At 41.6% G+C, this 144,179-nt stretch overlaps 1 protein-coding gene across 4 annotated transcripts; it reads right to left on the bottom strand.

Annotated features, from left to right (window-relative positions):
* Positions 1-15,067: 15,067 nt before the first annotated feature.
* Prkcq (protein kinase C theta) lies at positions 15,068-88,537 on the bottom strand. 4 transcript variants are annotated; one of them, XM_090318854.1, is made up of 18 exons: positions 88,463-88,537; positions 55,498-55,624; positions 52,198-52,397; positions 49,333-49,393; positions 44,539-44,701; positions 42,780-42,811; positions 42,599-42,684; positions 41,604-41,733; positions 36,198-36,307; positions 34,896-35,016; positions 33,439-33,599; positions 29,811-29,984; positions 25,309-25,400; positions 23,349-23,411; positions 21,887-22,025; positions 18,610-18,798; positions 16,087-16,215; positions 15,068-15,800 (listed from the first exon to the last, which is right to left on the bottom strand). In XM_090318854.1, the coding sequence occupies exons 2-18, from the start codon at positions 55,613-55,615 to the stop codon at positions 15,645-15,647; spliced, it is 2,124 nt and encodes a 707-aa protein (XP_090174980.1). In that variant the 5' UTR covers positions 55,616-55,624; positions 88,463-88,537; the 3' UTR covers positions 15,068-15,644. The 4 variants fall into 4 exon arrangements, with proteins under 4 accessions (XP_090174980.1, XP_090174979.1, XP_090174981.1 ...); XM_090318853.1 differs by lacking the exon at positions 88,463-88,537 and having other exon boundaries at positions 34,899-35,016; positions 55,498-55,630; XM_090318855.1 differs by lacking the exons at positions 55,498-55,624; positions 88,463-88,537 and having other exon boundaries at positions 49,333-49,389; positions 52,198-52,315.
* Positions 88,538-144,179: the final 55,642 nt, after the last annotated feature.

Below are 144,179 nucleotides of genomic sequence, written 5' to 3' on the forward strand. Positions count from 1 at the left end.
GGCACCAAGAGGAAGAGTGCTAGCCTTGAACACAAGAGCTCAGGGACAACACTCAGGCCCTGAGTTTGAGCTCCATGACTGACCAAAAACCAGGGAAAGTCTCACAAATCATCAAGGCTCTGATTTTCTGTGGAGTAGCCCCTTTCCTCCTCCTGACAGGAGCACAACTTGGGGCCCAAGGGAGAGGCATTTGAGAAGATATCTGCCCACACAGATGTACAAGCAGATGCCAGCTCCAAATCACTAGAATTGGACTGTCCCCTCGGCAAGCTGCTGGATTAAATAAACCCACACTACGATTGGTTGGGGAAAAGGTGAGTTTCCATTGGACCCCAGGAGGAGGAATAAAATCCATGGAACCCCCTCCTCAGAAGCAGGGAAATTCTGTGATGTTTTCTCCCAATCCAACACTATTTGTGTTAGGGTGAGAAGGGTGGAGAGGCTTAGCTGACTTTGGAAGTCTTTTCTGGACACCCCTTGCCCTTTCTTTGGAAGTCTGACACACGCAGGTAGCAGGATTCTGGTAGGACTCTCTCTATAACTCATCCCACGGAGGTTCTGGCCCCTGTGCAACCTCACTGAGTCTTGTCTTCAGAGGCTTCTTCTGCTCCTTTGGCCTTTAAGCTGTTGTAGTGTTTGCTCCTTGGTATTTGTTTGTTTGTTTTTGGAGGCAGTGGGATTCAAAGTCAGGATTTCATGCTTCTATGGCTGGTTGCTCTGTTTGGTACCTCCAGCTTGCTTTGCTCTGGTTATTTTTGACTTTGGGTCATGGCTGGAATGACAGATGTATACCACCATGCTTGGCTTTTGCTGTTGAGATGGAGTCTTGTGAACTTTGGCTTGGCTTGAGTACTTTGCTTACCAATCCATAAGGTAATAGCACAGGCCAGCATTCATATGCCAATCTCCACCTTTAAGCAGCTCAGATCACTGGCATGAGGCTCTTTGTTTTGAGACAGTGTCTCACTGTGTAGTTCAGACTGGCCTTGTACTCACGATTCTGCTTTAACCTTCAAAAATGCTGGGATACAGGCGTGGGATATCATGCCTCTCTTCCTCAGGGTTCTCTCTCCGTAAGATGCAGGAGACACCCTGAAAACCTTGTGCACTAAGACCTAACTCATAGGACAAAAACTATTAGTAGATATTAAAACTTTCCAATAGCAAACACATTCTGATAGTGCTAGCATCACCTGAATACTAATATTAGTGGATAATGTTTCACAAATCACTGACAAATATTAGTGTATAACAATTATACTTATCGCCTGCTAGATTTTAGTATCATTAGTAAAAGTAAGTCCCCTTTTCACCTTTAAGAGTGGACTTTGTGTGTGTGTGTGTGTGTGTGTGTGTGTGTGTGTGTGTGGTCATGGGGCTTGAAACTCTGGGCCTGGGCATTGTTCCTTGAGCTCTTCAGCTCAAGGCTAGCGCTCTACCATGCTGAGCTACCGCGCCATTTCTGGTTTTCTGGTGGTTAACTGGAGATTAGAGTCTCACAGACTTTCATGCTCCAGGTGGCTTTGAACCGTGATTCTCAGATCTCAACCTCCTGTATAGCTAGGATCACAGGTGTGAACCACCAGTGCCTGGCTTAAAAGCGGACATATTTTTATAAACAGATTTTGTTGAGATGTAGTTCTCATATCATAAAATTAACTCTTGAAAGCATATAACCCAGTGTTTTTATAGAGTTACAGTTATATAATGACCACCATAATGTGGTTTCAGAACATGTTCATTACCTAAAAGAGAATCTGTCCATTAGCACCAACTCCTCTGATTGTTAAGATTACAGGCCTGAACTACCACACCCAGCTGCTGACTATTTTTAACTAAGGTTTTACTGTTGAGCTGTCACAGACATTTTATATATTACAGGCATACTAGGCTCTTCAAAGATGCATATGATATGCAGTATTTTCTCCTATTAGCCTTTTTCATTAGTTTCTTGAAGCATAGATATTTTAAGTGTTGATGAAGCTCCAAAGTATCATCTTTTTTTTTTTTGTCTATCATCCCGCTTTTCTACATTATCACTTCTAAATATTTTCCTAACCTTCCATCAAAAAGATAGACTTCTATTTTCTTTTTTTGCCAGTCCTGGGGCTTGAACTCAGGGCCTGGGGAGTGTCTTTGAGCTTTCTCAAGCCACAGCACCGCTTCTGGCATTTTCTGTGTATGTGGTACTGAGGCATTAAACCCAGGGCTTCATGCATGCTAGGCAAGCTCTGTACTGATAAGCCACCCCTCCCCCACAGCCTGTTGAAGCATTCTTGAAAAAGTTTATGGCAAAAGTGTGACATAGTCAGCTGGCACGTGTCTCTCATTTCCCCCCATATGATTACCTGGAGGACAATGATAGATCAGACACAATCTCTGCTTTCCAGGCCCTTATCCTCTACGTAGCAAGGTACTAGTCAGAATTTCAGAGGTGAATTTCTAGGTTGTAAACCAACACTTTTTATGTATAGACAGGTGAAGAAATCCTAGACAGAGATAAGCAATAATGCAAGCTATAATGTCTATACAAGTTAATCATTGTTTGCTATGATTGGATTACTTAATGGTGTGGAAGTTAGTAGCTGGAACATTTAACTGTGGACATACATTGAATACTAACAATGTGCTCTTTTTTTCTTTTTCAGGCTGGATTCTCCAATTTAAAACTTCTTTTGTGCTCCCTGCCTGGCCTGGGGCTAGATCTGGGGTTTGGGGCGTCTTGAGTCTGGTTAAGTTCAGCAGCCTCTGTGGATTTGAGTCCGCATTGGCCCTGGCTTTCTTCTTCCCCTTTGGCACAAAGCGTCTAGAGACGGGTTTAATAACTACTCTGAAGAGTTGCCAGAGTCATGAGATGAGGAAGGGCAAAAAGCAGGAGAAAGAGCAGAGTGAAGAGAAAGGGGACTGAGAGAGTGACAGGAAACGACATCTTGTGGTTTAAATGGTTCACACATACTTCATGCCAGCATTAGGGCAAGCATTTAGACTTTCGGGAAAGCAGGTCCTTTCTCCTAAAGGCCATTTACTTTGTCCTGGCTGGCAGGCTTATCAGGCCAATTCTCTAAACTCTTAAACAAAGCTTTCTTAGGTGGAACAGGACGTGATCATTCAGCTGGAAGAAACAGGGAATTCCCAGGGCCCAGGGGCTAGTGTGGATTTAAATGGTACCCCAAATGAAATCATTATTATAGTGCATGTTTGACGTAGATGGGAAGATACTGTGTTTAGTTCAAGAGAGGACTGCCACAGGTTTTTGTTTTCTATCCTTTGAGGAGAAAATATATGTAAGTGCAGTGGCAAAGTTAGACAGCTGTCAGAACTGAAAGAAAAAGCAGTGCTGAAGTTGAAAACAGGAACTGGGCTAGATCGCACATTCAGATTTTGGGCTTTGTTGCTGAGGGGATGGAAGTGTTGGAAACTTACGTGGTGCTTTTCTTTTAGTTTCTGGTTGACTATTTCCAATCTTTCATCTCAAACCTTCTTTTATCTGCTGCACACTTATTTTTGAGTATACTATGTGATTGCCTTCTTCATTATGTTTATTATTTACTGTCAGTATTTCTTATCCTCTGCTTTTTTGTTTAATGGTAAGGGGATTTTTTGAATTCAGAGTTTTGCTCTGGCTTAGGTGGACACTACCACTTGATCGATGCCTCCAGATGTTTCAGTCTTAAGTTTTGCCTAGTCTGGACGATGATCCTTCTAGTTGAACTTCCTTCTGTGGCTGGGGTGACAGGTATGTCACCTAAGCTATTCTGTTGAAGTAGGGTCCAAGGAACATTTTTTTTTTCCAGAGGCTGAATCGCAATTTTCCCAATGTTTTCCTTTAGTGTAGCAGATTATAGATGCGAGCCGTTATTGCTTGGCTCTTCCTTTCCACTTGTGTGGTGTGTGTGTGTGTGTGTGTGTGTGTGTGTGCAAAAACAGCAGTCCTGGGGCTTGAACTTGGGTCCTAGGTGCTATCCCTGCACTTTTGTGCTCGAGCGACATCTCCACTTCTAGCTTTTTTGGTGATTAACTGGAGATAAGAGGCTCACAGAGTTTCCTTCCCAGGCAGGTTTTGAACCATGATCCTCAAATTTCAGATTCTGAAGTAACTGGGATTCTAGGTGTGAGCCACCAGTGCTCAACTATCGATTCTGTCCTTAAAGGAGACCTGTCTCATGATTATCGTTACTAACATAGTCACAGGTGATTCTAGATTCTAGAAGGTCTCAGGGTTTTAGAAGATGTGGGACACATAGCAGGTAAGCACTAAGCCTTTCTGGGTGTGACTAGTATTCAACTCCCAGGATGGTTAGAAAGACGAAATGACCACAAGCCCTGTGTGTGATAGACCACAAGCCCCGTGGCCTTCATCAGAAGGAGTACAGGCTGCCTCCGTGGTGTGGTCCTGTGGTCCACATCACAGGGTGGCTTCCATCTGCTTCTTGGGATAATTACTCAGAGTGATTCTTTCCATCGAAAATACATAAAGGATTGTAATCTCAGCACTCCGGAGGCTAAGGCGAGAGAATGTGGATTTTAATGCCATCCTGGGCTATATAGTGAGAACTCAAAAAAAAAAATCAAATAAAACAGCAAACTAAGAGTCATTTCAGTGGTCAGTTATGTGGGTTTCTCCTATGGGTGTTTGACTTAGTCACTTAGGACAGTCAATAGAAGTGATCTATTTGTCAAGCAGCATGTTTGATGCTAAGTGTCGTAACCATAGTTCTTTGCCTTCTCAATGGAGAGCGGTAAGAATGCATCCACAACTCAAATTCCTGGTTATAGTAACCGTTGTGCTGACCTCTGCACGGTGCTTTGCTCTATAATATCCTACAAGTGTGTACATTACACTCTATTAAAAGCCGATGACATAGTCTGAGTTAAATAGAAGGCTGAGATACCTAAATCTTTCGATTTCTCATCTTGCCTCTAAATGAAGCAGCACTGTAGTCTGAGCACCTGTAGCTTTTCTCACGTTTCTCTGCCGCCACCTAGCGACCAGTCCCAGACTGCCACTTTGTCTAATGCACAGCTGCTGAACTGCAGTTGGTAATTACAGAAAGAAGTTACCAAGAAGTTGAGCCTTATCTACCCCTCCCTTCCGCCCTCTCCCTATCTCCCAAACAGCTGCTAAGGCTAACACATGGTGTTAACTTCCAAGGACACAGCAGTCAATGTCCTGGCCTGCATTTCCCCTCTTAGGATTTCTTGGATGTACTGAAAGACACAAAGAGAACTGGAAATTTGGAAGGAGAATAGCTGAGGCGACTCCCTCTGTTTCCCATCTTTTTGGAAGAAGGCAAAGCTTTGTGTGTTCTTGAGGCATCCACTAAGAGAACGAACCGTGTGTGTGTGTGTGTGTGTGTGTGTGTGTGTGTGTGTGTGTGTGTGTGTGGTGTTCCTGGGGCTTGAACTTGGGTCCTGAGTGTTGTCCTTGAGCTTTTTTTTTTCTTGCTCAAGGCTAGAGCTCTACTGCTTGAGCCACTGCTCCACCTCCAGGTTTTTGGTGGTTAATCAGAGATGAGAGCCGCAAGGACTTTCCTGCTCAGGCTGCTTTTGAACTGTGATCCTCAGATCTCAGCCTCCTGCATAGCTAGGATTATAGGTGTGAGCCATCAGTGCCTGGTTTATGAAGCGTTCTTAATTCTTAACCACCATACCACTGCAATCCTTTCCTTCCTTCCTATGTCTGTCTGACTCCTCCCACTCTTCTTTTCCTCCTCTGGCACTCTTTTCAGTTTATTCTCCTTTGCCAGTACACAAGGCAGGGGCATCTTTGGTCACTCTCAGGCTTGAAGAGATAGTTGCTGCTGTGCTAGATCACTCAGCTGTCTCCAGCTGTCTCCAGGAATTTGCACCAACATCTTTGTCACTGTCGGGTGGAACCCACAGAGCAGGTGCCTCCTCCATCTGCAGTGGAGAGCCGGGCCCCGCAGCTGGGTCAGTATGATCTTCCTTCCATGTGTGCCACTGGTAGGGAGTTCCTAGCTCTCCACGTTTCCAGTCCCTCCAGAAGCAATCGTTTCTTTGTTTCCGAGCCCTGAGTATTGTGGCTGAGTCTCCAGGCCTGGTTGCAGGCTGCTTGTGTGCAACGGGTCTAATCTACTACCCTGAAAGTGTCTCAGTCCCAAGCCTGAAGCCTTCTCACAACAGAGTGCCTGGCTTCAGTTTTGTGAGATTTGGGGAGCAAAAAAGCCATCCTCTAGGAGGCTGGCCTGTGACACGGGGTAACTTCCTACTCCCGCAAGTCCTGGAAGAGGTGTCATATGCCCGTGGAAAGTGTGGATCTGTGTTCCCACGTGGCCTAAGACTGCCTGCTGTTCAGGGTGTGTGTGTGTGTGGTGGGGGTGGGGTTGGCTCGTCTCCCTCCAGGGCACCCACACATGCAGCTTCTAATTTTTCCTCATTTCTCCTGGGTGAAACCCCACCATTCAGCTGTCTGGTTCCTCTCTGGTGTGCTTGGTCTCTTCCTCATTTTGCTTTTCTGTACGTAGTCTCATTACCCAGACTCTCCCCCTTCACCAAGTCTGGCAGCGGCCACCCTGAAGTTCCACCTTCCCACACCCAGTTGGCGCCACGCCAGGCCATTCCCTCGGTGAAACGCCACCTGCGTGTTTCTAAATGACATATCTACCGCCAAACTTCTCAGAAGAAGTCCTTTTAAAAATACAATACTATTGCCATACCAAGAAAAAGTGAAATGCTAAGGGTTTATATCAGTCGATAGTTTTACATGTCCTCATTTTCTTTATACATAATTTGTTGAGAAAATACAGGTCTTCTAGAATAGCCAAGTTCTGATCTTGTTGATTTTATTTAGATGAGGAAGGGGAGTGCCTGTAACCTCCATAGTCAGGAGGCAGAGGGAGGAGAGTTGTGGGTTTGAAGACAGCTAGGGCTACAGAGTGAGATGAAAATGAGGAGGAGCGAGAGGAGGAGGAGGAGGAGGACAGAGAGAAGGAGAAAGAGGAGAGAAGGGAGAGGAGGAGAGGAGGAGAGGAGGAGGAGGAAGTGGAGCAGGAGGAGGAGGGAGAAGAGGATTAGAAGAAGAGAACAAAAGTGGGAGGAGAAAGGAGGAGGAAGGCACAGGCCAAGGTCAGCCATGCTAAGAAGAGGGAGCAGATCCCGCTGGAGCATCAATTACCAGCGCCCCACTGCCTGTCCACTGACAATCCTGGAACTGGGGCTTCCCTTTCCTCTTCTGTTTTGTTACAGGATTAAAGCAGTTTATGGACTCCTTGACAAGTGAGCCTTGGGCTCAAATTCCCTATGATCACACAGATTCCAATTGCTGTTTGATCAGGCATTCAATAGAACACAAAACAGGAATGATTCTTTTTTAAAAATTCTTATTCTACTTTCAGATTTGGGCATTTTAGAATCGTACTGTGCTCTGGGATTTATGTCTCTCTTAGTTCACTATTATAAAAACCACGTGTGATTTCTTGCTGCAGGAAGTACAATGTGGGCACTAGAGGTCTCCACTTTCCCACAGAACAAGTGCAGTTAGAGAGAAACAGGCAGCATCCTTGGCCATAGCGGCTCCTCTCTGCGGCGCTGGAGGGAAGGAACAGGAGGAAAATTGCTGCGGAAGCAAAATAGAGACAGGAGGTGGTTTCTGTGGCTGGATATCACCTGCTGGTGTTTTGAAAGATGGACAGAATTTCAGTAAGCTTTGGAGGATTTAGATTTTCCATCTGTTTTTCAGATTTTTATCTTGGACTGGACTTCCAGAGCCTCTCAAAGCTCACAGCACTGGCTACCAACAAAACACGAAGCTGAGGAGTTCAAGTGGAAAAGCACTTGCCTAGCACGTGCAAAGCTTGGGTTCAGTGATTAGTGTTAGGAAAACAACAACAACAAAGACAAAGACAATTAAAAAATAGCAACTGAGGGCCGGGAGCATGGCCTAGTGGTAGAGTGCTTGCCTAGCATGCATGAAGCCCTGGCTTCAATTCTTCGGTACCACATAAGCCGAAAAAGCTGGAAGTGGTACTGAGGCTTAAGTGGTAGAGTGCTAGCCTTGAAAAAAGCTCAAGGACAATCCCCAGGTTCTGAGTTCAAGCCTCAGGGCTGGCCAAAAAGAAACAAGTAAACAACAAAAAATCCCCCAACAACTGAGTTTGGCTTACTTCACTTAATAAATTTTTTCCCCCAAGTCTTTCCATTTCCTTACAAATGGTCCAATAGATTCCTTCTAATAGCTGAGTACAATTCCATTGTGTATACCTAGTACATTTTCTTGACCCAGGTTGCATCTAGGATGATTCTGTACTTTGGCTATAGAGAATAGTGTTGCAGTGAACATGGTTGTGCTGGTATCTTTCCTGGAACCGTGTTTGTGTTCTACTGGGTAACTACCCAGGAGTAGAATTTGTTGGGTCCATAGGGTAGCCCGGGAAACAAATGTATGCTTCCCTCATTTGTAGTAGATGGGATGTGTCTATAAATCTAAAGGTGAACATGCTGGGTGGCATGCAAGTGGTTACAAGGGATGAACTGATGTTTGTTAGGCTCTCTGAAGAGCTCCAATAGTGTACTTTTTTAGAAAGGCTAGGTCAAAGCCCAACAAAATCAACAACTAGGAAACGGGCACATGTAAGTGGGGGTTGGGCCAAGGAGAAGGGTAGACGGATGAAGAGGGAAGGGGGAGGAGAATGCACTCAAGAATTCATTGAGTACCTCACAAGAGTAAGACAAGTGAGGGAAGGGAGGGTGAGGAGGGGTGGATGTGACAGTTGAAAGGGGGTGACACTGCTCAAAAGGCGTTGTATCATAAACTGCTTTGTTAAGTGGCATCCCCCTTTGTACAACTAAAAGATAATAAAAGAAATTGAAAAGCCAAAAACCCCAACCCTCAAACCAACCAACCAACCAACCAAAAAAAAAAAAAACCCACCCAAAAACAAAACACAAAGAACCCAACCTCATCCCAGCTCCATGGTGATTAACTACACACACTTCTAGCATGTCACTTTTTCACCTCTACTTTTTCCCAGACACCCATTGTTTTCTTTTTACCTTCCAAAAGTCTAACAGCAAGAGTTGGCTTTCTCTTCTTCTTTTTTTCCCAAATAATGTTCTTTAGAAAAATTGATTAAATGCTATTTGCATGTAAAAGATTACTGGTAAAGTTAGAGAACTCTGAGACAATTAGAAAGATGTTTAAACCTCTGAGCTGCTGAGAAATACTTGGATTGCTTAGACACTATGTCGCATGTCTCTTTTTATAGGATGCTGATGAAGAGCGATGGAAGGTGTAGACACTGGTGAGAACCCTGTCTCCAAGCTCCAGAGCAGTCTGCCTTGATAGAATCTATTATTTATACCTATTATTTCCTATGTATGTATGTATGTATGTATGTATGTATGTATGATCTCTCTTTGTCTGTCCTTCTATTAACCTACCTACTTACTTATCAGAATTTATTATCTTTGTATCTATCCATGCATCCATCTTGTGTCCATTTACTTATCTATCTATCTATCTATCTATCTATCTATCTATCTATCTATCTATCTACCTACCTACCTAATCTATCATCTCAGCCATCATATACTTTCAAATCTTCTTTCTCTTCTATTTAATCTGTAGTTTTGATTTCTGTCAGTTTCTCAATGCATTTGTCTGTCATCTTCCTATCTATATGTGTGCATACATCCAATATATATGTGTTTGAATCTTTGTAAGATGTATGTATGTTCAATGTAACAAATGTACATTATTTTTTCCTTTGTACCTAATTTATCTGTAATGGATTTCAAGTAGATTTGTATATGTCTCTTTCTTGCTTTTTAAATTTTGAGATTATCTGTTGGTTTCCTGTTAAGCAGGATGAGAGTTTATATATTTTTCCCACTCTGTCATATAGATACCACTCATCCATTCATTCATTCATTCTCCCTCTGTTCTCTCAATTATGTTATAACTCTTAGCTTGTATTTACATAATTGTTGGTATGTGAATCTTTTTCCTCAGTGGATCTGCTTAGTGCATAATACTTTTGAACAAATTTTATATTATTTATACTAAGTATTATGAATAATAATACAGTTTTATTTATAAGTATTTCATTTATTAATATAGTTGGATTTCTGGTGTGCCATTTATCTCTCCATCTCTGACAGAGCAAAATCTCTTCTCTTCCTCCACCTTCCTCCTACCTCTTCCTCCTCTGCCTCCTATTCCTCCTTCTCCTCCTCTTCCTCCTCCTTCTTGTCTCTTCCTCTCCCACCCCCTTCTCCTCCTTCTCTCTTTGCCCCATCCCTGCCCTCCACTCATCTTCCTTTCAGTCTCCTCTTGTCTCTTCTAGTCTGTCAGCAGTCAGGAGTTGTTAATGGAGACAGTGTCTAATGTCTGCCCCAGCAAGATCTTTGCTGACAGAAAGAAAATGTAGGTTTAATTACTGCCTGTAAAGAACAACCCATCTCCCATCTTCCACTCATCACTATCATCTTCTATGATCTTCACAATCCAGATTTCTGATCTACTCTGAGATTCTGTGGGATAAATTTACCTCGGGCTGGGATATTTTTGCTCTGTCACACCAATCTTCAACTGCTTTCCAGCTTCCGAAATTTTGTTAACAGCTTTCATCTTTCCTGTCTCCTTTCTTGTTCTCTGTCCTTATAAGTAGTATATCTTTATTTTAAAAAGTTATGTGAGATTGGGAAGGAAATGAATGAAAATTTTGTCATTGATCTTACTTGCAACACAGAGGGTTTTCTTTCTTTAAATGGCATAGAGCTAATTAGGACACAGTCACATAGGCCTTTTCTCACAGCTAATCTCATTTTTATGAGCTTTGGTATATGTGTATACATATATATATATATATATATATATATATATATATATATATATACATGGGTTATGCCTGTCGGTATAGAGCTGGCTTCATAGTAACAAAGTGCTATATGAGAATTCAGAAGAGCAGGACTCAGCACAATAACTCCTACGGTACATGTGACTATGAAATGGTAAGTAATGAATCCTGATAATAACTAGTTATATGCAAATGTCAAGTGTGTTTCAAGCATGCAGTAGGGTGGTTATTCCACGTGGCTCATGGACTACCATTTGCATTGTGGCAGAAGCTTCTGTTAAAACTTCAGAGTTGGAGCTGGGAGCTGGTGGCTGTAATCCTAGCTACTCAGGAGGCTGAGATCTGAGGATCAGGGTTTGAAGCCATCCTGGAGAGAAAAGTCCTTGAGAGACTCTTATCTCCAATTAACCACTCAAAGATGGAAAGAACTGGAAGTGGAGGGTTGTGGCTTCCAGTGGTGGAGTGCTAGCCTTGAGCAAAAGAGCTTAGGGATAGTGCCCAGGCCCTGAGTTCAAGCCTCATGACAGATTAAAGGGAGAAAGAGAGAGAAACAGAGAGAGAGAGAGAGAGAGAGAGAGAGAGAGAGAGAGAGAGAGAGAGAGAGAGAGAGAGAGAGAGAGAGAGAGAGAGAGACAGGGAATTAGCAGTTATGTTTGTGATTGTATTCTTACCCAGCGACGTTAATTTGTCATATACTATAGAAGAGACCTGAATGGAAGCATTGATGAACAAATGGAGATCAGAGACAGCAGGAACCACCACAGGCTTATAGTTCCCCTGGTGAAAGTCTGGGCACCCAGTCATCACAGCATATGTGATCATTAAATTCCAGATGTGGAATCTGCACCTTGGGAATGAAGACACCGAGAGTGGTGATGTGGATTCAGCCTCTTTAGGTCATCATCGTGGAAAATTAGTATTGCTCACTTTAGTGTGATCAGTTACAGATTTATATTAACGTGTGTGTGTGTGTGTGTGTGTGTGTGTGTGTGTGTGTGTGTGTCTTGAACTCAGGCTCTTTCCATTTCACCTGTCCTTTTCATTCACAGCTGGTGCTCTGCTATTTGAGCCATACCTTCACTTCTGGCTTTTTGCTGGTTAACTGGTGATAAGAGTCCCAGGGGCCTTTTCTGCCTAGGCTGGCATCAAATCATGATCCTCAGCTCACAGCCTCCTGGGTAGTTAGAATTACAAGGGTGAGTCACCAGAGTCAGGCTTCCATTGTCTCGTTCTTAGGATCCACTACTCGGAGATTCTCAGAGATTCAGATCTCTGCCTGCAGTGTTTGGATGAAGGTGAATGCCTAGCTTCCTCCTGGATGGCAGCTTAGGACGTCATGACTTCTTCCCACCCCCAGCATCTTTATAGAGGAGATGTGAGCAAACCCCGGTAGCACTCTGTCTGTGCTGCGTGTAGCTAGGGGAGAGGGAAGGGAGAGGGAAGGGAGAGGGAAGGGAGAGGGAAGGGAGAGGGAAAGGAGAGGGAAGGCCTCCTGTGTCTGTAGACAGCAGGCAGTGTGAAAAGAGCACAATGCTCTGAGATTTTTAGTTATTGCCTAAGAACAGTGCCTGTTTCCACTGGTGAGATGGAATGTGGGTACAGGCATGATGAAGAGGGGGAATTAGAGTCCCTGAGACTATGTCCCAAACTGCTTTCCTTACCCCTGGAAACAGGCGTGACCCTGAACTGAGGGAATCTGTTTAAAACTCTCTACTAAATAAACAGTCATTGATTATCAGCAGGTGGATATTGGTAGATTGGGTCTTTTAGAATGAAACAGGATCAGATGTCACATCTGGACTCTCTTGTTACAGCTCTTTCTCTCCCCACCTCTTTCTCTCTCCTGTCCTCTCTTGTTCTTTCTCCCTCCCACCCTTGTTCACTCCTTCCTTCCTTCCTTCCTTCCTTCCTTCCTTCCTTCCTTCCTTCCTCCCTCCCTCCCTCCCTCCCTCCCTCCCTCCCTCCCTCCCTTCCTTCCTTCCTTCCTTCCTTCCTTCCTTTCCTTCCTTTTCCCCATCCCATTTGCCCACTCTGCAGACTCCCATGGCATAGGTGTGGCCAATCAGAACAGAGGCCAGATGCCAGGTGCTCATGTCTCTGGGTATCCAGTGAATTTAGTCCAAGAGATGAACTTTTCTCTGTCACAAACTGGGCTGTAAAATCACAAATGAGAGCAGAAAATGGCCAGATCCCATAAACTCAGGGGTCCATCAGAGCCGTTTGTGGGGAGGCAAATCAAGTAGAAAAAAATAGCACCAGCGTTTCCAGCTTTTGTTTGATTTTAGTTACTGCAGGGGTCAAAGTCCCAGAGCAGCTATGGAGCAAGTGTCAATAATAAGAAAGTGTTTTCCTCTGTCCCTTTTAACTGGAAAAAAAAACTTTTTAAAGGGATTAGCCAATATAGCTCAAGGAATTGAATTCTGATAAAAATATAAAAGCTTTAGAGTAAATAAACCTTTGAACTCATGTCAGTAATAGAATGGTTTTGGAATAGATGTCTTTCTCTTTTAAGCCTTTCAGGGAACAGTAAGCCAGTCTGCCTGTTGCTTTGTTAACAAGGTGTCAGTCTGCCCTGGCTAATTTGTCCCGGGCTCTGAATTGTGCTTCAAATGGTATGGGTTTAAGAGGTGTCCAAAGTTTTTTCCCCTTGGTAGAAAGTATATAAGCATGACAAAAAATAACAAAAATATGTAGAAAAGAATGTTTCTTTAAAAAAGTCATAACCCCCCAACTTCAAAGCCTCAATCCCCCACAATGGATGAATGGATCAAGAATATGAAAGATACCATTTTGGTACCAGTGGGTACCATTTGGCCATCAAGAAGAATGACACTGTAGTCATTTGGAAGAGAATGGGTAGAACTACAGGTCAGGTCGTGAAGCCAAATAAACAGGATGGAGAAAGACATGGGACAGGTGATTTCCGCAGAAGCCAATGTAATATTTAAACCAAGGCAACCTGAAAGTAGTAGAACTTACTAGAGAAGAGGGTAAGGACTGAGGGGAGGGAGGGGAAGAGAAGACAGTGCAAAAGAAGGTAGTTGGGAAGGTAGATTCCACCAAAACACGTATGGAAGTGTTGCAGTGAAATCCATCGCTGTGTACAATTAATATGCACTAATAATTAGGATAAAATAAATAAATAGACTGTTTTCAGCAATGGGTTTGATCTTTTTATCCACTGTACAATAAAGAGCTACTGGTCCCATCATTACCAACATGATCAAGATTCATTGTGTGCATACATAGACGAGTCAAAAATGACATCCCTTTGTGCAACTCATTGCTAATTAAACATAAAACATTCGACAAAAGAGGAATAATAGAATGTCTTAGCCATTTGGGGAGTTTTTAATGATTTCCAAATTTTAAAACATCCATTCAACATTGGTTACATTTTGACGATCAACGTGACAGAAGCAAGTTCTTTGAGGGCAAGTTACAAGAAATTAAACTATTAAGAGGTATCTTTTTGTTTTAAAATCCCATTTTATACATCTACCTCTTTGTCCTAAGTCACAACATTTTTATCAAAACATACAAACACAACTACTTTGAAATGTATAATTAGACTTCTGATTAAATAAGATTGATGACTACCTATACCATGCATGATCATTTATCTCTCAGGATACTCAGACTTGCCATGATATCCCTAGTAATGGTATAATGAGACAGGTTCTCTTTAATCTTTGAATAATTGTGCACTTCATTTCTTTAATTTTTTTGCCTTGAGATGTGAAGATGGTAATAAATGGCTACCTAGATATGGAAATTAGCCAAGTCATGGGAGACAGCAGGGTCTTAGGAGGAGTAAAAAGATACTCTCTGTCTCTCTCTCTCTTTTTATAGTTCTCAATGAGGCTCGAACTCTGCGCCTGGGCATTGCCCCTGAGCCCTTCAGCTCAAGGTTAGTGCACAGCCACTTTGAGCCACGCACCACTTCTGGTTTTCTGGTGATTAATTGGAGATAAGAGTCTCATGGACTTTCTTGTGCCTGGGCTGGTTTTGAACTGTGATTTTCAGATCTCAGTCTCCTGAGTAGCTGAGATTACAGGCATGAGCTACCAGTGCCTGGATTATGATACTCTCTTTGTTGGACTGTAAACTTAATTTCTTTATGGACAAGATACTCAGAGTTGAGTGTTCTAGTTAACTTTTCTTGTCCTTGTCATGAGCTCTGTCCATTTGCCATACTTCTCATTTCCTGGGAATGTCATGGACAATCGGAATGAACAGGTCCATACATCTCAAGTTGCAAGCTGTGTTTATTGTGAAGAATCCCATGAAAACTCACCAAGTCCCTACCCCCAGCCATTTACACATCCATAGACACCCACAGAATGAGAGGGGTTGGTCGCTCCTTGGCTGTGGCTGATTCTGAGCCACAGGATACCAGGCAATGGGCTATTTCCATCTTGAGAAGTGATTTCAGCTTGCTCCTTGATTCAGCAAGCATTTCATCCAGGAGCAGTTGGTACTCAAGTGAAGAGCCATCATTTAACGCAGTATTAAGTTTCAAATCTTTCACGGTGTGGAGAGCCATTTTTTTTTTCAAGTAAATAACTAGGGTTAGTAACGACCTCACTTCAATGGCAGCTGTGAAAGATGCCAGCAGATTAAAAAAAAACACAACAGCACAAGGTGTTGTTATTAGTGAAAGCAGAGTTGGTTTCTGCTACAGATTTAAAAAAAAATCATGTGAGGAGCTAAAAGATCTCCATCTCTATTGAGTGTTTCTTCGCTCTTCCATCTTGCAAAAGGAACCCAAGAAGTGTTACTCGAACCAGTTCCCGGAGGGAAGGAGACCCTTCCAGTCTATGAGGTTCAGGAGACGAACCCCTCCATGCTTGGATTCATGAAAGAAAAGTTCCTGAACATGTTCTGGTCCATGCTGTTGATCAGAACTCCATCGGCCAAGGACAGTCGGGGCTTCTCGCTTAAGAATTCTTTGTCGAAATTGCTACAGTCGCAGGGTGATTTCTTGATTGAAGTTTAAGGGGGAGGGAAAGGGGAGGAAAAACAAAATCAGCCACAGAAGCCATGATCTCTAAGGTGACTCATCTGTATGTAATGTTTACAGACAACTTTACAGGGACTTCTGGACTATAGAGATTTAATTTTGCAAGCAAGAGCATTCGACGCCCCTCTACCCACATCCTGTGGTTGAAGACACACATTGCACTCAGGGGGAGAGAGGCGGGGGAGGGGGGAGGGGTGGAAGGAGCAAGGATGGCCTGGATGGGTCAGGGTTTGCCAGAGTTCTTACCACTTTAGGCCTGAATGGGGGATCGATCTCCTTTCTCTCAAGTTCTTCCCAGTTGATCTCCCGGAACAGAGGATGCTGGCGGATGTTACCTTTTACTCCCAGCCTCTTCTCAGGCTCTCTCACAAAAAGCTGCAGAGGGGCAGAGAAGGGGCAGCGGATGTAGGAATAAACCATTCCTGTCAAGTCGGGGTATGGATTTCTGAGCATCCCAGACTCCTGGGTTTCTACCCTCAGTGTCTTCTACTCATCACGATGATGAAGATGGGTGAGGCTCTCCTCCCTGACTGAGCCTTTCCCCACACTCTGCCTTTCCCCACACTCGGGTACAGCTCTGTTTTCCTCTTTGCCCTGTCATTTCACCCAGTGAAGTCGAAATGCATGCTGGAAAGACAGGACAGAAGCTGGAAAGTGTTTCAAATGGAATTAAACCAGCCAAGCCTGTTAAAGAGCAGGTGAGTGTCAACATTAACTTGGAAAAGTGAGTGTCAGGTGTCATCATTCCATCTTCCTTCATCAGCCTGGTCTTTGATGCACATTTCTCCTTCGTAGGCCCAAAGGTAAAGTACACACAGCAGTTACGGTAATATTGGAACTTGTATTACTAGAATGGAGCACTAAGTCCTTCAAAGTAATCAAGCCCACGATAGAGCCAGGGGTAAGCTCCATGTGGCCACTGAAACAGTGAAAAATACCTTTCGCAGGTTTTTATTGATGCCATCTTCCGCCCTCCCTTGGCTAATTTTGGAATTCGATTTCCTTTTATGCATGTCCAGTCATTAAAAGTGAATTTGATTGGTCCTTTTGGAGCTCTAAATTTTATTTGTGTTTTTGGCTCACAGTCAGAAAACAACTGGTGAATGATACTGGTTCAGGGGTTCCATTAACCTTTCGCTAAGGATTCTGTGAGGCCGTGTGAGCACCACTCAGCTTCAATCTCTCGATTCCTAGGGAGAGCTTTTGAAGTTTCCCCCAAATCTCTAGTGCCTCAGACAAGTTGACACTTGTCTGAGAGAGGTGGAAAGGTAATCCCTTTACATTTAACTGCCCTTAGAGGAACTTGGGAATAGTTTTCAAAGCTTTAAAAACCCACAAGTTACTTATGATACAGAAGGATCTTATCCTATTTCCCTTTTTCAGAGAGTGAAAAAAAATCCCAAAATGGCTTCATTCAATGTTAAGGGTTTTTTTTTTTATTTTTAGTCAATGAATTATGAGATTTTAGAAATCGAAAGGAGTCTGAGCTGCCATGGGTGTATGCCTGACTTCTGCCCTCAAGGTGAACTCTAGATTTAAGTGGTACTAGTCTATCTATCCTTCCAGGATTTGTACTGAGAACTTATGTTCCTCTTTTTTGTTTTTTGCCAGTCCTGGGCTTAAGCTCAGGGCCTGAGCACTGTCCTTGGACTTTCTCAAGGCTAGAGCTCTACCACTTGAGCCTCAGCACCACTTCTGGCTTTTTTCTATGTACGTGGTGCCGAGGAATCGAACCCGGATCTTCGTGCATGCTAGGCAAGGACGCTACCACTAGGCCAAACTCCCAGCCCTGTGTTCCTCTTTTTAAGGCACCACTTGGACGTCATGTGGGGAGAGAGGCAGAGTTGGTCTGTGTATATTTTAAGTACAGCTTGAGACATTCTGCTGTGTAGGAAAAACAGTAGGAACGAGGGTTGCTCAATTAGCTTTTGGTGTGGTACATAAGGCAAGCAATGGGCGGAATAGGCTGTCTCTCAAAAGTTTCTCTCCAAAATGTCCCCAAGACTGACTACTTCAAAAGAGCCTATTAAGGTTTCCAACCAAAGTACTGAGCTTTGAGCCTCTGCTAGGTTCATGGAATGTAAAACCATCCAATCCTGCAAGGACTAGTCTTTCTTCTTGTTCCTCCCTCCTTTTTTAGCTTCCACTTACTGAAGAGTTGGAGAAAAAAAGGACCAGGGACAGCCATGCCTACAATCACTGCTCCAAAAATGAGCATGCGACAGACACGATGTCTGACCGGAAAACAGAGGAAGTCTAAGCTTTGCTGGGAAGATTCATGTGGTGGCAGATAATCTTGGCCGGGATCAGCTTCAATTTCTCAACTGAGTCAGGGTTTTGGACTTAGAGGGATAAAAGATGGCGTTTTATCTGAGACTGAAAGAGAAGATTCATGTACCTTGTCCAGAATTTCAACCAGAGGCAGGGAAGATAAACAGGACTGACACACACTGCTTAATGGATCAACTCTATTACGAAAGTTCCAAGTAGGAACATTCAAAAGTCATGGAAATAGTTTTGGGGCATTTCTTTTGTAAATCATGTCCAAGGATGTTTTTCTTAAATGGATGTTTCTACTTAATAGTCACAGTGTTGAAGCCTCAGTTGCAATAGGCAGGGAGTAAGTTAAGTCCACTTAGGTCCAGTCCAGTACCAGCAGGTTTGCTCTACCATGTTTAAGTTACAATCTAGCCATGCATGAGAGCACTTGGACTGAGCAGAGAATCTAATATAAATCTCACCGAAAACCTCTTTGCCCTTGCTTCTCACCTTCACTAAAAGGTCTTTGGCATCTTTCTCGAGCCATCGTGGGTAAAATGGATTGTCCATGCGGATGGAGTGGAAGAGTTCTTCTTCATCTTGCCCATGGAAAGGTGACTGGCCAATGAGCATCTCGTAAAGGAGCACGCCAAAGGACCACCAGTCCACAGAATGGTTGTATTTCTGACCCAGCAAGATCTGTGTGACCAGAAGACCAGGACATAATTAACAGATGAGGGTGATGACTGGAAACATTTTTTTGTCTATCATAGGACTTGAACTCAGGGCCTGGGCGCTGTCTCTGAGCTCTTTTGCTCAAGGCTAGTGCTCTACCACTCTGAACCACTTCCCTGACAACACCCCTTAAAGCCACTTGGTCAAGGATTTCAGTCCCATCCACCTCTTTTTTTTTTCTATAGAGGACATAATTTTATTCATTATGGCTGAATAAAACTCCATTGCACATATGTATCCCATTTTCTCTGGTCATCTGTTGGTGAGTTTTTACTAAAACTTAGCTATTGTGAATAGTGCAATTCACATGGGCGTGAAATCTCTATTGTCTTATTGCCTCGTGACTTAGATTCCTTCATATAAATACCCAAGTGTGGTACAGTAGGATCATATATTAGTTCTACTTTTGGTTTTTTGAGAAATCACCATATTGATTTCCATAGGGGTTGCACTAATTTTTCTCCTCACTAACAATGCCTCAGTCTCTTCCTACTATACCCCCATTCCTGCCAGCACAATGTCAACATTTTTTTTTTTGCCAGTCCTGGGCTTGAGCTCAGGGCCTGAGCACTGTCCTTGGACTTTCTCAAGGCTAGAACTCTACCACTTGAGCCTCAGCACCACTTCTGGCTTTTTTCTATGTATGTGGTACCAAGGAATCGAACCTGGGTCTTCATGCATGCTAGGCAAGCACTTTAACCACTAGGCCAAACTCCCGGCCCAATGTCAACATTTTTGAGCTTGGATAAATGTTTTACTCTTCCTCTGTCTTCAAGTGAAATGGCAGAATCCTGCCCCTAGTTTCAATTTTCCCATCTAAATGAGAGGTGAGGCATGTTGGTGGCAGATATTAGAAGCAAGAAAGCTGGTACATGTCTAGATTCTGCATTGCCTCTGATGGGAAACCCAAGCCCATGTATTTGACGGGACTCTACTGTTCCTGAGTCTTTGCAAACAATATTTGAACACATCAAGCATCTCAAGACACCACCCAACAAGGTCTTGTCCTTAAAGGATAAAGAAAATATGGTACACATATGCAGTAGAATACTATTCAGTCTTACAAAAGGAAGGAGGGAAACTCTGCCATTTGGGGTGACATGGATGGAAATGAATGGAATTAGGTTAGTTGAAACAAATCAGTCCCTAATATAATTCCACGAGGGATCTTAAGGATGGATCGGTATAGTATCCCTAACACAAACCCAATGAAACATGGGAAAGTCAAGTTGCTGCAATAAACACCTGCGTGAATGGCCTTGTTCTCACGTGTGAAAAGTCAACAACATCGAGGAGCACATGGAATTCTGCAATCTGCCACTGATTTCTAGTATAAAAATGCTACCTGCTAGCTTTCATTCAGTATTTGCATATGGAAATTCATCCTCAAACTTAGAGAAAGAAAAACTGCCCGAAGGAATAATCTACAGGGAGGTCTCAAAAACCCAGGCATGTAATTAATCTGCAAAACTTATTTCAGCTTCGTTTGCCCAATGAAACGAGGTCCACACGCAACTCCAAAGCCTCACCACAAGGGGGTGCCATAAGCAATCTGAATCAGCTCCTCAGCTCCAAGTCATGGTGGTTTTTGTAAACAATTTCATTTTGGCAGAGCAAAACGAAAAGGAATTTGTGCAGGACAAGAGACAGCTGTGGTGCAAATTAAGCCTTCTAGGCTATCGGTGATGTTGAAAAAAAAAAAACCCCTCAGTCTTTTATTTGGAGGAAGAAGGAAAATGGAATCCAGAATCTAATGCAAATAATATTCCTGGAAGGAACTCTAAGACATGTCATCAGCAGGACAGGTATTTCCACACAATGTGTACACAGGTATAAGAACTCCCTGAGGAACTTTTATCTGGGCAGAATGATGAGGCTTGCAGAGGCTACGATTCTCATTTATTTAAAGTCCCTCAGTTAGGTGGGCTGGAGGCTTATGTATGTAATCTTAGCTACTCAGGAGGCTGAGATCTAAGGATTGAGGTTCAAAACCAGTAGGTGCATGGGCAATGACAGGGGTTTGTTGCTGAAACTGTTTTATGAGCGAAATGAGGGTGGTGTGTCTGATCCGATGCTTGTTCTCCATTTGCCAGTTCATCCAGTCATTCGTTCATTCTTCCTAAGGCCTTTCACATGTCGGTCTTTTGGACTGGGCCTTGTCTATTAAAGGGAAGATGGGCTCAAATCCATCTGAGGAGGAAGTGTCAGACAGGCACGCACACCTGTACCAATGCAAACTTCCCGGGTTTCATACCTGACCTCAGCTAAGGGAGAGGCTGTCACTGCGGGAAACTGGGAGTTATTTCTGCACTGTGCTTGCATCTCCCTGGGAAATCTCTAGTTACTTCAAATTAAAAAGTTAAAAACATGGAATAAGAAACTACCAGACTTTGGAACCAGTATTCACTCATGTAAGGAGATTCAAACGCACATCCACACACACACACAGATGCACGCATGCCCGCACACACAGAGCTACTAGAACAAATACTGTTACGGAAGGACCAGGTAGTTTGTCAGTCCAGAGATGACGATGATGATTGTCAGTAATATTACTGAAGTTGTGGAAGCGACACTGAGCGTCTGTAAGAACACTTTGGCATCGTATTCCACACCCAGGTAACAGAAGAGGAAATCAGATGAGAGAGAGGGAAGTTGGCATTGTCTCCCATTCTCCCTGAGATCAGTTCCTCTGACCTTCCCATTACACCTTTTGGCTATGGTGGGTTCCTGTTTCATCTGGTTTTTCACCAGCAATTCCTTCTGGCTGCTTTGAGCCTGGTGTGATGTTTTGAGGCGGTGGGGGGTGCGGTGTCATAGCCGTGACTGATAAAGATGCCTGACTTTTGAGCTCTGGAGAGGCATGGTCAGTAGGGTGCCTGACCTTGCATGAAGGTCACACAGTAGCTATGCATAGGCATCTAGCAAGAGTTTGTTCCCAAACACCAAGTACTGATGTCCAAACCAGAGATGGAAAGCCTTGGGATGAAAAGGAGGTGCTGTCATGGACAGGGCGGGGAGGGCAAGGACAGGTGAGGGACCTCAAGCTCACCTCCGGGGCGATGTAGTCAGGAGTTCCACAGAAGGTGTTTGTCTTTGCGCCTCCTATCATGTTCTCCTTGCACATTCCAAAATCCGCAATCTTGATGTGGCCGTCTCGATCCAGGAGAATGTTATCTAGCTTGAGGTCCCTGGAAAGCAAAGCAAAGCAGAAAGAAAAAATAATCTCACTGTGATTGGGTGAAAAGGAAGTGTTGTGGGTGTCAGCTCAGTTCTTCCCAGCTGGAGAGGGGCTCCCCACGGGGAGCTTTGCCAATCCCCCACTCCCCATCTTCAGACGGCCCAGTTTCTCTTTTTGGATGGTGAGATTGCTGTGTGGGACACTATCTCGGCTAGGTGGCAAGAGTGAGCAGATGCCAGGCTGCTGTGGCACTCGCCCTAGATGAGAGAGAAGACTCGCGTATAAATTCGGAGTAAAATAGTGATTAGGCCAAGATCAGAGTTGTGGGGGGCAGGAGGGAGGAAGGGAGAGAGAGGACATGCAAAAACAATGAGCACCAAACAAGAAATTTTGTTGATTTCTGATGGCTCTGGTTTCTTAAAGAAATCTTGCTTTTTGCTTACACAAACAATTCAACTGATTCTCTGTAACTTGCCACCGGCTTTCATATTCTTCTAAGTTTCCCATCTCCGTGTCTCCTGTCTGTGTCCTCGTGGACTTGGAAGTCTCAGGGACATGAAATGGCCATGGCTTGCATTTGTTGCATGGTGGTAACCTGATGGCAGTGTGTGGTGCCCTCAGTACTATTCGTGGTATGAAGTAACTACTGAGAGTTCCTGTCAGTTCCAAGATGTGGGTCTTTGAACCTGACAACTGTGCTTTTGAAGAGTTATATGGTGGGTGTCAAGCGTGTTTTTGAGAAAAGAAGATGACTGGCCTACAATAGCTCTCCTCCAAAGGCTTGGGCAGCCGGGTGAGATGATGTTGTACAAACAGAGAAATTGTGGATTCAAGGATGAGGACCCCGGAAAGGTTTTATGCACTTTTATACAGAGTATAGACCCACAAGTTTGCATCAATGTGTGAATGTTCCAGAAAGAAATTCCTTCTCCCAGCCCAAAGCAAAGCATTTCCTAAGCATTTCTACATGGCCTGAAGGAATGGGGGTTCCATGAGGTGGCAACGAGGGGACACAAGAGGAACATGAGAGAGGAAACAAGAGTCAGACAGCCGGAGGTGGAGGGAGGGTGGAAATGAGGGAAGAGAGGAGAAAGGGAGAAAAAGGATGAAGATCAAAATTAAGGTGTAGAACAAGACTGGAATATTCATAGTTTGGAGATGGCAATCTCTCCCTTGCTTGTTAACATTTACATGTAGTCAATCTCGAGGAGCGGAAGGTGACAGTGGGGGAAACGGTCTACCTCAAAAACACACGCACAGGCTGGCACTCACGAAATGAATGGGGTCAGGGAATCCAATAGCTGAGTATTTGTTTTCAAGGAACACAATTTACCTATAGACAATTCCTTTGGAATGGAGGAACTGCAGGCCAAGGATGATTTCAGCAGCATAAAACCTGAGGGGCCGGGGAGAGGAAGGAAAAGACAAAGTTCAGCATGAATGTGTGAACAGAACACAATCGAGTCTACTTGGTTTGATACATGAGGCATGACCAATGCTAGAATAAATGGAATTTGCACATAAATTCTGTCGATTCTTTTAAACAAGAAAAATGTCACTCTGTGGAACAAAGGCTCAGAGACTTCAGAGTACAAAACAGAGAGTCCCATTCCCTCATCTGAGATTATTCTTGTATTTTATACTGTGCTTGTCCAGACATATTTTGCTAATAAAAGTACATAGATAGTGAATGTGACAGCGTGACACAGCAGGAAAAGAACTTCTCCGTTTATTTTAGCCTCTGCTTGGAGTGCCCAGAGCTGTCATACACACTCATTCCAAACAGGCTTGGGTTGGTTTATTTTCATACTGACAATGTTCAAACACAGGCAAGAGATACACCCCTGGGAGGTGGAAGAAAGGAAATGAGGTTATGTCGGATACCATCTTCAGTGGTGACAGGCTTAACAGGAAATGAGTTTATGTCGGATACAAGGCAGAGCTTTGTGGAAGGGAAATTTGCTAGGAGAATTCTTCTCATGGGAGGATGCACTATGTGTCCCTTTTGGAAAGTGCTCAGAACACAACAGATAGACAGCATATGTCCAAGGTGGATTCCTGTTACAGGGCTGGACAGACAGTGGACTGACACAAAATGACTCAGTAGGTGCTTTGTGGAGGTTTTCTGAAGACTGCTGTGTCACTAGGCATGACAAGACAGCCATTGCAGGCAGAGTTTTGTAGGAACCGCTGGGCCAAATATGTGTTCAACCCACTTCATTTCAACTTAAACCATTTGTGGCCAGGCAGAATGGACAGAGTAGTAAGCAGCAAGTAAATAGTAATAATAATAAATAAACAATGACGATGATGATAATAAAAATAAAGAATAATAGCAACCTAGCACATGACTATTATTTTATTATTGTTGCTGGTACTAGGGCTTGAACTCAGGGCCTGGGCAATTTCCCTGAGTTACTTTGCTCAAGGCTGATATTCTTCCACTTGAACCGTAGCTCTACTTCCACCTTTTTGTTGCCTAGACTGGCTTCAAGCTGTCATCCTCAGATCTCAGCCTCCTGAGTAACTAGGATTAAAGGCACACACGAGTCCCCAGTGCCTGGGTTCAAAACGATCGTTTTAAGAATTGTATTTGTATTATCTTTAAAAATTAGATCTCTATTGATTATTATCGTTAAGTATTTGTGCCAAGGAGTTACCACGACTTCAATTTTTCAATGAGCTCCATAGGGGCAGTTCCCTCGTGCTTGTCTGCCACAGTGGGTTTACCAGATGGGGAGAAGGAACATGGAAACTGGTGCCAGCAGGTGCTGTGGGATTTAACTGCCCTCTGTGCAGATAAACACAGCCATAATGTCATTCAGAGGGAAGAGTCATTCTCAGATAGACCAAGTGTCTCTTCCTGTTTCCTGCTTCTCATGCTCCAAGAGCCTGCCTTCCACCTTGGCACTGAACAGACCTCAGCCAAAAGCTTCATCCCTCCGGCCCCCTCGAAGATTCGGTTCTGTTTGACTGCCTTCTTGTCAAAGGGCCAGTGTTTGCTCCTGTGCTCAATTATGTTAAGTAGAGCAAGAAGCTATGTATGGGTTTTTAAAACATGGAAAAAGACAACAAGACAGAGTCAAAGTCCAGTCTCACAAACTGGGAAACGACTGGCTTGTTTGATACTCTTGCTAAGGGTTTATCTGGCCCTGAGTTTTAGGAAAGCCAAATGAAGAAGCAAGAGGAAAAAAAAATATCACCCGGGGAAAGCATTCTGTGGTTCTGTGGGTACCAGTTTGCGTGTGGATGGATAAGAACATCCCCTCCCCCCCGATTTGTAGGGCTCTTACGTGGCTCTGGAAAGATCAAACTTGTGGCAACTTTGAATATGGTACATCAAGTCTCCACCATTGAGATACTCCATAACAAAGAAGAGGTTTTCCTGGAAAAAAACAAAAACAACAAAATCCCCAATTGTAGTTTCTTTTAAAAAGAATATATATATATATATATATATAATTTTTATCATGAAGATGTAATACAGAGGGAGTATCATTTCAAAAGTCACCAATTCTTTCTGGACAATGCCACCCCTCCTTTGCTTTTTTCCTCAGTTTCTTACTCCCATCCCTGCCCACCAGTCTATGTAGTATACACTGAATACCATGGTTGTGCTTTTTCATCTTCCATCCTCCATTTTTGGACCCCTTTGCCCTCCAAAAGACAGAAAAAGGGATAAAGAAAAACAAAACAATCCACCCAACTCCCTTCCAAATCCCAAAACAAATATCAACATCACCACCATCAATAAAAAAAATCCATGTTTCCATTTCCCAGAATTTATTTCAGTAAAGTCATTTAATGGTCAGTGGCCTTATGTCTTTGAGTTCCTTCCCTTAAGACTGTAACTTGTAGTTTCTTTAAAAAAAAAACCAGGTTGACTTTTAAAATAGGTTAGATAATTTCAGATGAATCCCATTCCATCTTGAAATTGCCTTGGGAAAGAGCGACATTTAGCTGCAATCCACCACTGGAGAAGCTAGCGAGTGCCCTGTCAGACCTCCTGCAGGGCTGTGCCTTGATCTGTGGATTGGGTGGCTGGTCTAACCTGGATTCCTGCTGCACAATGGGGCCTTGTTGAGCATGGAATCAGTGTCGATAATACACTTATTTGAAATTGGTCACGTGTAAGATAGATGGAGTTAAACAAATACACCATCAACATGCTGGGGCTCTGGCTCCAGGCCAGGGCACAGAAAGATGAAACACTTAGTAAATTGCCACTGACCGTGTTCAAATGGTCTCACTCATCAAAGATAAAGGAGACCGGGCCCCATCTTTGTATTCAAATTTTGCTGTATGACTCTCCCTTCCTGGTGTCCTTATGTCAGAAGCAAGCAACCATTTCTGAGCAGTCTGTTCCTAGTTCCTCACTAGCGCCCCCCAAAATGGCATCTCCAGATTGAGGCGGGGGGGTCCTCAGGTTGTGGGTGGGAATGTGGGGGTCTAGGACTCCATCCGGGCCAGACGCCCCCAACTGTGAGACAAAACTGCTTCAACCCAACGTTTATCTCCACGAGCACCCCAAATTTCCAAGGGTTCCTAACAATCAGGGAATTGGTAGAGGCCGTCAGGTGTGTCCCTGCACGCATTCGCACCTAAAACGCCTCACGGGACGACTTTTTAACAGTCTTAACCTTTACAGCTTGAAGCGAGACTAATCAGGGCTTAGGAGGAAATGGAGTTGCGGGCTCTCGGTGACATTCACGCCCTGCCAGCTTCCACACAGCTGCTAAGGCATGATTTTAGTTGTGTGTAGGGCCAGGTCTATTGTGTTGTCTCAGTATCCTTTTTCCAGTCCCCCTGCTTCCCATGACACTGTCAGTACACTGGGGTGTGTGTGTGTGTGTGTGTGTGTGTGTGTGTGTGGAGGGGGGGTTCTAGCAGCAGGTAGGGTTTCCTTCAGGGTGGATTTCTCCGGGCTATCAACCTTTCTGTTCACTTATTAAAGAAAAGGCCCACAGATTACCATGTCCATATGAACAAGGTTAGGGTTGATTATTACAGACCTGGGGAGCTGGCGGTATTTCTGGCATGCACTCGTCTGTGGCTGGGAGAGAAGGGAGGGCTTTCACCATTCAAGCAAGACCACAGAGCTGGCCACGCCAGAGTGCCCGGAATGAGTCTTGGGTGGGAGGTGGGGTGGGGACGGAGCTTCAGTCCCAGGTTAGTGTCTTACCCAGATACCCTATGGGCCACCTACAACACTGCAGGTGAGTGTGCTCACACTAGCACCGAGTTCTTACTTATGCTGGCAAGTTGGAAGGGTGGTATAATTTTGATTCGGGAGTAGTTTCATGTCCTCCTTTTAGCCCTCATGTATTGAGGTGTAAACAAAAGACATCCTAGAAAAACAGGATATAAGGATTTGCTATAAACAAACCCAAATAATTGTGTACTTTTAAAAATTGTGCTGTGCTGTGCTGCGTTGTGTTGTGTAGATGTATCCACATGTGTAAAAAAAGGTCTCAGGAAAGAGGAGGCAGAGAAATAGCATTCTGCAAATCAGCCAGCTCAGCCTGTTTGTATTTCCACTGTAACTCTAATTACTCAAGCTCTCTCCCTTCCATGGACTAATTAGGGAGTACTAGAAATTCTGAATTCTATGGGTCTGTACCTTGCCATAGGAATTACAGCCCAGTTGGCATAGACTGCCTTAATTGTCCCATTGGGTTTTTCCTGAATCAACTAGCACAGTTATTTTCCTTTACAATGAAAGTGCAAACAGACCTGCCCCCCCAGTCATGAATTTTAAAACGCATTCCTTGACATGGTTGTTTCTCTGAGGAGAGATGGAAAAATAGCATCCTGGCTTCCCTTGCTTAATTACAGCCACTTGTGGTTGTCAGAGGGTTGCTGAGTCCCTTGGGAATGCCTGTATTCTCTTATCTGTGAAATGGGCACTAATAATGGCCACTTGATGGAGTTACCAGAAAGATTAAGTGAGTTTGGTTCATAGTAAATGATTTATAGCTCTGAGATGTCACTCTATTTATTACTCCAGTTATTAAATACAACATCCCTGGATATTCATGCCAAGAAATGCGTATTTCACCAGCACAGGGGAGTCCTAGTTCAGACAAAATTTTCAGTATTGTAAGTTTGATGTGAAAAATGAACTTTTTCTACTGAATAGTTTTATAAAATAATTAAGTTCTCTCAACTATGAAAGGCAAAGAAAGAAAAGAAATTGGAAATTTTGTCTGCAGTACTTTTGAATCCAAGAGCTATGAGTGACTCATTTTTAGAATACATTCATATATTTTCCAAATGTAAGTATATTTTGATGTTATTTTAGAACTAGAGGAAATCTTCAATGAATTTTACTTCTTAAAAGTGATAAGCAAGCTGGGCTCCAGTGGCTCACGTCTGTAACCCTAGCTACTCAGGAGGCTGAGATCTGAGTAATGTGGTTCAAAGCCAGTCAGGGTAGAAAAGGCCCTGGAAGATTCTTAGGTCCACTTAACCACTCGCAAAGGAAGCACTCACGTGGTAGAGCACTAGCCTTGAGCACAAAATGGCTCCGGGACAGTGTCCAGGCCCTGAGGTCAAGACCCACAACTAACCAAAAAAAAGGGATAAGCGAGTGCTTTTTTTTTCTTTGTCTTATCCCAGTGAGGTCATTGGTCATTCTGTGTTTAAGTAGTATAGATTCTCAGTTTTTGCCAGGGAGGTGGGAAGGGACTATCTAAGCAAACCTTATTTCCTAACAACAACATCAGCATCTTCATTATCCTTACTGTGTTAAGGGATCTTTTCTTTTCAAATGTATTTTGGAACTGAACTCTCTTATTATGGAGAGCGAGCGAGAGAGCGAGAGAGCGAGAGAGCGAGAGAGCGAGAGAGCGAGAGAGCGAGAGAGCGAGAGAGCGAGAGAGCGAGAGAGAGAGAGAGAGAGAGAGATCATGAACCTTTGGTGCTGGTGGCTCACACCTGTAATCCTAGCTACTCAGGAGGCTGAGATCTGAGGATCCTAGTTCTGATTTGGGGAGGGTAAGGGGAAGCACAGAAACAGTGGGACAAAGGTGGATGAATTCAGCTACTTTCTAGACACTGTGTTGGAAATGAAAATGAACTATATGATTTGTAGGGGAGTGGAGTCAGGAGGGAAAAAACTGGGAGAAAACAAAGGAAGAAGTGATGGTATTCAAAAAGAAATGTACTCATTACCTGACTGAAGTCACGGCAAACCCTCTGTACATCACCTTTACAAAGCAAAGCAAAGCAAAACAAAGCCAGCCTGGTCAGGAAAATCCATGAAACTCATACCCAAATAAGTACCAGAAAACTGGACATGGCACTATGGCTAAAAGTTGTAGAATGCTACCCTTGAGCAAAAAGAGCTGAGGGACAGTGCCCAGGCCCAGAGTTCAAGCCCCGTGACAGGCTTTCAGAAACATTCAGTGAAGGGCAGATGAATAGAGAGAATGACTATTGTGACACTATTCAGAGTGCATGTGTGAAAATGGAGCTGGGTAACTCGAAGGTTGGGAGAGAATGATTGAAGGGGTGATGGAGATACATTGTCTCATTAACTGACATTTTGAACAGAAACCTCTGTGCACAACTCCTTAAGGATAATTACAAATGTTTTTAGAAAATTAGAAGAAGGATCTCCTTGGTGTTTAGGCGAGGGGGCACATTTTGGATGGAAGGACACAAGGGAGAGTGAAGAAAGTAAAAAGGTAATTATGGACCCAAGATCTCAAAATAAGACCTAAGATGTCAACGCAGCCATTGCACTTGGGGCACGAGGGGTGGGGTGGGGTGAATAGCTCAGCAGAAGCCGTACCTTGGTCTGGAATGTACAGAACATATGTGTTAGAAACGGATGCTCCCAGGCCAAGGACAGAACTCTCTTCTCCACCATGGTACACTCTACATCGTCGTCCATCAAAACCACATCCTTCTTTAAGGCTTTGATTGCAAAGAATTGATTGCTTTTCTTGAACTCAGCAAGGAAGACCTAGAAGGAAGGGGAAGAAGCAACTTGGTTTTAGAATTTAGGTGATGTACAGAGGGGTGACAGTTACATAACTCAGGTAATGAGGATATTTCCTTGTGAACACCGCCTCCCTCATTCTCTCCTGGTTTTTCTCCTCCCAACTTCCCTGCCCCCACCCAAAGTTATATAGTTCACTTCTAAGGTAGTGTCTAACGGGTTTCACTGCTTGAACACTTTATCTTAGTTTCACACTTTATCCCTCTGTTTCTATGCCTTCCCTTCTCGTACCCTCCCCAATCAGATAAACATATACCAGACACAGGGTACAGAAATCAACAACAGTGACAGAGGGACTAAAACAAAAAGTACAATAAAAAACATGACGTATGTTCTTCTAGGCTTAAAAGTAGATTGAGAACAGGAGTTGAGAGGCTACCATTATGCTGAGAAACCCCAATTTTCATAGTGAGCCTGAGAGGAAGCACACATTTCATAGTATGCTTGGTATTTTGAGAAAGGGGGAAATGACAGTCCCATTTTGGACCTTTCTCTTCTGCCACCTCAGTGTACAGGAACTCAGTTCCCAGGGGAAAGTGGCATCCTGATATAGATATATAGTGGAGAAACTCTGAGTTCCAAGCCAACCCTTGGGATATTTACTGAGGCTTGTATGTTTAACTGAAAGTCTTATTCACCTTGTCCAAATGTAGAAATCCACATGGGAACCCAGAAAGATAAACATTTCATTAACAATTAAAAGTATGCTTTTGGTAATTTCTTCTTTCAGTGAAACATCCTAAAACCAGTCATAACTAAGAAGCTGAAAAGGCAATTTCCATCTATATCAAGTGCTTTCAATTTTTGGTAGCAGGTTATAATTGGACATTAATTGCTGCTAAATCATAATAAAGATGGGCTGTAAAATTGCCTATTACACTCAGATTAACACCAAATGAGCCTGTGGTGATTCATATTATTGTGGAAATGAGCTGAAAGGATTTGTGGATGCCAGCCACTGAGTGCAGGGCAGCGAGATTTTTTGTGGAAAAGCAATGCTTTGGGTGTTTAAATCCAAGCGCATGGAGCCCATGTCATTGACCTGTGGTGGTGGCTTGGTTGCATTTTAGTTTGTTTATTATTCAATAAAGAGAGTAAAGTTTCTTGCCAAAGTCTGATGAGCGGGTGCTCAGCATGACATTGGCTTTGGATGAACCAATTCATGGAGCTGTGTTCCCCAGGTAAATTTTTCCTACGAGTTGCATCCATGAATGTAAATCAACTTAAGAGCCCCATTAGTAAGTTCTGTGTTCTTTCTTCCTCCCCTTCACCATGTCCTTTTCTCCTCTTCCTTTTCCTCCTCCTCCTTTTCTTCATTTTTTTCTTCTCTTTTTCCTCCTCCTTTTAAAATTTTTATTTAAAGGTGATGTACAGAGGGGTTGTCTCCTCCTCTTCCTCCTGTTATCCCTCCTTCTCCTCTTCTTTCTCCTCCTCCTATTCATCTTCCTCCTCTTCTTCATCTTTCCTCCTCCTCTTCCTCATTCACTTCCTTCTCCTGTTCCTCTACTTGTTATGTTGTGTGCTGTGTGTCTCTGTTTTGTATGTTGGAGTCTTAACCCCTAGTACTTGAGCAACAAAGGGTGCTGGCAGAATTGGCTACACAAGGGCAGAAGGCTCAAGTTAGATGCTCACATATCACCCCATTTTACAAACAGTTCTAAAGGGACTAAAGACCTCATTGTAAGACCAGATACCCTGAAAACATTAAAGGAAGGGGTAGCGGATACACTCGGGTTTCTTGGCACAGTGTGAAACTTGTGAAGACCCAGAAACACAATAAATCAAAGAAAGGGTGGATAAATGGGATTACATTGAACTGCACGTTTCTGCACACCAAAGGACATGGCTAGAAAGAAAAATAGGAAGCCCAGAGAATGAGAGATGTTTTTTAAAACTAGTTTTACATCAGACAAGGGTCTCATATCTAAAATATACTTAGATCTAAAAAATTAAATCTCCAAAAACAAATCCTCAAAGAAACAACAACTTGATCAAAATGTGGGCTAACTACTTAAAGAGACACTTCTCCAAAGAAGAAATGAGAATGGCCAATAGACACATGAAGAAAGGTTTACCATCTCTGTCCATAAAGAAAATGCAAATCAAAAGTACACTGAGATTTCACCTCACCCTAGTTAGAATGGCCTTATCAAGAAAATCAATAACAGATGCTGGCGGGAAAGTAAGTTGTTCAACTGCTCTGGAAAGCAGTGTGTAGTTTCCTCAAAAGACTGACTACAAAGCGGCCTGCACGAATGCTATCAGCACAACCATGTTCATTGCCGCAATATTTACCATCACTAAGATATGCAATCAGCCAAACACCCCTCAGACGACAAACGGATCAAGAAAATGTGGTGTATCTACACGACGGAATTCTATGCTTCCATCAGAAAGAGTGACATTGCCCCACTCATAATGGAAAAGACTTGGAAAAAATTATATTAAGCAAAGTAAGCCAGACCCAAAGAAACATATGCTGCATGGCTTCCTTCATTTGTAATAACTAGAATATGTCTATACATCTACAAGTTAATCCAATAGATAGTAAAAAACAATTAAGACTTGGATACCATTAATTTAACAGCACTGTAAGCGTTAGCACACTGAGAATGAGGGAGGATATTCTTAGGAGATGATCATAAGGGCTCAATAACTATGTGCATATGACTATTTAAAATGGTACTTATTGATATGAACTCCAAGAAATGCAAATGAGGGGTTTTTTTGTACTGTTCGTAGGCATTTCTGTTTTTTCTATCTTTTTCCCCCCTACTTTGGTGTATTTCCTGTTGTCAATGTTTTTTATTTCTCTACCCTTTGAGGGGAATCACAGAAATGATGGGATAGAGGGTGCCAATTTGACAGTGATACTCATTAGACACTATGTTGGAAATGGACATTACAACTTGTGGGGGTTAAGTGGGGAGAGTAGTAAAAAGTGAGGGAGGGAGTGATGCTGTTCAAAAAGAAATGTCCTCATTACCTTACTTATGTAACTGTATCTCCTCTGTACATCACCCTTACAATAAAATAAATTTAAAAACTGAAAAAAAAAGACCAGGAGAAAGTTATTGGAAGAAACCATCCTAGCAGCTGTGAGAGACTAAATTTCTATCATTCAAGATAACTCAGTATTTTCTGGCAGTAGCCTAAACAAACGAATCCAAGCTTGAAATTATTTAGTACAGGGGGAAAAATACCTAAGAAATAAAAGGATACTCCAGGCTAGAAGAAGAGGCAATACAAGACAAAAATCCAACAAAATGCCTGTGCGAAACAGGCAGTAGATGAAGCACCTTTCTGTGTCTTGGTTGCCCAAAGATCCGAGCTCCCCAGCACGCCTGTACAAACCCTCTGTACAGTGCATTACATCTCTACAGTTGAGTCCACAGAATTCTGTGGCATGGTAACATACCTTGCCAAAACTGCCTTTTCCCAACATCTTGTGCAAGACAAAATCTTCGATTTTCGGTTTCATCTGCTGGGATGGTTTTTCTATGTTTAGTTCAGGTTGCAAATGATGGCTCATTTTATCCATCTCATCCAGTGGTGACTCCCAAGAGATTCCTTGAGGCTCTGTAAGTGGCAAGTCAGGGTTAAACACCACCCTCGAGGTGACCATCCGCATCTCCCTTCCACCTCCTGTTCAGAGGCTGCACTACACTGGTGTGGTGGCTGTAGCAGAGTGAAGGCCTGTCTTATAGGTGAGCCTGGCCAGATTCTAACCAGTGAAAGAAAGACAAGGAAGAGCTTTTTAATCCTATCAGATCCAGGACCAATAGGAATTTTAATCCAATCTGAAGACAATGGAAGACTAAGGAAGACCTTAAAAAATTTTTTAAATACTACCAGATCATGGGCCAATAAAGATTTTAAACCAAATTGAAGAAAAAGGATTCTAAATTGTCTGTGTGGCTTATGGGGACACAGTGGTGCCAATTTCCATGAGTCACCCCATAAAAGTGTGTCAGGAACATATGGAACCCAGAAGATGGCTATAGACCTCAACTGCATTATTCATTAGTTTTTAATTTGAGATGCTATGTTGATTCTAGCTAAAGTGCCATCTTCCTCCTTGCTTGGCCCTTCCTAGATCCAATTCAAACCTTCCTTTTTGACTTTGCATGCCCATTCAGTATTGCCCAATGCCAGAAGTCATATAGAAAAACTTTTTTTGGGGGGACAGGAAATTGGAAGTGTGGCTTAAATAGTAGAGCACTTGTCTAGTAAGAGCAAGGCCTCGAATTCAAATCCTAGAACCAATGAAAGAGAAAACTTTTGAAGTTCTCTTTATATTGTATTATCTATGATGATACTATATTAATATTACTTCTATACTTAAAATTTCATTTGCATTCTTTCTTAACTCCAAGAGTGACCTTTTTCAGTGCATGCTGAAACTATTCAAGTCCAAGAATCAAGTAACAAGGAAAATAGTGGATGAGATAAACTTTCATAATGTGATGTGTGTTTAGGACACTGGGCCTGGCTATTCTTTTTTTGACTCTTAAATTTCCTAAAAGAAAGTCTTTCAGGTCCAGAATACGACCAACTCTTGTAAATTTTCCCACCATCTTACTTTAGGACAGAGTTCAATAAAACCATCCAATACAGACAGGAAGTGACAGTGTAACTTTCTAAGGAAGGACTTGCAGTAGCTCCTCCCTGCTGAATCTTCTTCCTCCCACCCTCCTTTCCCCAGCAAGACTTCCTTTCTAAGAAGTCCCAGCCTCTTGGTTAGTGGTTGAATCTGACATCTTTCAATAGGAAAGGACTGTCCACTGAAGAGGTGAACTGAGAGTTTAAATCCACAGAACTCAGGGTGAGGCAGATCAAAACCAGTGATTGACATTAGTGGACCACTATAACAACTACCTCTTTTTCCAGGGGTCGGGAAGTTGAGTTGCCTTGTTTCACTTCGGATAGCACATGGGAGACCAATTTCAACTGGACCTTCTCGGAAGATGAGTTCTGAATCTCTTAAGGAGCGAGCCTGGATAACAGACAGAGAGTCAGACGCCTAGCCATGTGTAGTGGATGGGGCAGCTCAGTTTGCTGTTCCTGGGGACAAAAGCCATTTAAGATTCCTCCATTCAGGCCTCGTGAGGTGGCTCACATTTATCATCCCATCTCCTTGGGAGGTGAAGGTTAGCAGTCAGCTTGAGCAAAATGTTAGCAAGACCCCATGCCTATTAATAAGTCTGGCTTGGTGGGGGACACATGTAATCTCAGGTACACGGCAGGAATCACTGTATAGGGAAATCACCAGCTGAGATGGGCCTGGCTCAAAAGCACCATAGCACATCTGAAAAATGACTGGAGGTGTGGCTCAAAGGGCAAAGCAAGTACAAGGCTCTGAGTTCCATTCCTACTCCTATGAAAGGTTTCTAAATGCTCAGCATGCCTGAAGCTCACCTGTCCTTCAGCACCCTCTGAATTCCTTATCCCATGAGAGTTTCTGTATGTAAGGCACTCGTGCAGCGTGCGCAGCTACTTCCAACGTTTTGGGACTCACTGAACTCTTTCTCCAAGTGAGAACAGGTCAGTGGAGAAGTAATGTCCACAGCTGACACCCAGCCTCAAAGAAGATTTGTTCCTAGAGGCAGGAGTGAGGCCGGAGTGGGCACGAAGGCATGCGTGGACAGGGAAAGGTCACCCCGGACTCAGCATTCTGAGGGAATTTTGGAGATGAACCCATAAATGATTATTTCTCCCCAAGCTATTACATAGTCCTTATCAGCTAATAAAGTGGATAATAGATAGTGAGTTCAATAAATTCACTTGGTCCTGTCATTTCTCATCTCACAAACCATTTAAGATCTCGCGCTCCTATGACTCACACCTGTAAACCTCTGTACTCAGGAGGTTGAGACCTGAGAATCAGGGGTTCAAAGTCAGCCGAGGCAGGAAAGTGCTGGAGACTCTTATCTCCAATTAACCATGAAAAAGACCAAAATAGTAGAACTATTGGCTGAATAGCAGAGCACCAATCATGAGCAAAGGGACAACGCCCAGGCCCTAAGTTCAAGGCCCAATACTGGTGTCAGTATTAGGGATAAGGGAGTTAACTGCTCAAAAGTACATTCCTCCATATCCTGTGGCTCTGCTGCAGACCAGCAAGCAAAAGACTGAGGTAGTGACATAGGGAGTTTGTCAACTCAACACCTTCCCTACCTGCTGGGTGCTTTCGATCATTGCCAGTGCTTCAGCCATTAGCTTCTGGTTTATACCACATAGGTTGGCCACCTTTGTCTGGCACCGGTGGTGGACGTTCATGCCACATGCTGGAAGGAAGAAAGGGGGCCGTGAGTAGGAGGAAAGAACCTACTGGTGCTTAGAAATGGCACTCTCTTAGGGTAGGACCAAAGCCTCAGAGCTAGGGAAGAAAAGCTGTGCTCGGCCTGCATCTGGGTTGGGCCATGTCTCTCGGAAGTTAGTAGAAAGTGCTAGAATAAAGAGTGAGCTCTCTCCCTCTCCACCCTGCGTGGGGCTATTCTATCTTCCAGCCAGCAGCCTCAGTCTATAGAAGGGAAATAGAGAGGGAGGGAATGGAGAGAGATGGAGGTTCAGTTATTAAACTCACTGGTTAGAATGCTGCTGTGGGGCTGTGGGGTGTGACACAGCCTCGAATCCTGGCTGCTAGGGGCCAGTCAGGGCAACCTGAGTCTTCTGTGAATAGAACTGGGTGGATAGAGACCCCAAGGACTTCTGGTTATTCACAGGAAAATTTATTTTATTTCATTCTAGATGTATTTGAAGGTGAAAAGTAAAAGCCTTTCCTTTTTCTTTGAATCTTTTCTTTGGAATAATAATAACAACAACAACACAAAAAAGGCAGTAAAAAGGGACATCTGAGTCTGGATAATCCTTTTTTGCTCTTCTTGTCCTTTGGCTATAGCTTGCTTCTCTACTTTGATCAATGGATACCTTTCCAAAAGCTGTTCACAAAATGGGATACCCCTGGCACTGGTGACCTCCAGCTGTGAATCCTAAGGTCTTATCCAGATGCTTCTCAAATTTTATGTGATTACAAGCAGGGTGGAAGACTCCAGGATTGATTAGGATCCTATTTAGTGCATTTCAAGTTTTTTTTTTTTTTTTTTTTTTTTTTTTTGCCAGTCCTAAGGCTTAAACTCATGACTTTAGCGCTATGCCTCAGCCTCTTTGTGCTCAAGGCTAGCTCTCTACCACTTGAGTAACAGTCCCACTTCTTGCTTTTTTCTAAGTATTTTATTGGAGATAAGAGTCTCACAGACTTTTCTTCCCAGGCTGGCTTTGAACCCTGATCCTCAGATCTCAGCCTCTTGAGTAGCTAGGATTACAGGCATGAGCCACCAGTGCCCAGCAAAAATGGTATTTCTTATACTTAATGGTTTAAATGTACATTTATGATACAATTATAGAAAGTAGTTATGATATGTAAACATGTTTTATAGTCCTATGGATCATAAGCATATATGAACACAAAAATTAAAACATTAAAGTATGGTATGTGCAGGGGAGAATTCCAGTGCTGTAATTCCTTTGAACAACTATTATTGTCTAATGATATAAATACCAGAAAGCTTGTACTTGGGTATCAGGAATGCTGAGGTTGAGGAGAGAAGGAGAGGGGCAGATGAGTGAAAAGAAGGAGGGAGGGAGGATGCAGTCATAATATTCTAGGTAAATATATGAAAACAGGGCTAGGAAAACTGAGGGGATGGGTGGAGCTGGGAGGGATGAAGAGAATGACTAAAAGTGTGACTTTGGCCAAGATAATTTACATATTAACTGACACACTGCCTTGAACTCCCGTGTACAACTTCTTCAAGATAATGAAAAATCAAGATAAAGAAAAGAAAGAAAGTAGCTCAGAAAAGAGACCTTTGCCCCTTACCCTGGAAAGTCAAAGAAGACCTCCCCCAACCCCAAAGGAAAAGAAAGAGGAGTGGGAATTGTTCTAGGGTGTGCTGGTCGTGTCTTGCACAGTGAGCTGACACTAATGACCATACACGAGCCACCTCCTCTCCAGGGGCTTCTGAGTACAAGTCCTGGCATTGGGCCATGCTCAATATATACAACCTAGCTCTGAGTCCTTATGAGTTCTGCAAACACCAGCCTGAAGGACTTTCACCTCTGTGACCTTGACACTCTTCTTGGAGGAAATGGGAAAACTGGGATAATGTTCCTGTCAGTCAATGTAAAAACCATCACATCCCCGTTATTCTCTTTAGAAAACCTAACATTTTGCAATAAAAAGTCCAGCTTAGAGGATAGGAACACAAGCATATCTTGCTTTCTACTTTATTTAACTAAAGGTTGTGATAGAATTGGGCAGCAAAGCCTGGCAACTCATATCCGTAATCTTATCTGCTTACTAGTAATTCCTGTTCCAAGAACTTAGACTGCCTAGGGGCTTCACAAATACAACTGTGACAAACACATTCAAATATCTAGGTGATATTTCGACAGTTCTCACCTTTAGTTTTTTGTTTGTTTGTTTTTGGCTTTTTGTGCCGATATTGAGGCTTGAAATCAGGGCCTGCATGCTGTCTCTTAGTTTTTTCACTCAAGGCTGGCGCTCTACCTCTTGAGCTACAGCTCCACTTCCGGCTTTTTGCTGGTTAATTGGAGATGAGAGTCTCATGGACTTTCCTGCTCAGGCTGGCTTTGAACCTCGATCCTCAGATCTCAGCCTCCTGAGTAGCTAGGATTATAAGCATGAGCCACGGATGCCCAGCCTCACCTTTAGTTTTAGCAAGCCCTTGACTTCCTTGGATAATTCATCAAAAAACAAATCAGATAACATTTTCTATGTAGACAAGTATATTATTAGTCCCAGCATATATGCATAGATATAGCCACAAAGATGCATTGGAAGCAAATCTTTATATATATATTTAACCTTTCTAGCACAGCAATGGTGGTGGGTTTTTTTTTTTTTATGATGGAGTCCAGCATTCTGCATGCTCCTTATGTCACACTGAATCGGTTTACTAGTGTTTAGGTCTTGGATAGCCTTAGCCATGACTTTTCTTACTTACTCCTTCAGTGCAAAGTGTGACACTTATCCAAGAGTGGGTACAATGAGATTGGCCTTTTACTTAGATTGGCATTTTACTTTACTCCTTAAAATGGTAGCCAGATCTACGCTTGTCTCAGATGGATATGGTCAGGTAAGAAAGACCTTTGCTCTCATGGTAACGTCACGAGTCTTTGTTACTAACCTAGAAGGTGGTAACTGGATCTCTGTGAGCTCAAATAGTCCCTTCTGATGGCTATTTTCATGGGAAATACCGCGGAAGAAAAGAGAAGACAGGGTAAAGGCCAAGGTGACCCTACCTAGGAAAATGGCTTGTAAAGGAATAGGCAAGATAGAGAATAAGGGATGAAGAGAACTGGAGAAGAAGAGAAGGATCAACAGAAGAGGATACAGCAGCAGATGGAGGTCAGCAGAGTGGAGAAGACAGAGAAAGTTTGAGGGGTTACAGGAGGCAAGAGGGAATTAAATGGGAAAGGAAAGGGAGGGGAGGAAAAAAGGGGAAGGAGAGGGGGTGAAAGAAGAAAGGGAGGGGAGCTACTTAAATAAAGAAGGTAGGAGAGAAAAGGAAAGAATGGAATGGAAAGGAAAGAATGTTAGGGGAAAAGAATGGAACAAAGCATTTTTTTTCTACAGATGAGTGTGAAATAATGCCAAGGAATCTTGGGGAAAGTTCTAAGCTTTGTGGTCATGTGGTTCAAGGACTAGCTCTGCCTTAGCTAATAAACAAATAGATGTTCAGGCCAGTGAGAAGTTGGTTGCTCCAGCTGCTGTCTGTATACTTAGAATACTTGGACATTTTCCCTTCCATGAATTGTTAATGATATTCTTCCTAGTACCTTTCATAACCATATTTTATTCAGCAGCAGGTATTTGGACAAAGGTAGGCGGGTGTTTTTGTTTTTGTTGCTTTGCTCATGAAGGGATCATGGAGGTTGTTTCTGACAACCAGTGGCTACTGTGGGGGTAATGGTTTAGAAACCTATCCCTTCTTTCTACTAGAATGTCACTCCGGGATTTACCAGGCACATGGACATTGTCCAGGTAAGGAAGGAGAGAGGGACAGGGGAAGATGGTCTTTCATTTTTAGCCACACAGCTGTAGTACTTAAGAAAATGTAGTCCATGGTACAGATTAAAGTAGGACTGCAAAGAAAACAAAGGGTTTATAGATTCAATGTAGCTAATAAAAGGACTGTGTTATGGCTTTATCAATTGTGTTGAACTTTATCAACAAGACCTGCACCTGTTCTTTGTTTTATCCAGAAGGCAAAGAAGTGTGTGTGTGTGTATGTGTGTGTGTGTGTGTGTGTGTGTGTGTGTGTGTGTGTGTGTGTGTGGTGTGTGTGTGTTGGTACGGGGCTTGAATTTGGAGCTTTGTTGTGCTCTATCCCGGGTTTTTCATACCTGGTGCTCTACCACTTGGGCCAAACCTCCACTTCTAGCATTTTGCTGATTAAATGGAGATTAGAGTCTCTCACTGGTTCTACAGATCTACAGATCTCAGCCTCCTGAGTGGCTAAGATTCTGGACATGAGACATGGATGCCCAGTTTATCTATTTTTGTTGTGATTTTTTTGTTTACTCTTTTTTTTTTTTGGTCAGTCATGGGGCTTGAACTCTGGGCCTGGGCAGAGCTCTTCAGCTCAAGGCTACTGCTCTACCACTTTGAGCCATAGCACCACTTCTAGTTTTCCGGTGGTTAACTGGAGATAAGAGTCTCATGGACTTCATTACCCGGGCTGACTTTGAACTGCAGTCCTCAGATGTCAGCCTCCGGGGTAGCTGGGATTACAGGTGGCTGGCTTTCTGCTTACGCTTTGATCCTGGCACCACAGACAGCATCCCAGTCTTTGAAAGTGGATGCTTTGGTAACAGGATTTAGAGAAAAACTGAATTCTTTCAAAGTAAGACTGAGTAGCAACCAAGCAGGTAGTAGCAGAGGCTTGCTCTGCTGTATTCCCAGCCCCAAGGAAAGAACAGGCCAGGGAAACGGGGAGCTCAGGCCTGGACTTGGCTCTTTCCTGGGCACCATGTTAAACCATGATAGATGTTCCAGCTAGAGTGAGAGTTCCTCTCTCTAGGATCATGTAGCAGTCAGGTGAACATGCATTAGTGCTTCTTGATGGGATGAGACAATCTCATGAGCTGGTACAAAAAGGGAAGAGCAGAGAGATCCAACAGCTAGATCTTCTGGGGTTGGAAAAATGCTGTCCAGAACCCACCAAGGAGAGAGCACTTTGGGTCAGAGTGGAGTGGAGTTCTTGGAAGAAGAGCTAGTCAGAGCAGAAATGTGGACTTTATTTCTCCCCATGATTGTGTTGGTAGAACCTAAGTCATGGGGTCAGACTCTTAACCTGGACACTGGGCTGTCCTGCCTTCTCTAGGATGTAAGGAGAAGGACGTTTGGGGGTAGAAGAGTCACAGTGGCACACTGTGCCAGGAAGCTGACACCTTGTCACAGGTGTACCAGGCTGGCATAGACGTTGCCCTCTTCATCCTCCCTCTGCCCCCCCCCCCATGCTGCTCCGGATGCTGCAGGGGCTGCAAAGGACTCACCATCACACTTGAGTCCCTGCCTTGCCAGGCCCCACAGCAATGTCCCACAGTGCTCACAGAAGGTCGGGCTTTTGTAGTTGTAGACCTTGAAGCGGTGTGGCATGTCGATCTTGAATCTCTCCTTGTGGAACTGCAAGAAAGGCAGAAGGTGTGTGACCCTGCGCCGGTCCCTGGCTCCCACCTTCTGGCGCCCTCACAGACACCTGCGCTTCATGAACAGGAAACCATAACGCCACTTGGGCAGCACAAGCCTGGAAGCCATCACAGACTCTGTTAGGCCTCCCTCTAGAGGCGGAAGAAGGCTGAGAGCCAGACTCAGTGGCTCTTCCAGGTAGGCACAAACATACTATCTGCACTTGTCCATCAGCACAGCAGGGACCATTCCGGAAAGAATCGATGAGGGAGGGGTGTTTATCCAAATGGGAGTTAAGGAAAACACTGTTTCCACTTAGACAAATGAAACTGCCTTTCCTGCTTTGTATGAAGATTTCCTTTTCTCTTTCCATCCCGAGGAGTACTTAATGGAAGGTGTTCTAAACACCTCCTCTGGAGGAAATATCTCCTCTCTGCTACTTAGTTGGTCTCTTCATGACATTTAACACACGCACAACTCCAATTGTGGGCCAGAAGCATGGCCTACTGGTAGAGTGCCTGCCTAGCATGCATGAAGCCCTGGGTTCGATTCCTGGGTACCACATACACAGAAAAAGCCAGAAGTGGTGCTGTGGCTCAAGTAGTAGAGCGGTAGCCTTGAGTTGAAGAGCTCAGAGATAGCGCTCAGGTGCAGAATTCAAGCCCCACGACCAATAAAGAAAAAAAAAAATAAAAAAGGTAAAAGAAAAAGTTCTTTTTGAATCATTACTGAAAAGTGTTCTTAGATTGCTATTCAGGCTACCGATTTAAGTATAGTTCATTATTGAGATAATGAACCATAAAAGTTAGTGTCAAGATTAAATCGGCAGTAGATTAAAGAGAACATCTGGCTAGGTACATACCATAGTCTCCCGGCTGTTGATAGCTGAACCTGTGCATTTAGCTATCACCTTATCGATACACTTCTTGTGAATTGCCGCGTTGCATTCTGAAAAGGGATAATTTCAACTTAAGATTTCAGGTGAGAAGGAACAGCTAAATGGGAAGCAGAATGACAATACAACACAAGTCCATTTTACTCACGTCCACACTGGTAGCCCTGCTTGTTCAGACCCCTGTAACAGAGCACAGAGCACAGAGCCTCATTTATTTGTTCATGTCAACACCAGGACAAACACATTTTAGGCAGGGTAGGGATGGGAGGAGGAAAAATGAGGGAGCAAAATGGAAGCGGTGCCATCCACTAAGATGAGTGGTACTTACAACCTGACTTATGGAATTGGAACCTCTTTGTACAACTAGTTAAAAATTCCCACATTTTAGAGAGGAACAAAATCTTGCTCGGATTAGTCATTTGATGATGGCCCCTGTCATACATTATCTGCCTAGAGTCACTTCTGAAGTCTAAGCTGCTTTGGTGAAACGTGTGATAATGAAATAAACAAGGGGGTGTTGAGTCCCTTTCATTCTTATAGTTTGACCAAAGTGCACCAGAGATTCTTAGCAGCCAACTTCCATGTCTTAAATTTAAAACCTAAATCATCCCCTCCCTTGAAAAATACCCCGCTTCTCACATACCCTTTGTTCATGTGAGGACAAAGACATGTGTGACACATTTTATTTCCTTTATCTATCTGAGAACATTTGCAACCAACCAAGCTCAATGTGAAGGCAGAGTCCCAAGCAACAGTCATTATAAAAAAGAAAAGAGGTTCAAGCAATAGGAGGAAATCAGGTTAATGAAAGCCCACCCATAGCCATGTGACCCATGCATACTGGGATAAATTAGGACCTGTGCATTAACTGATTGTGCTAATCCCCAGGGGGCAGGGCATCTCATGGCAAGCACACATGCTGAGACCAGAAACGGGAGTGATTTCAGTGTCCACTCTCCTGTCCCCTTGGCTATGTGGTTCCTGATGCCTCAGCTGATCTCCGAGGCTACAACACCCCAGGGTCTCACTGAAATCTCTTGTTCTAAGGGGAAGATGCCATCTGTTGGGGTGCTGAGGTGGAGGAAGTTTAGACTGGAAAACAGGAGATGACGCCTCTTCCGTTTCTCCCCTCTCCTCTCTAGTAGCCTCTCATTTAGTCACGAATGAAAAAATCCTTTGGACTTCGTTATGATCAGGATCTGAAATATCCTCCAAAGGCCTGGATTTGAGTTGTGGTGTCACGAGAGTGGGAGTTACTGAAGAGCTTTGAAGAGGATGTTACTCTGGCCTACCCAACCTCTCGCCTCTTTCTCTGTCCCTCATTTGCTTCTCCTCTTTCCTTTCGGTCTCCCTCTCTCTGTTTCTCCTTCCTTGCTTCCTGTCTACCATGAGATGGGTCATTCTTCCCCATCATGCATTCCTTGCCATAATATTCTGCCTTGCCCATAGTACAAAGCAGCAAGATACAGGGGTGGGAGGAGGGAAATGGGGACCAAAACATGAGAAAGGGAATCAGTGTTTGTGAAGTAGTGCACCTTCTATCTGGTGAATAGAATATAACCCTTCTATTAATTACGATAAGAATTATGTGAAAAAACGCGGCAAGATAAAGCAGTCACAGATGAAAATCACTGTGACCACGAGCCAGTGTCAACTTCCCCCTCGATTGTCCTAGGCACTTCACCACAGTGAAGCTGTGCAGGCTAAGACTTTAGCGTGAGGGGAGCCTTGATCCACAAAAATCATCTTATGTTGACCCCTCAGGTCTTGTCAGTCCCTGTAAGGTTGTCCTCCGTCCTGGGGAGTTTCCTGGGTGCAGGATGCTGCTTGCACTTGGTGGATTAAGACAAAATGGGACAAAAATGCCCAACCTGACGCTTGTAGCAAAACACCAAAGTTAATCCTACCAGACAAACTCATGGCAGACAGAGCAAAATGTGGGTTGTGGGAAAAAGGTGGCAGTGAACTCGTGACACTTGACGTGGTGGATTTTGGCTTGTTTGATGGCCCCTCGGCGGTGGTGCAATGAGAAGAAGCCTTCTGTCTCAAATTCACTCATGTCCTTTGGGTCTGCAGGGAGAGAACAGGCAACATGAAGCTCTAAAGTGGGACAAGCACAGCTGGAACGGGGAGGGTGAGAGCGGGGCGAGGAACGGACGTGGGCAGAAGCCGATCCAAAGATTTTTGGATCATTTACTCTGTTTTTGTTTTTTCCCTTTTTTCCCTTTGGGCACAACCTAGCACCAACCTTTAGTGAGATTTTTAGGGATTTAACAGTGCGGGTAAAACATTAGGTTTATTTCCTTGATTCTATAGTAGAGGTTGCTTTGGGGTCTTATCAGAGGACTGAAATGAAGCTGAATTGCTGCTTCCATCCTTTCACTCCTTTTGACTGTGTGACCTTTCAGTTTTGTTTTGTTTTGTTTTGTTTTGTTTTTGCCAGTCCTGGGCTTGGGCTCAGGGCCTGAGCACTGACCTTGGACTTTCTCAAGGCTTAGCACTCTACCACTTGCGCCTCAGCACCACTTCCAGCTTTTTTTTTCTATGTATGTGGTACCGAGGAATCGAACCCGGGTCTTCGTGCATGCTAGGCAAGCACTCTACCACTAGGCCAAACTCCTGGCAACCTTTCAGTTTTTAAAACCAGAAGTTAGAACTTTTATGTGTTGTTGGAATTAGGGAGAATGCTATGGTGATTGACAGCAAATTGGGCACAGCATTTCTGAGATTTTTGGGTGTCTGATGCCAGGTCTGTTTAGACAGAAGTAATTGAATTTTCTGAAGAAATCTGAGTGATTATTCCTAACTCTTGAGTCTCTCTAGCCATCCACAGAGACAGCATACCCAGGCAGCACAGCTAAGTACAAGAGATAGTGTATGATGTTGTAGAGTAGTTGCAAGGGTAAAAATACTTTTAGGAAGTAGGAAAAGAGCTCACTGAAAAGAGACCAAGAAGCAGCTGCTAAAAAAACTTATGGGGAAGCTTGGAACCGGTGGCCTTTACTTATAATCCTAGCTACTCAGTGGGCTGAGATCTGAGGATCATGGTTTATAACCAGCCTGGCAGGAACATTTGTGAGAATCTTATCTTTAATGAGCCACCAAAAGCCAGGAATTGGAGCTATGGCTCAAAGTGGTAGAGACTTGAGCAAAAGAAGCTCAAGGTAGAGTATCCAGGTCCTGAGTTCAAGCCTTTGGATGACACAAAACTAAGGGGAACAACGTTCACTATGATATCTGACAGGTCTCCAAAGAATAGGACATTCAGCATGGATTGATATCCAGGAAGCTGAAGGCTAACAAAAGGAACTTGTGTAGAAGTTTGATATTCTTTGAGGAAGCCATTTCAGAACATGGATTACACTTGAAGCCAGACTCTTAAGACTGAAGAATTAACATCTTAGTGAAAAAAAGTGACTAATATAGATGTCATCACGACTAATACTATGTCATCAAGAAATGCCAGAAGAAAAAGAAGTGAAGAAGAGGGAGGTAAAAAGTGGGGGGGGGGAGGGAAATGGGGACCAAGACATGTGAAAGGGTATCAATGTATGGGAATTAATGCACCATCTATCTGGCAAATATCATGTAACCCTTTTATTAATTACAATAAAAATATATGAAAAAAAAGGTTAAAAAAGAGTTTATTCAAACTAGGGGAAGAGGTCTTCATAAAGTATGTCTCAGCAATGGGAAGGAAACTGCAGCGAGCAGGGAAACTTGATTAGAGAAGTCCACTGGTGGATGGGGATGAGAGGCCTGAGGCAAGGAAAGCAGCAAGGTTTTCTTTGGGGACAGAGGAGCAAGGAGAGAATGTACAAAGAAACAGCGGTTCTCTAAAGTGCACAGATGGAGGTTGAAGTCTCCCTCAGTTGTATCGAGCCAGGGTCACACTCCACGAATGAGAACGGTAAGACACTCAGAAATCAAGAAGAATGGGCATCAAGAGAGGATTTGGAAAAGCTATTGGATGAGCACCAAAAGGAAATCGCTTAGTGTGCCAAGGAGTCCAAAAGAGTAGCTCAATAAAAATTTATTGTGCTCTTCCAAAGTGCCTAACCTACAACTTGGTTAAAAAAAAAGGGGGGGGGGGGATAGGAGGAACAAAACCAAAAAGATATGGTTTGATCACTGATATTCTGAAAGGAGTGAGAATGCAAAACATATCAGAATATAAATATAGGACAGTGGAAATAAGAAAAGTGTACCAGATAAGGCAACGGCACTTGGGAAAGAAAAGTAGACAAAAAAGAGATGATTTCTGAATAATCCTGAAGGATGAATACAATGAGCAAAGATCCAGAGATAAGGCCTCAGGATGAGAATGAGAACTCTTGAAACAGTTGAGAATTGTGAGAGAGGAGACAGTACAGAAGAAGAACTCAGTCGTCATACCCCTTGTAGCAGATACAGGGATCAGGTCAGTTTTTCATTTTGCACATTTTCCTGTATATAAATTGCAAACACTTTCAGGCTGGGACTGTGGCCTAGTGGTAGAGTGCTTGCCTAGCATGCATGAAGTCCTAGGTTTGATTCTTCAGCACCACATACACAGAAAAAGCTGGAAGTGGCGCTGTGGTTCAAGTAGTAGAGAGCTACCCTTGAGCAAAAGATACTCAGGGACAGTGTCCAAGCCCTGAGTTCAAGTCCCAGAACTGACAAAAAAAATTGCAAACACTTGGAACCCATGGTGAAGCAGAGATTGAGGCTGTCACAGAGGCACTGGTATGGTGGGGTCCAGCCTGGAAATATCCATTCTAGCAGCAGCATAGGAGAAGGCTATGTAACCATGTAAAGAGATGACAAAATTGAAAAAAAAATATGGACAATGAGAACAAATTATTGAAGTGGGAGGTGGAGGTTCAGGAGGCTATAAAACCTCCATGTTTTATAGGAGAATTCATAATTAACTAGGATCATGAGTATAGAGGGCAGATTTATGGCTGAAAGTAGACACTTTACATTTTATAATTTATAGTCAACAGCATTTAAAGTATGTGTGAGAAATCCAATTGGAGAGGTCAACCATGAGGTCAAATACACAAGGAGCATAAGCTAGCATCTGTAAAAGGCTTGGATGAATAGCCTTTTCTAGCCAGGCTGTGGAAAACAAGAGTGGGGCCTATAGTGGGAGAGGGAACAAGTGAGAATAGAGTGGTACAAGGGCAGATTTCCAAGGTCAAGACAGGAGTGTATGGGGTAAGGCATTGAACCTTTTATGGGGTAGACTATTGTCGAGCCTACCACTGAAGAGGGATTCAGGAGGCATTCACAAATCAGATGAAATATTAAGATCAATTTTCGAATTTCAGCCATTCAGCGTCAACAACAATCAACTCGGCACCCATTATTTTCTACTATCACCTTATCTCCTTCCCTATCCTGTGCAAGTAAATTATTTTGAAACAAATGTGTTGTATTACATTAATTTGTCTATAAGAATTTCAGCCTGTCTGTAAAAGAACAAGGCTCCCTTTGAGAAAGAAACATAGCTATTATACATTGTTATCACATTGAACAAGTTAATAGCCATGAGTCAGAATAATCTAGAACCTGGTGAGTGTTCAGGATTTTCCCTGATTGCCCTATACTATTGCTTTCATAAAAGAAACTAGATGTGTTTTACAAAAGCACCGTGAATCTGAAGGAACATTACAGGTTTGAACACGGTTAATTCAAAACTCTAAAACAAAAACATCTGAAACTTTATTTTTCTTGTCAACACCCATATTTGAACTCAAGGCCTCGTGCTTGCTTGGCTGGCACTACCACTGGGGCCATGCCTGCATGCCTGTAGTCCTTTTTTTTTTGTGCTAACTTGGAGATAGAGGCTCTTGGATTTTTCTGCCTGGTCTGGTTTTGAACCCTGATCTTTCGGATCTCGGCTTTCTGAGTTACAGGGATGAGGGCCCAGCGCTTAACAAAAATCTGAAACTTTCTGAACACTGACAGAATGCAAGTGGGAGAGTGCTAGCCTTGAGCAAGGGAAGCTTAGGGACAGGGCCTAGGTGTTGAGCTCAACCTCCAGGACTGGAGGAAAAAGAGTGATGCAAATATTTTATATTTACATGTGTATTCATTTATTTGGTAGGACTGGAGTTTAAACACAGGGTCTCAAAACTCTGACTTGGGTTTCTTACTCAGCTGGTGTTCTACCACTTATGCCACGCCTCCATCTCTGATTTTCAGCAGATGTCAGCCTTCTGAGCAGCTTGGTGTGAGTCACTAGTATCAATATTGTGCTTCATTTTTATTTCCTTCATTTTTGTTTGTAATTTCTATTTAATCTCCAAATTCGATTGCTTCTATTTATTTTTCTTTTATGTCTATCTGGCCCAGACAATTAGGTTCAATTTATGTCAGTACACTAGTGGAAATTTTTAATAAAAATTCATTGTGCTGGCTGGGAGTTTGGCCTACTGGTCGAGTGCTTGCCTAGCATGCACGAAGACCAGGGTCGATTCCTTGGCTGGAAGTGGTGCTGTGGCTCAAGTCTTGAGAAAGCTCAAGGACAGTGCTCAGGCCCTGAGTTCAAGCCAGGACTGGCAAAAAAAATAAAATAAAATAAAAAAAAATATATATACACATCCTTGTGCTGCTTTTTTTCTCTTGGCAACAGTAACAACAGTAATGAAAGTTACTCTGGAATGGAAGTCTGTGTCTTTGTTACCCCCCAAATAGGAAAAAGAAATGTCACTTGCCACTCATTTCCAGAAAGTATCTTGCATTCATGAGCATTCGGCCTTGAGGTTTCAGCTCTAACTGGGGGACAGGGAGAAGAAAAGGAGAAAAATGTCAGTCAGAATGTGAAGCCAGCCCTGAGTTCAATGACATCATCACCAGCCACTGTGTGAGGGTGGATTTCCAAGGCGGAAACCATTGATGCTGTGCCATCCTCAGAGCAGGGCAGCACCCCTCATGACTGCCTTTCTTGGTATAAAACCATCTCAGCGATTCATTCATTTCCTCTGGGCAGCAAAGTTTGCATAAAGTAGAGGCAGCATTCAAAGACACATTCTGTTTGTTTTTCATCCCATGTGACATTGTTTATCTGAAGAACTCTAAGAGTGCAGACCCTGCGGCTTTTGAAATACAAATTGAATCCTGCTTTGAGAGACCCACAGACCATCCTGCTTTTCCCACTGGTTGGTACGACAGTGGCCTTTGCTTTCAGAGGGCAAACATTTGCTTGGGAAAATTCCAGATGCTCTATGACAAGGATTCTAATTAGAAGGATCTGGTAAAAGAATATACATACACACTCATGTGTATGTTGCATACATCTACACACAAGTATGTATAAAAAGTATGAAGTCAATTTAATAACTATAAGTACATATGTTTACATATAAATATATTAAGTATACTTATACATATATATGTGAGCATAACACACATATACATACATATTTATGAGTTATATAGAAGGGATCAGAAAGAAGTGCCATTTTAGGGGCTGATTCAAGATCGTATGGAATATGTCATATATTGGAGAAGAAAGGACAAATCTGAGGACATTCACTAATCACTAGCATTAATATATATGCATGTGTATGTATTATCATATATATTTGTGTCATATGTGTATATTATGACATTAGTAGACTAAAACGAATAAGAAAAGAGATGATTTCTCATCACATCCACGGGTTAGCTAAAATAAAAGAGATTTAGCAAGAGATGTGCTTTTAAACCCAGAGTTGAATTTGAATTGTGGTTAATTCAAGCTTAAGTAAGCTGCTAAGTCTTCCAAGATGTCTGAGAAATGGACATCCCAGCAATAGTGTTTGAGCGTTCCCGTTTTATGATAAACTCCTACTCCGTGGCTAACTGTTAAGCTCTCAGGTAAGCTTCACGAGGTCACTGTGTAGAGACATGTTGTCAACATCAAGGCTGTCAGATTTGTGAGGTGAGCAGTAAAAATGAAGGCAAACACAGAAAGAGGAGGAGGACTCAGGGGTCTGCTCCTGACGGCAGTCAGCAGGGCGTGAGGAAAGTATTATCCACATTCAGGACACAGGAAATTAAGCCAGGGGTGATGCAAGTACTGGAAAGCCATGCTCATAGAAAGACTTTTTTTCTCTTACTTCCGTGAGTGATGGAGAAAATCATGAGCTCATGGCAGATGAAAGGCAAGTGTGAAATAATCTGGTTTTTAAAAATTTTATTGTCAGGGTAATGTATAGAGGGGTTGCAGTTACATTCCTCAGGTAGGAGGCGCATTACTTCTCGCACATTGATACCCCTTCTCATGGTTTTGTTCCCATTTCCTTCCCTACCTCCTCCCAATCATCTTTGTTTTTCCCTCTTCCCTTCTCTATTTCAAATAAATAAACATATATACAATATACCCGGTAACAAAGTCTGATACAGTAACAATAGGAGATTAACCATAAGGGCAAAAAAAGAGAAGTAATGGAGTACATTAAGAACAATAATCCATTTTTAATGTAATTTTGAAAAGCAGTTTATAATAGAAGCAAGGGCAAGTATTAGTTTAAGATAACCTGCTATCCTTTTACATGAGATAAAAATAAGCTAAGGATCCTTCCTGCCCCCCAAAATCAGAGTTTAAAAATCATTAAAAAGGATGGTTAGTCAGTTCAATATAGATTCAAACGATCCTTTTATCCAAGCTGAAAGCAGCAATACTCAATCGAAATCACTGAACTACATGTACATTATATACATGTACTCACCTTCAATAAAATTTTGCCTTGTTATTATCTATAAAGAACACATCAATTACACCAGCAAAAAACTGTGCACCCAAAATGGGTGCACACACAAAAAAATGCAGCTTTTGGCCTTCTCTCATTCCTTTGTGAAACCTGAGCACTGAAAACCTTTTGTATGGATTTCTAAAATCTGAGGTAAAGCAAGAAATAGAAAAGCAAGATCTTCATCTTTGGCATAAATGATATAAATACATGTAAAACATTGCCTGGGTTTCAGATGATGCCAAAGCAGGTTTTATGGATATATTTTATTTCAGTGTTGTGTCCCCAGAAGTTTGCATTAGCATTTTTTAATGTTCCCATGTTTTACTCCTCCCTTTAATATTTCTAAACATCTGCTACCCTAACAGTTATGACCTAATTTGCAAGAGCGGTGTGCTAAGCATGAATTGTGGATGATGTTCTTAGTACAGGGTAAGCCAAAGGACTCCATTATGGCTTAAAACCATTGATAGACAAATTCTGGAAAAAGATCAGACTTCAAAGATGTCCTCATGCTCACCTCTCACAGTCAGATATCTTGAAAATAGAGGAGGTTTTTTTCTTTCTTTTTTTTCTTTTTTTGGATATTTCCAAGCTAAACAGTTAAAGATCAGCCACAGAATTTTTAGGGCCTTCCCCACAATTATGGTAAAGATCAGAGACAGTTGAATATACTTATACATTTTGAAGCTCATGATAAATAGCCATTTATCATCCCTAAATCACAAAGGCAGAAGGGGTAAGGATGTGTTTACCCCAGGCCAGGGAAATCCTGATGGGAACTTGGAGCTAGCTACAGCAAGGCACAGAGGTTTGATGAACCAGAGCTCAAGTCCTGACACTTACCCATAGCTCTGCCCTCCCGTTGTTCTTCCTGCATCTCTCGGCCAGCGAGTAGAGCTCCACTGTGGTTTCTGAAATGAGGTCCACGTTTTTGCCTTTCACAATGATCTGCATCACTCTTCCCCTGTTGATGTGGGCATCGAAGGTGCTGTCCCAGGGTGGATACATGGTTGGTTTCTTCTGGATATACATTTGCCCATTTTCTAGGACCACAGAGGTAGAATTGTCATGATTTCTTCAGGCAAGGTTAGAAAACCATTCAACTTAATGGTAACACCAACGCCCTGGGCTTTCTAAGATAGATCATTTAGGTGTGAAGACATAAACCACAGAGACAATGTAGGTACCAGAAGGCCAGGGCCAAGATGCAAGGTGCTGCACTGAGTCTCCAGAATTGCACGTAGCTACCTTAAGAGACAGCATCTGATAATGTCTCAGATGGCAAATGTTTTTCAATTGATGGCTTCACCTTGGCAATGAATGGGTGAGCAAATGAAGCTTCTTAAAAAAAATCCTTAAGACTGGGCACATATTTGGAATGCCTATATTCTAGAGGGTAAAGCAGAATGACCTTAAATTCTAGGCCAACGTGGGCTAGATAGCAAGAATCTGTCACCAAAGATCAACAACAAAACAAAACACACAGAGAGAAACAAACTGAATCTTTTCTGCCTGTTGTTGATATCCTTCCATATTAGTCTGTAAGTCTTGGTCATGTGACTGGTTAATTTCTCAGGCATCCAGTGAAAAAATAGTCAGTATAAAACAACTGCAAGAAAAAAAAAGAAAAAAAAACAACAACTGCAAGACACAGTGGCACAATGTGAGTTTATAATGACTGCCCCTTTACAAAGACTGAAAATTTTTCACTTGGCATAAATATGCTAAAAGATGATCAGCCCTAAAATATTATGAACCTTTATTTTCTCAAATTCTTTTTCATTCTCTCCTCCTTTAGGCAGTACTGGGGTTTGAACCCAACGCTTGCTAGGCTAACACTCTACCAGTTAACACACACCTTCAGCCTTATTTATTTATTTTTTTTGGCAGTTATTTTTGAGACAGGGTCCCCAGAACTTTCCTGCCTAGGCTAGCCTTGAACCATGATCTTCCTGATCATAGCTTCCCAAGGAGCTAGAACTACAGGCATGAGCCACCAGTACCTGACAACTTTTCTTCTCTGTTGAATGAAGGTGCATTTTATTGAGGTTAAAAGTCACATCCGAGGGAGGGTCTTAATCTAAGGACCAATGAAGCTTTGGATGGATAGTTAAGGTTGGAAAACTAGGAAGAAGAAATCCTGCATATGGTTAAGAACAGAAGCTTCAGACAGGATACCCCTTTATAGAAAACTGGAAAAATTCTGCCAGTAGAATAAAATAGTTTAGTTATGTTTCTACCCACATTTCAAAGGCTCACAGACAGAAAGCACCAGGATCTGTTTATTCTCATTCTCTTGACTAATCACCCCACCCCTACACACACACACACACACTCCTTACACACACAAAAGTTCAAAACCAGCTTAAATTCTATAGGAATAATACTTATGTGATAACATTCAGAGTTATTTCTAGTGAGAACAAAACCCAGAAATCTCTATAGTCTACAGGCCAATCTTTTCGACAAACACTTTTTCTTTTTTTTTCTGACAAGGTCTCTTGATCCTCATGGCTGATTAGACTAAGTCCAAAGGCAAGACCAAAAGAAGAAGAAGGAAATTAACAAAAATAAGAAAAAGACCCTTCAGAGGCAAATGTCAACGAGACCTAAAGCTGGAGAGAGTACTGGGTCTAGGAGACACATTGAGTCCAAAGCAGCTTTGAAAAACTTAGACATTTCACACTTCAAAGATGTTTGTGACATTTGCAAGGGTTTGAGTTGGGAGCAAGTGGCATTCTCACTTTTAACTAAACAGGAGAGAACGCTGGGCAGAGAGGAATAAGATCAAGATGTTATGGACAGTTTCTTTGCCTTTGATGTACTCAGAGTGGCAGGCGAACTGAGCCATGAAAAGAAATGTTTTTGTTTTTCTTGTCTTTTTTTCTTTTCTTTTCTTTTTTTAGCTATTGGTTTGTGGCAGCACAGTGGAAGTTAGACTTCTCAAAATTTTGATCTCTTCACATCCAATGGACATTCTCCCACCTGATGCAGTCTCTCCTTGCATTTACAGGTGCTCCTCTTCAGGGCTTTCTTAGGAACTATTCTCTAAAATAATAGACATTTTTTTAATCCATCCTTCTCCCCCCATTTCCTTTACCTGCTCTGTTTTCCTCGTAGCACTTATTACTTATCATGCTGTAGTTTTGATGATTGGCTTTTGCTATAAGAGTAGGAGTTGTCAAGGGAGAGAGATTTTTCTGGATTTGTGTGTGTGTGTGTGTGTGTGTGTGTGTGTGTGTGTGGTGTTTTCCTCTCTGCTTAGTCCCAGGGCCCTCAAAGAAGGTTCTTCAAGAACACTTGATGTGCATATTAATTGTGATGACTTACTTCTCTAGTTATTTCAAATCTCTACCCTTGTGGAGTCACATTTCTTTTGAGCCAATTTGGATGCAGAGAATCAGGAAAAGGTTATGAGGATGGGAAGGCTTTGGTATATGAACTTCCCCTACCTTTTTCCTGGAAAGTCCTTAGAATCTTAAAATGCTGAGGCAGTGATCAAATGAATGGAGGCCAAAGGAATCATTATCAATAGGATTATATACAGAAGATTCTAAGTCCACAAAAGGAATCTTGGGTAGTGACACAATTTGATCCCTTGCCATGAATTCACTGCCAGTACAAGTTCACCTAGGATAAAACATGGCTATCCTTTCATTCAGGATCTTAGTAAGTGCAAGTTAATAGAATCTGGATTGTAATGGCTCATTATAGATCCGCGCCCTCCAAACTTCATTAAGCTTGGCCAAGCAAACAATAAGCAGTCTTTAGAGTTGATCCCAAGATCAAATGAGATTAGGCAGTATTAATCTACTTATAATCATTCAAAGCAACCAGGCTTATGAGTATAGGCTAAATAAACATCCTCTACTTGCACTTAGTAGATTTTGTTCCCATCAACCCTTCACCTAATTTCCTGAACTTACTGTCTTATCTTTGTTTATGTGAAAAAAAAACCCCAGCAATGGGTTTCAAGGTTCTAGTCTGTATATCACATAGTATGTGTCCTTAAGACACACTGGGCATTGATGCCTTGAGCTGTCACTTCCAGTTGAGTCAAATGACCTTGAAGGTCCTGCAAGGACATCACACAGCATTCATAGCCAGAGCTCCCTCCCCACTCCAGTCCCCACTTATTCTTACCTGACTCAACACACTCTTTGACAAGCACAGCACAGTAGGGGTTCACAGCCTCACTCTGGCAGGACTGACAGGTCCCACAGTCAAAGTTGGACAAACCAATTCGAAGAAATGGTGACATGGTGGCTCCCTGGAAAAGGACAAAAGATAAACACTGCATCAGGCTAGTAAGATATTTTTGCTATTCTGTTCTCCACTTCACCAGTGGTTTATTATGGACACCGAGAGTCTTCAATGGGTCTACTATCCAGCTGAACAAATGCTTCTATTTCCGCTTCTGCAAAGCACATTGTTGGACTCTCCCCAAACCACAGACTGACTCGCCAGAGGACAAAGCTGTCTGGAAGTGTGCATCCAACCTTGCTGGTCTGCACTCAGGAGAAAGCTAATTGTAGGCAGTCTAAGAGAGTTAAGTTTAATGGCTACAATGTGAAGCACATATTTTCCAGCATTTTATTTTGTTATTCCAGAGGTGCACAAGAAACAACACATAGTAATCAGAAAATGAACTTATGAAGAGTGAGTCTATTTTAGTCACACTAGTTAAATATGACACTGCAAATTCTTACATGGTCTATTTATGTGGAATTGGCTCTAGGCATTGAGCAGCTGATCCTTATTTCTTTTGGTTATTTTTACAAAAGTCTGTTTTTGTCAGTCTCTTTCTCTGTCTTCACACACACACAGATACACACACAGACATACACTTATACTCTCATACCCACACAGACATAAAATGAGCCTTTGAACACTGAGCCACTTAAAAAAATACTTGAAGCCAGTAGATATTGAAAAATGTTGTTTGAATGTTGTACAAAAAGCGATAATAGCTTGCTCTCAAAATATAAACATTTATATAAATATAAATGCCAAAAAATTTCCTTTTTTCTTTCGTCTTTTTGGTCCAAGAGTAGGGCTCAAACTGAGCCTACCTGATACTTTTGCTCATTAGCTAGCAGTCTACCAAGTGACCCATGCTTCCAACTCTGAAAATCCTCTTAATAATTATGCTTACCTAGAGATCTAGGTGAAAATGATCACAGTAGTGTTGGATACAGATTCCAGAAACCCAGTCTGGGTGACTTGCTCTTCCTTCTTTGCTTTGCCCATATCTCAACGAAATTATCTTTTTTCCCCTATAGTTATTTTTAAAATTTTTTCAGATTCTTCAAGAAATATTATTGGTATAAAACTGAAATCTTACAGAGACAAAGTTATTTCCTTGCTTCTCCCTCAGCTTGAATCTTTCTATCTTAATTCCTCCAAACTTTGTCAAGTAAACAACTGCCTTTATATAGCAAAGTCAGAGACAGTACCCTAGCTGGAGTCTTAGGCCTCTCATAGCTAATTTTACAAAACCCTAGGAGATCCCCAGTACTCCAGAATAGTCTTTGGCTAAATTTTGAGTCTATAGACAGACAAATTGACAGGTGTTGTTAGTTTCTCAGACACTGGTGAAGTCTTGATTTCCTGTGGAGTTTGGAAGGCTTATCGAAAGGAAGTGGTTATCTGAGCACGATTTATTGGGTGTTCTGAGCTCTGAAATGTTTCTGCATAGACCGCACAGTGGAATCGCAGTCAGATGACTTCTCCTGTCACTGGGCCTCTTTTGCCTCATGACTTAGGATTTTTGGACAGCAGCTGGGCTGGACTGGAAGTCCTGACAGGATTTCTTTGAGAGCTTTTTCTTCTCTGGGCATTTCTACATAGGAGTGAGTTTCCGATTGTCTTAATTTCTCTAGTCATCGGGGAAAAAAAAAATGAATCCCCGAGAACTCTCTGCTCTTGTGGCAATATTAATCATGTATAGACTCTGAAAGATTTCCTTTGCACAAGTAAGGGGAGTTCTGATGTGAGTCCCAAGTGAGTTCTAATTTGAGTCCAGAGGGAATCACAACGAAGTCTGAGTTACTACCTCTCTGACCTTTGGGAACTTGTCACTGCTATTTTCAGGGTGTATTCCCCATCAGGCCGCTATGCAACAGGAATGTATCTCAGGGAGAGATGGAAAGCTGTGAGGGCGCTAGCGTTTCTGTTACCTCCTGGGAGGGAGCTGCCCTGAACTCCTCTCTCCTCCTCAGGACCTTGATTAACTTCCTTGCTCGGCAAACCCTCAACCATTTAAGCCAGATTCACTGCCACTTATGTTTTATTTTTCAGAGAAGGTATCATTTAAAAAAACATCTAGGGTATCCTTCAAACTTCAGTCTTCCTACTTCTACCTGCAAAGGAGCTGGAATCACAGTGGTGCACCACCATGCCAGCTGTACTTCTCACAGATCTCGGGAATTTGTGTAGGTACATATGTCAAGAACAAAGGTGGGGGGTAAGCCCGGAGGATGAAATTAACATCAAAGACATTCAGGCATTGTTTTGCTTTTGGAGCTTAGAGCTGATGGTAGGGATAAGGGGAATTTCCCTGAGTACTGAAAGAAAGGAGAACTCCTTGGGTACAAAACCATCAGGACTAATAGATGCTTCCGGCAGAGCTTGTGAAGCTGTCCTCTGTAAGTGTCAATTAACCTTATCTTGATTCTCCATCTAACAGTCTCAGATGACCGATTGGCCAGGCTGTCTTGTTTTTGTTTTTTAAACAGGGCAGTGTCTTTCAGGGATACGTGTGGGATGAGTTTTGTGACCTTCATTTGTGCTCTGCTGCCAAGGTCTCATGAAGCCCTTCACAGATCTTCTGCAGAGCACCCTCTCCCCTCAAAGGCGCCATCTCACTGTAGCACTTATCCTTATGAACGTCTGCTAGGTCCATGGAAGCATCCTCATTTCTGTGATTCCAGCTTTAAAGCACCATCATGATATGTGCTTGAAATTCTAAAATTCCTCTCCCACACTCACTGGTTCCACCTTTAGGTGTGATCCCACTTGTATTTGGCACACAGCTTTGATGCAGGTCATTGTTCGGTTGGCAGGCTTTTGGTTCCAGGAAATGAGCAGAACTGAGAATTCTGGTCCCCTGACTCAGTGGATACAAGCACTACATACTTAACCTAGGCTGAGTCACCCTGCACCCTGCTCGTCACCTGAATGCCTTCATGACGATGTCAGCTAGGATTGTCCACACACCTGAATCTGATGAGGATCACACACTAGAGCTAGAAAGTAAACAAACGTGCTATATATGCATATCAGCTGACAAGGCATGCCAAGCTTTCTCTTCCTGTGCAACAAGGAGCATACTTCTTCCTTCCTTCGTTCTCTCCCTTCTTCCCTCCCTCCCTCCCTCCCTCCCTCCTTTCTTTCCTTTTTTTTTTTTTGCCAGTCCTGGGCTTGAGCTCAGGGCCTGAGCACTGTCCTTGGACTTTCTCAAGATTAGACTCTACCACTGGAGCCTCAGCACCACTTCCAGCTTTTTTCTATGTATGTGGTACCGAGGAATCGAACCCGGGTCTTCGTGCATGCTAGGCAAGCACTTTAACCACTAGGCCAAACTCCCGGCCCCGATTTCTTTCCTTCTTTCTAAGTTGGGCTGCATATTAATTGCTATTATTTGTCTGGAGAAGCCTCAGTGGCAGGGGAGAAAATAAGAGGAGGGAAAAGTCATCACTTACATCAAATCCTCTAATGTATAGATGAGAGAATACTGACTAGTCACAAGTTAACTTGGGGACAAGGAGGAAAATCCATTTAAAGTTTTCTAATTACATCAGCTCAGCTAAACTGGGGGTAAGCATTAGCTCATATAAAACGTAAATTAAGCTACACCCCATAGTATTACATGATTGTCCTTTGCCTCCCACTTCCTCCTATTCTTCCTCTTCTGCCTTTTTTGTTTCATCCTCCTCTCCTTTACCATTTTTTATCCTTCTCATTCTTTAATTTTTTAAAATTGTTGCTACAAAGGTGATAAACAGAGGTTACAGTTATATAAGTCAGGTAAAGAGTACATTTGTTTTTTGACAATGTCTCCCCTACCTTTGCTCTTGCTTCTCATTTTTTCCCCTTTTGTTAGTTGTGGGGCTGGAACTCATGGTCTGGGTGCTGTCCCTGAGCCTTTTCATGCAAGGCTGGTGTTTTACCACTTGAGCCATAGCACCATTTCTGGTTTTTGAATAGTTAATTAGAGACAGGAGTCTCCCAGGAACATTTCTGCCTGGGGTAGCTTTGAACCATGATCCTTAGATCTCAGCCTCCTGAGTAGCTGAGCTTACAAGTGTGAAGCACTGGTCCCTAGCTTTTTCATTCTTTTTGGTAGTATGAGTTTGAACTCTGAGACTTACTCTTCTTAGGCAGGCACTGTACCATTTAAACCATCTCAGACATTGCCAGGATAAAAACAAAGAGGGGTATAATTATTTCCTCTCTTAGGATATTACCAAGATTTAGCCAAATAGAAATCTGGGAACATAGGTTCCTGCTGTGGGTTATATAAAGCTCACATCTTTTCTCTGTTTATCTTTTGCAATTTAACAAATGACTCCCTAAATTTAAAAGCTAGCCATTTATTTCTTCCCACTTTTGTGCCAACAACTGAAACTGAGGCTGTCACCAGGGTTCACTCTATTATGACTTTGACAGGGGACAGCTGGAAGAGCTTTCTTCATCCTGCAACGTGTCTTGTGGCTTTATTTTATTTTATGATTGCTGCACTACAAGAGAGTGAGGGGATAAGGATATGGCAAGACCCATGAGGGTCTCAAACAGTTTTTCCCAGGATGGCCTGTAACCACAATAGACCCAGGTGTGAACTGAAATGAGGTCTTGTGAACACTTTCCCAGGCCTGGCTTTGAACCTCTCTGTAGAGTCTCAATTTGTTCTTCCTGAGTAGCTAGGATTTATAAGTGTGAGCCACTTGTGCCTGGCTTGACTGCAGATATTAATATATTTACTCTTCAGCTAGAAGGCTACCCACGTTAACTGGCATGAAGACAGAGGGGGAGCAAGGGTGAATGGGAGAGAGTCTCACAAAGGGACCAGACTCTGGAGGCTTTCACATTTCATGGCCCACGTGGTCCTGCTCTCCCTGAACTTCTCGTCCCCGTGAGGTGTCTGCCAGTTATGCGGGCAGATTCCATGCATATGTGATAGAGCCTCATGAGATGCCAGAGAGCGCAGGAATCCCCAGAAACAGCATTTACAAGAGGCCAGGCTTTCCTTTCAACTTCTCCCCACATTACAGTGCTCTAGAGGATTGCGATATGGTTTGGAAATCCAGTGTTTGTGACACGGATCTAATACATTCAGAATTCCAACTACTACCCTTAAAATGACTGAGTAACGTTTGAACTGGCTATCGCGTGCACATATGTATGTGTGCCTTGACTAGTACCTTTAAAAACAGCAACAACAGTAGTTATATTAAAACTCATCACACAATTCTAATCCAATATAATGATGTTCCTCTGAACGTTTTGTGCCACCTTAGCGCTGCCCTTTATGGAGCGTGCATAGTCACAGTAATGGCATTGCATTGCATTTTTCATTTCTCTCTTCTTTTAAAAGTGGAGAAGCAAGAAGTTTAACTGGCAGAGAGAAGGTATATTATTAAAGAAAATGGAGAGTTTCGGTTAGATGGCTCAAGAGCCAATGCAGGAAAGGGAAAAGGAGGAGAGGGTAAGAGAGAGGAAAGGAAAGAAGGATGGAGGGAAGAAGAAGAAGAGGAAGAAGAAGAAGAAGAAGAAGAAGAAGAAGAAGAAGAAGAAGAAGAAGAAGAAGAAAAAGAAGGAGGAGGAGGAGGAGAAGGAGGAGGAGGAAGAGGAAGAAGAAGAGGAGGAGGAGGAGGGGAAGAGAGATGGAGGGAGGGAGGGAGAGAGAAAGAGAGAGAGACAGAGAGACAGAGAGAGAGAGAGAGAGAGACAGAGAGAGAGAGACAGACAGACAGACAGACAGAGAGGGAGAACGTTTCCTGCTCTCCAGTTTGGGAATGGGAGTTAAAAGACTTTCTAAATTTTCATTTCTAAGCAAATCACCCAGCAGGTATCCTAATCATTGGAGAAGATGACAAAAGTAAAATTGGGAAAGTATTAACTGGAGACTTCAGATGCTTTTGTTTTAAGTCCCTGAGCAGGGGAAAAAATGTTCGCTAACAACTTTTCTCCACCATCTGCAGGCAGCTGATTCTTCAGTGTGATATCCTTGAGGGAGTACAAACTGGAGGCCATGCAGCAGCGAGTGAAGACGCTGCGCTCCCCAGGGCTTTAAATAGAAGTGTTGTGGGGGAAAGGGGTGCAAGCTTGGCTATTACTTTTCCTAACTTCTTGCTTGGGCACCTCAGCTGTCTCATGATGGCTGCCCTGGGAGGAATCCTAGGGAATTTTCCAATGACTTACAAATCTGTTTCTTAGGCAGCAGATGGGAGTGCTACTTGATATCCATACTGGGACATTTCCCCATCTATAATATAAGGATAATAACATTTGCCAACTGATATTAGTTTGCCTGTGTTTGCTTGAATGTATACAGAAGGCATAGGGAAGTACTCCCGAGTTTGTAAACGAGATAGCCATGGTTAACAGATAAATATTATCATTTACCAAGTCTACAGTTTAAACAAATGACTTTACTCTCCCTATGACTGTGTCCCCATGTCTGCAAGATGAAGAGTGGGGTAGATCCACTTTGGGGAGGCGGGTGGGGTCGGGGGGGGGGCGGTCTCTGAAAGACTGGGTCTCTCTGTCTTTGTGATGAGGAGTCAACAAACCAATTCACAGCAAATGCCTTTAACGGTGTTTGGTGGCAAGAGTAGCTACTATAATTACTATAATGTCAGAGGAGTTTTCCTCAGTACTGGTCAAGTAGATGAAGAACACACACACTTACTTTTGGCCATTCCTTAATAAGGATTCGCTAATGATGTTGTGAAACTCTGTGTTGGGTCTGTGGCGTTCCCTGCTCTCTAGAGGGTTTCAAGGAAGGGGTTCTGAAACCCTGGCCTCTACTTTCCTGCCAATTAATCCTATGAGCTGAGTGACATGGTCAGCTGGCTGTTAAAGCCTGGACAAGCCATTGCAAAGCCAGCGTGCTGTGTACCTCGGTAGCAAAAGCACTCCTGGGTTCAACTGTGCTGCTTTATAGCCTCTCCCACTTCCTCCTGAGGGTGTGTGTATGGGTGACACATTTCAAGGAAAATACAGTATGTAGTAGTATCACCACAGCAGGCGGAAATAGCAGTCTATAATCCTTACATGAACTGACAGTTTTATACAGAACAACATACACAAAACCCTCATGTGCTAGCTGGAGAGACAGTGGTGGTCTGAGTCATAGATGAGTCACATGAAGGATGCTGCTGCAGATACAGGGACATTGTGGCTCCGAGCAGGGGACCAGGAGGGTGGGAAGGTAGAGCCGGGACAATGGGGAAGTCATGGTGGTAAGTCACCTTGGCAATGAATCTAGGACCTTTCATAGAGGAAGAAAAGTCAATTATTACTACTATCACTTCTGACTCCTGTGACAACAGCTGAACTTATTTATTTATTTACTTAATATTTATTGGGTCTTGGGGCTTGAACTTGACTTGGGTGCTGTCCTTGAGCTGAAGCTCAAGGCTACTGCCCTACCCCTGGGCCTGGACATTGTCCCTGAGCTCTTCAGTTTAAGGCTACCACCCTACCCTTGAGCCAAGCCCATTTTCTAGAGGTTAATTGAGATAAGAGTCTCAGGTCCTTTTGTCCCTGGGCTGGCTTTGAGCCTTGATCCTCAGTTCCCAGCCTCCTGAGTAGCTAGGATTACAGGTATAACCACCACATCTGGCTCATTTATTTATTTTTTAAGGGAAACATCATCTTATTCTAATGAAAAATTTGAAGCCAGGGAAGAATTTTCTTCATCTAGACCTCAGTTTACCTTCCAGAGAAGTGAGTGGGAACGGAACCTGGCTGAAAGTGGACATTTATCAAAATGCTTCCAACTTCAATGACATCCTTTGGTGACATATTCAAAATGATAGCCAGGTCTATTTTTTTCTTTTACAAACAGGGAAAAAAACTCAAGACAGGCAAAGAAAGCCCTTTGTCAGTGCTGCCCGGGGAGACTAATCCCAGAGCCAGTCCCGGAGGGAACAGGAGCCAGAGCACACGGTGTCTTGTCTTTCGCAGTGTCCCTCCCTCTCTCCCCCAGAGTCCACTCCAGAAGCTCACAGTTTTGCTTTTGCTTTTTTAAAATCGGCCTAATTATTTTGAATTGCATCTGACCAAGCTAGCTGTGTTGAGATCTTTGTGAAGAAACCTCGGGCTTCCTACTGAGCTCTGCGCAGATCCTCACCACAGAGAGGTACTCATTAAAAGGCGGCTTTAATCTTTCACAGTGATTATCTCATGCTTCCGCAGGGCTCTCAAAAGACACTCCCACCCCGGGGTTCCCAGTGATGAAGCCACTCTCTTGTCTTCTGATGTGTATCCAGGAAGGCTAGGACACACACTGCTCTCTCTGCTTCCGCTTCCACCCTTCCCCACACTTCCTCCTCCCATGGCGGCCTCTGCAGTTCTGGACTTCCTCACTGAGGATGCCGGAATAAAAGGCAATGTCAGAAACGCAACATCTGGGGGTAGGCAGATCAAGCTGAAAAAGAAAGAAAGAAAGAAAGAAAGAAAGAAAGAAAGAAAGAAAGAAAGAAAGAAAGAAAGAAGGAAGGAAAGAAAGAAAGGAAGGAAGGTGGGAAGAAAGAGAGAGAGAGAGAGAGAGAGAGAGAGAGAGAGAGAGAGAGAGAGAGAAAGAGAAAGAAAGACAGACAGACAGATGGGGGATAGTTGGCCAAGAGGAGCATAAGGACTTACAGGACTCTCTGGTCTCTTCAGTTCCTTTTTTCCAGCCCTGGCTGCAGGAACTCCAGCTGGATGAGACTCAGGGTGGAAGCTGACTGTGCAGATGGACCCAACTGGGGGCCTGCCTGAGTGAGGCCTCCTCTGCTCCCACAAGATGGGTTGAATTTGAAGAACATGCATGCAAGTCTGTACTTAATCCATTTTTGTCCCTTCTGGGCCTCTGGTAAGGTCTCAGAATCAGGTGGCTTTGGGATTGGTGACCTTCTACACAGGAATGACTTCTGCTAGAGAGACAGTGGTCTCTGCCTACTCTATGAACTTCTTAACATGCGGAGCTCCAAGTGATTCTGATCATGAAGTTGAAGGTCAAGAGAAGTAATCACACACTCCCCTCCACCCCCTGTCAGAAGGCAGAAGCCTGGACTGTAGAAATTGGACTATGGTTCTAATGGTTGACAAGTCTTGTACTTTCCTTGGGAGGCTGAAACCAATGGAAACTTCCACAAGAGTTGGCTAAACTGGGGGTGGGGTGGGGTAAAGTCACACAATCCACAGCTTCTCTGCCTGTGAAATAGGGAGACGAGGTTAATCTCTGCAGTCTATTTTAGTCCCAATGCCTGCCATGCACAAATGAATGGCTTTTCTGACTTAGTAGGTGGAATCCCCCTTGTCCCAAAACCAATCCACGGCAGTCGGAAGCCTTCCATCTTGGGGAGCTAACCCTTCTATTCTCACATGATGGGACTTAGCCAGAAATGATTCCTGCTCGTCAGTCACATTCTTATATTCATATTTACTGAGGATGGACTATAGGCAAGCCCAAGTAGGAAACAAAAACTCCATTGTTGGAATACACCTATTTTAGTGCTAGCAAAACTTGAGAACTTCCAGCACTGAGGTTGTGAGGATTGCCTGGAACTGTTTATGAAATCCTGACACAACAAAAAATGCTGGTTGCATGGACCTCTCATCACTACTATGCAGGGAAGCATAACAATAGGTAGAGCTCAGTCCAATTTAGCCCAGGCAGGAAATGAGATCCTATCTCAAAAACAACCAGAGAAGCTGAGTGTGGGAGTTCAAATCTATAATCCTAGCTACTAGGGAGGCAGAGATCAGAGGATTTTTGGTTTGAGGCCAGCCCAAGTAGAAAAGTCTTCAAGGCACCATCTCAATCCATGTGTGGCATTAAGAGCCTCTTATTCCAGGTACAAGGCTAAGCACAAGGTTGGGGTACCATGGCATACACCCATTACATGCAATGACACAGAAAACCACACACGGGAGGATCACAACTCAGGCATAGAGTGAAGTCCTATCTCAGAAGTGATCAGAGAAAAGACAGGCTGGAAGTGTGACTCACATGGTAGAGTGCTTACCTAGCTAGTGTGAGGACCTGAGTTCAACCCCCAGTTTGACATACACATAAAGAACAAAAAGGACCAGAGGAATGACTCAGCAGTAGAGCACCTACCAATCAAACCCCAGCACTACCAGAAAAAAAGAAAAGAGAAGAAAATGAAAAGGAAGTCTGAGGTTGACATGGCTAAATACAGCATTATTTTGCTAGGCCCTCTAGGAATTCATTGGGATACAGAATTCATACAGTAGAAGGCAGTGTAAAGCCCAAGTCCTAATCTGGCCTCATTTTTGCCTAACAAAATAGAATAATTCCTTTATTGACTTGACTTCCAATGTCATTAAAGCTGGAAGGAAATCTCATTGTCAATGTGTTCTTAATTCATCCAGGCTTCCTGTGCCAGGCAGTCAGAAATCCCAGGCTAGAAGCATGTTCCCCTACAGGCCTGGCTCTTCAGTGGGTAGCAGGAGGCAGGAATCCTCTCTGCTGTGCTGTGAAGCTGCGTTCTTCACTTAGCGGGCAGCTCCCACATTCCCAGTTATGGAACAGCTCAGATCCTGCCACGTTTACTTTTAAAAGGAAACAAAGGAAAAGGTCACACAGGTGGACCAGGCATCTGGAAATGCCCTGCCTTGGCAATGATGTCTTTGCTTTATGTGCACTGGGCCTGCTCTGCTCTTTTTGTGATGGTTGTTTCTAATGTCTCAAAGCAAACATAGTGAAATGGGGAAGGGCGGTGCTGGGAAGATGAGCGGGAAGTGAGAAAATGTTGGCAATAGATCCTGGTTAAACTCACCAATCATTCTACGGCCAACTTTAACTTCATTACAGAGAGAAACTAACCACTGCAAATACATACCTCAGGATACTAAAAACACCTGTCACTGGTGATCAAGTGCAGTCCCTCTGATGGGACAGGCTCACTGACAAGGTCAGGCATGGCTCACAGAGCTTTCCTCCAGAGAGACACATGAACGGGGCTGAGGACTGGACTGAAGGGATTCTGGCTTAGGACAGAGTTTCAAGGAAATCTATCCTGTTACTTGCTCTTTGTTGTTGTTGCTACCAGTCCTTGGGCTTGAACTCAGGGCCTGAGCACTGTCCTTGAGTACTTTTTTTTGCTCAAGGCTAGTGGAGCTCTACCACTTGAGCCAGTCCTCCCTGTCATCAACTCCACAATACTGAGTGGTGGTGAATTTTCTAGTTGTATACAGCTTCATGGTAGACCATCATTGCCATTTTCCTCTCAGGTACATCAAATCAATTCTCTCATTGATCTCGCTGCAGGCAAATTACTAATGGAGAAAAAACAATCAGAAAGAAATCAAGCTGTCGGTCACAGAGTCATCATTTTGACTTTAAACGAGTTGACATCTGTTACGGAAAGTTCTGGATGGCTTTCTGTTTCCACTCAGCTTGTCGTTCAAGGTTCTTTATCAGATTTGCCTCTTTAACGACTCAGCTGCCTTTCTGACTAGAGTACCAAGTTTCCATTTTGATAATGCAGTGACCACAGACTCTGCTGTTCCCAGCAATTAACTCTACAGTGATTAACTCTAATCGACTTGAGCCAAGGAAAATAAATTAACAATGGAAATCTGGGTAGAGACTGTGAATTTGATTCAGGGTGCCTGGCCTCAGTAGTTGAATTCATGTAAGAACCCTGCAAGTTTCTCTCCTTTTTTAAGCTACTGGGGATCTGACTATCTGATGTGTTTTACTCACTTTGTCAAGTGACAGGACCTGCTGGAACTCTGGGAGCAATCTCTATAATTTATTAAACAAGGGCATCCCCTATCTAATTCAACACAATAATAATCACTCACTAATTGTGACATTGGGAAATAAGTAACTGTCTTGTTATGTCCTCATAAAACAATCTAGAAAGAGAAAGGAAGAAAGCTAAAGTAGCATTTACTGTCCTGGTTGGGAGCTGTTTCTCATTGTTCACAGTCCCACAAAATCCTCAAGAACAACATCTAAAAATAGGCTACTATGTATTTTCTACACTAGAACCAAATGAAGCTGAAAAAAAGATAAAAGTAGAATATTACAGAGCCTTAAAAAAGGAATGAAATTCTTACATATACTACCACACAGAGGAATTATGAGGATACTGAATTAAGTGGAAGGAGCCAGTCACAAAAAGAACAAATATCATGTTACTTCATTTAAGTGAAGTACCTGCTGTAGTCACATTCCTAGAGATCCAGAGGGCTTTGAGAAAGAAACAGGGAATTGGGGTTTAATAGGTCCGGAGTCTCTATTTGGAAAGATGGATGATGGCAAATGTTTTGACACTGAACTATGCACTTAAAAACAGCTAACCTGTTTTGATAATTATAGCTCTGTAATAGAGTCTAAAGTTTGGAACTGAAATTCCTCCAGCGCTGTTCTTTCTGCTAAGAAGTGTTTTTGCTATACGGGGTCTTTTATTATTCCATATGAAATTTTGGATTGCCTCTTCTATTTCTTTAAAGAATGACATTGGGATACTGATGGGTATTGCGTTGAATTTGTAGATAGCCCTTGGCAAGATTGTCATTTTCACAATGTTGATTCTTCCAATCCAGGAGCATGGGAGGTTTCTCCATTTCCTCAGTTCTGCTTTAATTTCCTTTTTCAGGGTTTTAAAGCACCTGCAGAAAACTAAAGTTGGATCCTTGTTTGTCACCCTGCACTAGAATTAACTCCAAATGGATCAAAGACCTCGAGGTAAAAGCTGACACACTGAAAACTTTACAAGACGGAATAGGAGATACACTAGGCCTCCTTGGCACAGGTCGAAACTTTCTTAATAAGGACCAAGAATCACAACAAATCAGAGAAAGGCTGGATAAGTGGGACTGCATTAAACTGCAGAGCTTTTGTATGGCAAAGGACATAGCTAGTAAACTAATTAGGAAGCCTACAGAGTGGGAGAAGATCTTCACCAAGCATACAACAGACAAAGACCTCATATCTAAAATATGCCAACAGCTCAAAAAATTGAATCACTCCAAAACTAATCTTCAAAGTAACAACCATCCCATTAAAAGATGGGCCAAAGACTTAGAGTCTTCTCTGAAGAGGAAACAAAAATGGCCTCTACACACATGAAGAAATGCTCAACATCTCTGGTCATAAAAGAAATGCAAGTCAAAACAACTCTAAGATTCCACCTCACTCCAGTTAGAATAGCCAGGATCAGGAAAACGAATAACAACAGATGCTGGAGGGGATGTGGCCAGGAGGGATCACTACTACACTGTTGGTGGGAGTGCAAACTCGTTCAACCACTATGGAAAGCAGTGTGGCAGTTCCTCAAAAAAACTAAACATAGAACTCCCCTATGACCCAGCAATTCCACTACCTGGCATTTACCCAATCGTCCAGAAATAAGGACGTACTAAATCCACTAGCACAATGATGTTCATTGCAGCACTATTTACCATAGCAAAGATATGGAACCAACCTAGATGTCCCTCAGTTGATGAATGGATCAACAAGATGTATTTGTACACAATGGAATTCTATGCTGCTGTCAGAAAGAATGACACCGCCCCATTTGTTAGGAAATGGAAAGACTTAGAAAAAAAATCATATTAAGTGAAGTAAGCCAGACTGAAAGGAACGTAGGCTCAATGGTTTCCCTCATTTGTCATAATCAGTAGAAACCTTGGGCTCTCCTAGCAGAGATTTGCAATAGAGCAAAACCTAGATACAGAAGGCCATATAGTATGACGCTAAATGAAAGGACCTCTAGGATATAGAAACAAAAGCCATATAATGAATGACTGTTGTCCTTAAGGTACTATGTTATCTCTCATCTCTTTTGCTGTCCCTTGGTTATCTCATATTGTTACAGTATCTCACTTTGTTACCTGATATATCTGATATATTTGTATTTGGTTATTTGAAATTGGATAGAGAAGGGGGGAAAACAAGATGAGGGGTGGGGATGGGGGGGAGGGAAATGGGTACCAAGACATGTGAAAGGGTATCAATGTATGTGAATTAATGCACCATCTATCTGGCAAATATCATGTAACCCTTCTATTAATTACAATAAAAAATATATGAAAAAAACAGCTATCCTGGTAAAGTTTATGTCACTTGTATTTTCCCACAGCAACCAGAAAGAAAGGGTTAAATTAGATTATCCGTGGACTCACAGCTGTAAAGGGAGCAATGAGGAAGTAACATCACATACTAGACATTATCCAGATGTATCCCAGGCCCTGGAGTACATTGTTTTTATTTCTTGTCTTCATGTTAGAATGAAGAAATCCATTGGAGCATAAAGAACAATGAAACTAGGGTGGTGGTGGGAGAGTGAAGAGAGAGGAAGGACTGACTCTTCCTCCAGGCTGGAGGACAGGTATCCAATGATGAAGCTGCTGGGGAAAAGAAATGTTGGCATGGTGCTAGGAAAAGAACTAGAAGGCACTGGTGGCTCCCACCCGTAATCTTAGCTACTCAGGAGGCTGAGGGTAGGAAAGCCCATGACCCTCTTTCCGCCAATAAACTACTCAGGAAAAAAAAGCCAGAGCAGGCCTGTGGATCAAAGTGGAAGAGTCCTAGCCTCGCGTCAGTGCCCAGGCCCTGGCTCAAGACACACGCCTCACAGAAAAAAAATAAAATAAAAAGGGAAGGAAGCCATAGGAGTCCAGAAACAATTCTCTATGTTCTGAATGTACAGCTCATTTACGTGTAAAAGCCCAGACTGAGCCACCTGTCCATTTGCACATTGTATCCACCCTCGACTTCAGCCACAGGCAAAGCTGCTAAACAAGCCGGTACAGACAGCAGCGTGTTCTTGTGATCCACATCTCCCAATAGCTTACACATGGCAGGTGGGGATCAAATGACTGTGAGACTGTGGATCAAATCCACGAGGAACAGTCAGCGCCACACAATGTTAGGTGGCAGTCCAAAGGCAGGAGAAAGCCAAGTGGCCTAGCTGGGTTCCTGTTGCAATCTGGAGAAAGTAGTCTCTGGGTGGGGCTTTTCTGCCATGAGATTTCATCGGAGTTCCTTTGGGACAGCTTTATGCAGGTGGAGTGGAAGTATAGAATATTTTGGAAGACTAGAATGTTCCGTAAGAGCTAATTTTGAGGACTGGACCCAAATGAGGAGTCTGGTAAGACAGTTAATCAGATAATTCAAAAATAGTTAACCCGTAAGTAGAACAATGAGAAATCTCCATGTCATAAAAAAAACCCTTTTATTTTTTACTGTGGTAAAGAAAAGTACAATACAACTTATTCATATTTAGTCAATCAAGTGTTTAGTAGAGCTGTCTATCATTTCCATATATTTGTCTATTAGTCTTTACAGTGTTGTTTACTCATGTCCAGAACTCTTTCATCTTGTAAGGAAAGTTGGTGCCTATGAGCCAATAACTTTTTGTTCTCACTTTTCCCAGAACCTGGCAACTATTAACCTGAGTACATACTAGACACCTCAAATAAGGAAAAGAATGCAGTATTTGTCCTTTTTTGACTGCCTTATTTCACTAAGCACGATATCCTCAAGTTCATCTACATGAGGGTACGGGAAAAGATGTTCTTCTTCAAGACAGATGACTATTCCATTTTGTGTATGTACCAGATTTTGTTCATCCATTTGTCAGCTGATAGTTGTCTTGGTTGTCAGGAAGAATGCTAAGGAACGGGAGTATACAAATCTCTTGCAAGACCTTGGTTTCAGTTCCTTTAGTTATAAACTGAAAAGTGGAATTGCTGGATCATATGGTGGATCTATTTTTAAGTTTGTTTGAGAAGCAACCATACTGCTTTGCATGAAAACTGTACCATTTTACATTCCCAATAATGGTACACAGACATATGCCTTACCCCTTATCCATCCCCCCGCCCCACCCTAAAGATGAGGTTTGGTTTGGTTTGGTTTCTGCTAGTCCTGGAGCTGAGCGCTGTCCCTGAGCTTTATTTTCTCAAGGCTAGTACTCTACCACTCAAGCCACGCTGGCTTTTCCTGTGTATGTGGTACCAAGGAATTTATCCCAGGACTTTGCATATGCTAGGCAGGCACTCTACCACTAGGTCACACTCCTGGCCCAAGTTTCCATTTTTTTTTTTTGTTATTGTTGTCGTTAGTCGTGGGGCTTGAACTCTGGGCCTGGGTATTGTCCCTGAGTACTTCAGCTCAAGGCTATGACCCTGGAACCACAGTACCACTTCTGGTTTTCGACTGGTCCATTGGAGATGAGTCTCATGGACTTTTTAGTGCCTGGACTGGCTTTGAACCATGATCCTCGGGTCTCAGCCTCCTGAGTAGTTAGGATTACAGGCATGAGCCACCGCACCCTGCTAAAGTTTCTTTTTTTTTTTTTGACCACACTATTTTCCATCTTTCTGATAATAGCCATCATAATGGGCACAAACTGATATCTCATAATTCACATTTATTTTCTAATGATTCATGAGGTTGACCATCTTTTCATGTACTTTTTAGCCATTTGCATATCTTCTCTGAAGAGATGCTTATTCAAATCTCTGTTCCTTTTTAAAGGCAGGTTCTTTTCATATTTCAAAGTTGGTGATGGTTATTAATTTTTAATTGTATGATAAATGATTTTTAGGCATACAAAAGTATTTTTAAAAACCCAAATGAACATGGTCATACCTATAATTCAACCTAAAAAATGTAACCAACATTGTTGAATACTCCAGTTTCTTCCTCCAAGGTTGTATTCTCTTTCATACCCTCAATAAGAATTATGTAGATTTTGGAGTTGGTTATCCCCATCATTTTTTTCTTATGTAATATATATATATATTCATGCATTTCTTTTTTTTCTGTATCTTTTTTTTATTGTAATTAGTAAAAGGGTTACATGATATTTGCCAGATAGAAGGTGCATTAATTCACATACATTGATACCCTTTCACATGTCTTGGTACCCGTTTCCCTCCCCCCCCACACCCCCCACTCGTCTTGGTTATATTCATGCATTTCTAAAAATATGTATCCTGCTTTTCTGGCTTTAAAACTTAAAATAAATTATTGTTATTGTATTCCATATATTGTGCTTGCAAGATTTGCTCTGGTTGAGACATGCAGTCTCAGTTTATTCATTTCTGCTCATGGCAGTTTGTTCTTAACATTTTTCTTCTTAGGACTCTTTTACTCCCTTAAACATTTTTTTTTTTGCTATTCCTGGTGCTTGAACTCAGGGCCTAGGCTCTGTCCCTGAGCTTCTTTTTGTTCAAGGCTAGCACTCTATCACTTGAGCCACAACACCAGTTTCGGCCTTTTCTGTTTATGTGGTACTGAGGAATCGAACTCAGGGCTTCATGCATGTTAGGCAAGCACTCTACCAGTAAGCTCCATTCCCAGCCCATCCCTTAAAAATTCTTAAGAGTGTAAAAGGGCTTTGGTTTATTTGTCTAATATCTACCGATTTCATCATATTAGAAAATGAGGCTGAGGAAAAGTTAATATATATAGTCAGTCCTGGGGCTTGAACGCGGAGCCTGTGCACTGTCCTTGAGCTTTCTCAAGGCTAGTACTCTACCACATGAGCCACAGCACCACATCCAGCTTTTTCTGTGTATGTGGTACCGAGGAATCAAACATAGGGATTCATGCATGCTAGGCAAGCACTCCACCACTAGGTCACATTCCCAGCCCATTAAGATAATTCTTGATAACAAAAATCCATTATGTCTTCTGTTGAAAAAAGCCACACATTTTATGACGCACAAGCATAGTTTCCAAAACAAAAAGCAAATTTGGACAAAGGGATGCGATTTGACACTCCTGCAGATCTGTTTAACGTCTGGTTCAGTAGAAGACAATTGGCTTCTCCTATTGGGTTTTGCATTCAGTCTGTTGCATTCAGGTCAGGAGGTCCTAGAAAATCCTACTGTAGAGAATAAATGCAGAATGGGGAAGCACACCATAGTAGAACTATGAAGACTCTACAGGGTCGTCAGGCTCTGCAGGGTTCCTTGGAACACACTTTGAGAACTGATGCTCCATTGGGGAAAGTTATATATATTCTGCTTTGTTGATGTTCAACATTTTTCTTTTTCTTTCAAAAAGTCATGGACCACGAACACTTCCATACTTAAGTCAAATGTTTGGGTCAGTGTCATCCATTTAAATCATTTCAATGATGTCAATTTAGTTATAATCATGCAGGTACATTTTTTCCCCCTTGAACTATGTCCTCATTTCATCATGTCTCCTATTTTTAAACTACAAAGGAGGCATCTCCAAGTGGGCTACGAGCCCCTCAAAATGACTAAAGCAAACTATGAATTTCACCTTTTCCTCAAATGCCTATGTCTTGATCAATGGAGTGGTCATTCGCTGAATCTTCCAAGCCAGAAATGTTCGAGTTGAATCACCTACCAGTCCTCTCTTCTCATCTCCTGCAGGGCCCTGTGCTCCAAGTCCTGTACATTTCACCTGAGGATTTCCACATAGTCTATCACCATTCTTTATCATTCAGCTTGAGAACTTTAGACATGTTACCTGGACTATTGCACTAGACCTTTAGTTGGCACTCGGCCCTTTGCCTTTCACATGCCCGTTCTTCCTTCATGTTTGACACTGCATCTCCTTCCCTCTATCCCTCCCTCCCTCCTTCCCTCCCTTCCCTTCCTTATTTCTGTTCTCTGCCATCTCTCTGTCTCTCTCTTGCTCTGACTCTCTCTGTCTCTCTGTCTCTGTCTCTCTTTCTCTCTCTCTCTCCTGATGCCAGTCCTGTGACTTGAACTCAGGGTCTGAGTGCTCTCTCTGAACTTTTGTGCTCAAGGCTGGTGCTCTACCACCTGAGCCACAGCTCTACTTCCAGCTTTTGTTTTTGCCAGTTGACTCGAGGTAAGAGTCTTATGGACTTTCCTTTCCCAGGTTGGTTTTGAACTGTGATTCTCAGAGTAGCTAGGTTTACAGGCATGAGCCACCAGACTCTGGCTTATACTTCAGCTTTCTTAAACATTACTGCCTTGCTTTGAAGTAAAAATCTCCTTTGCTCGACATCTAAAGCATAGACTAATGAACCAATGATCTTACCATTACATGCCAACTTTCAAACATTAAGGGCATACAATTGTGGCAAAAGATATGTTTTACACAAAGCAAAATGTTTGGTTTCTTAAGATGTGTGTCCTTTTAAATAGCCTTGAATTGGTTTAAAAGAACCTTAAGCAAAACAAATCTTCCCTCACACAACTGTAAAATGAAAACAGACATACGATTTTTTTTTAAAAAGCCTTTGTAAACACACGGAGGAGAAATATGCAGAAACCAACAACTGATTTAATTTGCAAAACCACAGCCTTCGCTCAACTGAAGTGGAGATGACTTAGATAAAATACAACCAGAAACTTGAGATAAAAGATACAGGGTAAATAACTTCAGCTGATGGTTTAGTAAGCAAACACCACAGGTAGGGAGGAAGAGCTGAGAAGCTGCTGTGGTCTAGCAAGGTGCCGTGGGGCTCCTCCGAGCCTCTGGAACATTGAGTGTGAGCGGGAACCATCGCTTCCTGGAATAGAGTCCTGTCATAGACCACATTCCTGGAACTTTGTGAGGTCAGCTTAACACACAGGAAGAGACCTAAGAGAGTTTGAAGGTGAAGTGGAGGGATTTCATTCCAGATCTTACTATTTGTGTCATGTATGAAGAGCAGAGTGAATTCTCAGATATTGTTTTCATCTTTAGGATATAAGAAAATGAACCAGAGAAAAAAGATTCTTGTAGAAATCAAGATTTTTTTTCTTTCTGTTTGAGTCAGAGTGTTCCTTTTTTCTGGGCCGTACCAGGACAATGATGGCCCATGACAAGGCCCATGACCACCTTTGGAGGTGATGTGGGAAGATGAAGGGAGGACAGTAACTGAAGCTTCTAGTCTTGGGGCGCATCTATGGGAATTTGGCACGTCATGAAGTTTCCTCTACTTATTTGTCTAGCTGCTAAAACCTTAACCATAGGCAATAAACCTTAGTGATTAAAAATGAGAGTGAAAGGCCTAATTATGAATACGAATTATGTTTTTTGTTTTGTTTTGTTTATGTTGGTTATAGGGCTTGAACTCTGGGCTCTTCAGCTCAAGGCTAGTGCTCTACCACGTTGAGCCACAGCGCCACTTCCGGTTTTCTGGTGGTTCATTGGAGATAAGAGTCTCACAGACTCTCATACTTGGGCTGGCTTTGAACCAAGATCCTCAGATCTCAGCCTCCTGAGTAGCCAGGATTTCAGGCTGAAATTAGGTTATTCCCGGGCTACTACCTGGTCTCTCTTTTCTCCTCAATATTTTCTATACTCAGAGCAATGTCTAGCACATTTAAATGCTTGATCAATAAATATTTGTTAGCTGAATAAGTCCATCTACTCTTGGCCCATAAAAGGTTCCCATTTTTCTCCTTGTTACTGATTAAACCACTCGAATGTGGGACTGGCAATCTTTACGAGGATCTATGTCTCTTAACATCCTAGCTGGCAGTATTTCAGGTACTGGAATAAATTGTTGCAAGAAGAACTTTCTGGACTATTTCGAGATCAGGTGCAAAACAGTATTTTAAAGGTCATTCTCATGCCTCTCCCCCAAATCACAGAGAAGTTAATCCCCCCAAAACAATTTCTTTTACAGATTCATTTAGTAACGAAGGTAAAATTTTTTATACACAAAGGCTACTGGGAGCTTGCACAACAGAGATGAAAAGAATAAAAAGGAAATCTTTTCTTTTTTGGTGGGTCATGGGGCTTGAACTCAGCCTGGCACTGTCCCTGAGCTCTTCACTCACGGCCACCGCCCTACCCCTGAGCCAAGCCCCTCTTCACATTTTCTAGAGGTTAATTGGAGATAAGGGTCTTAGGTCCTTTTGTGCACGGGCTGGCCTTGAACCTGGATCCTCAGATCTCAGCCTCCTGAGTAGCTAGGATTACAGGCCTGAGCCACTGCTCCCTGCTAACCATGGATTTTTCAGTTTCCGTGGCAGTGAACTGTAGATGATCTCAGCCTTGAACATCGGTCTATTTTGCGTTTATTCATTTCTAGTATGACTATTTATATGTTTCTATTCTGAAAGCTGCCTGTTTGCTTAAATATGTAGACTCTCTGGTATGTATGGTGGTGGTTCCGGAAACCAATCAAAAACAAGGTATAGGTCTCCTACAACTTCAAAAATTATACTATTGGCCAAAGAAATGCTTTCTTGAGTGATGATATCTTTTGGAAACTTTTGGAGTCTACTGCTTCAGGAACCTGTGAAATCACAATCAACAGGCATAAAAGGGATTAGAAAGTGAATATGAAGTTACTCGTTCATATATGAAAATATACTAGCTAAGAAAGCAAATTAAAAAAGTGACATCAGGCAAATACTAAAGATAGGACCGCCATAGTTTGGCAGACTAATTTACTTTTAAATTCCCACGACAGTTCTGTAAAGCTGAACCTCAAACCTCAAAGTTATTACTCAAGAATGTTAATCTGGCTGTATTTTCTTTTGCACTTTTAATTAAATAGAATTTCTGCTTAGTGGCTGTTTGCAAGTTACAGCCGTGTGTGTGTGTGTGTGTGTGTGTGTGTGTGTGTGTGTGTGTGTGTAGCTGACACAACTTGCCTTGTATAAAGCTATTCAGTAGGTGCACATGGTGACACGTTGGGTTTTGCATAGCTAAGAATTCTTCTCAGAAGCATCTACATGACTCTTCCCCTGCTGGGCTGGGTGTACTGCTGTCACATGACCGAGCACTGCCTGGTGTCTTGAGAAGTCCTACTTGTTTGCATTCTGAGCGTTGCACATTTTGATCCCAGGCCTGGGACATCCCACTTGTACTCCCTCCTGTATGAATGTCCATGGCTTGGTCAGCTGTGATGGTTGGAGACTGCGTCTTCTCTTTTCTGCTTCTCTCGTATCCCTTAACCATGGCACACCCGTCAGCATCTCTTAGGTTGAGTTTGTTTTTCTATTTTACTTTGTATTCTCATTGCTTGTCTTTCACATACTCAGAGCATTCTCATTGGCTGTTCTTGCTCTGTGAAGCCAGCTCTGGGCACATTCTACTATGACATTCTACTACATCCACAGCCTTGAAGGTAGAAATCGTATTCATCACACCCGCCTTCTTCCTGCTGGGGGTTTTCTGACCTCTCCCTCCACTGCTCTTTCATTTGCCTATACTAAACTGACATTCAGTATGTGTTTCCTGTGGCCTGGTTGTGTGTAGGCCTCTCTGTTAAGGGTGAGAGCTAGGTTGGAGATAGAGACCCAGAACCTTCCTTCTAGGAGCCTGTGGCACAGAAGGGATGGGATGAAATTGTGCCATTGCAGTGGAAATATCTTAAGTGTACAGGGTAGCAAGGCACACTGAGGCTCAACATCGCCTACAAAGCCTTCTCAGAGGAGGGGACATCTCAGGGGATGGATAACAAAGTGACAGACTGGAAGAAAGAGCGCTGCAGTTCTGTGTGACAAGGCATGGAGCTGTGCTGACACGAAAGGTCATTGGAGAGGTTTTTAAGATGGGCAGAGGAATGAGCGGAGGATCTGCCAACCCTTTGAAAAATGTCTGGATTCCATTCTATATGTAAATATGGAGCAGCCATATTGCCCAGGGTTTTGTTTTAATAGACTTCCACTGTCAGCTATATCATGAGTGAAGCTGGAGGAGCCATCTTGGAAAACAAGGTCATCTTTACAAGATGTCAGCACATAAATAGCTTAAAAGGTTGTCCTTGCCACTGCTTCTAGGATGCCTGGCACAGCCCATGCCATTCCACCTGCTCTTCTGAAATGTGACTCTGGATGTCCCAAGACTGCCTAGTAAATGGCTCTATAATTCTTTACTTGGTCCGGAGGAGCTGTGGTCCTTGTGCACAGGTCCCCGTGCTCTTAGGATCTCACCATCCTTATCTCCTGGCTGTGCCCACCTAGAGGCCATTGAGGTGAATGATTGTGTTTCACATGGGGCCATGACCCTCATGACATGTGTAAGGGGAAGAAGCACCAAGCCAGAGCTCTCCCAACTTCCTTACCCACAAATTCACGAGAAAATAAACCGGATGTTTATTTTTTCCAGTCCTTGGCCTTGAACTCAGGGCCTGAGCACTGCCCTCGGGCTTTCTCAAGGCTAGCGCTCTGCCACTTGAGCCACAGCACCACTTCTGCCTATTTTCTATGTATGTGGTACTGAGGAATGGAACCTGGGTCTTCGTGCATGCTAGGCAAGCACTCTACCACTAGGCCGAACTTCTGGCCCCAAACAGGACTGTTTTAAGTCTCTTATGTTTGGGCAGAGTTTGAGTGATATCCAAAGTAATATGCAGGGCCATATACATGTCAAATAAAGAACAAATTGCATTCCTGGCCATTTCAGAGAAATAACATCGGGTTCAACGCCAATAGATACCAACTTGAACTTCATTGTTGATTACCTGATACCCAATGCCATTCCAAGCCTATGTCACATTTAACTGATTAGGACTTAAGCGTTTTAGAAAGGAATTCTTTGAGAATGTAATCCTCTGACTGTGTCTTGCAAAAAAAAAAAAAACAACAAAACTAAGAAAAAGTGCCTGGCATGTGGATTAAAAGCCTTTGGAATTTGCATTGAACTTTTCCTACTGGTTTAAGACACATAGCCAAACGAATGAGTATTTCAGTTTTTCTGAACCTGCAGAATGTTTGTTTGATAGTTCTTTAGCTGTATGGCTCAGTTACTTGTGCTATAACGGTACATGAATAAATTCTCTCTGTTCTGAACTCCTCAAGTCTGTTCTTCAAAGGAAAGGGGGTTGCTTTCCGCCTTCCGTTTCTATTGCGATAATGAAATTCAAATGCCACACTTTGTGTTGACATTTCTCTCCGTCACCTCCAGCCATGGGGAATTGTTAATGGATGAGTTTTACTTCATTAATTTCTAAAATGATGTGCTAATTTATGCTTGGCGCTATTCACCTTTTTGGTCAAATAAGTTGTATTTATTTCATTTTAATTAGTGTTTTAAAAGAAGCCTTTACTTTACTTTCCTAAAGCAGTGTTAGTCACTGATCTCAAGTGTCCTATAAATATTAACATATCTCAATGACCAGAAGCTAGGAAAGTAGCTCACAAGTGAAATCTTGCTCTCATTGGAAGGAAGAGAAGAATATTGAAGGACTGTATGTGTGGCATTTGGCAAATACTCTAGCAGCCTCTGATCCAGAAGCTAAAATTCTACAAGTATTTTCACAGAGATAATCTCATCAACATTAAAATGGTTTTTCCCCCCACGAAATTATCTAGGAAGGGCTTAGTTGTACTTGAAAGGTAGGGTAATTTAAATTCTTCTTATGAAGGCATTCATTTATGCCCACTCTTACTATTATTCCCATTGCATAGCCTGAAGATGTCCTAAATAAAAGAACACTAGTTTATTTTTCTGTTGTTTGAAAAGAAGAATGGAAAGTCTCCAGTCTTAGAGAAAATTCTTCTATTAGCTATTGTTGTCGGTTCAAAGTCCATTGAGAGAATGAACTTGTCTTCTTTTTTTGAGAAATTTTGTGATAGTATACTTTGTGTTGCTATTAACACTGATACAGTTGAAAAATCAGCATCTTATCATTTTTTTTGATGGGTTATGGGGCTTGAACTCTAGGCCTGGGCACTGTTCCTGAGCTCTTCAGCTCAAGGCTACCACCCCATTCCTTGAGCCTCAGCCCCACTTCCCATTTTCTAGGGGTTAATTGGAGATAAGAGTCTCATGGACTTTTTTAGTGCCCGGGTTGGCTTTGAACTAAGATCCTCAGATCTCAGCCTCCTGAGTAACTAGGATTACAGATGTGAGCCACTGCGCTGGGCTTATCATTTTTACTGTGCTATTATGTTTTAATTTCCAAAATCAAAGCCACTTGTAAGTAAGTGATCTCCTTGTTTGCATGACTACATTTGGTGAAAGGTTACACCTGCCACTGTCGATTACATTTAATAATCTACACCAATAGTAACAATGGGGCAGATTAACCATTACCTACGGTCCTAGAAATGTATCTACTTCTCCACCATCCCATTTGTTCAGGTGAAATCCTGATCTGCCTGGAATGTGGGATACCTGAAAACAACAGTATACTATTAGGGTCAGGAGAAATCCTGAGAATCTTCTTGCCTAACTCATCTAATGGTAAAAGTTTCCTCTCCATTCTATTTCTGTGACTTTTGCTCGATTGGCATGATTTATGGTTGAGTAGGATGGTGGCAGGTGAATGAAGCAGCAAGATGCCACAGTCTCTTTTCATCTCTTCCTAAAAGGGATAATTGATTGGAATCCATAATTTCCTCCTGTGACAACTTCCCAGTGTCCCTGGTCACTGTAAGAGACCTGAAGGGCAGTCAGGTGGTGAGGGCTTGGTGAGATGATATATCAAGATTTCACCTAGGTAGTGGGGATGGCACATTTTCCAGCAGCCACTGGCTAGACAGATGCCAATGCACCAAACGTTTCCATGGACTTGACTCCCCCCCAAATCCACATTTCAGTCAGATTTCCTAAAGTCCACCTTGAGAAAATGGGACACAACTTGGTGAGTTCAGGGCTCATAACACTAATGTTTATTAGGCCCTGGAATGAGCTATCCATATTTGGCAAACTATACACCATTAATTAAAGGAAAATAAAATGCATTCTCTAGCTATGGAGGTTTCACAAGGCATCACAACCCCAACTCCAGTCTGAGCACTATGCCAAGAGTCAGAGAAAGGAAAAGAAATAGGAGACTCACTTGGTACTCTTACTCAGGAGGCAACAATTAAATTAAAATATGATTGAGCTTCAGTAAATGAGCTGGAGCGAAGCTGCAAGTCCCAGGAGACAGGGAAAACAGATGAGAGAGGGTAAATGCCTTACAAGTGACTCAGAAAAGGCATAACACACTGAAAAGAATCTCTAATGATGTAGATTATGCAAGCAGGTTTGAATTGGAGTTTCTGAACAAAGACAGGGATGTGTCCTGGCCCAGGACTGGGGGAATTATAATTTCCTAATCCAAAAAGAAGGCCTAGAGCTAGCATTGGATAGCAGCATGCAGAGGAGACAGGTCAAGTCTTTTACAGTAAGAAGTGTGCTCTGAAGGCAAAGTTGAGTATAACTATTTACTTGCACTTACATGACCCTGTGACAGCACTTCCCAGGAGGGAGATGTCTAGTGGAATCCAGTGCCTTTTTCCCTTCGAAAATTGTGCCGTTAATATCATATATAGGTTGGAATAGTTTTGGAGGTATGAGCCAGAAACCTAAGATCTGATTTTAACATTGTTTCAGCTCTGGCTTAGTAGTTGTTAGGAACTCACAGTAGATTTTTTTAAACTGTTGGGATTCACTAAACATTCCTTTGAAGGAGTTTATCTTCATTTTCATATCTTTATTTTACCTTTAATTGAGCCCTTTTGTAGTTTATCCTTATTTAAAATATAGGCTACAATTTTTGAGAATGCTTTCACTTATTTTAATCATTGGTAAGTTTCTATCACTTTACTTTTTAAACTTATTCTTTTACTTTTTTATCTTTCTCTCGACTGCTTTAATGAATTTTAAAATAATCGTGACTTAATTCTGAGGAATCTTTAAGCTCTTTATATCATTTAATTAAAATTATTTCTCCATTTTTAACCTTTTGTTTATTTTTTTTATAAAAATGACTTCAAGGTTCTCAGTGTATCTATTTCCTTATATTCCTTATTGTTTTATCTTTTTGTCTTTTGCATATATTTTAGCATATTTTATTGTGACCTTCTATTTCTTGATCATTCTTAATCCTTTTTCCCTTTCATCAATGATATGACAGCAAAGTGACAGGCCATGAAGATGACAAGAGGATAATCACAACATACTGGAGAGATGGGGGCATTTTTCCCCCCTAGGACTTTGAAATATAAAAATCTACTCTAACCAAGAGTAGTAAAGAATTTCAGGCAGTAAATGTCACTCATCACCTCTCTCTCTGATTTCTAGTAGAATTTATTGAGACAATTCCAGAGGCTAACAGGAAAGTTTTTGTTGTCGCTGTGGTGGTTGTTTTCAGGCTGATAATGCTTCTGCTTGTTCAGATATTTAAAGTCTCTCAGATATTACAAATTCTAAAACCTTCTACTAGTCTTTATTGATACCTACTAAATGTTAGATACTGTACGAGGTGTGAACACTGTGTTCCCACCACTACTGTGTCCCATTGGAAGATGAGAAGCAAACACACAATGGTGGCATGTCTATTCTAAGGGCTGCAGCAGCTGACACAAATGGGTGGTTACTGCAGGATGATGCCCACTGCGCTGTGCACTTGACACAGACGATCAGACAGGTGCACTGAGAACAAGAGGAAGGAAACCAAATCCTGACTTGTAGAACTAGCTTTGAAAAAATTGGAAAGACCTACAGAAGGCCTGAGATTAGATAGGAATTAGCCAAGGGAAGGAGAGGGTAGACAAAGGGTCCAAAAGAAAAAGACCCAGGGCCCTCTGAGGACCCGGTGAGGCTCAGACTTGGAGGAACATGCATGATGTCTGTGTCTGGAAGGATGAGGGAGAAGAGGAAAGGATCAGAACGCCTCCTAATCTGTCTTAGAGACTCTAGACTTCACTCCAAGAGTAATGGGGTGAGAACATCAGGCAAATGCTTGAATCTGGGATTTCGAAGGGCCTTTCCTCCTGAGACTAGCTAGGAGCTCAGGCAGAGATCCACAACAGAAATGGTGGTGGCCTACACAGTGAGGGGTGGAGAACAAGCAACCCTTCAGGAGCAATGGCTGGATCTTAGTTTAGCTAAGGTATTGAGGTGGAAGGAAAAAAGTCAAGGAAGAATACCAAGACTACAGAAAAGGGGGGAGGCAGGGATCTTGGGAAGAAAGGAAAGAGAAAGATGGCGCATGCAGTCTCAGGTGTGAAGCACTAGATGCATCTATACACTATTCAGGGAATAGGAGTTCTTGAAATGGGCAAGAAGATAGCTATTGGGGTCAGTAAGAGATGAAGTGGCCCAGAAGAGAGAGAAAATTGAAGGTCAAACTTTCAGGTTCATGGAACACGAGTCAAGAATCTTCAAAGCAGAGGGGTAGGAAGAGAAGTGGGAGGGCAGTTGGGGACTGAAGGAAGATAAGACTCCGTAGATGCAGGAATGCTTAGCAGCACAGCTACAGAAAATCCAGTTAGAAAGGGGTAGACATGAGCAAAAGTTTGCACAGAGGAGAGTGTGTATGTAATGATTTGTGAGGTAAAACCAGGTGTCTGTGGTTCAAGAGATGTGGAATGAAAAATCAGAGGTGAGAAGAATAGAAAATAATGAAAGGATTTTGGTGGTAAAGAGGAGAGAGAAGAGGGAGTAGCTGAAGAAAAGGATGGATGAATAGTCTTTTTTGTTTCGTAAAAGAAAGAAAGGGTTCTGGTGAATATAATGTAATCGTTCTATTAATTACAATAAAAATATATGACAAAAAGAAAGGGTTTAAACAGGTCCACTGCAGTGAGAGCAGGGCCAGAAATGAGTCGAGAAGGAAAATGATGGTGAGAGAGAAGATACTCAAGTGAATGAGATTCATGAGAATGCAGAATAAATGACATTTGTGGGAGGTAAATTGTGGGACACTTCTGGGGGTGGGGCGTTTTCTTGTCACTGTCGTGAATCAAGGGAAGGATAGGAGCATGAGATGCAGATAAAGTTAGATGCAGAGTCCTCTGGTCATGAGGCTGGGGGTATTTCTCACCTGGAAAACTTCTCAGTCAAGCCTGAAGGAAGGCAGGCTGGTAAGGGCGAAAGGAAGGACAAAAGGAGGCAGAAGAAGGTCTGGAATGGCTAGTGTTGAGGAAGGGAGGTGGCCATGGAAATGTATGTGGGCTGAGGGCATCGGATAGCCCATCTGAGATGGAAATCATGGACTTATGACATGGTAAATTTGCATGGCTGCATAATTTTTTCCAGTACAACTCATCAACCTATTTATAGATGCTGGGGAAAGTAGACAATTAGATTCTACAGGGACAGTGACACCAGATTTGGAAAGGAAAGCACATCACCTCGTATGGCACCATCAGGCTCAGATTCCCCAGCAGAGGTGTGTGTGGGGGGTACACTTCATGAGAGGAAGGGGTGGTTATATGGTTTTTTTCTTTGCCTACTTCAAGTTGAAAGATCATGTTCTATGGTCTAAATAATAGACATGACTTCTTCCCAATCCATCTAGACCTTTAGGCAGCTGAGGGGGTAACAGAAGTTAACATCCTTCATAGCAGTCAAACAATTGGTATACTTTGGAAAATACAAGTCATAGGTTCATACAAAGAATGCTCGGTGAGAAGCCAAGAGATCAGGGTGAAGAACAGGGTCGTGAGTACTCAAAAAGGTAAATATAGAATTCCTACATGACCCAGTAATTCCACTCGTGCGTGACACCCAAGAGAACAGACTGCCGGATCTCAAGCAGGTGTTTGCGCCCTTACCTCTAGAACACTGTGGCCAAAGGGTGAAAACAACTCAGGAGATCCTCACCAGATGAGCGGATAAGCAGAATGTGGTGGAGATGTGTAAGGGAATATGAGTTAACCTTAAAAAGCAGAGAATGTTGGACGTATGCTGTACCGCGGGCAAATAAACCTTGAGAGCATCAAGGTACAAGTGCAATAAGCCAGACACTAGAAGGTACGTTCGGAGGCACGCACACATGTCATTCTATCTGATTGTCCTTTTGGGAAATACCTGGAAGAAGGAAACTCACAGAGACAGAAAGAAGAGTGCTTATCAGGAGCTGGGTGAAGGGAGGAAACAGGGGTTCTGTGTTTCAAAGGCACAGAATTTCAGCAGTTTGCGTGATGAAAAGAGTTCTGTGAATGGTAGTCATGGTTGTGTATTTAATGAGTGAACTTAATGTCTCTGGACTATTTATTTGCTTAAAATGGTTAAGATGAGAAAATTGATGTCCTGGGTATTTTATCACATTACAAAATTTTAATTGGTAGATGATCTGGCACTGTGGTTTATAGCAAGAGCTTAATTGTCATATAAACCAGTTTATCTCTTAGAAGGAGTAAAACCTAGGCAAGTACTTAGCTCTTCTGAACCTCAATTTACAGATCTGCAGGAGATTTATAATATCTCCCTTATGATTAATGGCTTTTGGAAGACTAAATGTAGTAATGTATTAAACATGAAATTCGGAGTGTTATATCTACTACATAAATTATATTATATTATAATGACTTTAAGAATTTCTGATTACTACTATTATTATTAGTTTAATGAAAAGCGAACATCAGCCTGTTCATGGATGTACTACCAAAGTGAGAAATTTTAATATCTGCTAACTCAATCCCAGAACAAAAATCTATGGTTGTGGATTTGGTGGAGGTATTCCTAATTTCTGAAGCCCCAGATTCTCTTTTAACCCCAAGATTATATTGAAATGTCATAGTAACCAGAATTTGTGTATAAGCATTTGGTATGTTATTGAAAATGATTTCAATTCTCCTAAGAAAGCATCTTTTTACTCATCTTTCTGCCTCAACATCATGTTTTCTTCTTTAAATTTCTCATGAGTGATGCCTTAACAGCTAGAATAGGTATGGAAAAAGTAAGTCGAATATATACCGCTAAGAATGTCATACCTAAACTTGAAAAATAGTGACTAAGGACAGAAAGTATGAACTTAATGTTGTATACATTGCCATAAGTCTAACCTCCCTATTTCAAATTATAGATTGTATTTTGGATATTTATGTATATATTCATATATATAGTAGATAGATATTTCTTACATTTCATTTCAGTCACTGGGACTTTTCATCTTATAATAATATGATTGCTATTATTAGATGATAGATAATAATTAAATGATTTGGGGGAAATTATTTTAAGAATGAAGACTTAAACCTATGAAAGAAGAATTCATCTGAAATCAAATACAAACATAGCGAAAAACTATTGCATGAATTAATATATCAGATTAATATATCACCAATATTCTCAGGGGCATATAACACAATAACTCCAACACATTAAAATACATTAAAATAGGAAGCGCTAATTCTAATTCCTAGTTCAAAGAAAGGCAAGCATATTAAAAATCAATACCATATGTGAAGGAGAGACTTCACTGTGGAAGTTTATTCCGGAATCTCTGAAGGTACAGCCTTGTACCCAAAGCCCGTACTTCTGAAAGAAAATCATGGACTAGGTCCACAGGGAATTCATTACATAGAAGAATTTGGTGTTTTCTGGGCACAAGAAGTAGGTATGTGGTGTATTGGAATGAGGAATCTTTATATAAATAACCAAAGACTCAGAGTCTACTTCTGAAGGCCTACAATACCTACTGCTAACTAGAGGGACAGAATATTGTGTTGTAAAGGAGTGACCATTGAGATCCTAGAAAGAATGCAAGTATGAACAAACATGTGTGTTCTCCCTGAAAGGGAGGAAGGAAAGTTGTGATGGTAGCTTGGCACAGCAATGCACACTCTCACTGAGGAATCTTTGCTGGCTGAGGGAGAGCTGGCAGAGTAGCAGGTGTAGACGTTTGCCCAAGTACCTGTCACTCTGAACCACCACAGCACAAGATAGCGGTGGAAATGAACACAATAAAGCAGATGATAGCAAGATTCCTTCTGCAGGCACTTTACATTTTGAAAGCTTAGAAGACAATCCCAGGACCCTGAAACAAAAGCTGCTAATGCCGAACAGGTTGCACTTGAAAATGAGAAACAAAAGTTGATAAGAGAAACAATACAAAACAAGACAAAGAAAAAAAATAACCTCAATTTAGCTGGTATGGCTCTAACTTGCACGAGCTTTGTAGGTTTCAGAAGAGCAACTTGTCTTCAAATGTCTGTGCATCCAATCAACAAAAGAAAAGAGACACCTGCAGCAAACAATGGTACTGGTTGGGGGTGGAGGGTGGATTTTAAACAGCTGTGCATAAACTTCAAAAGCAATTGCAACCAAAGCAGTAAATGGTAAATGTCACCCCTTTCTACTAGACACAGCCATTTTTTTTTTTATGAAGTGTCTACATTCAGCCTGCCATTTTAGGAATTATTCATGATCAATTAGAAGTGATCATGTTACAGAGTCTGTCCAGACCTTCCGAGCACGCTTGTCCATCAAACACCCCCAAGCCAGGGGAGGCCCAGGGGGTCTCCACACATTGCCCCTTCTTTCCATGAGCCTCCTGGGTCCCCAAGCTTAGAATTCTCTTTGCCAGGCAAAAGGAACAAAGCATGAGAGGCAGCCGGGGGCGCGCGGGCTCACTCTGTCTTCCTTGGACGGCTTGGTTCGCGCCTCCCCGTGGGACACACATGGCCCATCTCCCCCACCCCAGGCGGACAGGTCCCCGGGTCTCCCTGTCACCCCCGCCCCGTCTAGGATCAGCTCCTCGTCCACAGGACGGCGCACAGGACGAGGCCACGGGGACAGCCACTGCCTTTGGCGTAACGATAATAATCCCATCCATAAACCCCCGGCGCGGCCCCGGAGCGGGGTCACCCGTCGTCACCAAGATGGCAGAACGAAGCGCCCCAACTTTCCTCCTTGTTTTGTTCATCTACTCAGCAGCGGTTTCTCCCCTCCGGAAAAACAAACCTTGATTTCCCTGAGAAGAGTGAATGCCCCCCACACACCCCAGAAAATGGGGGGGGGGGTCCAAGAACACACGGACCCTCCACCGCGTCTCCTGGCTGCGGGTGGAGGGAGGAGAGCGGGGAGGAGAAGGCGCCCCGCGCACGCCACCCCGGACCCCACGGCCACCCCGGACACGGACGTGTGCGCGCGGGGAGCCCCGAATGTGCTTTGGCTTCCGCTCCTTTGCCATTTCCTTCTCCGCCCGGCTTCCCGGGGCCGTCCGGGCTCCTCCCTGACACCCCGGCGGCCCCCCGCCCGCTCCCTCCCCGCCCCGGCCAGGGGCGCGGGGTCCCCTACCTGGAGAGGCGGCCGGGTCCCGGCGCGGCGCGGCGGCGTCTCCGGCGACCCGGGGACCCGGGGACGGGCCGGGCCAGCCGCGCGCTCCGCGGGTGGCACCAACCAGGGGGCGCTCGTGGTCACCGGCCCCGCCGCGGCCCGGCTGGCCCCGGGAGGACCTCGCGGGGCCCCGGCACAGTAGCCGGCGCTCAGCCGCGGACCCGCCGAGCCCGCCGACGGCCGTCGGTCTCTCCCCGGCCCCTCGGGTCCCCAGCCTCCATCCTCTCCGGGTCCTGGCCACCTGTCGCTCCACAGCGACCCGGACCAGAGCGCGCAGCCCCTGGTGGAGAGCCGGGAAGAGGGGCGCAGGGGCGCGCGCGCCGCCTCCCCGACCACCGACGCCTCTGGGGGCCAGCGGGGAGCCGGGAGGATCGCCCGGGCGCGGTTCTCCGCAGACGGCGCCCGCTCACCCCTCCCTCCTCCCTCCCTCCCTCCCCCCAGACAATCACCCTAGAAGGGTTCGGTAGAATGCTGATCCCAGGGTAACGGTTTCTACATTGCATCTTGCCGGTTAACTTGGATTTTCTGCGTCTGCTCATTATCTTTTAATTCTTTAAAGCAATCCAGCAGTTCCCAAATCGAATTGCTTTCCAACTTCGCAGTCTTTAAAGCTGCATCACTGTCAGGAGAGTGCGGCTCTCATTTTAGGATGTTTAAAATGTCTTTGTTAAAAAAGATGCTAAAGGTGATCATAATGAGGATAAACAGGGCACTTTTTTAAAAAAAAGTATGTCCAATAATTATATTTTTTATTCAGGTTGTAAAATTTATTTCTGGTTACCAAAACTGTTACAAAGTGATTTCCTTTCCATGCTGACACTAAATGATTAAAATATACTTTATTAAGGCCATTTTTTGCAGTAATTTACTACCTTCCTTCCTTCCCTCTGTCTCTTGTTTGTCTGTCTGTCTCCTCCTTCTCGTCCTCTTTTCTGATTATAAATGTACCAGAGACCCACAGCACTTTGGAGATACTAGTTTTTGAATTTTGAAATATAGAATGTTATCTTTAGAAGAAATTCTGAGGCCCCAAGTCAGGACTAGGCTAAGAAGCTGATATTAGTGATTTTTGTATGAACTCAGCAAAACCAGCACACACACTTTTGAAGGCTAAAATATATATTGCAGTAAAATTAGCCTCTCTTGGTGGGCATGGCGGTCTATACCTGTAATCCAAGCTATTGGGAGATTCAGGTGGGAGGGTTAGTCTTCACTAGGCAAAGCAAAAAGCTCCCAGATACTATCTGACAAATTAAATGCAAAAGGGACTGGGGGCAGGCTCATTTGGCAGAGTGCTTGGTAAGCCTGAGCCCCTGAACTCTCACACACACACACACACACACACACACACACACACACACACACACACACACACACTCCCATCTTCTTTCCAGTTGTAATAATGCTAGGAGCTAACAGCATTGAATTGCACTTGGAAGATTCTAGCTCTGAGGTGTATGGGTGTTGTCTTCAGAGCCCGACACACAGTAGGTAGGTCCCTATTTTGTGTGAATGATAGACAGTCCACAGAAACAATATCTGCAATGAGAAACAGGGGAAGGACTGACACCTGCTGCATCTGGTCTCCACAGGGCAACAGAGAAACTTCCTTGGTTCCAAATTCCTCTAGAGTCCATTCTCCCATCATCCTTCAGTGCAGCCTGATTAGGAGGGATTAACCTGAGAAGAGATGAGAAGATCATCCTGGCTGCTGTGCCTAGGGACTCTCCCAGCCCCATTTCTGGATTTAAGGAGAAGGATATATACATGTATGTGTGTGAGCCTATGTGTATATGTGCATGTATGTATGTGTATGTATGTACACAAGAGCTCAAAAATGTATGTTGTTAGTTTAATCTGTTCTCAGAGGCTTTTATAAAAATGTTTCAAAGGAGGATGATGTTGACTTTATACGAAGTACCTATATAACAGGCATTATGATGGGCACTTTAGAGGCACTATTGATTTAATCTTTGTATCATATCACTTATAAAGTAGCTATTACCGCCACCACCGCCACCATCATCACCATCATCTTCATCTGGCAGATGAAAACAATGTGATTTTGAAAGATGAATGGCTTGTTCAGGATCTTACAATCAGGACTCAAACCCTGAGCAGTTTGAAGCAAGCCTCTTGAATCATGCCAGGCTCTATCAAATCCTGGCTTCATTGTCACCATCACTCTCTGCTTTCTGCCTCTCCCTCTTCTGGACATCTCATCTCTGAAGACCCATGCTACTCTAAAATTCTGGTCCTACAGTTAGAATGTCATGCATTTGAAGCCTAGATCTTCGTCAAAAATATTCATCATATATCCTAGAAAAATGTTCATTTGTCGTTAAATTTTATTGTAAGGATTCCAATGTCTTCTTGGTCCATGTTAGGTGACACGGAAACCTGTAGACTCACTAAATCACCACAATCGACAGGACCAGCTTTCTTCTTTCCCAGACTCAGAGGATTTTCTTTTGCCTTCTGTTGCTGTAATACACGGGACCGATGCCAAAAGCTTCTTCATATGTGTGTTTCCCGTGTTTCCTGGAAGAGGAAACACAGGAGAGGATGACTTGTGGGTTGTGAGGTTCCACTCCTTGGGTGTTAAAAACACCCTAACTTTCAGTTTGCACCTGTTTCATCCTTCACTGTCTGCCCCGAGGTTTCCTGGAATTTGTGCTGCATGTTGAGTAAGGCCACCCATGTGGTTCAGTTCACTTGAGCTGGGAGATAACAGAGTTTAAGATCTGGATCCACAACTTCCTGAAGAGATCAGAAGAAGAACCAGGGAAGCCCGTGTAACTTGAACTGGAAGCTATCAAGACTCATTTTCTCCCAACATGAAATTTGAAAGAAGCCAGCTTGAGACATCACTTCTACTGTCTTCTGGACCAATTGAGGAGGATGCAGTGTCTCCATGGAAACCACCTCTATATCCTTCTGTGGAATTACCCTTCCAGAAAGGATTTAGGATAGAAAGTACAAAGAAAATCTCTCTGTCTCTCTCTGTCTCTCTGTCTCTCTGTCTCTGTCTCTGTCTGTCTGTCTGTCTGTCTCTCTGTCTCTGTCTGTCTGTCTGTCTGTCTCTCTTTCCCTCCCTCCCTCCCTCCCTCCCTCTCCTTCCCCTCCCCCCTTCCTCCCTGTGCTTGACAAACACAGGCAATATGATCAGTGTTAGTGGACAAAGACATTTCTCTGCAGAAAGTCAACACTTGGAAGAAACAAATTTGGACAATTTTATGAAGAGTTGGGCCAGCCTATTTTGCCAAAGTCTGATAGGCACTGTTTGTAAGATAATTTGCCTGCGTCCCCTGTGGAATTAGAGGACAATGATCTAGCTTAACTAAGACTGGAGAAATATGTGGAACCTAAGTATGGATTTATTCAGAAAACGCCCCAACTCATCCAAAGAGTTATATGTTGAAGTAAAAGAGGCAAAAACCAAATTATGTATTTCCATTTACAGCTTTGACAAGAGAAAAGGAGGTGTTTGTTTTCAATTCAAATATAGTTCTGAGTGAAAATTGTTGCTGTTGGAAGTCAGGTTTAAATGGCAAAAACTGGTGTTCCTGTTGAGGCACGAATAAGCTTTTAATACTGCTGATAATAAGGTCAATAACTGTATTCAATGAGGTCAGCAGTGAAAGGTGAATACAAACTTTAGCCCCAGGAGAAAACGGTCATGGTGTATTTTGGAGCATTTCATTACTTGAAATATTTTTCATGTATGTTCAGTAGCATTAAGCTACTTTGTAATCTTAGACATGATAAGAGAGGCAAGCAACATTTCTTCATTTATGAAAGAGCTTATGATGCTGATAAAACAAATGCCTTCAAAATGTTTGTTTGTTTTGGTTCTGAATAGCAATCTGAGGACTCACTATTTTTTCTCAACATTCACTTTGCTCATATATTGTAAGTAGATCGAAGTTGATATTTTCTATCTTTTCTCTTTCCTTTTTCCCTCTCCTATCACTAGAGATGGCAAACAAAAGATAAACAGCATTGTGTTTGGGATTTAGTCTTTCACTCACACAGGAGATAATTCGTTAAAAAAAAAAACAACACATACCCAGATTATCCAACACACAACTAAAATGTACAGTGAAATAGAAATATCTTCCATATTTAAACAATCATATCAATAGCTTACATTGATATACTTATTTGACGTCAAAATGAGGAAAAACAAATGAACTGTTTGGTATGTCATATGAGAATTGATTAGAAATAATGTCTGGAGAGCAAAGAGAGTGAAATGAAATGATATTTTCATTTTTCTAGATAGGTTGCAAATGTTGTGTATGTTTTCATGAACTCCTTGACCCATTGGTATGTTTACAGTTTAGTAAGAAGCAAGACACGTGTAAATTACATTCTGATAATTTCATTGGAACAATTAAGTAGTAAAACTCCTTAAGGTTTTGATGCTTGTAAACCTCTAAAGGGAATGATGAACTTGAAATTAATAACCATCTTTTATGTGGCATTCATATCATAGTAGTTTGCATATATGAGCTTCATGAACCTTTAGAGCAACCCTAAAATATGGATGTTATTCACACTTTACACATTGAGAGAGAGAGAGAGAGAGAGAGAGAGAGAGAGAGAGAGAGAGAGAGAGAGAGAGAGAGAGAGAGAGAGAGAGAGAGAGAGAGAGAGAGAGAGAGAGAGAGAGAGAGAGTAATATATCTAAAAATGAAGGTGAGTGGCTGTGCCAAGATTAGAACCTGGGTAAACTTTATTCAGAGCCTGGTCACGTTGTTTGCAGAGACTACAAACAAGGGTCATATTCCATGTGCAGACTTTGAAAAATAATGTCTGTGTTTTTTTCTAGGATAAAAGTTTACATATACTCATTCACACACAAAGCTAGAAATTGGGAAAAAAAAGGGAAAGAAGAAACTTTGATGGCAATTCCACAGCCCAAAGACAATGAAATGATTGGTTTATATCAGCATAACTCTGATAATTGTTTCATAATTTTTAAATATGAACTTTAATTTTCATTTTGATTTTAATATGGTTTTAACTGACTTTTACTGGTTGTCAGATAATAAAGTAATTAATATTCATCATAGAAATTTGGAAAATTATACATATATATGCATATGCCAAAGTATATACAACTTTAATCACTGACAATCTCAAAACATGAAGCTAGCTGTTGAGACATTGATATTTTATCCTAATTATAGCTGAAATTACATATTTTGAGTTTGAACCTAAGAGTATCTAAATGATAAAGGTTATAATTTATTCTATAGTGCCATTTTAAAATGATTTGTTTATTGCTTGAGCTGTTGATATTTTCTTGAAATTAAAAATATGATTTTTAGGAAGATAATTAGGGTTTTCTAATTGTTCTGAATAGGACTAGCTGACTTCTCCTTACAAACAAAAAGCACTCTCATAGCACCAGGCATGTTGGTCTAGGTCACACACAATCCAAGGCTGGCCTGGCAAAAATATGAGGCTCTCTCTAATATATATATTAACATATATGTTAAATGAAAGCAAAAATATGGCTGAGAGTATGACCCAAGTGGTAGAGCACTTGCCTAACCTGCCTAAGCCTCTCAGTATAACCCCAATATTGGGAGAATAAAGGCTACTTTCCCCTGTGCCTGTAACTGTAACGACTCAAGAGGCTGAGATCTGAGGCTCTTGGTTTGAAGCTGTGTGGGCAGAGAACTCTTAGAGATTCCAATTTCTAATTAACTACCCCAATTCTGCAAGTTGAGGTGTGTGGAGTGGCAGCCTTGAGCAAAAGAGCCTGAGACCTTGAGTTCAATCCCCAGTACCAGCACAGAAAACAAAACAAAACAAAACAAAACCCCTCTAGGTGCATCCTAAACCACAACAACATTACCAAGCTTTTATTTTTCCTGATGTAAACATGATGAAAAGAGCTGAGCTAAAGAAACCAAATAACAAATAACTTAAAAAAAAAACAACAGGTCTCGATTTTATGGTCTTATATATTTTCCACAGAGTGGAGAAATACCAAAAGACTTTCCAGAAAACATGCATCGGTTTCCCCAAAACTCTCTAGGTATTTTCATCTTCTACAGAATCACATCTTCTCTTTTCCTTGTAATCGCATTTGGCTAGAACTCAAATTTGTCCACAATTCTAAACTGAAATTATTCCGTTTATTTCTTAGCTGTAAAAGAACATTCCAAAAATTCCACACTGTACTTTGCAGCTCTCTGAATATAGTGGCTCCATTATATATTTATGGGGGGGGTGGAGTAAATGAAATTCTTGGTTTCACAGTATCTGCTATAGCTGAACATTGGTAAAACCAGTGACCCACGTGTGTCCCAGGCATGCCAAACGAAGAGCTGTGCACATGTGTACTACATTTATATATGACATGTTCACTGAGGCCCTGTTTAGAATTATCTCCAGCTGGAAACAATCCAAGGGTATCACAGAATGTGGTACTTCCATTCACTGAAACTATGTCGTGGCAAAACAAAATCTTGCAAAATATAATCCTGGGTGCGAGAAGACGGTGAGTATATACTGAATGATGTCACTTACATAATGTTCAAACACGAGTTAGATTCATTCATGCTCAGAGAAATAGTTATTACAGTTGGGGAGATGAATGGTGGGGAGGGGGAGGGGATATAGGAAAGGTATTGATTATTTCGGTATTTATGGTACATACTTAGCCTGAGAGCATGGTTTCTTTGGGTATGTCTACTTTGTGAACACATTCATTGGTGGTTTTTATGGCTTTCTGTATACGTCTAGTCCATTCAAGTGGATTTGTCAATGGACTGTGATATTGTACTTACAACTCCTTTCTGGGAAGCGAGGGTAGAGTTGATTTTCCCAGGTAATGAGGAGGTCATCAGAGTTCAGTGCATGGAAACCAGGTGGCAAATGTGTTCATTTTTCCTCCTCTGTGTTATCCACCATGCCACCACGTTAAGCTGAACGACTCTGTGACCTCATGTAAGTCCTTGGTGTTCTCTGAATCCTTCTTTCCTATTTGCTAAGTGGAGAGAAGAAAATGGAGTCTCCCTTCTGACCCTCTTGACTGCAGTGTTGGAGTCCCCTTCTCCCTCCCTCCCTCTTCCTCTTTCTCCCTTCCTTCTTTCCTTCCTTGGTCCAAGATTGTGTGTTTTCTCTGTGTCTTCTGATTCTCCAGGACAGTGCCTCATCAATAGCAAATAATAACCCACTGTTTCTAGACAGGCAAAATAAAATTCCACATTCTAGTCAGTAACATGCTTCAAAAGACTGAAATCAGAGAATTTTCCCAACGTAGGCAAAAGGCAGTTCATGCTAATTTCTAGGCAGCATCCAAAAATAAAACTGTGCAAGAAGGGTGAATGAACGCAGCAGTGGTACTCACTAGATACTATACAATTCATGGGTGGGGACAGGAGGAAGAAAACAGGGAGGGGGGAAGGGGTGACATTATCCAAAAAGAAAAGTACTCAGACCTGACTAATGTTACTGGTATCCCTCTGAATATCACTTTTATAATAACCATAGATTTAAAAATTGTGCAAAGAATGAGATGTTTGTATATTATTATTTGGAGGTGGCATGTTTTTGAGAAGAAATATCTAGTAATTACTACAAAGTATGAGTAAGTAAAAGTAAAAAAGAGAAAAACCTGTTTAGGAAAATTGAATTTGAAGTCATTAAGGTCTCAGTGACGGAGTCCTGGAGTTTCATAAAAACTATTTAAAAGAATTGGATGACAAGAGTTCCACAGTGTGTGTTGGTAGTTGTGCAGTTGTGCTTAATTATACTCCTGTAGGGATGGAGCTGAAAATGTGGCTCAACTCAGAAGAACAAACCTCCTTTCATTCCATTCAAATATCCTTTAGAACAAGTCTCCCTTTTTGGCGTATTCTTCTTCATCACACTTTCCTTGGCTCACCCCAAAACTCTTGAGTCTGTTGTTTAGTCTCCCCGAGAGGGCAGCTGCCAGATCTGTCTCCTGTATGGATTCACATCATCTTGCAGATGATACGGACAGAACCAAATTCATAAAATTGCCAAATGCAGGCTGAAGTGACAGAATGGACGTCTTTCAGGAAGCAGCTGCAGGGGGAACTGGGACTGGGGGTTCTCCCCAAAGGCCAGTTGTGCAGAGAGCAGAGCAGGGGACGGTGTGGGGCACAGGGAAATCTTTGTGGCTATGCTGAAGTAGGTATCAGGCAGCGGGCTGTGCTTTCTCCCTTGCCTCCACCTGTGAGTGTCGAGCTGCACACTCAATGAGGTGGCCATTGGGTTATGTCAGAGTTTCAGAAGTTTCTATGGTGTTCCTGAGAAAGACAGAAACTCAGAGAGAATTTTCAGATAGTGTTTTATTTTTTTCCTTCATTTGTATGTTTGTTTTTATTGTTGATTGTGGGGCTTGAACTCAGAGCCTGAGTGCTATCGCTGAGCAATTTTTGCGCAAGGCGAATGTTCAGCCACTTTGAGTCACAGCGTCACTTCCAGGTTTCTAGTGGTTAATTGGAGATGAGGCTCTCACGGACTTTCTTGCCTGGGCTGGCTTTGAACTGTGATCTCCAGATCTCAGCCTCCTCAGTAGCTAAGTTTACAGGTAGAAGCCAGCGGTGTCTGGCCAGACAGTGTTTCTGGAAATGTGGAAATGCTAGACACCGGTGGCTTGTGACTATGACGTTATATACCCCAGAAGCTGAGACTCGGAGCATCATGGTTTAAAGCCTGACCGGTAGAAAAATCCATTAGACTCTCTCTTCAAAATGACCATTCCAAAGCATGTCTAGAGTATGGCACAAAATCAGTTGTGAGCAAGTTAAACATGTAGGAGGCACTGAGTTCAAACCAGTCCTGGTACTACAAAAAGCAAAGAAACAAAAAAAGTGGAAATATATAATATAGTCGGCCTAGAAGAAACACTCCTACTTCTTCCATCACCTTCAATAGCCACACATGCTGGTAATAAATATCTGTCATGGATGACTGCAGTACCTTCTCACCCCAGAGGGGCTCATCACATTCCACAGCACCCCTCCAATTCTGCTTGCCTGTCTTGGGAGGAGAATTCATTCAAATAAAACAGGTGGACATTCCTAACCAAATCATCTCACTGCTGTTACATCAGGTCCACTACTACTGGTGAGACATTTGGACTTGGGTAGTCATATCAGTTGGCCTCAGTTTCTTTAGCTGTAGACAAAGTGATGGGGTAGAGAATATCCCCTTTCACTGGTGAGAGCCACCAGGTTCAAAGGAACCCAAGACTTGTGGATATTTGTACTTGTTTCTCGGCTCTGTGAAATGAAATGAGCTCTGCATTCAGCTGAGATTGACTGGCTAAAAATAACCTCTTCAGTTTACTAGAACTTCTTGCCACAGAAGCAGCAGAAAGCAAGATGTTTCCATTTCCAGTGACAGGTACCTTGTATTTCAACATCTTCCATTTCATGCTTCACTCCAGTGTTTTCACTGAAACACATGTGGTTTTTCAAACACAGGAAAGAAAACATGGTGACCTGTGGTTATAATTTCCACTAGAAAAGAGAAAAAGCAGAGCTCAGAAAGATGTGTTGCAGGGAGGTTCCTTTCTGCTTGAAACAGGAAAGCCCACGTGAGAAAATTTTACTTTTGAGATTATCAGTGTGAAAGGCTGCTATTTTCAGAAGGTGTTTGAAGGAGTTTTGTGGCCTCTGGTGTCAGGACTGAAAGAAAGCTGAACAGCAAAGTGTTCTGAATACATGAAGCCTTCAGAGTTGTGTCCACGTTTCTCTCCTTTAATGGGAATTCTGGGACATCAGAGAGCAGCATTTTCCTAGGAAACACTTCACAGCTAGCTCCAAGCGTGGCTCCCCCTGGAAACAGAGGAGCCTGGAAACAGAGCTCTTCTCTTGTGGTGTTTGACATTCATGGCTATTTCCCTAACTGGTTCCACCTTCCACAGGTCAGGACCAGTTGAGATTGTTCTATATTGAAATCAGTTCTTTAGAAACTATCTATAGAGCACCAATTAAGTGTCAGAGATGAATTGCAGAATTAATCAGGAAAGCAAAACACAAATGAAAAGCCATTTTTTTTAAAAAAAATCTAACAATCAAATATTGGTGAAATAGAGCAACTTACGTAAATTGACTTTTCATTCTTATTTTGGCTTTTGGGTAGTTGAGTTGCCAAACAATAGAGGGAGAAATACTTCTGATTCAATCCCAACACTGGCTCAAGAAGCCATTTTAGGAGAAGACTGCCCATGGAATCATAATGTGTAGGGAATTTTACTTTTCCTTCTGGTTTTCTTACTGGTTGACATCAGTTAAAAAAAACAGAATATGTAGATTATAAGCCTATAATCCTAGCTACTCAGGAGATTGAGATCTGAGGATTGCAGTTCAAAGCCAGCTAGGGCAGAAAAGTCTGTTAGACTCTTATCTCTAATTAACTACCAAAATAAAAAAAGAAAGCTGGAAGTGGGGCTGTGGCTCAAGTAAGCCAAGCCTGAACACCACCACCACCAACAGCCACAACGAGCTCAGGGACAGCATCCAGACCCTGAATTTGAGTCTTAGGACCAGCCCCAAATTAGTTAATTAATCCATTATTTATCAAAGAATATAAAGAATATAAAGAATGCCTCTTTTTTTTTAGTCAATCAAGTGCAATAGATGCCACTGTGGTTCACATGCGTGTTGGGTTCGAAGGGCTCAACAGAAGCATGCACAGATCAAGAAAGCGTTGTTCTGTGCCTCAAGTGCTTGCCTACAGAGGACATCATTCTACAGGTGGGTGTGTTGGCACACAGCACAGAAGGGTATGGTCCAATACGTATCTCTACCTGTACACCGTGGCCATGGGAGCACTCCTGATCCCTGTTCCGGGGCTGTCTTTTCTCAGTGGTTTACTGCACTTGGCAGGTGTGTGGCTCTTTCACCCAATTTTATGGAGCTCCTTCCTTCCAATGCAATCTGCCCGAGTCCCCATCCCTAGGCCTCTTGCTCATGTTTTCTCCTCACGGAGCTCAAGCCCCCTCCCCAGACTAACGCTTAGAACATCTGCACAAGGCCTCCTTCGTGGATTTGTCTGAGCATCCATTACTCTGATGATTTTCCGGCTGATCTTGATGTGGCCTCATGCCTGAAATCCACGGCACTCCGGATGCAGAGACCTGGAAGATTGCAGTCTGAAGCCAGCCCAGGTAGAAAAGACCTCATTTGGTCTCTAATTAAACAGCAAAAATGCTTGGACTGGAGACCTGGGTCAAACAGTAGAGTGCCAGCTGTGAGCAAGCAACTTGAGTGAGAGTTTGAGGTCTCAAGTTCAAGACTTGGTACATACCAAAAGAAAGAAATTTTGCAACAACATGGATGAACCTGGAAGGCATTATATTAAAACAAGAAGAAGCCAGATATATACAAAGAGGAAAAAAGTCTATATATAACGTGAGATGGGTCTGTTTGTAGATGAGGGGTGAGGCTGGAGATAGACTGCAGAGGAAATAGAAATGACATGCAATGAAAATGTTTTATATCTGTCTAAAATAGTTATGTATTCATTTAAGTTATTTCTAATATCTTTCAGTAGTTGTACAAAGAAGTCGCCCTTCAATGAGGCAGGTTGTGAATGCAGTGCATCTTGATCAATGCCCCACTTTCAGCATTCTCACCCACCACACCCACTGTTTCCCTCATTTGTCACACTTTTGTAGGATATGCATTGGAATTTTGGCTGCATTCTTCTCCCCACATCTTCATTTATTTTAATTAGCAAATAAAAAGTATATGCCTTCATGCCATTTTGAAATACTTTGAAATACATAGCATACATTGCTTTTGCATACATTGCTTTTTGCATACTTTGTGGAATGGCTAAATAAGCTCGTTAACATGGGCATTATCTCAAATACTTACCATTTGTGATGAGACCACTTGAAATGTGCTCTCAGCCATTTTTCAGCATATAATACCTTGTTAGGAGTGGATGGAGATATTATATAATAGATCTCCAGAGTGTATGGCTAAGCAAAATTTTGGATCCTTTTGAAAAATAGCTCCCCAGTGCCCCCCAACAATATCGTACATCTTGATTGAGGTGATGGTTACACAGTTGATATTTAACGAAGTTATTCACTTTATCAATTGTTATTTTTAGCAATGAAGAAATAATTTTATCTGCAGTAAACTCCACATGATCTGGGTTTTTCAGCATCAAGACTGCAATGGATGGATTTGGGAGGAGAGGCAGAGGATATAATGTAATTGGTAAGAAAAAGTAAATGACTAGTTGTATTCAATTTTGTACTTGGTGTGGCAAACAGAGTGGTTTCTAGGGACTGAATGTGGATAACAAGATCTGCAAGAACGAGTAGACTTTGTCCAAGGGGAGAAATAAGCACAAGTCTTCTCAAGAGGAGGTAATGGAGCACGGATAAGAAGCTGTGCACATTCGTAATGTGTGTGAAAAGCATGGAGACAATTTTGTGCAATGGGTGTAGCAAATGGGTGGCAAGATTGGTGGGTGGTGACAGGGGCAGCCACACTAGCTGGCAATATGTCTGCAGAGAAGAAAACTGCAAGCTCGGTGGGAAAGCCTGGATAATGTGATTGCATCCTCCCCAGCCTATGCAAAAAGAGTTTTGCACAGAGTCATTTACTTCACTTTTTTTTTTTTTTGGTGGTTAAATTACCGCCTGTTCCTGTTGATGGGTTTGCAGAGAAATTCACAGATGTTGCTGATATTTTCAACCTAGCCATGTTGGTTCTGAACAATGACTGGTGTTGCCTTATGTGAGTAAAAATACTTGCTTGTACAGCGGCCTTTGAAGGAGACGTTGCAAGGGCAAAATGTTTTTGCTGGATGTCTCAAGCTACTGATGGAAATCACATATCGCCTCGTATCTTTGCTCTCCTTTCTCACTGACAGAGATGTCAACGGTGGGTGATTTTCTCCCAGCTTCAAACAGCTCTTGAAAACTAAGTCTGCTATGTTTCTGATATGTATTTTTGGTGTTATTTTTCTAGAGGTAAAATGTTACTCATAGGTATCATTTACAACGTGTGTGTGTGTGTGTGTGTGTGTGTGTGTGTGTGTGTGCACGTGTGCGTGCGCGCCGGTCGTGAATTCAGGGCTTCTGGCTTTTCAATCAAGACTGGAACTGTACTTGAGCCACAGTACCACTTTCTTTTTTTTTTCCTGGTTAATTGGAGATAAGAGTCTCTTGGGTTTGTCTGCTCAAGTGGATTTCGAACTTGAGACATAGATCTCAGCCTCAGATGTGAGTCACTGGTGGGTATCTCACAGCAGTCTCCTAGGTATGTGTAAAGGAAAAACATGAAGAAGCTGCAAATAGCTTCTGGCTGCACGGGCTGGGGGAGATGTCCCCACAGTCTGTGCACCTTATCACTGCTATGATCGAATAATATCCCTTTACGGCTTTATGTTGAAATGCAGCGGTGTTTTAGTGCGAGAAGGCAGTACACGGCTTAAAAATGCTATGGGGTAGTGGGAAAAAGTGTGGAGAAGGCAGTTTAGGCTTATCACTGGGATAAGCAGGGCCAACACCAAAGGTTCCTGCTCCCAGCTTTTCAGAGATCTCTGCCCATCCTAGCAACCAAAGGGCTCCATATATTCTATTTGTCAGTCAGATGACTGACTGCTTGTCTCAAGCTCATTCACACATGTGCATCCAGGTTTAGATGCCATATGATTGGGTTAAGTATTAAATGATTATTTTTCAAGAATTCTCTTAGGGATTCATTGTATCGTCTTAGGTAGACAGAAATGAAAGCCAAATCTCTTAATTTGCAAATGCTAATTAGTTTTGCATAACTAAGCATCATCATGGGAAGATGGACGGGAAATTTCATAAAGCAGACATCTTTCACACAGCTGTGAGCGGTGAGTTTCCAGTAGCTGAGACAAACACAATTTGCATATGCAAATCCAGATACCTTGAACAATGTCTTAGTTGTTTTTATTTAAATGAGGTGTAAATAATTAGCATTCTTAGAGCCGGCCAGCTTTCACTTAGTTGACTGTGTGGATTCAAATTCCACAATGAAAACGATGCCTAGATAGTTCCCATTGGCTAAATTCAACATAGCATTCAGAGTTCTTAAACTAAGAGAGAGTCCCCTTTTGGAAGGAAGCATTATTCTAATGCTACCACTATACATTCATTTTCAACATAGAATGCAAATCTCCCAGCATTCTAAAACAATATTCTAGAGTTAATAGAAATAAGATTTAAAAATCCCACAAACACAGAATGGTAAAAAGGGCACACAATTGGAAGTATTGGGCATTAAATGCAGAGTTTTGCATATACTAAGCACACTTGCTATCACAAATCTACCTATGCAGCCTTTCCAATTTCTGCCCAAGTGTGAAGTACTTTGAGATTGAATTTCCTCTCTTATTTGCAAGGCAACTAGCCCTGAGTTCTCAGTGCTCTGGCTCATTTGCCAAGAAGATTTCTGGCATGTCCTAAGCTTACCGTGCGGTTGTTTGACTCTCATGACTCTTGCTGTGTGGCTTTCTAGATGGTTCCTTTGTTCAGGAATCCTTCAGGATCACCTCCATGTGCTTCCTTAGAGTAGAGGCTGGTATGCTAAAAAAAACTGCACCTCTTAACCATTTATTCTGCCATTAGAGTCTGGGAGATAATTTAGGTTGTGCTGTGTAGAATTTTTGCTCAGGATGAGAATTGGAAATGGGCTATGGTTCCCTCAAAGAGTTTCTGGGGCCAGCTGGTGTAGAAGTCTATTTGTCCCTGGGCTGGCGGCTTCTAGCTATCTGGTTAGGGCAGAAGCTGCAGCTCTCTTGGTGCCAGGCACTGCAGTGCAACTTGAAAATTGTTTTGTAGAAGTACAGTCAGTTTGTTTTTGCAGCCTCCCTAATGATTCTGGAAGGGGTCTAACAGCCCATGATAAGAGATGATGAAGCATCTGTTTGCAACCACTGAATTCTTACCTTAGAGTGATGGTTGTCATTCTCCTCAAGAAAATGAGGAGTCCAGAAATAGAACCTTATCTGATTGCAGTTGAAAGAAACAAGATGCTCTACGTCCAGAAGATGAGTTACATGCTTTAAACTGTACCAAAAAGATCGAGAAAGAGCCAGGCACCAGTGGCTCAGACCTGTAACTCTAGCTATTTGGGAGGCTGAGATATGAGGAGCAGGGCTTCTAGCCAGCCGAGGCAGGAAAATCCATGAGATTATCTCCAATAAACTACTTAGAAAAAGCCAGAAGTGATGGGATGACTGAAATGGTAGCGTGCTAGCCTTGACACAAAGAGGCTCAGAGACAGTGCCCAGGTCTGAGTTCAAGTCCTAGGACCAGCAAAAAAAAAAAAGATTGAGAGAGGGAAGAGACAGACAAGGAGAGACACAGATACACAGAAACACACACACACACACACATCACACACACATGTACACTCACAAACACACTCACACAGATGTTAAAGGTTTACATTTTCTTTTAAGAAACAGAGAACAAAGTGACTCTGCAAATGCCCTGAAAAACATTTCTATGTTCTATGGACACTAGGTTGATGCAACTGAACATCAGATATGGTCTGCACTGCGCACTGCACGCCTCCAGCTTCGCACCATTTCTTGTGCATAGAATTCTGGGGTGAAGAGGCCAGGAAGGAGGGTATTTGGGAGGATTCAAGCTCCAGGCAACTCCCTCCCCAGCCCAGGTAGATGTTCCTCTCCAGTGACTGAGGGTGAAGAGCTTATCTGGGTGATCGCAAGGGCTGCAGTTTTGCTCCAAGGACCATTCTCCCTTCACCTTCTCCCTCCCACTTTCTCAATTTCTGACAGTTCTGGAGAGAACCATTTCCCTGCAAGGCTTACAGGTAAGCACAATGTCTTACCTGGGTGAGGAAAGCTCACAAGCTCAGTGCCTGGCAAGAGTCTGCTCAAGACTACTTGTGTCAGAGACCCGGCAGTGTGAGTGAGAGTGGATCTCACAGGCCAGGAAGGAAATGATATAATTTTAGGTCCAGGTGATGATGTAATTTGGGGTACATTCCTGTAATCCCATCTATTCAAAAAGAGATTTGAGGAGGATCAAGATCGGAGGCCAACACAGGAAACGCACAAAACTCTATTCTGAAAAATAAAACAAGCATGGCCAAAAAGCACGGCTCAAGTAGTAGAGGGCTTGCTTTGCAAGTGCCAGGCCTTGAGTTCAAACTCCAATATCGTTATAAAACCAAACCCCTGGAAGTTTGTATTCGCCTGAATATATCAAATCAGAGCTCTTACAAGAGCTTCTGGATTCAGTGTGCTAGCTGAAATAACAGAAAATGGGTCTAAATGTTGGCTGAAAGAATCAACTAGGATTCAAACCCTGAGAGGCCAGAAGGCCTTGGTAAGATGAAGAATCAGAAGACAAGTAGAGCAAAGTACTGAAGAGGAATTGCTCGGTAGAACTAGCTAGCTCGCCCCTGGTATGAGGGTCTTGTTGCCTGTATAACAAGCAAACCGTAAACTTCTAATAAATAACCATAAACGTAGTATCTTAGAATAAATAACATTAATTCTCGAGGCCAGTTATCCAAGCAATCGAGGTGTTGTCAGGATGCATTCCTTCTGGATGTGGAGGGGGGAGAATTTGTTTCTAATCTTTTCTAGAGGCTGTGTTCTCTAACTGTTGAGCTCTTTCTGTGTCTGAAAACAGATACTGCATGAGGACGAGAGCCTGGGTTTCTGCCTTTGAGCCCAGGGTTCTTTGCCAACATGCTATCTGACTACAGAATCACTCAGGAGGGGAACAAGACTCAGGAAACAACATCAGTCTGGCCTCCACGTGACAACACAGAGCAAAGTAGGGGCCCTTATGTTACCTTCCTTTGTCCAAGAAGGGGAGAAGCTAAAGATGTGAATAGTGGGGACCCTCTTTTCTTCCCACCAGCCTCACAGGACTCATTGATAGCCCCTGTCACATTTGATACCTGTCACCCAGGCTCATTACTCATCCAAAGGAACCCTAGTAAGCGGCATGAAGGAGCCAGAGACACAAACCTCCGTGGGGCTAAAAGTCCAGGGCAGGCTTGGATGGGGATCTACCTGAACACGGACAATAGGACTTAAATGACATGATAAATAACTCAAAATGGATCAGATTTCTAAGGAGTGGAAGCTGGGATGCAGGTGTGATAACAAAACAGGGTGAGAGGAGTATGATAAGACACTTTAAGTTTCTGGCTGAAAAAATCCAATTAGTTCTTCTTCTTTTTTTTTTTTTAAATCTATTGCCATCAAAGGTCCTTTTGGTGTTGAGACTAGAAATGGCGAAGAGAAGAGTGGAGAGTTTAGCCTCGAAGCGGCTATGGCTAAATAAACTGGAAATTTGCCCTGACAGTTTTTTTTTCTTCTATTGTGCAAGGCAGGGCCAAGTGATGTCATGGGCCCATGCAGATGGCACTGTCCTCTTCTTTGACCCGTGCCAAGAAAACTGATCTTTGCAACGAAATGAGTTCTCCCCCAGATTCATGCATCTGCCATTTGTAAACCGTGGCTTTTGCTCAGTCACACCTCCAGCTCTGCTTTTCAGTAATTCCTTTTAGAATCAAGTCTCATTTTTCTACCCTGATGTGCAACTACTTTTGGGCTTTGTGACATTGCTGGGATCAGAGGCATATGCCACCGGGTCCAGCTGCCTTCTGTGGAAGTCTCATGGACCTTTCTGCCTGGGTTAGCCCAGGACTGAGATTCCCCCAGTCTCAGTACCCCATGTAACTTGAGATGACAAACACACATCGTGCCTTCATATGTAGATTGAAAAGGGGGGAGGGGTCGCATAACCTTGTCTGTGTTGGGTGGTCTCAAACTGACATCCTCCTTTTCATTGCCTACCAGATAGCTAGGATTACAGGAATGACCCACCAATGCTAGACTCCTATGTTCTTCTATATATTTGTTTATTTAACAGTATTTATTGATTGTCCACTTAGAAACTTCAGAAAGCAAAGAAATGATGTCATCTATCTTGCCCTAAAGGTAAAAACAAGCAAAGAAGATAAACAAGGAAACAAATAGCTACAGTACACTATTGGGCAATGATAGGAATGCGAGAGATGGAGACCACTGAAGGGTCCGCTCACAGAAAACTGGAGGACTTTTTGGTCGTGGTTCAAAATGGGACCAATCTGTTCACTAGACCAGACTCCAAATGTTGACTGGGGTAAAAAAAAAGACTTGGCAAAAATGGTGACTCAGATTTGCCTCAGATGACATTGATGATCTGTTACCATTTACTCAGCAGGAAGAATGGAAAGAGAGATCTGAGGAGCAGATTTGTTATGAGGCAAGTGATAATCTCTCACTGGATTTTTTTTATTGCTTCTCTTTAGGGTTTCATAAGTTTTAGGATCATGTGTTGAAGGCAGCCCAGCCAGGAAAGCCCATGACATTCTTATCTGCAATTAAGCCCTGAAAAGCCTGAGTGGAGCTGTGGCTCAAGTGGTACAGAGTTAGGCTTGAGCAATAAAGCTTAGAGATAGTACCCAAGCTTTGAATTCAAGCCCCATGATTGGCACATACTAAAAGTTACTTTCAGAAAGGTGGTTAAGTAGAATTAAGTAGCAGACTGTATTGCCTGAAGAAAAAACCCAGGAAAATTTTATACGTTCAGTGAACATTTAATAGTCCTCAGCACATGAAAGGAGACTGAGTTGCATGCTAGAATAATTTTCAGTGTAAGAAACTGAGAAGGTCTCACTTGCAAGCAGTATGGTAAATATTGATGACAGACTGCTACTTGATGCTTAATAATTTTGTGTAATAAGTAGATAGAAGTAACTTCCTCATCTAGCTTTTTTATGTCATTTGTGTGGTTTGTAGATAATGAGACCTAAGCAATATTTTCAGTTACACTGTACCAACAGGCAAGATATATTTCTGTATTTTGCCTTCCTATCTTAGAACAATGCACCCATTTGGAAGAATGGTGCTGGCACACAAACTGATGATGCCTCATCCCTTGCTGGCTTCAGACAAGGCCTCATTTCTTCTGCTGAACAAGAAAATCCGGACCCTGTCACAACACACTGATTTACTCATAGAGAAATCCTAGGGTCAAATACTCTTGGAGAGGAAAGAACGAGTTTTGGATGATGTTGTAAATGTGGTTAACTTTACTGAAGTGAAGTCAACTCAATGGAGAAAGTTTTGAAAAATAATCAGGTCAAAACTCAAACAGAAGATATAGAGTTTTCTCTACCAAATAAAAATATTATGACATATTTGAAGGTACTTTTAGAAAATATACAAGTCAATTATTTTTTAAGAGTGCTTTGAAGATCAAGAATGGTTTACCAACAGTAGACAAATGAGCAGATGTTTCTCATGGCACATACAACAAAAAAAGTCTTCAAAAGGCCCCAGAGAAAATGTTTTTTTTATTCTAAATGTCAAGAGTTTCTGGATATTAAGAGGATTGAGTATTTATTTTTAAAATCAAGTTACAAAAGCAAACCTTGAGATGCTTTCATTAAGGCTGAGGTTAAGCAGTCATTCTTAATTTTTTATTGAGATGAATCTGAATGAACTGCAGAATCAAGTGGCGCAATTACAACCCTCCTACCCACCTCCTTAGATGAATATCCATCATAAAAACATTTCCAGAAAGCTGGCATAACCTAAGAACACTTTGGAGAGATGCAGAAAAATCACAGCTATCATCAGACTGCACTCACCAGATGGTCTCAGGGGAGCTCCCAGAGCCCAGTGGCAGGTTTCAGGCTAAGAAGCAAGTCCTATGAACCACAGAGAAGCAATAGACCATTTGCTGTAAGTTCAAGTTCTCACATGCATGAGCGAGATTTCTGTTATTTCACAAGTCCCAAGAGCAATGGAAAAAATCAAACACATTTCAATTGGAAATGAAATCCATGTGTAGGTGCCTTGAGTTCAACTAAGGACTGGATTTCTAGGTGGTCCTAAAAAGCATGAGTAACCTGTTAGCTAGGAAAATGGGATATTTTCCCCAGATACACATCTAAAGTACACATCTATGCTCATGAAAACAAAGAAATATATATGTATGTATAATATATATATATATATATATATAATTTTGTCACTTGGGCCTACCTTTGAACCTGATTGTATTGGTTAGCATGAAACTCCTTTTTATCAAAAATCATATAAAAGCATATCCGAAACTGTCTTTTAATCACATTACATTGAGTTGTGATTTTAGAAAGCTTGTCTATTACTTATCATTTTATAAATAGCATCAGTTAAAAATACTCTTTCTTGAATTACATCTTTTGTGTCAAAGTTAAAAAGACTACAAAGATTAAACCTCAAAGAAAACAACAATCTATTTAATAAATGGGCTAATGAGAGACTTCTCAGAAATAAAAATGGCAATAGACACATGAAGAGATGTCCAACATTTCTGACCATAAAGAAAATGAAAATAAAAACAACACTAGATTCCACCTCACCCTAGTTAGAATGGCCATTATCAAGAAAACAAACAACAACAAATGCTGGCTAACCGGAAACTCTAATACCCTGTTGGTAGAAATGCAAGCATGTTCAACCACTTTGGAAAGCAGTATGGAAGTTTCCCAAAAGACTAAACATAGAACTTCCCTATGATCCAGCAAATCTACTCCTGGGCATTTCTTCAATAACCACAAACAAGGCTACACTAAAGCCACCAGCACAAACATGCTCATTGCAGCACTATTAACCATAGTCAAGATATGGAATCAGCTCATATTTCAATGGGTAAATGGACCACAAAAATGTGGTATGAGCTGAGCATGTGTCTTGGTGGTAGAGTACTTGCCTCGCATGCGTGAAGCCCTGTTTGATTTCTCAGTACCACATAAACAGAAGAAGCTGAAAGTGTGCTGTGGCTCATGTAGTAGGGTGCTATCCTTTAGCAAAAAAGCTCAGGGACAGTGTCCAGGCTTTGAGTTCAAAAAAAGGACTGGCAAAAAAAAGAGAAAAGAAGAGAAAAAAAAGAAGAAAATGTATATTTACTCAATGAAAATATGCTCATTCATCAGAAAAAATGATATTATACCATTCATAAGGAAATTGAAAAACTTAGAGTTTTATTAACTGACGTAGGCTAGATCCAGAGAAACAAGAATCGCATATTTTCCCTCATTTGTAGTAGCTAGAACAAGTCTATAAATCCATAAGTAAACATCATGGGTTCCATACAAACGATTACAAATAAATTCACTGAAGCATAATAGACTCTACAGAGAGCTCAAGTAGGATAATTTTTAGAAAGACAAGGTCAAAGCTCAACAAAATAAGTACCAGGAAAGGGGTACATGCAAGGGGGTCAAAGAGAGAGATCAACAAATAAAGGGGGGGGGGAGAAGAAGGAATGCAGCCAAGAATTCATTGTATATACCACGAAATTAAGAAAAGGAAAGGAAAGGGGTATACTGATGTGGGTCGGGAATGTTAAAGAGGTGACACTGATCAAGATGCATTGTGTTCATAAATTATTTTGTTAAATGGTACTCCTTTGTGCAACTACTTAAAGACAATTTAAAGGAGTTACATGCTACTTTAGCTTGTTCTAGTTATTTATTATGTTTGCTTTATGAGTTTTGAAATTTTTTTCCAGGCCTGGGGCTTGAACTCAGGGCTTGGGCACTGCTCTTAGGCACTTTTTGCTCAAAGCTAGCACTCTGCCACTTGAGCTACAGCGCCACTTTTGGTTTTTTTTTTTTTTTGAGTGTGTAGTACTGAGGAATTGAACCCAATGCTTTGTGCATGCTAGGGGAGCACTCTACCACTAGATTTTGCTCCTGGCCCATGTTTTGAAATGTTTGAGACAGAAGAAAAGGCTTAATTTGTGAAAAGTAAGCCAAGATAACCTATCTCCTCCATTTTCTTTTAAGAAAAGTTCATTTAAAACTCATCATCCATTTTAAATAAGAGAGAGAAATTCCTTCTTATGTATACTGCATAGCACATATAACTAACATGCATCTTTAAACATTGCATACTGAAAACTATGTGAAACTTTCCTCTAGGTTTGAAGGATTGGGGAAGTCTGCTCTCTGGGAACCATTAGCTATTGTCTTAGAACTTTACCTGTCAGGAGCCACAGTGAGAGAAGGTTATGGCCCAGCCTCATATGCATTTATCACAATACATTTACCTCCTCATTCCTCAATACCAACCCCTTTGTTTATGATTCTGATCAATGTTAAAGATTACATTTTTGCTTTTGAACATAGAGGCTTATAAATAAGCACAGTTGCTGGGGATAGACTTTCAGTGGTGACACTCAAGGATTATGAGTGGCTAGCTTCCAATTATTATTATTTTTTTTGCCAGTCCTGGGCTTGAGCTCAGGGCCTGAGCACTGTCCTTGGGTTTTTCTCAAGGCTAGAGCTCTACCACTTGAGCCTCAGCACCACTTCCAGCTTTTTTATATGTATGTGATATCGAGGAATCGAACCCAGGTCTTCATGCATGCTAGGCAAGCACTTTAACCACTAGGCCAAACGCCCAGCCCGAGCTTCCAATTATTTTGGAGACATTAGTCAAAAGCACAGAAACAATGTAATCCTTACATAGGCTTGTGTTTAGAAATGAGTCTAAGGCTTTGGGGTTGCTCCATGACCAGTATGAGGGTAGGAGAGTCTTATCTCTGACATAATGTGTCTGTCTCCAGTGTTGAATGTCAGATGCGGACAGATCTCTAGAAGGTCAAGAGAGCTGAGACTTGTGAACTACTCTGCTGAAACTTCTTCAACCACTAGCTAATAAGTCATTATATTCAAAATATCGTGTCTATATGTGCAGCAGTGTTTTATTTGTTGACTTCATTTTATTATTATTTCCATATGGTAGAATGATGGAGATGCAGTGGAGTTTCTATATAGCTGTTATCTGTCAAGGATAACCAAGAATTTTGCATAGGCAAGTACAAATTGATATGTTCATTTTCTCTTTAATGCATTTCCTTCTTCCTCTTTAGAAAAAAAAAGCACCGTGTCTCCAAATTAAACTTCAAGAACCTCTTAGATAGGAGATGAATTCTTGATGAAATCCTTTTTATTATTCACTCCAGTAACTTGCTTTTTGATTTTGCAAATATCTATTTCCAGCTTTTTCCTTCATGGATCATTTTCTTACATGCTTAGATGGTAAGTACTAAATGAATACAAAGACATTTGGCTGTAGTTTTTAAAAATAACATTTGAAATAGAGATTTGCTGCAAAAATTAATCAGAGGAAGTTGTCCATGGAAATGAGTTTTTTGTTAACCAGTACTTCATTCTCCATCCAAAATGAAACTCACATAGTTCATTGTCCATCTTAATGTGACTTTATTATTCCACAGTGCTCGCCAATGTAATAATGTTGGGCTTCCAGGAAATTCTTGTCTGGGAAATAAAACCTGTGAATAAAACCGCTCATTTAAAGAACATCTTGAAAGGTCCGTTGATTTTCCATTAGAAAACATCAAATGACAATTTCTCTACACTGAGACTGTTGACCCTCTTGAAAATCTTTGCGTTGCTTTATCCATCAACCCTAAGTTATCACTTTTCTCTTTATAGAGTGTTGATCAAGTTCTTACACTAAGGGACATAACAATTCAAGCATAAAATCTTCTTATTGTGAGATTCTACTGTTCAATACAAATTACAGAGGGCCCTTGGTTCTGAGTTCCTGCAGTAGATCCAAACTGACCACACTAGCCAAAGGAAGGCATGCCAAATGTCACACAATCAAATTAATAGCATAAGGAAGATTAAAGACTCTGAATGAATCAGTTTTTCTGAGAAGTTTGATTTCTGTTTACTTGAGTTACTGTCACACACACACACACACACATATCCTGAAGAAACCCGGTGTCAATCAATAAACTTTTTCTCCCATGTTGTTCTGTTTTCCTGTTTACAAACTATTGACAAGAAGAACATCTCAATCAATTTTAAAGAAGTGAGGCTACTCTGATTCAAGAATGTAATGAGGATAAATGGAAGTATAAGCTTATTTACATTAATGTTCCTTTTTTTTATAACAGATGGTCTTTATCCTTTTTGTCAAACATGGATTGATCATTGCCAACAGTGATTGAGCATTGATTTGTACTGGGCTGAGTACATTTTATGCCTGGGAAATAGTGTCAGAGGTGGTCCATTTTCAAACAAAAGCATCAGACCCTGGGTGAAAACTTGCTAGGAGTTTTCTTACATGCACAATGGCTTAATGACTTACTGAGGTGACATTGATCAAGTTTATGTTCTTGGAAGGTCCTTTGGCTGAAGTGAGTGGTACTTTCTAGTCCTAGAGAGGTATCATCCTACAGGTGAGCCATTCATAATATCACATTAACATTTACTGCCTCCTTAACATAGTCAATCAAGCCAAGATCAGTAGCAGTTGATGTTTTCCACAATGAACATGATCCCCAGAAGGCACAATTCAGCCTACGAAAGGGACATCATTGAAGCAGAGTTGAGAGGAGATTCATAGTAATGTACTACAGTACTGTGTTTCCACTAGAAAAAGAAGTGTGAAGTCCCACATGCAGACAGGAAACATGACAATACAATATGATAAGCAGGAAATGACAAACACTTGCCACTGGTGACTTGTAACAGATATGACTTATCTGGATAATTGTAAGTTTACATGATTCAGTTTGTTAAGGAAAGCACCACTGGTGGCCCATTTTTGTTTTCAGTATGGTTATACTGAAGAAAGATATTAGAGTTGCATGTATGACTCAGTTTTAGGTAAGAGCAGTGTGTAACAACAGCTGGTTCCTTCCATTCCTGCAGTCTTAGAATTCACCTTTCAGTTGGCTGTACAAGTCAGCTGCTGCATGGAACGAGTTCAAATGATCTGTTAACCAGCTTTCTGAAAGGTCTAAGATAGAAGCTAAAACCATGCTGGGCAAAGGGGGAAAATGCTTAAAGCGTTCTTGGGGGAAGGGAAGAGATTGGTAACTGTGTCCGATGACAGTAATCCCCCCCCCCCGATTTCTGCATGAATGTATGTACTTATGGTTTAATGTCTGAATATGGGGAAAGGCCTCACTGACACTCACCATCTTGCTCTGCAAGTTCAACTGTCTCTCATTTCTACCCATTTGCAATCTTTGCACATGAGAAAAATGCCTGTTTTGCATGGCTTCAGGTTGATCTGGACAGAAGTGAAGGACACTATGTGAAAAATAAACAAAACAGCAAAAAGATTGGACGAGGGCGCTCAAGTGGCAGAGTGCCTGCCCAACAGGCAACAGGTCCTGAGTTCAACCCCCAATACTGTCAAAGATTAAATTGATTAAATTAACACAGACAATGAGAAGCAGCAATAATATGTTCATGGTGTCAGTGGGAACGCAATGCTAACAAGTATTATGATAGCTCACATTTATGCATGGCCATTATCTTTATGGCCTCTGGCCTAAACATCATTTAGATGTGCAGAATCCTTTAAAGGGAAAACCTATTACCCTTCTATGGCAGGCAAAGAAATGGAACCACAAGGTATTAAGGAATATTAGAAAACCGTGAATGACAAGTCCATCATGACAATGTTTCTCCAGGCAACAGCCTTATTCCTGTGTCATTATGGAAAGAGCTTCTCTATGTGGTAAAAAGAAAATACAGCAAGTTTACAAGTGAGCCATTGAGAGGCAGTTTCTGTAAAGGTATGGGGTTTTATTACATGTCATTGGAATCTTATTTGATATCTGGATGTCCCACCTAATGTACAAAAATGATACCACTATCTCTATCGTGTCATTGTCTCCTACTGGAAAGGGAGACAGAATGGAGCTAATTTTACTTCTGAGCTACAGGTAGTGATGGTGTCTCTGCCTTCTCGTTCTAGTGGTTTGATAATGACTAGACTGCAATTGGATAGAATACCTAGAAACAATAAGTCTCCTGACCTTTGATGAAAGGCTGTGTGTATGTGTTTTGAGGTACTCTTTGATGCTTAGACAAGCATTTTATAACTCTTTCTTGCTGGACATTTCCTGCTTATACAAAGCCTAGAATAGACAGAAATGTGAACCTCAGGCTATTTCCAGGACTTTTCTGGGCAGATTTATATTTCTGAACTAGTATAGTACACATATATATATATTTTTTGCCAGTCCTGGGCTTGAGCTCAGGGCCTGAGCACTGTCCTTGGATTTTCTCAAGTATAGAGCTTTACCACCTGAACCTCAGCACCACTTTTGGCTTTTTTCTGTGTATGTGGTACCGAGGAATTGAACCCGGGTCTTCGTGCGTGCTAGGCAAGCACTCTGCCACTAGGCCAAACTCCCGGCCCAGTACACATATTTTTTGCATGTGTGTAGCCTTCTAGATTTTCCTGGATTGGTAAGAATTTTGCCATCTTTCCTTGAAGTCTCATTCTTCAGATTTCCATTTTTTAATTATTTGGTTAGCTCCTCTTTGTCTCAAGTATCATTACTATTTAGGAAGCTTTGGTGTTGAACAGTGACTGCAGATTGTTTTTGACAGACATGTCTGAAGAATTGTTCACTCTTAGTGAGTACCGATGCAGACAGAATAAAAGCACCCCCCTTGCATGCAGATTTTCACAGTTGCCATAAACAAGATCAAGTAATGCCAGTTCTCTGAGAAGGATGCTCAGTGGAAGTTCCAAACCCATGCTGTCTCTTCTAGTTTCTGTAGGATGATTCTTTCATTGTAAGTTTGCTGTTACTGTTTTTCAAGGTTACTGCAGAACGTGGACGAGTAAAGTAGTTGAAATTAAAATGACAGAAAGCTTAGACTTGTATTCTGTCTTTGGTTGTGGAACACAAGCTCAGATTGATGCTGGACTTTGGCTAAGGATGATGGTTTGACCATTTTATCCAGTATTCTCATGGCTTTCTAAAGGAGCCATGAGAACATTCCTCATTCCAGACTGATATGCGGCATACAAAACTCACGTAAGTTAATAAACAAGCTGATTAGTCTTGGACACCTATAATTCTAGCTATTAAAGAGGCAGACATTAGGAATATAACTGAAACTGTCACAGGCCCCAACATACAGGGGTCATCATGAGAGACATACTGCTGTCATCTCAACTGAAAGAGTGTAAATAGGAGGACAAAAGTCCAGGTGGACTTGGATCATATCTCAACAATGACCAAAGGCAAAAAGGACTGGGTGGGAGGCATAGCTTAATTGGTAGAGTACCAGTAACACTAGAATAAGGCCATGAGGGAAACCCCCACCGCTGCCCCAAACTTCAATAACTATAAACTACCTGCAGAAGTATGGGGCACACAGTCAATGCCCAGTAAATTGTATTTAGTGAATTTCTCTCTAGGCTATCTGGTTGTATTCTTAGGGAAGTCTGCCGAGCAGTACATTTTCTTCTCATTTATAGAAAAGAATCTGTAACCAACCTCACAAAAATTCACAAAGTTCAGTAATAGTTCCTCGAGTTAGTATTTTGGTGAAAGTTTCTCATTACTCTGAATGTTTTGTATTTTTTCCCCTATTATTTCTCATTGAAACTTTTTTATTTTGTGCACAGTCAGGAACCTGACCTGATGCAGTTCTGGCTCCATATTCAACACTCTTTGTTGGCTTTACTAATCTGTTAGCTTAAAGCTTTATCTCTCAGGATCTCAGAAAGCAAAGGAACAATGTCTGTAAGAATAATACGCATTACATTACACGAGACTAAAAAGGAATCACGAGTTTTGTTTATCCAGAAGTGTTCATTTCTGCCATTATTCTTCTATTTGAGAATACATCTTGTTTTGTTATAAATGAGAAATTAGTTGATCTACAAGGCAGATGCGCTAGCACTTTTTCAGCACGAAACCGAAAACCATTTCTCTTCTTGGTATATGAAGTGATTGCCTTGCTGACTGAACACCGACAATTTAGAAGGAAGAAATCTGTATACGTAGAGGTGTGTGTCTAGGTGAAGACTGAGGCCGCTGTTCATGGTGAGCAAACCAATTTCTTGGGGTTTTGTGCATCATAGATTAGTTCTTAATGTTGATCTGTTTAGAAAGTTTCTCCCATCTTGTTTATTTTGAAGACGGTGTACATTTCCATAGGTACCTTTTAGCATTTCCTTCTGCCTCAGGATCTTGAAGTACAAATTATTTTGTTTTCCATCAAACTAATAGATCTTAACTAAGCCAAATAATGATTAGGTTTTAAAATAAAACATACACATGACCATCGTGCCTGTGATGTGACTAGACAGTTAAAAGTTTTAGAGACATGGGCAAGAAAAAGATCTCATATTTTCATTTTTTGAAGGCTCATTGTTTTGTAGAATATGTACATATTATGAATGCAGAATACATTATTTAGTACTCTGAAGGATGCCTTTGAAACTAAAACAATTGTTTGGAAAAGGCGATAAATTCAATTATTTCAGTAAACTCAAAATCTGCTATATCTGGATAATAATAGTATATCATCAGTATGCCTAATCAAGCTACTAGAAACTTGGGGAAAACATCCTAGATTTCATGTACTTGTAAATAATTTAGTTAAAAAGAAAATATTGCTATAAATACATAAACTAATTATAAAAATAAATTAATGAAATAATATTAAAATATAAGTGAATAAAGAGAGTCTTCTCTGAAGAAGAAACAAAAATGGCCTATAGACACATGAAGAAATGCTCAACATCTCTGGTCATAAAAGAAATGCAAATCAAAACAACTCTAAGATTCCACCTCACTCCAGTTAGAATGGCCAGGATCAGGAAAATGAATAATAACAGATGCTGGAGGGGATGTGGCCAGGAGGGATCACTACTACACTGTTGGTGGGAGTGCAAACTCGTTCAACCACTATGGAAAGCAGTGTGGCAGTTCCTCAAAAGACTAAACATAGAGCTCCCCTATGACCCAGCAATTCCACTACTTGGCATTTACCCAAGCATCTAGAAACAAGGGCATACTAAATCCACTAGCACAACAATGTTCATTGCAGCACTATTCACCATAGCAAAGATATGGAACCAACCTAGATGTCCCTCAGTTAATGAGTGGATCAACAAGATGTGGTATTTGTACACAATGGAATTCTATGCTGCTGTCAGAAAAAACGACATCGCCCCATTTGTTAGGAAATGGAAAGACTTAGAAAAAAATCATATTAAGTGAAGTAAGCCAGACTCAAAGGAACTTAGGCTTAATGGTTTCCCTCATTTGTCATAATCAGTAGAAAGCTTGGGCTCTACTAGCAGAGATCTGCAATAGAGCAAAATCTTGATACATAAGGCCATATAGTATGAAGCTAATTGAAAGGACCTCCAGGATACTGAAACAAAAGCCATATAATGAATGATTGTTGTCCTTAATGTACTATGTTATCTCTCATCTCCTTTGCTGTCCCTTGGGTATCTCATATTGTTACAGTATCTTACTTTGTTATCTGATATATTGAATTTATTTGTATTTGGTTATTTGAAATTTGATAGGGAAGGGGGGAAAACCAAGACGGGTGGGGGGGTGAGGGGGAGGGTAATGGGTACCAAGACATGTGAAAGGGTATCAATGTATGTGAATTAATGCACCATCTATCTGGCAAATATCATGTAACCCTTTTATTAATTACAATTTTAAAAAAAGTTAAAAAATATAAGTGAATTATATAAATGTACAAATATTGGTATAATGAAATGTGACATCACTTTATTCAAATTTAAGTAGGTAAATAAATAAATTGATTAGTGGTATTTTAGGTCTACATTTCAAAGAGAAAGAATAGCTTGAAAAAGTTTGCACTAATGATGTGTTTGTGATGCTCACACGTACGTGACAAACACCCATCACAATCATTCATTCATTTAAAACAATTATGTGAAGCCTACCTCCATCTAGAAATGGATTGTGCACAGATGGAATCTGTTCCATGTGAGGGTACAAAGCTGAGGTACAAGGTAAATTGTGCACACATGTTACCCATGTTTCCTGTCATGTGATTCTAGAGAACAAGAGAGAAAAACAAATCAGACAAACAGATGTGCGTAGAGAGGAGAAGCAAAGAACGCACACCTGCCTGGTTCTACTTTGTTTTGTTTCTCAAATGAAGTTTTCACATATTTTGCAGACTCCCTTCCATCTTCTGGGGCTCTTCTGGCAATCTTCCCACCTCCAGCTCCCCATAAGCTGAGACGATAGCTATGGGCTTCTCAATCAAGTTTCTAGTGTTTTTTCAAGGTTTAACTGTATTCTCACTCCCAGGTTCTGGCAGAACCATCCACAGTCTCATAATAAGTGATTTTTCTAAAGCTAATGTGAGGGTCTAGATTTTATAAAATGTTTTTTTGAGATTGTTGTACAGGTACGGAGGCATCCTAGCATTTCCACACAGGTAGCCCATGTGTCCTAGTACCCCTTATCACTCTCACCCTCTCTGCAGTCTAAACCCCCTGCCCCTTTTAAAACCCCATTGCGGGTTTCATTGCTCTAGGTTAACAAATAAATGCAAGTGAAGTGCTGAGACTGTGTTCATCCTCATTCACCCTTCCCTTTTGGTTTCTTCACTCCAAGAATTCCTGCCCCTCAGAAGAGCTTGCTTGACTTGGCCTTTCTTCTTTTTCCAGGCTGTCTATTGAGTACCAAGGGGGTTCACCCTGGTAGTTCAGATGTGCATATGATGTGTTTGGAACAATCAATATTAATAAGAGTTTGATACGTATTAGGATCTTTTTAGTATATTCAAAATGAATGCTTTAATGGGAATGCTTGAAGATCTGTTAAGAATAAGAGAAATGTCAGTTTGCTCTGCAGGTGACAAGTTCGATATGCAAATAGGAACTCACCCTATCTTTCATAAGCTCAAATAAATAATGAAATTTATTACAAGCACGTATAAGGCCTTGGTTTTGAAAAAAATGAAGAAGACAAGGCAGACTAAGGCAGTTAAAATATCTTGTATGTGGTTCAAGCATTCTTTTTTTCTGGTGATATTTTCAAATAGGAGCCAATAAAATCGATACCTGATATTTAGGAAGGAAAAACTTCCCAAGAGATTCATCTAGAAACTTCAAATACTCCATTCCTCCTCTCTACCCCCGCCATGACAGGTATGCTTTTTTCCAGCTTCTTCATCAGCTCAGCAGGATAGATATCTAAATGTCCTGTCTGGGCAAATGAAAGTATGTTAAAGTAGAATGCGGGTCTAGCTCTTGGGTGAGATCTCGGAGACTCTCACAATTGACTTATTTCCAGACTCCTACCCAAGCTTCCACCAGAGGGCAATCAAAACTTCTCTCGCATATGGTCATAATATTAAATCCCTTCTGTGGTTATGAAACATAGAAAGTTTTTGAAGGTGTGACACTGACCCAAAGGTGGCTGAGCTGTGGCTCTGAGTTAGCCACTTTCTACGTGTGAATCCTAGGACACTCTGCTGGGATGTACCTGCTACCCATATTTCTCTGAGAGGAAGACATTGATTTGGTACAGCTGAGAGAGTCATCGCTTGTTTTATTTTACTTTTCATTGTAATTAATAGAAGGGTTACATTGTATTCACCAGATAGAAGGTGCATTATTTCACAAACATTGATACCCTTTCTCGTGTTTGGCATTGCTTGTTTTAGAACCATTGAGAGAAGAGTGACACAGTTTGCTCACTGCATCCGTTGTGGTGCTGTGTGCCAGAGGGAGAATCTGCTTCCTAGACTTTCCACTTTACTCCTAGTCCCTTGTGACCTTTATGCATCCATGTGTAGTCAAGAATCCCCTGCATTTTACATTTCATGAATCCGAGGTGGAACAGGCTCATTCTTGTAATAAGTGCAGCCCTAAATTATTTTGTGCATTGAAGGTGTGTTCAAAATGAGTCCCTAAATGGATCCAGTCACATGCATAGCCTGGGAAAGTGTACGCTATTATGTTGTGTCTACCTTGTGTAACCACCCAGTGCTTATTTGCTGTTAATGACCCATCCATTTCTTTTTTTCATTGCATACTTTGAAGGTTAAGGGTGTCACAGGGCCACAGGAGTTTAAACTGTGAAGCAGTCTATAGTTAGGGCAAAAGCAGACTTCTATTTTGGTGTCTTGACTTCTATTTTGGTGACTTAATCGGATCACAGCTGAGCAGTATCTAATTTCGGTATAGGAGAAAGACTGAATGTCAGAAGATGGTAGCTCCCCCTTCTGGTCTTTCTGAGGTCAAGCAAGCCTTTGATTTGATTTGATCTAATCTTATTTCTTGTCATTTTAATTCATTGCATTTTATCATTTTATTTCATTCATTTTCCTAATTTTTAATTATTGCCCTAATTTACATTAGTATCCAGCCAGGTATTCATAGTGAAAACCATAAAGGCCTTCTCAATTTCCTGTCCATTCTTTGGGTCATGGATTAAAAACTAGCAAGAACCTAAATATTCCGTGTAAATGAGGTTGCCTGCCCACAACTCTGATGAGAAAAGCACTTTACATTTATGTTAACCATCGTGGAAGCCACAGGCCAGAAGTAACCTGTGAAAATGTGGCTGATGCACCTGAGGGGTTAAGGCAGAAGGATTGCTTGAGTCTTGGAATTTGACTAGTCTGGGCCACAGACAAAATGCGGCTGAGAAATTCCTGTTTTTTAGTTTTGCTACGCTGAATTAATTAAAGATTAGGAAGCCACATACGGAGAGAGAGAGAGAGAGAGAGAGAGAGAGAGAGAGAGAGATGAGAGAGAGAGAGAGAGAGAGAGAGAGAGGAGAGAGAGAGAGAGAGAGAGAGAGAGAGAGAGAGAGAGAGAGAGAGGAGAGAGGAGAGAGAGAGAGAGAGAGAGAGAGAGAGAGAGAGAGAGAGAGAGAGAGAGAGAGAGAGAGAGAGAGAGAGAGAGGAAGCTACATGGCTCAGTGACACAAAGCTTACAATCAAGGCTCTGCCTCTGGCATAAATAGCTTTGCCTTGGTATTCTTCAAGTAAGAAATCCAAGTGAAGCTATTTCTGATGTCCTAAGCAGCAGAATGGTGCTGACAGTAAGAGAAAAAAAAGAAAAAAGAGAGATGAAAAAGCAGACGGAGTAGGTAGCGTTAATTTGTGCAGTATGAATGAGGGACGTTTAACAAAGTTACCAGCGGTAGTACTGTGGAGTTTCCTCTTTGGGCAGTGTTCATCTAGCTCTGTCCCTTAAAACCAGGATGAAGTAACACATTAACGACGCCACGCCACCTCCAAACTCGTGTGACTAGAAATGATCTGTATTCAGGTAAGCTGAGGTCTTTTAGGGAAGTGAATCACCATGGGCTTTCTCCAAGTACAAAGTTCTCCTAAAGCATTGAATAATTCATTACATGGCATGCTTTGCAGAGAGGGAGCAATGAGAAAAGCAAGGATTTACCTGTCTTTTATAAATCAGGAACAAAAGTTCTAACATGAGACCCCAAGACCATTACAATTTGACATTCCTTCAGTCTTAGGTAACAGCATTACTTAAGATTGAAAGCTGCTTCATGTGCTTTGTATGGAAGACACCAGACAAGGCTTATTGTACTGCACTGATTTAATCTAGGTCTAGCACATCCTGAAATAGTTTGCATTAAAGGAAAGAGATACATTTTTTTTCATCGAGAGTTTTTGACGAACTAAAATATACTTTAGACCAAATCAACTTTTCAAATTCAGACGTTTGCTTCTCTCAGGCAAGCAGAATGATTGCAGGGATAGCAGAAGAGATCAAGGACAGACAAGCCAGTGTTTTGGGGACTGTCATTACAAGTCTCCAACACAAGAGGGCAGCAGAAATTAACTCAAGATTCCCACATAACTGTCATCCACAAGCAGCGCTTAGTCAACATTTCAACAAAGTAGTCAAATGTTCCTTTTAAGAAACAATGTATTGTCATCTGAACACTGCAAAGAGAAACCCACTCTTGTTTTGTTTTTTTTTTTCTGCCAGAAGTGTGAGTGGAAATCAGTGCCCACAGGCTTGAAGAGATGAGGGTTGGAAGTCAAATGGCTTTGGAGTCATGCCAGGTTTACATTTATACTAATTGGATAAGGTTGGCCAAATTGCTCAGCCTGAGTCTTTCAAACTAAGATTGTCCTATCTGTCCAGAGCTAAGATTGTCCTATCTCTCCAGAACCAGAACTATGGCAAGAAAGTATGAGATAATGTCAGGGTACATTTATGCGTAGCACATTTCATTCCTGAAGTTCCTTTATTTGACTGGAGGAGAATTTGTGAAAGAAAAGACTTTGGAATTCGAGCCTGAAATCGCACTAACCAGAGATGGATGGCCAGAGAAGAAACTGGGCTGTTCATGGGACAGATTTTAGTGGACTGTTTTGGTTGACTTTGCACTCCCAACTCTTCCCATGATTCCTTTCCATCTCTAAGAATATTAGTCCCATGCTGTGTTCTATTCTTTAGGTTTGTATAAAATTGCTGATAATTCTATAGGCGGGAGGTTCTTAACATGCAATCAATTACGTATCCCTTTTTTCAGTTTTACATTTTGTATGGCTCCTCTGTTATGTGGGAGTTATAGTAACTAGATCTCTTCTGCTGTTAATCTGTTTATTGTTGATTTATATCAACAGACTTGAGCCATGGCTTCACTTTTGTCGGTTAATTGGGCCTAAGTTACATGGACTGGCTTCAAACTGCAATCCTTAGTTCTCAACCTCCTGAGTAGCTAGGATTATAGGCGTGAGCCACTACTGCTTGACTATTTATTCTTGATAGATTGTATGCTTTTAGGAATTTATCCATATTGACTAGATTTTCCAATATGTTGGGCTATAATAATTTTTCTATGATCTTATTTCTAAATTTCTTTGTAACATCTTTTTTTTCACTTCAGATTTTGACTTCTTGTTCTTGTTTTAGCCCATCCAAGAATTGATTTCATTTTATAAAACCAAATTCTTAATTTTTTCTATTAAAAATTCTATATTTGACTTACTTCTTTTCTGGCTAAGTCTGGCTTTGAGACTTTCTTTTTCTACTTACTTGATGTGTGAAGTTGGGCTATTTGAAATTTTCTTTAGCATTAGCAGTTACTGATTTAAATTTCCCTCTTGCGAAGTTTACTGCATTTTATGAATTTTGTATGCTGAGCTTGTAGTTTTATATATTTTAAAATGTACAATTTTCAAGTTTACTTTCACTTCATCTTTGACCCAATAACTGTGGTTTACTTTCCATATGTTTGTCATATTTCACAAATTTTTCCAGTTATTAATTTCTAGTTTCATTTCATTCTGATCAGAAAATAAATACGTCATAGGCATCTGATGTTCTCAAATGTTGTGACCTAATCTATGAAAAAAAATATATGCAGTCTAGAAAAATGTGTTTGCTTTTACTGGAAGGTTATGCATTTGTCTTGGTCTATCATGTGGTCTGTAGTCTTGCTCAGTTTACTGTATCTTTAGTGCTTGTCTACTGATCAACTATTGTTTAAAGTGAGACATTGAGATCACCAATTGTTATAGCTATCTTTGCTCCATTCACATCTATTGCTGTTTATTTGGGGGTATTTAGGTACAAGGATGTCAGGTGTGTGTGTGTGTGTGTGTGTGTGTGTGTGTGTGTGTGTGTGTGTGTTGAACTTCTACTCTGGTAATTTTGTGTAATTAGGAAAGTTTTAGGAAAGTTTTTGACCTAAGGTTTATTTTACCTAATGTAAGCTTTAGCTACTCCTTCACTCCTATTCTTTTTTTTTTAATTTTTTTGACTACCATTAGCATGAACTGCTTTTCCATGCTTTCTTCTTCAGCTTGTAGATCTACAAAGTGTCTGCTGGACACAACATATTGTTGAATGTCACCTACAGCTCTTGGTTGGAGATTTTCTATCTACTTACATTTAAGTACTTTTATTTCTTAACATTTGACAAATAGAAAGAAATTTCTTTCCTTTTACAGCCGTGGGTGGTTATATGTGATTTGGGTGAGGGAGCTGTGAATATGGGTCTTTTAAAAATCCAAGTTGAGATTTGCATCTAAAGGAGGAAATTGGGAAATTCTGGGGCTGGCAAGTTAGCATTGCTCTGGGTAAAGGAAGAGTGCTTTAGTGTTTGTAGCCTCACCAAGTTGCAAGTTCACTGCAAAATTAAACAAAATGGCCAATTCATAAAATTTTAATGTAAAATTTGAATACATAAAATCATGCTCAAATAATATTTACTTAGACCTATTAAAAATTTTACGGTAATTTCCCCCCTTTACAGAAAATTCTTAGTTTACTATATAGTAAAAATTAAAAGTGTACACAACCCTCCAGAGGGTGTGTTTAAAACATTAAGAACAGAAGTTAGTAAAAAGTACATTAGAGCATTATTTGAGCGAAAAACCAAATGCTATCAATGTTCCTTTTCTAAGTGTTGGATGAGATCCTAGAAAGTGTTTGCACTTGCCAAATGTTTTCTGTATATATATATACCTTCCTAAAAGCAGTGGTCATTGTGTATAACTGTAATATATTACAGATACTTTAGAATTCTAAGCAGTTTCTTCCTATATGGCAAGAATAAGTGGGGCTTTATTCATTTACCTCATTTATTTCATTTTCATATTCAATGAAAAATAATGTCATTTTCCTGCTTCAAAAGACCTTTGTATTTTTTAAGAATCTGTCCAGCCTAACATGCATAAATATATGTCATAATACTTATATATGTATTTATATGCTTATATATAGCATATTTATAACATGCTGTATGTAACATGTATATACTATATGTAAATAACATATGTATAAAATAGCCCTGTATACTAATTTGTATTCCCTATCACTGATAATTTGTGATAGCTATCTAACTAATGCACAAAGTTTTTGTCTCTTTAATCCTCCAAATTTCTATCAATTTTAATCAAATTAAGGTCTTAAACCCACTCAAATCATTACAGCTCTGTGGCACCTTTATAACCCATTTCTTACATTAATATTATGATTTCTTTATGTTCATATCTATCATCTCTAATCCTGCAGCAGTGTTTTTTCATATATTTTTTATTGTAATTAATAGTAGGGTTGTATTATATTCATCAGATAGAAGGTACATTACTTCAAAAATATTGATACCCTTTCTCATGTCATGGTCCCCATTTCCCTCCCCTCCTCCCCCCCCCGTTCATCTTGATTTCCCCTTTTCCCTCTTCTATTTCAAATAACCAATTAAGCATTTAGAAAATATATCAGATAACAAGGTGAAATATTGTAACAATATGAGATAACCAAGGGACAGCAAAAGAGATGAGAGATAACATAGTACATTAAGGACAACAATCACTCATTATACGGCTTTTGTTTCTATATCCTGGAGGTCCTTACATTTAGCGTCATACTATCAACAGCTCAAAAAATGGAATCACTGCAGCAGTGTTTTAAGGACTGCCCTCGTGTGAGAGAGGTGGACACCAGAGCTCACTCCACAGCCCACTTTCTTTCTCAGTGTAGTCGACATAAATGCCTTTTCCATGGCTGGCCTGGAGACTGCCCTGCACACATTTTCTAGGTTTTCTTCTTTTGGGGGGTCTTTCTATGTCTTGTCAGACCATTGTTAGGTCATCCAACAAATGCATTCTGTATATTTTATGCTGAAATGAATCAGCTCACAATAAGCCACCTTTTCATGGTCCTGGACTTTGTTTGCTTGCCTTTCCCATACGTTCTATGGTATAATAATAATAATTAGTCATAATAAATATCTAAGATAGCTTTTTAAAAAGTTCATAATGGTGACGTCTCAACAGGATTGCAGTGAGTACTAATAAGGGTTTGAAAATGCTTGCCTAAGGGCTTGCTGTTAAAGTACTGCTGTGGGTACAGCTGTGGTAGGCCACTTGCCTGGCATGAAGGAAGCACTGGGTTCGATCCCCTAAAGAGGAAAAAAATAATGAAGTTTTGCTTTGATTCTTAACATGCATGTCGTAGACAGGAATACTGAGGCAGAAGCCTACTCCTTTGGACTAGGTAAAATAGTGAAGGAAGGGGCACATCCTTGGGGCATTTTGACTTCTTCTTAAGTCCATTTGTTTCTTAAAGGATTAAGATTGTGTGGGGTGGAAGGGAGGTGGCAGGGCTGGTGGCTCATTCTGTAATCCTGGATACTCTGGAGGCTGAGATCTGAATGAAGATCATGGTTCGAGGTCAGCCAGGGCGTGAAAGTCTGAGACTTTTATCACCAATTAACCACACACACACACACACACACACACACACACACACACACACACACATACACACACACACACACACACACACACACACACACACACCAATTTAGTGTTCCTCTTGTTTTTGTTGGGACCAGAGCAGGGTACTTGGGCAGTAAGTAGTTGTTAGAAAAACAAAGCCAAGGTAATGAAAGAATGCCATAGCAGTTACTACTGTCCCAAAGATAATTTTGCCTAATTAGTTTTTTTCCTCTGCAGCACAGCTGAAGAATCCCTTCCTTCTTTCTTTTTTCTTTTCTGGGAGAGGTACAAATTACTTAACTTATTTCATGAATAGTCAAAAGAGAAAGTGGTAAAATAAGACTTCATTTTAGTCTTAAATGTAAAGGAATTTTCTAGCCAGATATTTATCTGGAAGGATATACAATGTAAATTTGGATGACTAATGCTTTTTATTCAAGTTTCAGATTACAGAAAAATGTGAGAAGGTCAACTCTAGAACCTAGAGTATTTATTACTATGATATCATCTGGTAAAGAAACCGAAGATGGTAGAACTGGAGATATAATTCAGTAGAGCAGTGCTTGCTTAGAGCTCTGGGTCTGATCCCAGCACTACTGAACAAGCAAGTCAACAATAAACAAATAATAGATAGATGATAGAGGATAAGTAGATAGGTAGGTAGGTAGGAGGTAGACAGACAGATAGACAAACAGACAGACAGACAGACAGTAAATAAAAAAGTCAAAATTACTGAATGGATGGCCCTGATAGATGATCTTGATTCATTTATAGAGGATCCAGAGTTAGCAATGAGAAGACAACTTTTCCAGGGAGCAGATATGACTGCTGCCCACTGAGCCATAATCTACCATTTCTCTCTATCTGTCTTCTTCTTAAAGAAAATTCTGCCAGCTTTCAGCAGAATTACAGACTAGGGCCTCCCCATTCAAAGCAATATCTATTGAAATTTGGGATCTCTCTGTCAATGCTATTATCTTTTCTTGAAGAGGGAGTAGGAAATAATTAACAATTTCCCCGGAGATCTGGAGATGCCAGTGGAAGGAATTGTTTTCAGGACCCAAGTCTACAGAGCCCTTTGTCCCCTTCAGTGGACTCAACCCAGATTCCGGGGCTTTCTTTTGTCTCTCTGTAAAAATGTGTCATCATTTACCTCTCTGCTTTAAGTCACAGATAACGCAGGTATTCGAGATGAATAAAGAAAATGCCTGATAAGGAATCCTACTAGGAGAATCCAAAAATGAATCAGGTCTGCTTTGAATAAGCACATGGAAAAGTCAATTCCTGGGAACCCCAAAATCGGTCCCTAGAGATGTTAAGTCTTCTGTGAATTGCTGAAAGGAGGCCGCTTGGTGTCTCCATTAGAGTTTGAGGCATCGTGTGTTTAATCCAAAGTTCTGTTTGCTCTCACTCTTAGATATCTGACACTTCCTTGTGTGTGCTGTGTTTCCATCTACTTTTCCCCTCATCTTCTCATATGTTTGCAAACTAGAAGGGGAGGGCAGTTTTCTTCAGAGGCTGACGCTAGCAGTAAAATCTTTTCAAAGTCGTAGAAACATTTTTCTCTTTTCTCAGCCACAAGTCACTGGAGTTGAGCGGATGTCTCTGAACATACCTCACACGCGCAGAGATGTCCATCGAAGGAATGAAAAGTTGGGATGTTTTTCTAGGGACAGACACATGAAAACCATGGTGCTCAGATGCTATTATTACACAGGGAGGTGATCTGCCTTAGGCCCGCTTTCCACCACAATTGAAAATAGATTTGATATTGTCCAGGACCTAAGAAACAACCCCTCCTTAGTTTTTATTACCTAATACTCATTCCCTTATTGTGTGAGGACCCTCTCCCTTGGGCAGTGCTTTTTTAAAAAATACAATATCACATATTATGAGCCCCTGCTCAATCATCCACCACTCCTATACCTGTACTTGTGAAGGGTTGTTGATGTGAGGGGACCTCTTAACTGGATGGTCAGCTGGCTTAGCTGGACCTCTTAACTGGATGGTCAGCTGGCTTAGCTGGTGGGGGCATCTTGCGTGTGACTCCTTAGGCTGCCTCTCCACTCTAGGGAAAAAAAAACTATCTTGGAAACTACCCTCAAATAACAGGTTATTTCCAGTAGATATCAGAGAAATCATTAGTTTCGGCACCTAATATTTCAATTAAAAACTATCCGTACCAAGGTACGAAGAAGCCATCTTTTTTGTGAGCATAATTATGGTTTTATTCAGTCCCCATTGTCTCTAAATATCATGGCAATGAAAATATATTTCTGAAACCAAAAGTAGCCTCCTCATAATTTCTATCTTGAGAAATAATTCTCAGGATACTTGGTGGATATACAAAGCCCTGTCGAGGAAAAATGAAATGTGACTTAGAGCTGGAACCAGATTCCAAAGGACGAGCTGGACACCATCTAAAGATTTGTTCCCAAAATAGGAGGGCCATCAGGAGAACAGACGTATCCTGTACTCTTCCTATTCTCTTGTGAACACCGTCAAAGCCAAGATTATCTCATAAGAGGTGTTTAAAAGCTGCTTTTACTTGTCCGGTGAAATAACTAGAAGCAGGAGTTAAAGCTAGCTATTTAGGTCTTGCTTTGTACCTTTTACTTGGCTCTGAGCCATTTGCTCCTGCGCTTACTGTGCAATCACTTTGGATTTCCCAAAAACAAGATTCATCACTACGCACCTTGGCAAATGACTTTTCAGACTAGTGATGCTTTCGTTTCCTCATCTTGTAGCAAAAGGTGAAAGTGCCACAAAGGAAGAGGACAGACAAACAGCTCAGGACACACCATAGGCCACGATGATTCGCTTTTTCTTGTTCCCTTCAAATGATTAAGTGATAACTTCTTTTCAGAACCCCTCCAGATTATTTGAAATTGGATAGGGAAAGGGGAAAACAAGATGAGGGGTGGGAGTGGGGGGGAGGGAAATGAGGACCAAGACATGAGAAACAGTATCAATGTATGTGAATTAATGCACCATCTATTTGGTGAATATAATGTAACCCTTCTATTAATTACAATAAAAGTATATGAAAAAAACAGAACCCCTCTAGAGACCCCAAGACTGAGATAAGGGGGATTGGGCCATACCAGTGTCTGGAGATGCGTAATAATTACACAGACTCTTCTCTCCTTGCCCCTAGTTCTTTGTCTATGAAACCTGAAGATTAGGTCTGCATCCTAAAGATGTTCTGAAATGCTACCTTCCCATGATGCCCTCACTGTCTCTTCTCTGCTTTCCCTATGTCTACTTGATCTGTAGGACAACCAGGCCTGATATGTGTGGAACCCCTGGGATTTGGGTTTAAGGTCTAAAAACTTCTGTTTCCATCTCAGTTTAGGCTCCTCAGGGACAGTAGGAATTGTCTTGTGTTTAGGATGATGCAATAGAATAGAAGTCATTAGAGAATTGAGAGAGTCAAGCTTTTCTGCCTTTCAAAGCAAGCTGCATGAAACAAAACAAACACTGCAAAGATTTTAGCAGAAGCATCAGTATTTGAAAAAGAAAGGTAAAAACCTTAGATAGTGTTTTATTTTAATTTTTGGCTTCAAGATAATCATGACCTTGACAATGCAGGACCATATCAAGGGAGCACCCATCCGGTCAGTCCTCCCACCCGGCCACATCTACAGCTGGACCATTTCATTAGTTTTGGACATTAGTTTTGGAAATCAATATTTCTCTAAAGTATAGGATACTATGGTTGGTTTAAGTAATCTTGTTTCTAGTCTTAAAAGCTATTTCTTTATATATGCGCTTCTCTTCCTCAACATACATTTTTGTGTCTGAGCAACATTCCCTCCCTTTCTGTTCTTGCCTACCTTTGCAATTTCTGGCACTTATGTGTTATGTTGGATGCCAGGTTTAGGTCAACAGATGTTATGAAAAACAAGGAGTAGAAAATTAGAAAATCTCCTTGCTTTGCAATGCTTATTAGCACGAAACTACAACAATATGCTTTATGGTTATTTTTTCTTAGGAGAAGCCTCATCCTGGCATTCTGATATTGGTATGTGGGTTTAGAACTGGATACTTTTGTGTAGATAGGTTGAAGTTACTTAGAAATGTATTCATGGGACTTAAAAAGTGAGGAGATTCATATATATATATATATATAATTTCCATGTATTGTCAAAAACCCAAGCACTGTAGGTCTCAAGAGTCACATAATACATCAACCAATATCCCTGCAAATGCAAAGATCCTTCAAGGAACATCACATAGTCCTTGGGTTTAGAAGTTGAAAGCAGACCTAGTGAGATGACAGGACAGCCCCGAGAACCCACAATCTAGCACTGAAATTCCCTTTAGGACGTCTTAGCTAGCTGGCCATTGAATTCTCTGCAATGGAACTCTGTGCACGACACTCCACTGTATGTGGAGAAACCGCCATATTTAGGAAGCAGTTTTAGAGATCTGGTTTCTAGCTCTTGATACTCATCTGTGGGTTCTGCCTTTGTCCCCTGGAGCCTTTCACCAAGCTTCTGTCTGCATAACTATTTCTCCCTTAGCTAATATCCGTCCCTGCACCCTGCATGCATCTTTCGCTGGTCCAATTCCGTTTAGTTCCCACTCACTTCAGATTCTCCTGTCACTACCAAACTACCTGTCCTCCTGGACACCCTGTGGTTTGTTCCTAAAGAACAAGGTTCTTTCTGAAGAAGATGCTCAGATCTGAATAGTGATAGGTGTGAACAAATTCACAACGTGCACCCTTTCTAGGAGACCACCCCCTTGTGTTCCGTTTCATTGGCAGCTTCCTTCTTCTATGACAGTTCTCATTCTAAGATTATTTCCTCCATAAAGCAATGCTTTGTTAATGAAATTTTTGACTTATGGACAGTTTTATGAAAGCTATTTGGCTTTGTAATTCTCACTTCTCTTTAAGTCCACTTCTTGCCAATTATCTGACTTCCTTCAGTGAAATAGGTGAGTTTTCAAGCGGAGCTAAGGCAGTTCTATCTTTTCTATAGATCAGGCCTACTGGCAGAAAATAACAGACAAGGCAGTGAGTTGTGGTTTGCATGTGGGATGTTGTCCAATATTCTATTTGGTAGTGGGTAAGTTTCCCTCGGAAGTGCTGAAAACTTAGAGGGTGGAGCCCTTCAGGAGAAGTTTTAGGTCATTGGGGGTGTGATCTTGAAAAAGATAGTGAGACTCTGCCCTTTCCTCTTTTTGACTGTGTCTTCACAGCCACCTTGAGGAGAGCCAGAGTAATCTGAAATCTGTTCCCCACTGTGACGAGCTGCCTCATCAAGCCAAAAGCCAAGGGATCATAGACTGAAATCTCCAAACCTGTGAGTCAAGAGAACCAGTCCTCATAATAAATGACTGTCTCAGGAATTTGTAATAGTGACAAACCTGAATAACACACAGTGATCTGTGGACAGAAACATATTGACTTATAAAAGTCTCTGGAAGGAACTTGAGGGAAAAAAGCAATTCAAATAATAGACAGCCAGGCATCTGTGGCTCATGTTTGTGATTCTAGATATTCAGGAAGCTGAGATCTGAACATCACAGTTTGAAGCCAGCCCAGGCTGGCTTGTCTTCAAGTAACCACTAAAAATTCAAAAATGGAGCTGTAGCTTGAGTGCTATTCTTGAGCAAAAAAGGTCAGAGACAGCACCCAGGCCCTGAGTTTAAGCCCCAGTAGTATTGTGAGTGTGTGTGCATGCACTCGTATTCATACCCACACATACGCTAGCACAAGATATTAAGTTAACTTGTAAAGATAAAGAGGTAGATATTTGAGATGTTTTTCCAGGTAATTGCAGTTTCTCATCCTAATGAACACAGTGAATTTGACAACAATTTTAGACAAGTTGTATGAGTTATACAATTGGTCCAGTAAAAAAAAAAGGCACTTCAGAAATAAGTAAACGTTGACAACAATTAACTTTCGAGTAACTTTTTTTTCTCATTTTTACATTCTAATTTTTCTTTATAAGCATATGTGATGCTTATAATAGGAAAAATTTAATTTTGATGCAATGGCCTTCTTAATTCACCCTGTGATAGAATCTGGCACACTGTATTCAGTTGCCTAGAAGCCTATAAATACTAGAAAAAATTCTCAGAATATAAATATTTTTGAAAACATTTTTACTCTGCAATACCTCAAACTACGTTTGCATTAAATCATTACAAACAGTTCATTACCTCAAAAAAAGAGTTAAGAAAAAGTATTTGAGACATTTCTAGAGAAAGACATATGGACTCTATTTTTTCCTTGTTTATTTATTTATTTGTGTCTGTTGTGCAGCTTGAATTCCGGGCCAGGACTCTGTTCCCTGAGCTCCTTGATATATTTGAATCCATATTAAAATAATTTTGAGAGCATTTTCAATGAGTTGCCTTGGTCCAGGGAACTCTTGGACCTTTAGAAGAAAAGTTCTTTTAGCACCTCTTTAAATTGCCCCATCCTACCCTAAATTTCCCAAAGTAAGATGCCTACCATAGAATGGGTAGTTGTAACTTTCCAGTCCTCATTGCTCAACCATTGGTGTCATTGTTACCTAATTATCACACTCTTATGTCCTTGTACTGAATAGTAATGAAGAGAAAATAGACTTCTAGACCTGAAAAAGTACTTCTTAGTGTCTTTAATATTACAGCTTTAGACCAAATCCTTTCTGATACCCCATATCAATGATACAATCCTGGGGTTCTTATGTTGCAATATAAAATTCTGCAGTTAGGAAAATTTCAGTAACACTCTGGAGCAATATGTGAAGTTATGAACTTTGCACCCTTGGCATTGTTAACATGCATAATGGTAATAATTGTCTTGGCATGGGATTGTTGGGGCATCTTTACAGTTACATTTTTGCTCTTATTTACCCATATTTTTTTCTTCCTCTCATCCCTTTCTTTTTTCCTTCTTTGTTTTCTTAGTTTCTGTTTGTTTTACATTATTTTTTTATTACTTCTTCCTTGAGGTTTTGTGAAATCACTTGTCTTTTGAATATAATCAACAACCCCAAAGTATAGTATTCTTTTCTTTTCTTTTTCTTTTTTTGCCAGTCCTGGGCTTGAGCTCAGGGCCTGAGCACTGTCCTTGGACTTTCTCAAGGCTAGAGCTCTACCACTTGAACATCAGCACCACTTCCGGCTTTTTTTCTATATGTGGTACCGAGGAATCGAACCCAGGTCTTCATGCATGCTAGGCAAGCACTTTAACCACTAGGCCAAACTCCCGGCCCCAGTATAGTATTCTTAAGCTTCAAAAAATACAATATTTTTCTAGGCATGAGAATGATACCTCCATATCTATGCCTGGGAGATAGCAGTATCTCTGCCCCACTCTACTAAGATGCCATCCTGATTGTGTGAGTTGCTTGCTTTCCTTCACAGACATAAAATGTTCATTTGGCCCTAGTTCCCACTAAAACTCCTCCAGAAAATACAGCTGACATTCTGTGAACATTCTATTCTACTTAAGACCTGGTAGTTCTACCACCAGAATAAGGTTTGACTACATACATAGAATAATATAATTTTCAAATATTTTATTTTTATCTTAAATTATTCTATTCCATGTATGTAGTTGAATTGAGATAGCACAAAAAGTTTGCATGAATGGTTTCTGGATTTGGGAAGCATCTTGCTTTCTGCCTTTCTCTCTGTCCTTACATTTTCCAGGTCGTTAGGAAATGTTAGCGTCTCCAGAATGTCCGTCTGTTTAGTGTCAGAAATGTGGCCCACTGACGAAATAGCATTGAATGAATGCCTGCTAGGTGCCATTGTAGAAAATTGCTTGAGTTAATTTTTTTCTCTTAGAGTGAAAAGTTTAATAGCTAATGCTGTCAGGCTAATGCAACATCTTAAGGCTACAAAACAGATGACTGGAAAATGACTACTTCAATTACATTCTTCTATTTGCTTTTTTTTCTTTCATTTTCTTGCCTTGTCTCTCTCTTCCCTCCCTCCCTCCTTCCCTCCTCTGTCCCCCCTTCCCTCCCTCCCTCTCTCCTTTCCTCTTTCCTCTCCCCTCCCTTCCTTCCTTCGTTCCTTCGTTCCTTCGTTCCTTCGTTCCTTCCTTCCTTCCTTCCTCTCTCTTTCTTTCTTTCCTTCTTTTCTCTTTATTTCTTCTTTCTGAGGTCATATCATGTACCCCAGGCTAACCTCTAATTGGCAATCCTCCTTTTTCCACCCATCTCTCAAGTACTGGGATTATAAGCCAATGCTGTACCATCACACCTGTTGCAGGATAGCAATGTGTAATAGATTAATTTATCAAGAATATGGAATAAAAGTTCTTGAAATTCAGAAAAAACAATCTTTCTATAGAATAATCTAGAATTCATACACAGCTTTTTCAGAGATAAACCTGGTGAAAGTAGTAATAGATGGATGACTGAGTGAATATGTGTGAGAGAGAATGTGTGCATATGTATGTGAGAGAGAAATAGTAAAGGTTTCATTAAGACCATATCCATCTTGGTATTTTTACCTTTCTTTTGGCATCAAGGAAGTGTTCTAGTTTCTAGGAACAGTGGCTACTTGGGTGTTCGACTCTGAAATTGGGCACGTGCTCTTGATTGATATCTGATGGCTAATGGCTTATGTTATGGAAGCCCTACACACCCACCATAAAACTCACCGGAGCTTCAGGGATTGAAGGCTTGCTCTTGTCTGGAGAAATCACTACTCACATTTGAACCGTGAGTTCAAAGCTTTGCTACCCAGGATTGTTGTGCATACATTATATAAACCTAGCAGTTTATAGTAGGTCTGAAACTCCTGCCAAATGTTCTCATGATTTTTGGCTTCCTGGAATGAAAACTCCTGGAGACTTTTGAGCATTGGATGTTTGTCACTGATTTCAGGCTAACTCACCCGGGGAAGCAGTGCAGCTATCAATCAGATACTGAAAGCTGACTTTATAGCTCTGAAAAAGTCAACTTTCCCTGTCCCACCATCAGCTGACCTACTATTGAAAGGTCATAACAAATGGCAGTGTAGCTTCTTTTCATCGCTTTTTTTTGTTGTTCCATCAGTACTCTCATCATCTCATGCCTCGTCTCTGTTTATCTTCACCAGCTGTTCCCAGAATGCACCTGGTGCTAACAGTTCTGGATGCTTTTGAGTGTAGCATCATTTCTTCAGGTTCCCTGCATTTCCTTTCATTTACCAAACAAGAGGAGGATTCTGGATCTCAGTGTTTTTACTGCTGCAAGGAGGAATTGTGGGCAGTGCCTCTGGGGAATTCTCACGCTCACATTCAATCTGGAACGGAGAGCAGTTGCCTGGGAAACAAAACCTTTTAAAATATCTCCATTTTTGCATGCAACTTCAAATCTTCTACTGGAAGAACGTGCTTCTGTGCTTTAAAGAAGTCTTTGAAGTCTGGAGGTCCAAGAAGTTGAGGTTAATGGGTCGAGCGCCCCTCACGATTCTGTAGATATTTCCTATCCTGGTGAGAAAGGAATAGGGGAACATAGGAATGTTTCAAGAGTAAATAGTTTCTCTTTTGTCAGGTCAGTCGAGAGGCATCAGAAAGCAATAGAAAGGATTCTGCTTGGCAGCCACAAGACCCATTTTTGGAAAATTCTTCTAACAGGTAACTTAAATTCAAACTTCCAGTATAAGTATGTGACTACATGTCACAAACACGAATCTCCTCCTCCCCCTAGTCCCCTGTCTTCCTAATTCTGACAATTACCTGGCTGTTCTAAGATGGTATCAAAATGCAACTGGTTTTCTACAGTTATTACATAACTGATGGTCTCTGTTGACTTTGCTTTTGTAGAGGAAGAATTTTCCCCTCAATCAGAATTCTATACATTTAGTTTGCAAATTAAGCTATCACAACAAATTAAGAGGAGAACAGTTTATTTCAAATGCACAACTGGAGATATGGCTCAAGTGGTAGAATGTTTGCTTAGCAATGCCCTAGCAAGAAAGTCCTAAGTTCAAATCCCAATACTGCCCTCCACCCCCAAAGAAGGGCGACCATCAAATAAATATATGTAGATGCTTTGCAGAAAAGAAGGAAAAACACAGAGTAATCATTAGACTTGAGAACTTACGTATTATTTTAAAACCAAGAGCCATAAATTGTGGAGAAGGGATTATACAAAAGTGGAGTGAAGATACACACATACACATATATGTATACCTACACATGTATATGTATATACCTATAAATCTAATGAAATGATGTATATGTACATGAAACTAATAGAAGAGTAAAGTTATTTAGTAACTTTTTTTTTTTTTTTTTTGCCAGTCCTGGGCTTGAGCTCAGGGTCTGAGCACTGTCCTTGGACTTTCTCAAGGCTAGAGCTCTACCACTTGAACCTCTACCACTTCCGGCTTTTTTCTATGTATGTGGTACCAAGGAATCGAACCCGGGTCTTCATGCATGCTAGGCAAGCACTCAACCACTAGGCCAAACTCCTAACCCTTAGTAACTTTTTAATGCTTTACTCAGTCTCCAGTGATGAGTTATTTCTCATGGCTAAGATGTGTTCTCTTCCTAGTGTAGGAGAGGGAGATCTCTTTATAATTCAAATTTGTGTCTTAGTTTTAGGCAGAAGCAAGAAGGCAGAAAATCCCCCCCGCTGTCTGCAACCTGTCAATTGCCTATGGAGGGTGGCATTCTGGTTTCTTTATTAGCATTTTCCTGGTCCTGACTCCTTTCTATAGGGTTAGTGACCCATTACTGATAAATCAAGGCATTGGTTAAAAGCAATATTCTTTTGCATTTAAAGCATGGAAGAAAGGTACCAATTTTTTAGAGATTGCATCAGCTCTAGTGCAATTGTTTTTGTGTTTTCCCCCTTCAAGTACATAAATATTGATTATGAAATAATTATCGTAAAGGATTTGTGTGTGTGTGTGTGTGTGTGTGTGTGTGTGTGTGTGGTGTGTGTGGTATGTGTGGTGTGTCTGCCACACAAAACCACTGTTTGGAATAGAAATTGTACTTTGTCTCTAAAGAGGAATATTCTGTTTTCATTTTCTGAAGTATAATTGATTCAGTATGTATATCAAAAAGATAAGTATTGATTTCTGTGGCTGGGGAATGTGGCCTAGAGGTAGAGTGTTTGCCTAGCATGCATGAAGTCCTGAGTTCGGTTTCTTGGTACCACATTCCCAGAAGAAGCCGAAAGTGGTGCTGTGGCTCAAGTGGTAGAGCGCTAGCCTTGAGAAAGCGCAAGGACAGTGCCCAGGCCCTGAGTACAAGCCACAGGACTGGCAAAAAATTGATTTTCATTTAGCAATTAGATAGCTACAATTCCATTGTTCTGTAAAGTAATTGACAATAAATGCCATTTCAAGTCCCTGTCCTCCTTCTTGCTGCCTATTTTTCATTTTTGCTGTTATCTTTGAAAATCAGATCAAAATGAAATTTATAAGTTGCAACTAATTGGCATGCATCCAAAACCTTTTAGTTTCAATATGTGACTTCCTTGACTGCCTTTCTTTCTTTTCTTTCTTTCTTTCTTTCTTTCTTTCTTTCTTTCTTTCTTTCTTTCTTTGTTTCTTTCTTTCTTCCTTTCTTTCTTCTCTCTTTTTCTTTTTCTTTCTCTCTTCTCTTCCTTCATTGCAATTCATTTGTTGAAGAATTCAGTGTATTTGTGTTGCAGAATTTTTCACCTATTTGGTTCCCATTAAAGTTGTAGTAGCATACTCTATAGTCTGTATTACCTACACATTTTAGTTTGGTGGAGAGGTGTAATATGACTTGAAGAACTAGATTGAATAGGAAGCATTAGTCATAAACTTAAACAATATCTTATTCATTATAATAGATGTTGATTTGTAGATTTATATATTTAACTGTGCAAATATTCACACACATATATCTGCATGAAACTAGGGTACTAAAATGTCCACACTTCTTTTTTTTTTTTTTTTTGCCAATCCTGGGGTTTGAACTCAGGGCCTGGGCACTGTCCTTGGGCTTTCTCAAGGCTGATGCTCTACTACTTGAGCCACAGCACCTCTCTAGCTTTTTCTGTGTATGTGGTACTAAGAAATTGAACACAGGGCTTTGTGAATACTAGGCAAGCACTCGACCATTAGGCCATGTTCCCAGCCCCAGTCCATACAAATTCGTTTACTTTGCCAGTGCTCTGTTTCCCACTAAGTAAGCCAGTTTGACAGGCAATGCTTCTCCTTTCCTGGCTGTAACTTCCTCTTATACAAAGTTTCCCTCTTAGCAGGTACAGGAAGATCTCACCAAGGACTCCGGGTTGTTTTTTTTTCACCTGGATGGTGCTGCTTTGTTTGCCTATATATGACTGGACTGTGTATGAAGACAGAATGTTATGAAAACCCGCTTTCACAAATAATAGAAGAGAAAACCCCTGCCTTGCCATCCCAGAGGAAATAGGGTCTCCACATTCCACCCATCTGTAAAAGGAAGGTACTGTCAGGGGACTAGAGTGGATGCCTGCTGTCACGACGACAAACTATTTCTCTGCAGGATTGGCTAATTTGAATGGGGACAATTATGATAAAGTGGGAACAACTTTCCACCATGAGTCTCTGTGTCATGATACCAAATGGACCACCACACTCAACATAAAAACCCAAACCAAGCTTTGCCAGAATCCACATCTTATACCACAAATGACTCACCGATGAATGTTAGCAAGCAGAACAATTAGGAAAGGCAATCTCAGGGTGTACCTCTGTAGGTCTCAGAAGAGGGCCTGCAATTCAATTCCAAGAACTGCTTTTCTTCCTAGACAAAAATGAACACTTTCTCACCTTCTCTCTAGCCCAGAGCCCAGGTGACATTCCCACAGTGGATGGTGGTGGTTGAGAAGTTTCATTACAGGTGTTGAATAAATGCCATTCTCTATGTTATTCTTGATATTAGGATTCGCTGCAGGCCTGAAGCATCTCTCTCCTCGTGGTGCTAATTGTACACCTCACCTGAATTCTCTGAGTGCTTGTGGAAGGCTTAGAAACAATTGATGGAATTTCGTTGGTGATAGAAATTTAACACAGTCAGTGAAAAGAGGTTCTTCAGAGGGGAAAACACTTTTATCTTGTGAAAACCCTTCGTTTTTCCTCCCTCTTCAGTAAAGAAAAACTATCTGTCGAAAGAAGAAAAATCAAATGTCTGTTTTGGAAAGAATTGACTTTCAATGAAACACCAGTGTGTATGAACAAAAGAAATGACTTTGGTTTATTTTTTCATTATTATTTTTTGTTGGAAAAAAGAATGATGGAAGAGTTCATAAAAGTGGTCTCTGCCTCTTCATCTTCTCTCTTTTGCACTTCTCTCTCCTCTCCTCCCCCATCTCCTTTCTCTCCCCCTTCTCTCCTTCTTTTCCTTCTCTCTCTTCTTCTCCCTCAGCTCTCTCTATTTTTTCCTCTCTCTTCCTTTTCTCCTTACCCTTCTCTTCTGCTCTCTGTTTTTAGAAAGGGCAGAATTAGGAAACATTTCCTATGCCTACATCTAAAAGACAACTTAGAGATGTTTTGGTTAGGCCTGTGAATTAATGAAAAGCTGGATAATCAGGCCCCCTATTGCAGCTGTAACCTTTGGTCTGAAGTATTCCTTGCTGTAGTCACTTTACAATCATTTTGGACCCTACTGTAAGCATCTGTGACAAAAAGCAAACCGCCCCTCAGACCAGCAATGCCTTCTTCTTACCATACTGGAGACAACAGCCAAAGCTACAACCATCTCCCATGCCTGTGGAGTTAATGGCTAGTCAGGCCTATGATTTGGACCTTTTTCTCTGTGAATGGCTTGTTCCTTATCTGAACTCAGTTCTTCCTATTTAACTGGAGTCCTACATTTGGTCCAGTGAAAATGGATGAAGCCCCATCTTCTAATGGCTGCCAAGTAATAAGTATCTTTTTCTGTCTCTTTAATCTACCACTTTATTTGCTAAAGGAGGGGCAAATAGTTGGGCCTACCCCGACTCTTGGAGCTTGAGCCTGGGTTCCTAGTTTTATAGAGCACAAAAAAAGTTAGAATTATTCTTTCCTTTGTATTTTTTTTTCTCCTGGAGACACTACATTTTTAGCACAATCCTACTTGTTCTTTAATGAAGGATTAAACAAATCTCCTTATGATTGAACTTAATGAAACAACTCATATGGTGTCTGGGTCAGGATCCCAGGGCATGGTGGACTTTGCTTTACAGCTCAGGAAACAGAATTGGGGGCCACACCGTTTCTTAGCACAGCCTCTACACTTGATTTGGGGCTAGCTAAATGCACAGACCACTCTTTCTGAGCAAAAGGAAATGCTGGGACCTTTTGTCAGGAATGGGTGTTCTGGAATATGTTTCTAATAGTGTCAGTCTATGTGGGCTGTGGGGTGTGTGTGTGTGTGTGTGTGTGTGTGTTCAACGGTAGCTATTTAGGTCTACTTTTAAAATGCTCACAGGCAACTTAATTTAGGAGGACAAAACATAATCTTGTCATATTTTTAGATATTATCATTTCACTTTGAAAGCACAGTCTTATCTCCCTGACCCAGTTTAAAGGCCACTGTGCAAAACAGAAAATTTGAAAAGCAGTGGAATTTTCATTAGGTTCAAATGGGACCCCCTACTTAGGAATAACAGACTATTTTTCCCCCTTTCCTGGGTAGATAGAGGTTGCTGTTTTAGAATAAATAGGCGAGAATGAAGACACGTGGACAAGCTCACCTTCAGAGTTTTAAATATATCCGTTCACCCGAGATGGTTTCATTGTGATTTGCACAGGGAAAATAAAAGATGGGCAAGGTGGAGGCGATTTCGGTGCCTCTGAGGTCGCCCAGCCACTCAGCAGGGCAGTCGGTGGCCTTCTGCCTTGCTCTGAGCCTCCGCGGCACTCTCCATTTGCAGCATTTAGCCTGTGCCTGCCTGATCCGTGGCTGTGGGTCCTAAGGCACTTCACACAGTTTGTCATCGACCGGTGGCAAACATTTTTCTTCACCTGTCATTGGTACTTTTCATCTACTTAGCAACACATTTTTCTCCCTGAAGGGGACCAAAGAAAACGCAAGCAATCTGCTGTCGTCATGATCACCGACTTCAAATGAGCCAACTCCTATTTCATGAAGTGATGTGACGGATCTTTCCTAAAGACGCGAAGGCTTAAACAGGGTCCTTTCCCTTCCCTTCCTTTCCCCTTCCCTTCTCTGGCAGGGTTTGAATTGAAAATGATTAATCATTTTGGAAAACAGGTGTGCAAAGACCTCCCCATGTAACTTTCAAGACTCTTTCCCAGGCTCTGTATCGTGTGCTTCACAAACATCTACACAAGGCCGGGCACTCCAAACGTTCAAGCCTGGTCCAGCTTCTTAAAAGTGAGCTCTGTCTTCAGGGAATAAGTCCTGATATCCTTTCTTGCTCTTGTTTCCAGCTGAGCTGGAAAAGTTAGCCAAGAGTTCACTGTTGATGCAGATCTAAAATATAGTAATAATAAAATTTATATTGAACCATATTCAAAAGCAGATTATTTGAGTCACTTTGACCATTTAGTGTCCTCTGATTCCCCAATCAACTTGTTCTATTAAGACATAAAATCATTCATTCATTGTAGAATGAAGAACAAAAATCCCTGTATCACATGATCTTCCTTTTAAAAGATGATTCGCAGTCATATCAACAAACGAACATTTCAAGTGTACAATGGCTGGGTCATAGTTTTTGCCAGGCATGAAGGATGTAAAGCTATTCAAACTGGAGAAGGGAAAATTTAGGGACTAGACCTGATCATCATATTCATCTCTATAGACCTGTGTTCTGGATTAACAAGAGTAAGGGGCCTGTAAATATTTCTCAGAAAATAAAGAGAGATAAAGGCTATTACTGTGTACGGTGAGAGATTCACAAGAACTAGACTACCTGCTGATGCCAATGGGGGGAGACAATCCATTTGTGGTGGGTTGGGATGGGGTGGGTGTCGTGCAGTGGAATCTCCATTTAGGATCTGCCACCTGAGCTGAATCTTCTACTATCTGGTGGATAGGACTGGAGAGCTTGACGTCCAGAAGGCAAAGCAGGAAAGTGTGGATGGGGAGAATAGAACAAAGGAAGATGTACAAGGAAGCTATGGTGGACCAGCACATAGGGTTAGGAATAGCCAAAGAAGGAAGAGGAGACAGGGAAAATATTCAGGGAAATGTCTTGAGAATCTCCAGGAAAAGAGTCAACTTCCAGGAAAGATCCTATGCAAAAAAACCTGAGGACTATATGAAAAAAATGAAAAAGCAAAAAGAATAGGACTCTGAAATAAAGTGCCATACCATTAGAGAATCAACAGATACAAGAAACACACAGAGGAAAGAAATTATAATTCACATCAGAACCTAGGGTCTTTCTTTAGTAATTCCAATTAAATGCCCTTGCCTTTAGCATTAAAATTGCTGTGGTAATTTTCTGAAGTGGCAAGGTTTTTGAGATGTTAATGGATTTTTGGTTTGCCTTATTTTTCTCAAGTAATTATGTTCAGTATCTTCAATTAGAATATACTTGAAGAAGAAAAAGCAGAAATTCATTAAATTGATTATACAGTTAGAGCAATATTTGGTTAAGTTACTTCTAAAAGCCGGCATCTGGATTCCATTCATTTCTCATCTATCCAAAGCACTAAGTATTTTTCAAAGATAGAAGGAAAGAGGAGGAGGAGGGAGAAAAAATTAATTATTCTGTGTATATGTGCATATATATATATATGCTGTCATACACAGTAGATTTCACCTTAGAGAACAATCAAGTACCAGTACCTCTTTAAGAACTATCTCCAAGTTTTTTTTCCTAGCCTGGAGCTTGAACTCAGGGCCTACGCATTGTCCTTGGGCTTTCTCAAAGCTAGTACTCTGCCACTTGAGCCACAGCACTACTTCCAGCTTTTTCTGTGTATGTGGTACCGAGGAATCAAACCCAGGGCTTCATGCATGCTAAGCAAGCACTCTACCAGTAGGCCATGCTCCAGGCCCTCTAAGTATTATTTTTGTCTGAGTTCTCTCTTATTTTTGTCTATTGAAAATATTGATATGATTTTGAATAAGTGAAAACGATGATGAAACACACGGGTGTTAGAAAAAAATGGTAAGTATGCATGTGATGAATATGTTAATTAGCTTGTTCATAATGTTTATTCCACAGTATGTAACACATATAGCAAATCACCAAGTTGTTCATCTTAAATATATACCACTTTAAATTGCTAATTATGCCTTAATAGAGCCGAGGGAAACTTCTTTTTTTAAGTCATCTGCTAGAAAGGAGTTGAAAGTGTTTGGAGTTGTTGATCACACTTTTAACCTCAGGTACTTGAAAGGACTCCGGATAGAGGCAGGAGCTCTCAGGTTGAGGCTGACCTGAGTAAGAAGCTCGGGATTTGGGCAAACTGAAGAAAAAGGGTTGGAGGTGTGGCTCAGGTAGCTTGTCTGTCTTGGAAGCCTGTTCCCCCCGCCCGCCCCCCGCAATGATGTCACAACTAAAAAGAAGTAAGCATAGAGTCAAGGGGACTCAGTCATTATCCTGTTCTAGAAATAACCTAAATCCCCAGCGATCCGGAAAGAAGACCCAGGAGCTCATACAGGAGAGCATTTTCACAGCAAGCCTCTGCCCCCAAGTCCTGTGCCCATGCGGCCT

Source organism: Megascapheus bottae, chromosome 26 (genome assembly GCF_031878675.1).
Source record: "Megascapheus bottae isolate mThoBot1 chromosome 26, mThoBot2.hap1, whole genome shotgun sequence".
Classification (NCBI taxonomy): Eukaryota; Metazoa; Chordata; class Mammalia; order Rodentia; family Geomyidae; genus Megascapheus; species Megascapheus bottae.

Bases quoted from the DNA above. Each gene is read 5' to 3' on its own strand.
- Prkcq (XM_090318854.1), bottom strand. From the start codon at position 55,615: ATGTCACCATTTCTTCGAATTGGTTTGTCCAACTTTGACTGTGGGACC. The intron at 36,308-41,603 runs GTGAGTCCTTTG...TCTTCCTTCCAG, and splicing joins GCAGGGACTCAAGTGTGATG to CATGTGGCATGAACGTCCAC. The intron at 25,401-29,810 runs GTACGGCTTCTG...GTTTTTTTCCAG, and splicing joins TCTGTACATTCCAGACCAAG to GAAAACCTCTTCTTTGTTAT.